This window comes from Hesperophylax consimilis, chromosome 20, assembly GCF_061612785.1.
Source record: "Hesperophylax consimilis isolate HC1 chromosome 20, BYU_Hcon_1.0, whole genome shotgun sequence".
In the NCBI taxonomy this organism is placed as follows: Eukaryota; Metazoa; Arthropoda; class Insecta; order Trichoptera; family Limnephilidae; genus Hesperophylax; species Hesperophylax consimilis.
In genome coordinates, this window is record NC_142855.1 from 12,272,493 (window position 1) to 12,399,093 (window position 126,601).

The 126,601-nt window shown below is 38.3% G+C and overlaps 3 protein-coding genes across 5 annotated transcripts; 1 reads left to right on the top strand and 2 right to left on the bottom strand.

The window, feature by feature from the left end:
• Positions 1-1,792: 1,792 nt before the first annotated feature.
• Positions 1,793-22,164, bottom strand: LOC149414099 (uncharacterized). The gene is made up of 6 exons (XM_089644024.1): positions 22,072-22,164; positions 8,139-8,324; positions 3,552-3,680; positions 3,356-3,446; positions 2,132-2,206; positions 1,793-2,050 (listed from the first exon to the last, which is right to left on the bottom strand). Exons 2-6 carry the CDS (start codon positions 8,242-8,244, stop codon positions 1,885-1,887), a joined length of 567 nt encoding a protein of 188 aa, XP_089500150.1. The 5' UTR covers positions 8,245-8,324; positions 22,072-22,164; the 3' UTR covers positions 1,793-1,884.
• A 14,133-nt stretch (positions 22,165-36,297) lies between these two features.
• LOC149414100 (uncharacterized) lies at positions 36,298-81,808 on the bottom strand. Of its 2 annotated transcripts, XM_089643692.1 has the most exons (16): positions 81,396-81,808; positions 74,017-74,331; positions 69,688-69,756; positions 68,907-69,187; positions 65,879-65,967; positions 64,783-64,899; positions 62,853-62,960; positions 60,542-60,654; positions 60,269-60,424; positions 56,897-56,977; positions 56,637-56,777; positions 54,889-55,004; positions 51,202-51,325; positions 43,250-43,355; positions 41,173-41,234; positions 36,298-38,531 (listed from the first exon to the last, which is right to left on the bottom strand). In XM_089643692.1, the coding sequence occupies exons 1-16, from the start codon at positions 81,510-81,512 to the stop codon at positions 38,454-38,456; spliced, it is 2,073 nt and encodes a 690-aa protein (XP_089499818.1). In that variant the 5' UTR covers positions 81,513-81,808; the 3' UTR covers positions 36,298-38,453. The 2 variants fall into 2 exon arrangements, with proteins under 2 accessions (XP_089499818.1, XP_089499819.1); XM_089643693.1 differs by lacking the exon at positions 69,688-69,756.
• A 1,730-nt stretch (positions 81,809-83,538) lies between these two features.
• Positions 83,539-110,762, top strand: CCT7 (chaperonin containing TCP1 subunit 7). Of its 2 annotated transcripts, none has more exons than XM_089644056.1 (11): positions 83,539-83,637; positions 87,142-87,240; positions 88,058-88,219; positions 90,329-90,504; positions 92,730-92,911; positions 101,444-101,723; positions 103,160-103,350; positions 104,947-105,081; positions 106,476-106,667; positions 106,758-106,882; positions 108,643-110,762. In XM_089644056.1, exons 1-11 carry the CDS (start codon positions 83,635-83,637, stop codon positions 108,748-108,750), a joined length of 1,653 nt encoding a protein of 550 aa, XP_089500182.1. In that variant the 5' UTR covers positions 83,539-83,634; the 3' UTR covers positions 108,751-110,762. The 2 variants fall into 2 exon arrangements, with proteins under 2 accessions (XP_089500182.1, XP_089500183.1); XM_089644057.1 differs by having other exon boundaries at positions 103,160-103,329.
• Positions 110,763-126,601: the final 15,839 nt, after the last annotated feature.

The following is a 126,601-nucleotide window of genomic DNA, read 5'->3' on the forward strand; positions in this document are numbered from 1 at the left end:
GTCTGTGTGTCAGTCAAGTCTTCCTGATCTGGATTTATCTCTGTCTGTTTAGCCTGATAGTTGGTCTTCCCAGTATAAATTTGGAATTTCCAAAGATAGCCAGACTTGGACTCACATAGCTCACACGACTTTATACCTGCGCCGGCTGCTTTGGTTTTGTTTCTGAGTAAGGACTCATCCAGAGAGATCTCTTGGTCGGGCAGGTATAAACTCTCAAACTTTTGCGAGAGGTGATCCAAGACGGGCTGAATTTTTTGTAACCTTCGCACAGGTAATGGTACATCGGAAGAAAGACTTTCATTGTCGGTGAAGTGGAGGAATTTCTTCAAGAGAAGAAAACGACTGTAGTCCATAAATCGACTGAAAAAAGGCATGGAGGAGATTTTATTGGAATAGAAGAAGTCTTTTTCAACAATTAGGGGACTGATACCTTGATGCATTAAAAGTGCCAAGAATACATAAAGTTCCTTTTTATTTGTGGGAGCCCATTTATTAATGCGCGTAAATTGCTTAAAGGTTTTTTTCGCAATGCATTGAGCGGCATACCTGTTTGTTTCTTTTGCGATCAGTTCAACGAAATCAGCGTCGAAGATTTTAAGGAAAGCGTCCACAGGTTTGTCCATTTCATCAATATTGAATGTTGGTCCTGGCGTACCTGTGAAGGTCTCCCTTATCCCATGAAAACGCGAGACGTCGCTGGACCAATCGAAAGAGTAACAATCAGGTGGCAGAATTGCACACATTGCCTCTATATCTTCCTGGTCTTGAAGTGTCTGTAAGTCTGTGCTCATTTCGGGTTCAAGGGTTTCAAGTGCGGATGATGTGACATCGAGACTACGAGAAGAAGGTGCTGGTGGCATGCATAAAATATGCTCCTCCAATTCCACGTCGCTCGCACCGTCGTCTACGTTGCTTGCTCCGCCATCCACGTCGCTCGCTCCGTCGTCCAAATCGCTTACTCCGTCACCAACGTTGTTTGCTCCGTCGTTTAAGCCGCTCGCTTCGTCAACTAGTTCTGAAACAATACAAAACACACATCAATTTACTATTATTTAATGAGCAGGCAACATTCTGCTGATGTGCTCGTATCTGATTTCACAATAAGTTTAAAATTAATCTCAAGTGGTTCGCTAGGTTTTGTGATTTAGCAGGGGTGTTCGGGTTTCCTGATTGGCATGTAAGATTGGAAGAGGCTAGTTTGGGGAGACCCTTGGACCTCTCCAAACTTCTTACACAGGACCTCCTGTGTAAGAATAATGACATGTTTTTAAAGTTTGTTCCATGCTTCCACTAATGTGTTTATATATTTCAATTACAGTCCGCCTCTGGTACAACTTTAAAAAAATAAACTAACGGCTCTCAATCGCCAACTCTTTCTTAAAGAGCGCTATATCTTCCCACAGCGCTCTATGATAGGGGGTCTCTGGCTCGGAGTGGTCATCACACATCCGTTCCACACCGCGCGATGTCCCGGGTAACGGCACCAATTCCACCGTTGGTTGGGTCGGTTCGGGAGTGGCCTGAATTCTGAAACATATACATCACATTATCTATCTATCTCTATTCTCGTACATACATTTCACAGATGATGACAATTTGTAACGGGATAAATCAAGTACCCCGTTATTTTTAATATTTGAAGAGGACGAGAGGCCTTATGACTGGCGAACAGCTGTTCTGAGGTTGACTGGAGAGAATGAGACGGGGGACGATCGAGCGCTAATCCAACTGGCGCTATTGTTTCTCTATCTGCACAAACATACTCAACCACAGCTGGTAAAGAAATAAACAACAGCACACGATTTTAGTGCACAATCCAACTGGCGCTGTTGCAGAAAACTCTCACTAAAAATAATATTGTTTCATGCATCGAAATACGTTGAATTACCTTGTTTTTGTCCTCCTCTCGGGTGCGGTTGGGATCGAGGAGCGCGCCACCTGCTTCATCCACTTCAGCTGGAGGAATTCCATCTGGTGGGAAGCAGACAGGCTCCTGACCGCCTTTTGGGCCCTGACGCGCTCCTCCTGCACCCTTTGTAAAGCAGGATCTCTGTGCAAATAAATTAATATGAGCACAAAAAGACACAGCCAACTAACTACATATTTTAAAAAAAAACTATAAAATACTAACACATCGGAGCGAGCTTCAGTCGCAGTACCTCGTCCTGCTGCTGGTGGTGCGGCTACAACCGCCGGCGCAGCACTTCTGTAATAATAAACACCTGGCTTACTATCCCTCTTCCTCTACAGCGTCCTCTGCAGTAAGTGGTACACTATAATATATAAAAAATACTTCATTTACTCTTAGATGAGGTAAAAAGTAAAGATATGTGACAAAGGAAACGCACGTGGTTTCACTGAACTGCGTAATTCACTGCGTTTAGTATCGTATTTAAGATCATTCGAGAGGTGTACAAATCATTCACAAGCAAAAAAACAAATTTCATTGAATTTCTTTCCATTCGTAAATACACACAAATAACTTATTATTTCAATATATATGTATAGGGTTTTCCAATAAGAGGTGTTATTTTGATATTCAATCGTAAAAGATCAATGGTTTCGTTGCTTGTGTGGCACGTAGCGCCGTCTTGTTGAAAGTAAACGTTGTCCAGATCAATACCATCCAATTCCGGCCATAAAAAATCATTAATCATCTCTCGATAGCGCAATCCATTCACCGTAACTGTTGCGTAACTTCAGTACCAACCAGGCAGCCAGCTGAGGACGACGTGACTAGAGGGGAGATACGAGCGAGCACTCCAGTCGACAGTCTTACGGGCAGCGATGACGCCATCAGCTTGTAGAATTATTACACTGGTCATCGGATTGCACCGCTTTCTAAATTTAACAACACTTTATGCGTAGTTTGGCGCCTTTCACTTGTTAAATCAGGTCAGATAATTTTATGTCTTCACACACAATGTCACACTTCAATGTAATTTAAATTCCGTCTGTGCGCTCAGTACTTCGTATTGACGCTCACCCCCAGAGATATAACTAATATTATTGTTAAATAGAGATCTCTTGCTCTTGCTCTTTAAGATGTTGGAATAAATGTAATATTGGATATCTTTCCTCTTTTATTCTTACAATCTTAGCAAATTCCCGATGTTGGTTCCTTTTAGCTTTACAAAACAAACACTGACGCCATTTTGAAGACAAAAAAAACTAGATCAAATCAAAAACAAGATCATTGGAATGAGATGAGTGCCATCTCTTCAATAACTATGAAAGCATTATGTCAGCTTGCAGCTGATCAAAGAAGTGGGCTGCGGGAAGGTGCCAGGTGACCACAAAATGGGCACCCGGCGTTCGAGTGTGAAAGTCATCTATCCACTCTATCGGAACTTACTGCACAGGGCGCGAAATATCCTGGAACCGGCCACGCTTACTCGAGTAGGTACGTTTTCCCCCAGGATGCGTCTTTAGGTTTATCAATAAGTCTGAAAAATTTTACCGATTAAATTTATAAGTTTAAGTTCGGTAAATTTATAAAAATTCAAAAGTGAGGAGAAACGTTAATTTTAACAGACAAAAGACCGTCTTACCTGCTGCCTCTAAACATTCTATTTTAATATCCGGGATGTCTACGTCAATTTCTGTATAAGGAACTCCTGCTTCATCTTCTCGGAATACTGGTTCTGTCTTGATGGGATCTATCTCCACATTAAGGCTACCTGGATAAACAAAACCACAATATGTACATTGACACGCTGAGAGAACAGCGTATTACATTAAACATTATACTAGTTGTCTCTCTCCTAGAGAGCGCAAAAGTGCAAAATATATTATTTTAATTTATAAAAAAAGGACTTATTTGGGATCGCTGGCGACGGCTACAAAATATTTTTAGATAAAACCTTTTGATTTACCTTAATTACTATAAAAGGAAAATGACTGCATTTGAGAAATTTGAAATTTTAGCATTTTTAATTACGTAAAATGAAAATTCGCTTTCGTTTTATGTGGTGACAATCATTTCAAATAATTTCTGTCAATTGGTATTACTGATTCTACATGAGTGGCTAGAAAACGAACAGATAGAGAAAATCGAATAGCGTAAATTTAAAAAAAAATAATAATGTAATTTAATATTCCGGCAAAATAGTGCCAACCTAAAAAGCAGTAAATTATTTATTTAGGTATTATTATTTTATTTAACCTGACCTAAGCTATAATAACCCAACCTAACATAACCTATCTCATCCTAACCTAACATAACTTATCTTATCCTAACATAACCTATCTCATCCTAACCTAACCAATCCTATCCTATCCTAACATAACCTAACCTATCTTACCCTAACCTATCCTATCCTAACATAACCTATCTCATCCTAACCTAACCAATCCTATCCTATCCTAACTTATCCTAACCTATCTTACCCTAACCTATCCTATCCTAACATAACCTATCTCATCCTAACCTAACCAATCCAATCCTATCCTATCCTAACCTAACCTAACTTATCCTAACATAACCTAACCTATCTTATCCTAAATTTTGTTTAAAATATTTATTTATTTATAAAACATGCCTAAATACCTTTAGTTTACTATTCGAGTTTGCCCAAAATAGGAACTATGTACCTAGTATTTGCATAGAGTAATGGTTAGTACACACGCAAAGCTCACATCAACAGATAATATAAAGCACAATAGCGCTCGCCATACAATCCCATACAGACCCGACACACGTAAAAAGATAACGCGCTATAAGTGTGGTTCTGAACTTCGCTAACCGAATTTATTTTACGTAACCGCTCCCGACGCGATATTTGAAAAGTTATGCGTCCCCCTCTCCGCCGCAAAAAGGAGAGGGGGTCATTTTAATTACGGAGCTACCAACTAAGTTCCGTGTTCCCTTAGTAAAGTTGTCACTTTGACAGATGAAATTATGTTCCTCGGCCGCTCTCGAATTCAACTGACCCCCTCTCCTACCATAGGTACAAATATTTGATAGCGTCGTGTGTCGGTAGAAAAGATGATGCGCTGTACATTAACTTTTGATGTGAGCTTTGCGTGTGTACTAACCATAAATGTTAAAAATTCTAGCCACTCATAACAGGAATATCATATTCTGGTTGTCATCCTATACAAAAAAGCGAATTTTAGTTGAACGTAATTTAAAATAAAAGGTTTTATTTAAAAAATATTTCGTAGTAGCCGTGGCCAGCGATCCCGAATATATATGTATATTTTTTTTTTAATTTTTCTTTATTCATTGACATGGTTATTACAATTATTAGGTATGTTTAGACCACCAAACTAGGCTAAAAAGTTTCTTTTTTCGTAGGAAGCAATCACTTTGTGGTTAGACATATTATATTAAATCAAATAAAACACTTTGTTTATTAACCACGACTTTATTATTATTACATCTACCGGTTTCGCTACGGTCGAGCTTCATCAGGATGTGAAATATAACTAAAAACTAAGACAGAGGTGATGCATATTTATAGGAAAACAGAGGGAGACAGAATATAATACATTATAAAAGTGGGAGGAGTCAAATATTACATAGGCATAGTGAATTGAAGATATATAATAACAATTAACATTTTTACATGAATTATACATATAATAATACATTTTAAAGACATAAGAAAAAGCATAAACTTATTATTTAAGAGTGGAAAGGATTCTGGGAAACAAGTTAAATATAGGACTATAGAATGTGTTTTTTTGATTAGATAAATTAACTTGTGTATTTAATAAATGGTCTGATAAGTTACTGTTTATAGATTTCCTGATTTCTAATGATTCTAAATTGTCTAATCTAATGCCTATACTATTTTTATGTAAGAGGCTAGTACCTGTTATTTTATCAAATCTATGGTCTGCTGATATTAAGTGGTTGGCGAGTTCCGAAAAACCTTTACCATTTAAACACCGTACATGTTCCTTCACTCTGGTGTTTACATTGCGCGATGTTTTACCTATATAAAAGGCGGGACAATCACTACAGTTGAGTTTATAAATACCCGAATGGCTTAGTATGTCATCCTTGTCTTTAGTATTAATCAAAAATTTTCCTAGGGTATTGTTTGTATAAAAGGCAGGTTTAATATCTAAAGGAAGGTTCCTAACGCTTTGATTTGAAAAATTATTTATAAATAAAATCCTACGCCAGTGGTGAATAGGGGTGTTGATATTAATTGGCGGAATACTGCTATATAGAAATTTGTTTGTGGAAATATGTTTTTGTTTTTTATTAAGAATTTTATCAATTAAGGCCGAATCATAGCCATTATTTGCTGCTATTTGTTTTATTATTGATAATTCATTTGAGAAATTATTGGTAGATAGAGGGACGGAAATTAACCTATGTATCATTGAATGGAACGCTGCATGTTTATGGGAGATGGGATGATTAGAAGTATTGTGGATGGTTATGTCTGTGTAGGTCGGTTTTCGGTATATGTTAAATTCAATTCTATTATTTATCAGGGTGAGCGTGAGGTCTAGAAAATTTAGAGAAGCATTGACACCTACTTCTAGGGTAAACTGAATTTGGGTATGGAAAGAATTTAAAAGCTGGAGGAAGATATTTAACTGTCGATCCGTACCTGACCAAATACAAAATATGTCGTCAACATATCTTTTCCATATTAGCACATTTTTTAGGAGCGGCGATTTACAAGTAAAAATTTTATTTTCTAAATTATCCATAAATAAATCCGCGATCAAGGGTGAAGTTGGAGAACCCATCGACAATCCGGTAGTCTGGTTATAGATGATGTTATTAAATTTAAAATAATTTTGATTTAAGCAGACATTAAACAAACGAGAGAGGTCATTACTAAAGTCACATGGTAATTTAGAGTTAGTCAGTAATTCACTAATTAAAGATTTACATTCTGTTGTTGGGATATTAGGGAACAAGTTCACTACATCAAAAGAAATGAGTTTACTGTTACTAGGAATAGTTAGGTCTTTTAAGTCGTTAATTAGTTCTAATGAATTTTTAATAGTATGTTTTGGGGAAAACACTTTAGAATTATTGAACACATTAGTAATAAATGATGCTAATTTAAAATTTGGTGACTCACAGGAAGAAACCACAGGTCTAATAGGGGTGTTAGCTTTATGGATTTTTAGAACTCCATATAACTTGGGGACTTTAGGGTTTTTTGTCAAAAATTTTACTTGGTTATGTACTTGTTATTTACTTGGTTATTACACATATTTCCACAAACAAATTTCTATATAGCAGTATTCCGCCAATTAATATCAACACCCCTATTCACCACTGGCGTAGGATTTTATTTATAAATAATTTTTCAAATCAAAGCGTTAGGAACCTTCCTTTAGATATTAAACCTGCCTTTTATACAAACAATACCCTAGGAAAATTTTTGATTAATACTAAAGACAAGGATGACATACTAAGCCATTCGGGTATTTATAAACTCAACTGTAGTGATTGTCCCGCCTTTTATATAGGTAAAACATCGCGCAATGTAAACACCAGAGTGAAGGAACATGTACGGTGTTTAAATGGTAAAGGTTTTTCGGAACTCGCCAACCACTTAATATCAGCAGACCATAGATTTGATAAAATAACAGGTACTAGCCTCTTACATAAAAATAGTATAGGCATTAGATTAGACAATTTAGAATCATTAGAAATCAGGAAATCTATAAACAGTAACTTATCAGACCATTTATTAAATACACAAGTTAATTTATCTAATCAAAAAAACACATTCTATAGTCCTATATTTAACTTGTTTCCCAGAATCCTTTCCACTCTTAAATAATAAGTTTATGCTTTTTCTTATGTCTTTAAAATGTATTATTATATGTATAATTCATGTAAAAATGTTAATTGTTATTATATATCTTCAATTCACTATGCCTATGTAATATTTGACTCCTCCCACTTTTATAATGTATTATATTCTGTCTCCCTCTGTTTTCCTATAAATATGCATCACCTCTGTCTTAGTTTTTAGTTATATTTCACATCCTGATGAAGCTCGACCGTAGCGAAACCGGTAGATGTAATAATAATAAAGTCGTGGTTAATAAACAAAGTGTTTTATTTGATTTAATACTAAAAAGTTTCTACCAAAGCATTAAATAACAAACTTTTGTTATCTTATGAATTATCTTGAATTTTCAAATCTTACTCTCCGCATACTGCAGACATTCCTTCTTCACATCGGGGAGGTAGAAACTTTCCATGTCCATACACGACATTTCACCTCCACTCACTTCCTGGGATCCTGGTTCCATCTCAATGTAAACACTGTCTGGATTTGATGGCACTGCTGTGTTAGGATTATTTTAATTGTTTCAAGCCCAAAACAATTTACCTGAATCAAAACATTGTTATTTATTTATTTATTTATATATATATATATATATATATATATATATATAAATATATATATATATATATATCCCGCTACATTTGTTGCGTCCGACCCCTAAAAACTCCATAGCATTGCAGCGTCCACCGACTTACAGCGTCCGATATACGGACGCTACAATGTTTTGACCTCAAAATTGGCCAGAACGATGCTTACCCCATGTAGAATCGTATGGCAAAAATTTTTGTGGAAGTAAAAAATGTCTCAGAATGTCTGGAAACGAATATTGAACGTTTGACATTTTGCCGACAGGTTCGCTACACGATGTATATATCGAGCAGTGTATGTTTTTATCCATTTCTACGATCTTGCCGCGTCCACGAAGTAATATAATTTTCGATACATAACGACGATCGTGCTGCGTCTACGCATTACGTCGATAATATTGCGTCCTCGAGACCGATTACGAGTAGATATTGTTTTATATACATAACGACGGTCGTTCTGCGTCCACGCATTACGTCGATAGTACTGCGTCCCCGTAGCCGCTCATGAAAATATACTATTTTTAACTCGTAATGACAATCATGGTGCTTCCATACATCATGTCGATAGTATTGCGTCCCAGTGAACGATCACGAGTAGATATTATTTTGAATATACAACGACGGTCATGCTGCATCTACGCATTACTTTGATAGTATCGCGTCCCCCTAGCCGATCACGCTGAAATTTTATTATGAATACATAACTACAGTCTTGCTGCGTCTACGCATTACGTCGATAGTACTGCGTCCCCGTGGCCATTCGGAGTACATTGTTATATATTATTTGAGCGTTTGGTTGAGTAAATCATCAGATTTGGCAATATTTGGTTAATTTACCACGATGCCGCTTGACACTCAGAACTAAAAAGCGTCCTGCATGGTTTTTAATGCATAACGACGATTTTGCTGCGTCCACGCATTACTTCAATAGTACTGCGTCCCCGTGGCCATTCACGAGTACATTTTTATAAATTATTTGAGCGTTTGGTTGAGTAAATCATCAGATTTGGCAACGTTGGGTTAATTTACAACGATGCCGCTTGACACTAAGAACTAAGAAGCATCCTGCGTGGTTTTTAATGCATAACGACGATCGTGATGCGTTTACGCATTACGTTGGTAGTATTGCGTCCGTTTTTGTTTTTTTTTTAAATGATTAAGCGTTTTTTTTGTATCGAAACCCGGTCGGCACAAAGTATAAAAAATAAAAGTGGTGTTTACAAAGTTATTGTTTTATTTTAAATTAAAAATTGTTGTCAATTAAACAAACAATTGATAAGTTCCTGAATATTATCTGAATATAAAATAAATCTTATAGAATAAAATAAAAACCTCTAGATATGAATTGAAGTCGAGCAAGAATATCGTAACACAAATTGTGAGGATTATTATTAATATATTTATAGAATTATAACTATGTATTTTATCACACCTTCATAAATGCAATGAAAACTTTAACTTAAATGAAATCAACACAAAATCTAAATATAGAAGAATACGTATGTGAAACATACAGCGAATGCACTAAAATCTAGAACAATATAATAAATCTACTAACAATCTTGCACTTAAACATAAGGAGTATAATTTGAAACATGGACGAACTTCTGGTATACCTATGTATTTAACATTATGTTCACAACCAGATTTTATAATACTATCCGAGGCACACTCACATGCAAAACATAAAAATATACCAAGTTTTCCAAACTACAAACAATATGTCACAAATTATCACAAAAATAAAAGTAGTGGAATTGTAGTCTATGCTAAAGAAAAATTTACTGATATCAATGTTAACGAAATACCAATATGTAACGCAAACTGTATGTCAATTAATGAATCTAAATAATAAGCCATTTAATATAATCGCATGTATCGAATACATAGCTCTATTATTCCCTTATAGTCCAGTCAAGGAAGGAGGTGTAGAGTGCGTGAGCAGGTACCTTAGCGATTCCTTCAGAAACTTGATCAGAATGCTTAGGGTGTGAACATCTTGGAATAATTATCGATAATAACATCAAATGGAAAAGTCAAATAAACTCCACAGTAGACAGAATGAGAAAACTCATCTTTATATTTTTAGACTTAGAAATACTGTATCATTAAAAATACTTAAAGGTATTTATTTTGCACTTGCACATTCTACACTACTACAATATGAAGTCTTGGCTTGCGCGGGGGGGGGGGGTGCGTATAAATCATACCTACGTCCACTTGTGACAATTCAAAAAATATTAATAAAAAGCCATATAACTATCCAACAATAAATGTTTTCCAAGGTTTCCCGGTTCCCCCTCTCACAAATATTTATGAAAAAAATACTCGTACATTAAGTACTTCAATTACATAAAGATTTCTTTGATAAAAATAATATTCCACAATTAATTTTAAGCCAAATAATTATTTATATTGGAGGACTAACCGTACCACTAGTTCGAACTACAACAGCAAAACATCATTATTTATTTAACGGTATAAAATTATTCAATAAATTACTCCTGGATATATCTGAGAAAAATTATGACAGTTACAAAAAAAACAATTTAAAATTCTCTAATACCACCTCATAAATTTTCTTATTATTTGAAATTATTTATTTATTTATTTTATTTCAGGGAAATCAACAGTTTACAATGTGGTTCATTTATACACGTGTAATTTACCTAACTGAGAAACCAATTACAGATTTCCGCAATATTCTATTCTATTATGTATGTAAAAATTTAAAAACTATACTTACAAGAACTAAAAAATATTAAATTTATCGAAGAAAGCAAACACTTAGTGGCTTGACATTATACAAAATGAAACAAATACTTTGTTTTAAACCACTTTATTTTCATTTATATTTCGTCGACCGGTTTGGATTGAACCCAAATATTGTATAAAATAAATATAAAGTGGTTTAAAACATAGTATTGTTTCATTTTGTAAAAATTATAACGTTATTCAAGAGGGAGATTATTATAACATGAGATTATTTTAACTGGAGATTATTATAACAGGAGATTATTAAAACAGAAGATTATTATAACGTAAAACTACATAATATTATGTCATTACATAATATAATTACATTTTATGCAGTTTGGAACACATTTAATACATTTTTAATAGTTTTAATAGTTTTTATATTTATTTTGAGTACATTGAAGATAGAATCAGAGAGAATGTTATTATACATATGTTGAACATATTCTTCTAAGACAAGCATTTTTATTTAACTAGATTACATGAGCGTGTGTACCGTGTAGGTACTTTCAAATCAATTCTGCAATAAACTCCACATATTATGTTTCTGCTTATCATTCCTTGATATTATTTATAACTAACCTGTTTTTATTACTTTTATTGTATTTTCTTGTAAGGTTATTAATAGTTTTTGTAATAATATTTGCAATATAAATATGTAAAAATATATTGTTGTCCTCTCCTAAGCACAAGCATCTTATTTATCAGAAAAGTGATTGAAATATTATTTAATCTCTCTCTCTGGTTTCAATCCTGGGATTGGTTTGCAGCAATTTTATCTAATCTCCTCTTCCATTCTTCCCTGTCTTGTGCGGCTCTTTTGACTTCTGCATATGATGAGCAGTGCACGTCCACCAGCAGGTCCTCCAGGTACTCTCGGCGTGGGCGTCCCATAGAGTTGGTCCCCTCGGTCATACCCTCTATTATGACATGCAAGAGGCCTTCTTGTCGTATAACATGGCCGATCCATCTTGCACGCCTTTCGGACAAGGTCCTGAGCAGGTGCCTTCCTCCTTCGATTCTTTGGAGAACCTCCTCATTTGTAACATGGTCTCTCCAGGAAGTTCCTAGCAGTCTTCTATAGGACCACATCTCAAAAGCCTCTAGTCTCCGTTTATCTCTTTCGGATAGGCACCATGTTTTGCAGCCGTACATCAAGTGGAAGATACTACCAGTATCGCCCTGGTGTAAGACCACCATTCAGAATTGAAACGTTGCTCCAAATGGCTTTAGCCGTGTTTAGTGACTAGATCTGAATAGCCAGGTACTTCCCCACCTTCCTTTTTCCCTTCCCCACTTACCTTCAGCCTCACAACATCCCCCAATTGGGAATGCCATAGTCTCACTGGCTCCAGACGGGAGCAGTTGGGACTCTTGTGAGGTATTCACTATAAAAATAAAAATAAATCAAGATACTCCATAGGTCTTGATGAGGAGTATTCTCAGTTTTAGGTCTATATTATTGGATTCTATTATTTTCGACCTTTTACTGAATGAAAGCCTAGCCTGATGTAAACGGCTGTCGACCTCGCTCTTAGACCGACCGTCCCATGTTATTTTGCTCCCGAGGTAGACAAACTCCTTGGTGTTCTTTAGTGGAACTCTTGCCATCTCTACTCTCATCTGATGTTGCGTTCGGCCTACAGTCAGCAGCTTTGTTTTGTCTTTATTTATCATCATTATTATCAATTATTTAATATTATGTTGTAAATATTGTAACACTAAAAATGTTAAGAAATAAAAATAAAAAATATTTTTATTTTTAACTTAATGGTATTAATAAGTTTAACTCATTAATTAAAATATTGCAATTTGAGGTTGAACTAATTAAGTTAAATATAAAAACAGATATTATTTTATTGAATACGTAACGACAGAAGTGCTGCGTCGATGGTATTGTATCCTCGTGACCAATCACGAGTAGATATTATTTTGTATACATAACGACGGCCGTGCTGCGTCCACGCATTTCGTCGATAGTATTGCGTCCCCATGGCCGTTGGCGAATTTGTACATTTTTATGTATTGTTTGAGTCCTTGGTGAAGCAAAACGCCAGATTTGGCAACATTCAGTTCATTTACAACGTTGCCACTTAGCACTCAGAATTAAAAAGCGCCTTGCGCGGGTAGACATTTTTGTAAGATGGTTTACAGTGGACGGTAAATTGATATCCCGACCTAAAAATGTCCAACCGCCCTCTGCAATGGAGCGAACTGGCGCGTTATAAAATGATACATTTTTACTAAGGATATCGTTGTAAAAAAAATTGTCGCACGCCTGCAGCCAGTAGGTAAGTTTGTATACAAGATGCAATAAGATATTCATTCAAACTTCTCACTATCAATAGACAGTTTGTTGTCAGGTCTGGTGTGTTTCTGAATGTCAAAAAAATAAAACATATATATATACATATATTTTTTATATACCGCACAAGAGTCTCAACCGCTCCCGTCTGGAACAGCGAGACTGTGGCATCCCCAATCTGAGTACAAGGGTGAAGGTATTGGGGAGGGGAAGAAGATGGGGAAGATAAATGTAGAAAAGTACCTGGCTATTTATATCTGATCACCAAACACGGCAAAAGTTTAGAAATAACGTTTCCATTCGGAATGGTGGTCTCACACCAGGGCGATACTGAGAGTATATTTCACTCTGGAACGTGATGCAAACACACTTTATATTATGTTTAATGTATTAATTGTGAAATAACACAAACAAATAAAAATTTATTTGCGCACGCCGGGTTTGACCGTTAGATTACGGGCTTCGGATTGCGAGTCGAGAGTCTTACCTCTCAACCACAGATGCTGTAATTAATTAATTAATTCACTGTGAACGTGAAAACTTCACTAGAAAAGTAAGAAATATTTTGTGTTGTTTATATATTTGTTAATTTACTTATTACACCTAATAAACGTTTACATTCTAGTTTAATAGTTGAGTATCGCAGTTATTATAAATTCTTCAAAATTAAAACAATAGAGAAAACAAAATACAATGAAAAAAAAATGTTACAACAAAAGCGTATAATAAAATAAGATACATTGGTAAAAATGATAAGAAGTCTCACATAAGTAGATATTCAAAATAAACAAAAGATTGCAAAAATTATAGATGTCTATTTGTCTCGATATATAAAAGAATTAAAATAAACAATATTTATATTGATTATTTTTAAGGTGAAATATATCCCCCATATCAGAATAAGTCATGTAATCCTAATTGGTTTTATAATATAAGGGGCATAACAACGGCCTAAATGTACCTTTTGAAACTCTCAAAACAAATCCAAGAGTCTTAAGGGCCTTATATACGGAAGACGCAAAAATTAAATCGACCTTCAAAACGCCATGTAACAAACAAATAATATACACTCGGACGCAAGAATAAATTATACAGTATGGACGTGAAACCTTTATTAGAATAGTCAGCAATATACGGAAGACGTAGCAATTAAATTAGAGTGAACGGACGTGAAACCTATATTAAAAGGAACCTTCAATATACAAAAAATATACACCCGGACGTGAGTATGTACGTGACGCTAGAAATGTATGAAAGTGTAATAAACATCAAAACCTGCATTATTATGAATATTAAAAAAATATGATACTAGCGATTATCGTGAGTAAAACATAGTGCAATATTCACAAAAACAATCTAAAAAAAAGAACTAGAAGTGCTGGACGCCCAAAGACGGATTTACGCACGGACGCAATAAATGTTGTGGGACCTATATATATATATATATATATATATATATATATATAGGTCCCACAACATTTATTGCGTCCGTGCGTAAATCCGTCTTCGGGCGTCCAGCACTTCTAGTTCTTTTTTTTAGATTGTTTTTGTGAATATTGCACTATGTTTTACTCACAGTAATCGCTAATATCATATTTTTTTAATATTCATAATAATGCAGGTTTTGATGTTTATTACACTTTCATACATTTCTAGCGTCACGTACATATTACCTATATATATATATATATATATATATATAGGTCCCACAACATTTATTGCGTCCGTGCGTAAATCCGTCTTCGGGCGTCCAGCACTTCTAGTTCTTTTTTTTAGATTGTTTTTGTGAATATTGCACTATGTTTTACTCACAGTAATCGCTAATATCATATTTTTTTAATATTCATAATAATGCAGGTTTTGATGTTTATTACACTTTCATACATTTCTAGCGTCACGTACATACTCACGTCCGTATGTATATTTTTTATATATTGAAGGTTCCTTTTAATATAGGTTTCACGTCCGTTCACTCCAATTCAATTGTTACGTCTTCCGTATATTGCTGACTATTCTAATAAAGGTTTCACGTCCATACTGAATAATTTATTCTGGCGTCCGAGTGTATATTATTTGTTTGTTACATGGCATTTTAAAGGTCGATTTCATTTTTACGTCTTCCGTATATAAGGCCCTTAAGACTCTTGAATTTGTTTTGAGAGTTTCAAAAGGCACATTTAGGCCGTTATTATGCCCCTTAAATTATAAAAATCCTTAGAATTGCATGACGTATTCTGATATGGGAGATATATTTCACCTTAAAAATAATCAATATAAATATTGTTTATTTTAATTCTTTTATAAATCGAGACAAATAGACATCTTTAATTTTTGCAATCTTTTGTTTATTTTGAATATCTACTTATGTGAGACTTCTTATCATTTTTACCAATGTATCTTATTTTATTATACGCTTTTGTTGTAACATTTTTTTTTTCATTGTACTTTGTTTTCTCTATTGTTTTAAGTTTGACGAATTTATAATAACTGCAATACTCAACTATTAAACTAGAATGTAAAAGTCTATTAGGTGTAATAAATAAATTAACAAATAAATAAACAACACAAAATATTTCTTACTCTTCTAGTGAAGTTTTCATGTTCATAGTGAATTAATTAATTAATTACAGTATCTGTGGTTGAGAGGTAAGACTCTCGACTCGCAATCCGAAACACGTAATCTGACAGGCAAACCCGACATGCGCAAATAAATTTTTATTTGTTTGTGTTATTTCACAATAAATACATTAAACAGAATATAAAGTGTGTTTGCAACACGTTCCAGAGTGAAATATACTCTCAGTATCGCCTGGGTGTGAGACCACCATTCCGAATGGAAACGTTATTTCTAAGCTTTTGCCGTGTTTGGTGACCAGGTACTTTTCTACATTTCTCCATTTTCTTCCCCTCCCCAATACCGTCACCCTAGTACTCAGATTGGGGATGCCACAGTCTCACTGTTCCAGATGGGAGCGGTTGAGACTCTTGTGCGGTATATAAAAAAATATATGTATATATATATGTTTTATTTTTTTGGCATCCAGAAACACACCAGAAATGACAACAAACTGTCTATTGGTAGTAAGAAGTTTGAATGAATAGCTTGTTGCATCTTGTATACTAAAGTACCTACTGGGCGCAGGCGTGCATCATTTTTGCAACGATATCCTTAGTAAAAATGTATCATTTCATAACGCCCCAGTTCGTTTCATTGCAGAGGGCGGTCGGACCTTTTTAGGTCGGGACATCAATTTACCGTCTACTGTAAACTATCTTACAAAAATGTCCACCCGCGCAGGGCGCTTTTTAGTTCTGAGTTCTACGTGGCATCGTTGTAAACGAGCTAAATGTTGCCAAATCTAGCGTTTTGCTTCACCAAGGGCTCAAACAATACATAAAAATGTACAAATTCGCAAACAGCCATGGGGACGCAATACTATCGACGTAATGCGTGGACGCAGCACGGCCGTCGTTATGTATACAAAATGATATCTACTCGTGATCGGTCACGAGGATACAATACATCGACGCAGCACTTCCGTCGTTACGTATTCAATATAATAATATCTGTTTTTATATTTAACTTAATTATTTCAACCTCAAATTGTAATATTTTAATTAATGAGTTAAACTTATTACTATCATCATGTTAAAAATAAAAATATTGTTATTTATATTTCTTTACATCTTTAGTGTTACAATATTTCAATCACTTTTCTGATAAATCAGATGCTTGTGCTTAGGAGAAGACAACTATATATTTTTACATATATTTATATTGCAAATATTATTACAAAAACTATTAATAACCTTACAAGAAAATACAATAAACGTAATAAAAACAGGTTATTTATAAATAATACCTAGGAATGATAAGCAAAAACATAATATGTGGAGTTTATTAAACAGATTTGAAAAGTACCTACACGGCACACACGCTCAAGTAATCTATTTAAAGAAAAACACTGTTAAACCATTTCAAATAAAAATTATTGTCTTAAAAGAATATGTTCAACATATGTATAATAACATTCTCTCTGATTCTATCTTCAATGTAACCAAAATAAATATAAAAACTCAATTAAAATGTATTAAACGTGTACCAAACTGCATAAAATGTAATGACATATATTATGTAGCATTATGTTATAATAATCTTTTGTTTTAATAATCTCCTGTTATAATAATCTCATGTTATAATAATCTCTGGGAAGAGAACTGGGAAACCTTGGAAAAGATGTATTGTTGGATAGTAATATGGCTTGTTTAAGATAAGTTTTATTAATATTTTTTGAATTGTCACGAATGGAAATAGGCATGATTTATATGCATCCCCCCCACAAGCCACGATTCCATATATTGTAGTAGTGTAGAATGTGCAAGTGCAAAATAAATATCTTTATGTATTTTTAATGATACAGTATTTCTAAGTCTAAAAAATATAAAGATGAGTTTTGTCATTCTGTCTACTGTGGAGTTTATTTGACTTTTCCATTTGATGTTATTATCGATAATTATTCCGATAATTGTTCACACCCTAAGCACCCTGATCAAGTTTCTGAAGGAATCGCTTAGGTACCTGCTCACGCATTTAGTTCGAGTTGAATCCTGCAATCATACATAAAGATAGCAGCCAATAAAAATATGCGTTAGGAAAATTAAGATTATGTTTTATTTTTATTTTTATAGTGAATTCCTCACAAGAGTCCCAACTCCTCCAGTCTGGAGGAGTTGGGACTCATCCCCAATTGGGGTGTATTGTGAGACTGTAGGTAAGTGGGGAAGGGGAAGCGATGGGGAAGAGAAAGGTGGTAAAGTACCTGACTATTCAGATATAGTCACTAAACACGGCTAAAGCCACTTGGAGCAAAGTTTCAATTCTGAATGGTGGTCTTACACCAGGGCGATACTGGGAGTAACTTCCTCTCTGTTGATAATTCTCAGTCGAAGTATATTACAGTAAATATGACCGAATCGGGTAGGGACACATTATCTCAGTTGGTAGAGTCACGGCCTGGAAAACCAAAGGTCCTGGGTTCGAGTCCCAAATGTGACAGTGCCTTTTTCAGATTTTTCCGTTTCAGATGTTCGATTGAGTATCGCTAGTATTGTTTTCACTAATTAAAAATAATACCTGATCTAGATCGGCCACGGGTACGAGATACTATCGATGTAATTATGTATATATATCGATGTAATGTCGATTTATTACGCCAATCTTTAAAACAACGCAAATGCAAAACCATTATATTTACCAAGCCATAAAAAACTACAATAATCTCCCTTCCGAATTGCGCTGTATTACGAACCAACAAGAACAAATAAATAAAATCAAACTTTTTTTCCAAAAAAACTTATATTAACAAAAAAAAATATATATATTATTATACATTTTACATAAAACATAATATTATAACATTGAATCTAAGTAAGAATCGTGGCTCCCTTATCAGGCACAAGAGCTCCTCTTTTCTGATAAGGTAAACATGACCAATTATGATCCTTAATATTATATTTTGCAAAATATGTATGTATTAATGTAACTCATATTATCTATATTAAAATAATAAAAATAATAAAAAAGTAATGCGTGGATACAGCACTACCATCGATATGTATCAAAAATAATATCTATTCGTTAACGGACGCAATACTACCAACGTAATGCGTAAACGCAGCACGATCGTCGTTATGCATTAAAAACCACGCAGGATGCTTCTTAGTTCTGAGTGTCAAGCGGCATCGTTGTAAATTAACCCAATGTTGCCAAATCTGATGATTTACTCAACCAAACGCTCAAATAATATACAACAATGTACTCGCGAATGGCCACGGGGACGCAGTACTATCGAAGTAATGCGTGGACGCAGCACGATCGTCGTTATGCATTAAAAACCACGCAGGACGCTTCTTAGTTCTGAGTATCAAGCGGCATCGTTGTAAATTAACACAATGTTGCCAAATCTGATGATTTACTCAACCAAACGCTCAAATAATACATAACAATGCACTCGCGAATGGCCACGGGGACGCAGTACTATCGAAGTAATGCGTGGACGCAGCAAAACCGTCGTTATGTATTCGTAATAATATTTCAGCGTGATCGGCTATGGGGACGCAATACTATCGACGTAATGCCTAGACGCAGTACGATCGTCGTTATGTATCGAAAATTATATCGACCGTCGTTGTATATTCAAAATAATATCTACTCGTGATCGTTCACTGGGACGCAATACTATCGACGTGATGCATGGAAGCAGTGATGAAATGTTAACAGACACTGGAGTAGCAACAGGGTCGATATCGGGACCTACGTGTTATTTAATGCAAGTAAACAGTTTACCTTACGTAATAAAACGTTGTAAATGTTACATGTTTGCAGATGATACTTGCATCATATGTGCTGACAGAAATCTACAGAAAATTGAGAAATTTTTACAAACAGACCTAAATAACATAATTAAATGGTCCCACGACAATGGAATTATTATTAACGCAAAAAAAACAAAATATATGCTTATACACTCTCCATATGCAAATTGTCAGGATAAAGAACTGCATATAAAAAGTCATTCATACGATTGTTTTCACACAAAAAACCAATCTCTGCCATGTAAATGCCCAAACATAGAAAAAGTTTACCAATATACATACCTTGGTCTTACAATAGATGTCAATTTTAACTGGTCAAATCACATTGAAAATGTATGTAATAGATTAAGATCCATATTAGGGAAATTTTATCACCTAAAAAACTTTGTCAATAAAAATATATAATATTCTGTATATATAATGCATTAGCGGAATCAATTATAGGATACGGAGTAAATAGTTACGGATTAACTTATAAAACGTACTTAAATAAAATAGAACAATTACAAATCCGTTTCCTAAAATTGATATCAGGCAAAAAAAAAATACAATTATGTGTAGGCGATTATAAAAAAATGTTTTCTTTGTGTAATGTGCTCTCTATACATAGTAGGATAGATTACCAACTAACGCTAGATGAATTCTGGAATACAGAATTCAAAAAACCTGTAAACCATAACTACCCTACTAGGCATAGAGAAGCACAAATGTTTATTATTAAAATATCGCAAAATGTATACGGAGATAGAACAAAAAGACATAAAATTCCGAAATTGTTTAACTCATTACCAGAAGATATTAAAAATGAGACATGTTATTCAAAAATAAAAACGAAAATTAGATCGTTCTACCTCCGTCAAACATAAAAACAATTAATATTGTGGTACCAAGATATCAAGTTGAAATTAAATATATTGTTATAAGCTAATAAATAGAAAAAGTGAGAGATTTCTTACAATTAAACTGATTGATCAGTTTTGTAAGATCTAAGTAAGAGAAAATAATGTACAAATAAAAAAAAACTGAATAAACACAAATAAAAAAAAAAAAAGCACGATTGTCATTTTGTGTTAAAAATAGTATATTCTCATGAGCTGCTACGGGGACGCAGTACTATCGACGTAATGCGTGGACGCAATACTATCGACGTAATGTGTGGATGCAGTACGACCGTCGATATGTATATAAAATAATATCTACTCGTAATCGGTCTCGAGGACGCAATACTATCGACGTAATGCGTAGACGCAGCATGATCGTCGTTATGTATCGAAAATTATATTACTTCGTGGACGCGGCAAGATCGTAGAAATGAATAAAAACATACACTGCTCAATATATACATCGTGTAGCGAACCTGTCGGCAAAATGTCAAACGTTCAATATTCGTTTTCAGACATTCTGCGAGATTTTTTGCTTCCACAAAAATTTTTGCCATACGATTCTACATGGGGTAAGCATCGTTCTGGCCAATTTTGACGTCAAAACATTGCAGCGTCCGTATATCGGACGCTGTAAGTCGGTGGACGCTACAATGCTATGGAGTTTTTAGGGGTCGGACGCAACAAATGTAGCGGGTGTAAATGTATATATATATATATATATATACGCCTAAAAGGCTTTTACATAGAAGTGATACATGATGCAGTACAATAAGAGAATATGTATTATACAGGAGAAAAGTTATAAAGCAACTCTAATGAGCTTTGAATATTTTCTTTCAGTTGTAATTCTGTCAAAACAATAAGTCACATGCATAGCAAATATTTTTAAATAAGGACATAAAGTGACTTTATCTTGAAGTTAAAACATTTGAAAACGGCTGAGAGAATCGTTGGATTGCAGTATTTTAACGGTCTATTTCTCTGTATAAACCAGTACACATATTACATTGAATCAATTTTTCACATCCAACAAAATATCTCTATCCCATATTTGTGATTATTATCAATGCCTTCGAAATGCAATTCCAAAATTAGGTACCTAGACGTCGAATTGACAGGCCGAATCTAAAAAATCTATATCTAATGATCTATAAAAAGGCCGTTTTTGTGAAATAATCACATATTTCAAATCACAAATTTTACTTAAAATGGTTTCACTAACTTAGGTGTACAGATTGCAGTGGAAGTTGTGCATTTGAGAGTGCCTTAGCCCAAATTAAAGAGCAACGGTCTCTCTTCGATTTGCAACAACGGCCGAAGACACAACAAAACGAACAGCGTGATTAGTGTATTTTTATAGAAAATATCAGCAATCGACTCACCAGTAACTACCACAAGCTAGTGTAAGGAATATTGTGTAGAATTTGTAAACTACAACAACGATAGTTAGGTTAGGTCATAAGTCATAAACGTCATAAATAAACCACTCGGTAAAGTCAGACCATAGATAAAGTATATATCAGACTAGAGGTGTATTTATCGTATCGTATTAGGCGTATTTATCGTGCCCAGTAAAAGTACTGGGTATTTCCATGCGATACTTGTGTCAATTCGACAATAAGGAAGTTGAGTGAAAAATACTTTGACTTATAAAAAATATGTTCATGTAGATCAAAAAATATCGATTCTAAATATATAAATATATTTCTATATTATTATTCTTAGAATTAGTTAAACGTTCTTGAAAAAGCATTCAATAGCAATAGACTGTATACGCTCCACGATTGGTCGAAAGAATTCTGACGTCACATGTGTCGTGACTTGTACGTACAACGGATCACCTATGGTGCATCTCTTTCTATTACATGAGAGATGGTCGGTTTAGATGAGAGAGGTGTATAGGCCAAACGTTTATTTGGGTATGTCAACTATATGTACGTATTTGTTGTTATTATTATATGAAATGGATTTCTAAAGATACATATTCGTATAGTGCTTTATAATAATATGTTGTTTATTGCATAACTTAGAAGTTTTTATTATTATACATGTCACATAACATGTGATACACTTCAGGCCGCCGCCCGCCCAGAAAAGTCTCACAGTGAACTGGGCTGTAAACCGTTATTTTACTTTTGGTCTTTACTTTTCTGCGCGGTGGTCCTGAATTCGCGCGGGGCACGTCAACAAATAGCGACGGGAATACAGTACAAGTACCGTACCGGGCGGGAAAAGCAAATATTCTAACTTAAAATACTAATTTTACTATGAAATCTTAATCAATTTTCTTTTTTTTTAATAACATCAATTCTAATAGACGGTTAACATTGGTAAAAAAATTACTGGAATTCCTTGTTGAAGAATTAAAATTTTTTCCATACAAAATGCTTAAGCGACGTGGTTTTCACAGTTCGAATGACGTCACACCACACCCCGCCTCTTACCGCTCGGATTCCGCTCGTTTTGGCGGGTTTAATAAAATTTAAACTTTGAGAATTAATTTAATTATGAAAACGAACTTTAAAAAAAAATAAAAAAATACCAGTATTTAAGTTTGAATGCGAACATTGATAAAAATAAAAAAATGGACTCAACTTCCTTATTGTACTTGTGACAGATCTCCAATAATTTTTATTAGGTATTTTTGATGGTTATTTTTAATAGGTATTTTTGACAGGTATTTTCGTATTCCCGTTGGGTATTTGTTAAGATGATATTTAAAATATATTAAATTATATGTGGGGAAATTTTCGATATGTAATTCCGTAGCTACCCCCCCCCCCCCCCCCCATGGATTTCGAATAATAAATGGGGGAATCAAGCACACATAGAAAATTTGTGGGGAATATGTGGGCAGAAGTTATGCGAGTGCATTAGAATTACGTATTCTGAATCAATCCTTAGGTCGGTATTAAATACTTTTGAGTATTTTGTCACCGATATTTTTACCAGGTATTTCTTTGTACCTGTACTCATTGTACCCAGTAACGAAAAGTACTCATAGGTCCCACCTCTATGTCAGACACATAGAAAAAATATATACCACTGACCGTAGAAGATAAAGAAGTCAAGTATGAACAAGTGATGCCATGTCCCAAAATTTTACAAAAACCTTATTTAAAGGGTAAAAAATAGATGTTTTTAAGGGAAAAAAAAACATATTTTTATTTTTTTTAAATTTAAGAAAAATACCATTCAAATAAAATTATAAAATTTAGATTGCGGTAAAACAACATACAAATGAGCAGCAAGAACGAGTATAAACAATCGCCGCCATTTGCCAACTATCGTTGCTCTATTAGGACACGTCACTGACGAATCGGGCGCTTAGGCTTGTAACTCTAGTCGGCCTTAAGGTGGCATTTGACGCAACTTTTAAATGGAAAACGCCGCCCGGTCTTATCGTTTATTTTGTTCATACACATATATTTTTTAAGTATCTATTTTGAACAATGTTTGAAATAATAATATACGGGAAACATATAGTGTTTCTTACTTGTCACATTTAATTCAAGTTCAAGTTCAGTTCCATCAAGTTTTGCCAAAACCTAAATTCGTATAAAATAAATGTCAAAAGCTGGGTAAAAAAGTATCTGGAAGTGAGAATACATACAATACATATTCACTAACATATCTAATCAGGAAAACCTTCCTTGATCTAACACCGGACATAATGTTAAAAATATATTTATTTTTTATTTTTATAGTGAATACCTCACAAGAGTCCCAACTGCTCCCGTCTGGAGCCAGTGAGACTATGGCATCCCCAATTGGGGGATGTTGTGAGGCTGAAGGTAAGTGGGGAAGGGAAAGAGGAAGGTGGGGAAGTACCTGGCTATTCAGATCTAGTCACTAAACACGGCTAAAGCCATTTGGAGCAACGTTTCAATTCTGAATGGTGGTCTTACACCAGGGCGATACTGGTAGTATCTTCCACTCTGGAACGTGCCGCAAATATACTATATATTATTTTAATCAATTAATTGTGAAATAACACAAATTAATCAAATAAAATTTATTTGCGCACGCCGGGTTCGAACCCGCGACCTTTGGAATGGCAGTCCAATGCGTTACCACTGGACTATGCCGGTTGTCAAAAAATATATAAAACATATGTGCGACCTCTCCAGGAATATGCTTTCCAAATATGGAGTCCTTACTTCGCAAAGGATATAAATCTGTTAGAGAGAGTACAGAGACAAAATACCAAGAGCTCTGAAAGATCTACGATACGAAGATAGACTCAAGGAACTAAGATTACCAACCTTACAAGAAAGAAGAGAAAGGGGTGACTTGATGGAGACTTTTATCTGGACATTACAGTTGCCCTAGCATCCAACAAATCTTCACTACTAATATAAATATAAATCTCCGTGGACACTATTACCAAAACGCCTTTTGTATCTAATCCTAGAAAACACTTCCTTGCAAATAGAGTAGTGGATGCTTGGAACAAACTCCCACAACATGTCATCGATGCAACAAATATAAATCAATTCAAAGCTCTATTGGATTCACATTTGGAGAGAAGAAAGGACTTAGTTCAAACTTAAAACAACTCAATTACTGGCAAACTTGTTGTCAAATCAGATATGAGCGCATCAGCAGAATGGTGCCTGCTCTGCACATCATAATAATAATAAACTAGGTTACATTTGTAACAATTTAACCTAGTTTTTGTTTCATCACTTTTAATGACTTTTTGGTGATCTGGTGAGGAGGCACGAAATGAAAGTTGATGTGTAGGTCACAGTGTTTTATTGAGTCAGGTTGCCGTATGTGAGATGTCTCGAGGACCGATGATGAAGACTCGGGATGCAGGCGGTGAAGTGCTGGTCAAGCGCGGGTCAGTGAGTCAACGCTGCTGCTGGTGATCGGACTCGTTGACCTATCAGGTACTGGTGTCTGGTACGTGTCTGGTACGTACGGTCAGGTACGTTTGCATACGCATAACTTGCAGAAAGTGTATTTTTATAGAATAATTAAATTAACTCTATACTTAACTATGAACACATAGATTAAAATGCACTTTACATTTCTTCTTAACCACTCGAGCGATTTTTGCATATTATGGCAAGTTAGCAAAAACATTACATTACATTACCTAAAAATAAGATTCATTAGCTTTAAGAGGAAGCTACAATATACCTTATATTGTAGGTAATAGGCATTAAAATCACTTGACAAACGGAGTCTAGAAACGTTCGATTTCAAGCACAAAACTGGTTTTTATTTAATTTGTAAATAATTTTATAAGAAAGCAAAAATGTTAATTAAGTGAAACTGTCACAGAAAATCTTATCTATAATACTGTATTTTTTAAAGTTGTTTCCTTTACGCGTTCATACATTTCTATTGAAAAATTGTATTTTTTTGTAGTTTACATTTATATTTTTTATTGAGTAATTTATTTTTTATTTGTATACTACTCAAGCGAAACGATAGGAAAATCTTCAATTTAGCTAAAGCATATTTTTTGGTATTCATAATAATAATAATAATAATAATATCTTAAAATTTTCAAACTATAACTATAGAAATACATGAAAGACTGTTATGTGTACATTGGTTTATAAATTAGATGAGTATATAATTTTATTAACGGAAAGTAATATATAAACAGTAGGTAAAATAAATGTAAATAATAGAAATGTTAATGTAGTTATATGTTAAGGTTTATCATAGCCCGCCTCACTAGGCTTAGCCTGTGTTGAGGCAGCTATCTACCAAGTTTATTTATAGTACTATAACGTACCTACAATTATATAACAATACGAACACTCAATAGTTAGGTAGCATCAATATCAATACATCATTTACCAAGTTCGTTTATAGTCCTAATAATATACCTACAATTATATGAAAATACATACAATAATTAGGTTGCATCAATGACTGCGAATTTGGATGAGTGCGCCGGTAAAGGCCCTATCATTACTTTTGATCCAAATTTTTACGCTATCTTTGAAATTTTTTTGTGAATGACATGTTTTTATTTTATCAGGAAGAATGTTGTAAAGTCTTGTCGCAAGATATCTAAAGTTTCGTTGACCAAAAGTAGTGTGCGTTACAGGAATTTGAAGTAAGTCTTTGTTATTGCTTCGAGTACAGCGAGTATAAGATCTTTTTTCGTAGTATGTATGTATATTTGTGTATAGGTGAGTGAGTATTGTTTTTGTGTATGTCTGCCGAACATCAAACACATTCATAATATTAAAGATTACGTTCGAGTCAGTAATTAGAGGAAGCCTAAGAATTATTTTTATAATACGTAATGTACACCAATTCGTTATAAAGATTAATCAAAATAGTGATTTAGCATTAAGCTTCGCCTTAAACCACAGTAAGCAGTTCATACGTTTCCATATTAATTCAATTAACTGTACATAATGGTGGCTAAAGTCTTAAATATCTTCAATTGGGGTCAAGGGTCGGGAGAAAATAAAACACAGGTTTCGATGTTGCCATCTGGCAAGTAAAATAATAATATGTACACATTATAATATATTATATTGACAGCTATAACATACACATTTTTATTTGCATTCAACACACACCATTACAGTTGCAACTCTCTACAATATGCTCCATTTGCTAAGACAACAAACTTGCTGATCTGCATGCTGGTTGGCACTTTTGCCACACGAAAAGTAGAACCAAATTCAATCGTTTGATCTCAAATTATCAACTTAACACCATAAAGCTATATAGATAGAGCCAACATTGGCGTTCAATATGGGCCATAAACATCGGTTAATCGTCCGCTGTGAGATACCGCAGGCTTTAGTCGGTCACAAGCCCTCGCCGGGACAGATCGCCGGCGATAACTTCAAAATGCCGACATGCACGCTGAGTTATTATACTAGTCGTACTAGAAAAGATAGAGAAAGCAATGGTATAACCTATCTTTCGGTAACCCAAATGCTCCGGGCCGTGGCGCGGCCGCCTAGTTCGCGGTCGGAAAGATCTGGACAACATTGACAGCCGCCACACCCCTCCTCCTGCTTTCCGCAAACGCTGAGTTCGCAAGTAATGTACGCTCTATTTATATAACTCAATGCTTAACACACCATCACACAATTTTCATTGGATAACCGATACCACTGTTATCTCAAGTTAACACACGTGGCAAGCTACGGTCGGTGACTTGGCAGGGGTGCTCCGGTTCACGAGGTGAGCATTGGCCAGGTGCATAGCGTGCCAGATCGGAAGAGTCCGTTTGCGGGAGACACTTTGACCTCTCCAACCAGACTCTCTCGATCTATCTCCTTGCACCGCAGTAAGAGGGATGGATTCATATCTCCATTACTCCTGGACGCACTGATCACCAGATTTCTACCAACCCTTCATACCTTGTCTTGAAGAGAACCATGTTGTAGGAGGGAGGAAACACATGGACCAGCAAATTATCCCACAGCCGAGCTGTCAAATTCAATAACGAGTCTTAGGGGGTATTTCACTATGTCGGGCTAAATATCTGACTAGCTATCCGTTGGCTGGCTTCAAAGATCAGAATAACTTCGTTATTCAACGGCGACCGTTTCACCATTGTTTCCGAGCTTCCGGATAGATAACACTCGAAATAGTCTGGCAACATCGCAAAATGTTAGCAGTTACCCCATCTACTGCCACGGCTGTCATGCGTCACAGTCCGCACACCGCAAAGTGTGCATTTTTTTGGTTATGTTATGTTGATTATCAGGTCATTTTAGATAGATTCGTGTCGAATTAATACATTGTTTCTTATTTTGAAAACAATCAAATAATTCAGGATGGATCATACAAGCATTCAAATTCATTCTACAAAATTCGACTCACTTCTCCGCTGTCAAACTCGGAATGTTTTGACGCCATCTTTGATTCGAGGAATAGCGCCTAACGTGAAGTTCGAGCACTGATTAGTCAAATCGAACTTTAACCCGAGCGTTAGCGTTATTCAGATATAGTGAAAACGAAAAAATGACTAATCCGCGGATTAGTGCTTAGTCAGAACATAATCAGAGATAGTGAAATACCCCCTTAAAGTTACCAGGGGTATCGCTTTTTCTTGACCTCGACGCTGAATCGAAAATATTAGTCTTATGAAGAACTAGCGACAACCGTTTCATTTCAAATTGGTACTTCTAGAGATTTTGCGCACATTGCTTTTCACCACACAAAAAAAAAGATAATTTAAAACCAAACTTGATACGGTATTACTTTTCATGTTAAAATGTAACTTCATTATATTAATATGTATTTTAATTTAATACAAAATTGGATAAATTTAATACAGGTTACGACAAAATTTCGAAACATTTATACAAAGACTCGAGTTTTTTTTTTGACACCCAATTTTTATTAGAAATTACATCAGTAATAATTTAGACTAATCCCCAATTATGAAAAGAGATCACCTCGACCGCCAAACTAAATCTATTTCTCGTTATCAAAAATTATTTATGAAACAAACATTGACCAAGCAATATTATGTTTTATAAATAAACTCGTGCGTCACAAAAATCGCACCCATTGCAAAACTTGAGACAATAGAGCGATTGTTTCTTTCGGATGTGCAGCGTCGTCAGATCCAACAGACTCTTGAAACCGTTGGAAAACTCGTCCAACTGCAAAACAGTTTAAGATTAGTTGCCGAGCAACATCACACTGTCGCATCCCTGATTGCAGTAGTGCCACCACTTGAGCGGCTTCGTCAGCAGTGGTGTCCGTTTTAGAGCTAATTATTCTCGCGTGTCCTCTTCAACTTTCGGGTAGTGAATACATTACCAAATTTGACTTAAGGCGATACACTACGTCGTGTAATATTTTAAATTGAGCCGCTATCAATAACAACCCTTACGTAGATGGCGATAAGGTTTAAATTCCCGCTCAACACCATCCGCCTGTTTTGATTTATGCAAGAAAAAAAAGGTGCAAAAAGTGCCTTTTATTTTATTTTGTGAATGTTCAGGCATAAATATTTAAAAAAATTTCGATCATTTTATAAACAACTTAATTTGCCACGTTATACAATAAAATCATAACCGAAAATGGGTTCGTAAGTAGGAGATTTTGAACTTTAAAGCAGTTTTCGTAGGCATATTCATTATTTTTTTCTGGGCTTATAAAAAGACTTATATAAAAAAATACTCGATTATTTCAAAGGTCATGTATTCTACTCGCAGTATTTAATTAAAGCATCTGAAACATTTCTAGGCGACCAAATTTTCAAACCAAAAACACATGATTTTGCATTACTACGTATGGCATCGCCTTAAACTGCTCATTTCATAGCTTAAGAAGGTGACACAAGTTGTGGCACTTGTAAAGAGTATATGCGCAACTTTTAAAGTCCCGTACTGTTACTGTTACTGAATGTAACTATTGTCTGATAAGAGGTGGTTAAATTTACATTCAATTGATATCAATATTGTTTAGGTTAGATGTATTGGCTCGGGACTCGTGCGATTTTTGTGACGCCGAAGGTATTACTCGTCAATAGAGAAATAAATTAATAGCATTGTTTATTAAAGATTATCCTTTTTAAAACTGGAGTTTATATTATAAGAGTTTATTTATATTTACTTAATAAATATGTATTAATTAAGAAAACAGCTCTATCCACTGTGGAATATATTTTTGTTACAATCGTCCTCAAGGCGATGACAGAAATTAACACAAAATGAGGCAATTAACAAAAGCACTTACGTTTCTAGTAAATTCTTATTTAAAACATTGGTATTGTGTGACAACGATAGTCAGGACAATAATATGCATGTAAGAATGAAATGGATATAGGACCGGGCAGCGTTTATGTGATTAAAAGTTGCGTCAAATGTACATGCTTATTCACTTACTAAGATGCGTATATGAGTGCTGATTTGATTGCCACCAAAAGTTGATAGAATGCATTGTCATCGACAGCGAGTCCATCTGCAGAGTTTCAGCTCGATCGGATGTCAAGAAGTGGGTTAATTTCCACTTTCGAGATTTGCATTCAAGTGTAAAATCTTAATTCTACTTACAAGTTGAAATTATCCGATCGAGCTGAAACTCGGCAGATAAGACTCGTTGTTGATGACGATGCATTCTATCAACTTTTGGAGAACTCACGCACACACACACGCATTTCTTTGACATTGGAAGACATTATAAAAATTTACAGCAATTAATATACTAAATAAATTTCGGTACATCAAATTTAGGATTTGGATTAAGTGGTAGCGCAGTTCACTCATATTAGTCAGTCCATGGGGAGGACGGTTAAATCCTCGGTGAAAACAAAAAAAAATAAAAATTAATAAATGCATCTATTAATAACGACAGATTTTAGTAAAATTGAATAAAACATGCTGTTTTGTGATTTTTGATGATTTTCTTTTTAAATAACCTTTATGAATTGCATTGCCTTAAATACAATATTAGAATAACCCAATTGTTCGTATCTATTCACCAAATTACAATGAAATTTCAAATGAACAGAGCTGTCACTACTTACAGGCTAGAGAAATACCGCTGCGAAATTTCAATCCAAGCGCTCCTTTCTTGATATTGTTAAAAGTTCTTGATTGGAAATTTCGCGCAGCATTTGGGTATATGTATAAGAACGGTGATCCGTTCCGTCACATGAATGATATTATTATTTACTCATTATTTTAGCTACAATTATGTTTAGAGTAAACTAATAGTATTATTATAATAGATTATTTACATTTTTTTTGTCATATTTTTTAATATAATGTGTATACGTAAAGAAAAACATCTGTGCACAACAAAAAATTATTTAAACCTTCAGGATGCTGTCAGAAAGTCGAAAATTTGTGTGTATTTTCGCTTTGCAATTAAATCCATATAAATGGAATATTACTGAATGTATCTGAAAACTAAAAACTGTTTTTAAAAGATGATTAACCTTTTGAACGCGTTAATTTGCTCCGTTTTATCTATACCCGTACGCGGTACATATTTTCAAATACCTATGCACGCAATTAAATGTCAAATTATAGCATTCTGGCATGATTTATTGGACTATATAGACAGAAAAGATTATTCTCCACAATATGAAAACAAATCTACGTGTGTCAACACTCTTAGATGTTTATAAAAACAAAAACATAAAATTTCACACAAAGACGTACCGTATCTTTTGAATGTGGTCACATGTGGCCATTCACTCGGCGTGTGTGTACTTAGGTGATAGACACAAGTGGGACACCATGATTAATTATCATTTTTAGTTATGAAAAGTTATGAATAATATACTAGTACTAACGCCATCCGTTGACAAAAATGTAAACTAAAGGACTAAAAGGCGCGAAGAGGCGCACTTGATTATCGATCTTTTTTTATGAAATGCAATTTTATTTTTGAGAAATTCTTGTAGATGTCAGCATCGAGATAGTTCTACGAATGTCCAAGTGAGCAAGAAATACATTTATGAGGAAAGAGCGCTGGAATATCGGCCGTCAAAGTTTCCGTATCAACTGTTGATACAGCCGCGTGTGAGTATAGACTTTTTGCCGTAACAACAGTTGATACGGCCGCGTGCAAAGAGTTAAATATACTTTAAAATTTTATTATCTATCTATATAAATAAAAATACAAATGTTCGTTTGTTCAAAATCTAAAATCGCCGAAAATTCTTCACCGATTGCTTTGAAATTTTGACACAACTTTGCATTCCAATACGCGTGTGTTTTTATATGCCTATATTATATAGATGTCGCATGTGACAGATAAAAACTTGCTTTTTTTTAAATCAGCCAAGCTGTTGGACAAACATGTTTTCTTAAAAAAAAACAGCAATATCTCTTTGTCATAAAATCAATTGATTCTCTATATGCACAGACATGTTGAGCCACAGCAACGCGTGGCGTAGTACAGCTAGTTATATAATAAACATCTAGTTTAAATAAGAAAATTTTGAAACCAAACATAAAAAGTTTTATAAATGGCTCAACAAAAATTACTGATAATGAAAATAATACACATTTTGTTAGAAAAATGTTGAATTAAACAATATTTTGCCACCTCACTTATTTTTCATATTTTTAACAAAAATTTCATAAATTTTTCTCAAATTGCCGTCGTAATCTTTGGTTTCATAGAGGTGTAAATTTTAATTCTTCTAGATTTGAATACAAAGCATAGAAATTAGTAAGAACATAATTAAATTATTATCCCTTCACCTCTCAGAAAAGGACTTTTATTTACTTTGTGTTCCTTTGCGAACTGTCAAAACGCGAAAATTTTTGTGTTATTCACGAGTTTTGTTAAAAGCTTCATAACTCACGTTTTGGGAAACGTAGCCTCATTCTAAAAAATGTTTTGGAAAGATTATGAAATTCACTATCGTATTGTTTTGTTATACGTAAATATTTGCGTTTCTAAATATACATTTTCTGAAAACGTCAAAAATATGTAAAAATCGCTGACCATTATTTCAAAGCTGTGAAAAATGTACTTTTTTCTGAGTATCATAAAGAAATAACACTTTATATATTGAAGAAATATAATTAAAAACTATTAGTCACCTCAAAATATTAACCGTCCAAACTAAAATATTTTTAATAAATTATTTAGAAATGCAATAAATTATGAACGAACAAGATGACAGATCAAATCGCCTTAGATAATGCACCTCTACTTTCCATAGATATTCTTGAATACAGACGCGTAGCGTTATTCATTATCGATACTCTGTTTTTTAAATCATGGCAATCCGTATACTAGTGATGGAAATAAATCGATTTTTGTAAAATCTCGCGCGTTTACGTGAAAAGACGTACTAATGTCTTGACCGCTATTATCATATTTACGTCTTTTGACGTTCTAATGTTCCGAGTGGTTAAGGCTAATTTGTTCTATTTTGGGAACAGCTCATGTCATGGTGAGAAATATGATCTAAACAGTGTGAGAAAGAGAAAACACCAAGCTTTATATTCAAATCTATCTACACAAAGATTCAAATCTATATGAAAACAAAGGTTCCGAACGCAACATGAAATATTTTTAGAAAACTTTGTGAACTATTTTTATACGAAATGACAAAAACATTTGTCCAGTAAAATGTGTGCGTGTGTTTTATATTTATTTATCAACAATTTTAGTTACGAAAAACGTAAGGTAATTTTAAAAACTTATGTTTGCGTTAAAAATTTTAATATTTAAAAAAATATGTTGATTTCTAATTTAACATTTCAAAAACAGTTTTTCGTTTGCAGATAAGTTTTGGATTTTATTGGAAAGCAGAAATATTCCGACCGTCCGTCAGAGGCCTGAGGGGTTAAGTAACTTATGAAATTGGTAAGAACATAATGAAATTATTAAGAAAATTGTTAAATTGGTAAGAAACTTGTGAAATTATTAAAAAAACTTGTGAAAACGGTAAGAACAAAATGAAATTGAAAGAAAATTGTGAAAACGGTAAGAACCAAGTGAAATTATTAAGAAACTTGTGAAATTGGTAAGAATAAAATGAAATTATTAAGAAACTTGTGAAATTGGTAAGAATAAAATGAAATTATTAAGAAACTTGTGAAATTGGTAAGAATCAAATGAAATTAAAAATAAATTTGTGAAATTGGTAAGAACAAAATGAAATTTTTAAGAAACTTGTTAAATTAGTAAGAACATAATGTAATCTTTAAAAATTGTAAACTTTATAAGAATCTAACGAAGTCATTAGGAATCATCAAGAATATAGTAGAATCGGTAAGAATCTCTTCAACTAGGACGGGTTGTTTCGGAGAATTTGAACAATTCATCAAATTACAACGTTCATTTTCAAGTTCTGTGAAAGATTTTTCAAGTTCTGTTGTTATTTCAGTTCTTTCAGGCAACTAGCCTATAATGATATAATAACAGAACTTGAATAGGACTTTCACAGAACCAGAAATTTGATGAATTGTTCAAATTCTCTGAAACAATCCGTCCTAACTCATTCCCGTTTGAATAACATTGTATATAAATGTGCACAGATAATTCTCGTTGACAAAAGCATCGCAATACGTCCTAGCCAATGAAAACAGAAGATGAAAAACTACTAGAGCTACGACAATAATACATTTGATGGAAATGACCTAACATTAGTGCGCCGGTTACCAGACGCAGTGTTTCGGCACTATATTTGTAATATTATGAATTATAAGACTAAACAAGAGTGTTTTTGTTTATTTCATGCCCTACCCAAACATCCCCTCGGATTATTATACTATACGTGGTAAGCCCTGCGTAATCTTCCACGTACATGGTGAACTCTGGCATTGTGAAATTTGTGCTGCTGTTTCTGTCCTGAATTTCAAGATCAATGCAATTATTTTCAGCTCGCAATGTGGTTTCCATCATGAGCTGTGGAGCTTTAAAGTTTCTTAAAAATTGAGTAAACAATTTTTGTACTCTTTTACGCGTTTTAAAATATTGTATTACCCAGTTTCGCTCGATATTTGAAAATGGTACAAATTTCATGACGCCAGAATTAACTACAAATTTTTGCTGAGAAAAATTTATTTGACTAGGTTATTTGTATTCACTATTACTAGTTTAATATATACTTATGTTTTTAAATACATCCTCTGAATTAAAATTTTGTTTTCACAAATGAAAGAATGAAAAGGAATCTTGGATGTGGAAATTAACCCACTTCCCGAAATCCGATCGTGCTGAAACTCAGCTGATAGACTCGTTGTCGATGAAAATGCATTCAATCAACTTTTGGTGACATTCACGCACACACACGCCCATACTTATGATTGAAATGACATTGCGAGCTGAAAATGATTGCATTAACTTTGAAATTCAAAACGGAAACAGAAGTGCAGAAACACAATGCAAGAGCTCGCTGTTTGAGAGCTTTTGCACAAAGAGAGACCATAATATATTATGCTTTACGATTAACACCCTTCAAGCCGACGAAAATACATCGAGATTTTGCTTTAGACAGATTTATCTTTGAAGATAACATTTATTTGAATGATTTATTGTTACATAGTTCTCACCGCACCCCAACTATAAAAATACTGTCTGAAATTAAAACCTACTTGTAATACAACTCCATTAACTGAAGTTAGACGTAGTTTTGGGCCATTTTCTGATGTTTAATGTATGTATTTTATTGCATAACAAAAAAATTGGATTTCACTTACGCATATTACAAAAAAAAATTGAATTTCGGCATCTCCAGCGCCAAGTGTGCAAGGATGTTATTCCTCATTCTACAGGTAAAGGTTTAGTATGGTTTCCTTTTGATTTCCGCATCTCCAGCGCCAAGTGCAAGGATGTTATTCCCCATTATACAGATAAAGGTTTAGTATGGTTTCCTTTTGATTTCCGCATCTCCAGTGCCAAGTGCAAGGATGTTATTCCCCATTATACAGATAAAGGTTTAGTATAGTTTCCTTTTGATTAAAATTTAGAATTCGGCATCTCCAGCGCCAAGTGCAAGGATGTTATTCCCCATTATACAGATAAAGGTTTAGTATGGTTTCCTTTTGATTTCCGCATCTCCAGTGCCAAGTGCAAGGATGTTATTCCCCATTATACAGATACAGGTTTAGTATGGTTCCTTTTGATTAAAATTTAGATTTCGGCATCTCCAGCGCCAAGTGCAAGGATGTTATTCCCCATTATACAGATAAAGGTTTAGTATGGTTCCTTTTGATTAAAATTTAGATTTCCGCATCTCCAGCGCCAAGTGCAAGGATGTTATTCTCCATTCTACAGATAAAGGTTTAGTATAGTTTCCTTTTGATTAAAATTTGGATTTCGGCATCTCCAGCGCCAAGTGCAAGGATGTTATTTCCCATTCTACAGGTAAAGGTTTAGTATATTTTCCTTTTGATTAAAATTTGGATTTCCGCATCTCGCCAGCGCCAAGTGCAAGGATGTTATTCCCCATTATACAGATAAAGGTTTAGTATAGTTTCCTTTTGATTAAAATTTGGATTTTCGCATCTCGCCAGCGCCAAGTGCAAGGATGTTATTCCCCATTCTACAGGTAAAGGTTTAGTATGGTTTCCTTTTGATTTCGCATCTCCAGCACCTAGTGCAAGGATGTTATTCCCCATTCTACAGGTAAAGGTTTAGTATGGTTTCCTTTTGATTTCCGCATCTCCAGCACCAAGTGCAAGAATGTTATTCCCCATTCTACAGGTAAAGGTTTAGTATGGTTTCCTTTTGATTTCCGCATCTCCAGCGCCAAGTGCAAGGATATTATTCCCCATTCTACAGATAAAGGTTTAGTATAGTTTCCTTTTGATTAAATATTCTTCCACACAAGACACAAGAAGATAAGAGATACTATTATACATAGATATATTTGTAGGTGGGACCCGCACAAAAGATTGGTGTACAATTTTCACACAGAATTATCGGACAGCAATGCCTTTACAGCCATTCAAGAAGGACCGGCGTAAAAGGTACAACCGCCCTTCCCATGGGAAGTGTGAAGGTGTAAATAAAATATATTAAAATGAAGTACGTAAAAGATTTCTTTTTTTCACAAGAAAAAAGAATGGTGAAAAGTTTAGTACATAAATTAAGAGCATTTCATAAATGAAAAAAAAAATATATATTGTGAAATCTTGTATCCATTCTTGTCATTCACAAGAGGCTGCGTGCGTACAACGTGTTTGAAGATACAGCGAAACTCTCTTCAGAAGTTTTCCAAGGAACCGGAAAAAAAAAACTTCTTATTTTGTTTTCGTAAATGAATCATTTGTCATTTTTAATAATAGTTTCTTTGACCTCTCCAGCAGACTCGAACCGTCGCCTTGCGGAGTAGTGGGGGATGGTTTCATACGTCTGTCAATCCTGGACACACTGACCTACAGATTCCTGATTAATAATTTCTTTCCCACAACCAATAAAATGATAAGCCTATCCGGGGCGGAGAAGTTGAAAGTACTCAATTATTTCAAATGGGTATAGATCACACTTAGATTTAGGGGGTATTTCACTATGTCGGGCTAAATATCTGACTAGCTAGCCGTTGGCTGGCTTTAAAGATCAGAATAACTTCGTTATTCAACGGCGACCGTTTCACCATTGTTGCCGAGCTTCCGGATAGATAACACTCGAAATAGTCTGGCAACATCGCTAAATGTTTGCAGTTACTCCATCTACTGCCACGGCTGTCTGTTGATCTGTGGTCAACGCCGTCATTCCGCACACCGCAAAGTGTGCATTTTTTTGGTTATGTTATGTTGATTATCAGGTCATTTTAGATGTCGAATTAATACATTGTTTCTTATTTTGAACACAATCAAATAATTCAGGATGGATCATACAAGCATTCAAATTCATTCGAGCTCTTAAAACTCGCGGCCTTCGCATCGCCGCCCTTTCACCTGCTTCTGTAAATCAAAAACCTCGGTATCCACAATAATTCGCAACAAAATTCGACTCACTTCTCCGCTGTCAAACTCGGAATGTTTTGACGCCATCTTTGATTCGAGGAATAGCGCCTAACGTGAGGTTCGAGCACTGATTAGTCAAATTGAACTTTAACCCGAGCGTTAGCGTTATTCAGATATAGTGAAAACGAAAAAATGACTAATCCGCGGATTAGTGCTTAGTCAGAACATAATCAGAGATAGTGAAATACCCCCCTAGTTATTAGTTTAGTGAGCAGATCTCGATGCTATAATCCCTTGTGACACTCGGGGAGTAAGGAGATTGTGTGGAGGATTGAAGCAGGCGATGTATTGGATCAGTATTCCGGATGTACTGGTCCCGTCGAGGATACGGATCCTCAGCCGTCAGTGTTGATGAGGCAGGCCAGTATGGGCTACGCGGGAAGTCCGTTTGGCTCCACAGGAATGTACTGGTGCTGCTCCGTCGATCCCCCGGAAGTGCAGTAAACCACCTGTCAAATAGCATCTTATTAACAAACTGCTAAATTTACTTAGACCATAGACAATAAAATTGGCAGACCAGCCGATCAGGGAAAAAGGAATAAAATTAAGTTGTGCGGAGCGGGGAGGTGGCGTGATAGCAACTCGCATTATAATATAATTGAAGATTGCTTAAATGATAGCAATTTTCCCAACATGCCTTCCATTGATATGCTTGGTCCCTGTACAAATCTTAAGTGCGCCGCACTGTTGGCAGCCACTTTTGGTTTGGAGCCCCAAAATAACTGGAAAAAAAACCCATGACTGTGCAGAAACAGGTGGTCCGTTTGATAGATTCCCCTATTTTTATGAAAAAAGGATGGCAACTTGAGAGCACAGGAGTCAGGTAGATATGCTGTGCATGTTCTACTGGTATTACACTGGAAGATGCTCCTAGGAACTAGCATCATTGATCCCTTTGCCACCGGTTTGACATTTGTCAGAATGCGACGTTTCTACCACTCGTTCTCGAGTTCAACAGCTCGGCTGTGAAACGATTTGCCGGCATCTGTGTTTCCTACCTCCTACAACATTGGTCTCTTCAAGACCCGTGTTCACTCCTTACTCTCCTCAAAAAGACCCTCCACAAAGCATCACCAAAGATGACAGGCCCCGAGGGAAATTATTTTCCTCAGAGCCTCTTGTGTGGAGTTTTTTGTAAAAAAATGCGCAAATTGCTGGCTGCGTTAAAAACTTAACTACAAATCAGGCCAACAAAAGTTCAAAAATCAAATATTTTGTTAAACTATTTATAATTTACCCACCTCACTCATATTTAGCAGTTGCTTTGCCAGGCGGTTCGGTTAAAAATGAACATTCAGATCTTTACATTTCTGCGCCGGGTCAATGTACGGCTGATGTCATGGTTTATTCAAAGCATTCCCGAAACTGTAACGAATGTGATTCGTCTCCAACTCGTCGAGGTACAAAATATTCAATTTTGGAAACCAGGCCGAATTTTTTTAACCCATTTGGGATTTGTAGTTTTTAAGCAGCCAGCAATTTAACAACTGTAAAAATGACTGCTGTAGAAATGAGATGCCTGAGGCGTATGTGTGGTAAAACCATGTATGATTAAAATCTACTCCTCTCCCTTGGCTCCCCGTACTTGCAAACATAACACCGCCAAACATCAGGCGAGAAATTGCAACATTGATGGAATACAAGAAGGCGCTGCAAAAAGCGCAATACCTTTGCACGAAGATGTCGTCTCCCACCCGGCATGCCGCTTGAAGTTCCGAAAGACCTTCTGGGCGGAAGGAGAGAGGCTCCTCCGATTACCTCTCACCCCAGAAGATAGGTGGAAACTTAATGGCAAACGGCCAACGTGGGAAATGCCCACCTTATACAGGACCCCACCGAGAGACAGCCTGGGTTCACAGCCTGGAAGTCCCGAAAGCCCTTCTGGGCGGAAAGAGAGAGAGTCTCTGATTACCTCTCACCCCAGAAGATAGGTGGAAACTTGAGTGGCAAACGGCCAACGTGGGAAATGCCCACCTCATACAGGACCCCACCGAGAGACAGCCTGGGATCTCAACCTGGTCCGCCATCAATAGGTTAAGGTGCTCCTCCCATAGCCGCTGTGCCCACATGATGCACAGATGGGGCCTTAAAGAGTCGGCGATGTGTGAATGTGGTGCAGCTCAGACCACCGAACATGTGGTCAACGAATCTCCGCTCCATTCATTCCCCGGCGGGATTGATGAGGTCCACATGGCGACACCTGAGGCCCTAGAATGGCTCGCAGACCTAGATGTCCCCCTCTGACCCCCCCACCATACGAAAGAAGACGACCAAGTATGATCGTGTGAGAAATGTGGAGATCCACAAAGAGTGCAAGGCTGATGTAAGTTTAATGAGTAAGATCAAGAAAGGGACGCTTAGATGGTTTGGGCATGTTGAGCGAATGAGCGAAGAAAGGAGTACAGGGAGGATATATGATGCGAATGGTAGCAGAAGTCGGGGACGCCCGAGAAAGACATGGCACGACCAAATAAATCAGATACTCGAGTCGGGTTATGTCAAGAGTCAGAGTAATAGAAGAGTATGTATGAATGTGAATGAGGCAAGGTGTGTGTGAAACGGCATGATGGTTAGTTAGTTAGTTAACTCTAAAGTGTCAGCTACACTACTCGCTTCGACGCTTCGACGAAGTCCTCGACGAAGTCCTCGACGAAGTTAGCCGAAGTTCGAAGTGCGTGCCCACACACTCGTGCAACTTCGCGAGTAACTCAGTCCAACCAGTCAGTGATTGGTTTATTTATGCCGTGACGCTTCGAGTCCTTTGACTCGGGCGCATTTACCGACAACAATCGGAAGTCGGGCGAAGCGAAGCGAAGTTGCCCGAAGCGAAGCAAAGTTCGTGCCCACACTATCGTATTCGGTCAACTTCGATCAACTTCGCGAGTAGTGTAGCTGGGCTATAAGATTTTATTTTCAAGGAGTAAATAGTGATATGTATTACACGCCACCTCCCCGCTCCGTGAAACTTGGTTTGTTTCAAGATCCCTGTTGTGCTGGTCTATCAATTTCGATGTCTACGAACAAACTCAAATTTGCTGATTTGCGTCTGCGCCAATAGTGATATATTTGTAGTGGGTGAAATAGACTTACCGTGTTCTGCCCTCCGTTGGAGCCCACCACGTATTGTTGCTTCATACCCTCCTGACCTCCATCTACAAACACAAAAGATTACATATTTGATGCAATAACAACTTAACCCTTCGAAACTCGGAAGGACATTATTAGCCACAAACGTCACAGATGTCTTTACATTATAAAAAGATTTTTTAATTAAAAAAAATAAACAAAATATAAACGCTATATACAGGGTGTATCGGCACGTACCCGACAAACTTTAACCAGCTATTCCTTAGCACATTTGGAGTAAAAAATGTTATGGGCACTTTGCTGTCCGGTAGCATTTTTTTTTCAATTAAAAACAAAAAAAATTAAAATTTCCACACTACATCACTGTCATTGGCATTGCGTTTCGTGTTCAACAGCTGTTATAAGCAAGTATGTCAAAAAGCGTCTTCGCTCTTTCGCACACACTAAATAATAATAGTTAAAAATGAGACGAATGGTGCCGTGCCATTTCGTTGTGATTGTAAGTGTGCGCCAATATAGGTACACACGTGCATTATTCAACGGAATTCGAATAAAATATTTGCCAGATGGGTTATCAAACTTTGACAAAGGATAAAACAGTGGTGACATGTGGTGAAAATATGAATAGTAAATTTTTTATTAAAATAAACGTTACCGGACAGCAAAGTGCACATAAGATTTTTTACTCCAAATATGCTAAGGAATAGCTGGTTAAAGTTTGTCGGGTACGTGCCGATACACCCTGTATATATATTTTTTTACATATCCTCTAAAGTTATTTTATGAGCTTCTAAATATGCATTTATAGTTGATGCATTTTATTAAGTACCCATTTCATACAATATTGCCAGCTCATTCTTTTAACAATTTACAACCAGTTCTGTACCTACCTTCTATAATTTCTTACCAAATAAGTACTTTTTTATTTTTGTATCTTATACAGGTTTTCCAATAAGAGGTGTTATTTTGAATAGCCCGCTATTTCGGTAGATGTTACTTTTGAAGCTGTCATTTTTTGACATTTGACAAGTAGAAACTACGCCATTAATAAAAATGGAACGATACACGCTTCAACAACGCATTGAGATTATTAAAATTCACTATTATTAATTAATGCAAATCATCTTGTGTGGTGAGGCCCATTTCCACCTCGGTGGCTTCGTCGACAAGCAAAATTGTCACATCTGGGGCTCGGAAAACCCAAGAGTTATTGTTGAAAAGCCTCTCAAAACCCTTACTTTCATCGCATTTGTTCAGTTTGCAATGTTTTCTGTGTTTTTCAAATGCGCCATATACATCTTATTTATTGATTTTCCGTAAAAACAAATACTGTTTTAGAAACTAGATAAAATTATCTTCATTGTGTATGCATTTAAAATAAACATTACTATTTAATAAAAAAATTATATCAAATATGCAAAATGTTGTCAAAAACGCTAACCACATTTTTACTTAATTTTTTACTCCAATCGTAGAAAAATTGAGAGAACTCGATATTTCGAAAACACATTCGATTTGTTTGGGGATTTATAAGAAAACTGTAACTTCACTTTTATCTCGTTCATACAATAAAAAATAATATTTGAAGTTAAACCAATTGTTACGATAGAAGCACGAAATGTGAATTATTTATTTTTACTATTTTTATGATTTTATAAATGGATTCCAGTATAAATATTTGAGGCTTATTAACTTGAAAGAGTAATTATTTAACTTAAAAAAAAATGAATTATTTCCGCATTATTACTTTTATAAAATTTAGACACCCGGTCATAAATGACACTAAAAGGCTGGAGGTGTTAAAAAGAAAAATAATTACTGTTCTCAATTTATCTCAAACATGTATACTTGATTCCACGGATAAAATCCTAAAATGCATGACTACAATTTGGCAGGATTTTTATACTGACTCACGAATATATAATTTATACCTCCTCACGAACCCGAGCACCCTTACTAACTCACCGGCCGATACTTACCACTTGGGGTGACCTATCCTATGGCAGAGGTTTTGGTTATCCAATAAAGTAAACATACCCGCCTCCCAAATTGGAAGTTGTAATTTGTAAGATTGACTCACCGCTGCTTGCCTGGTTTCCCGGAGACGAGGATCTGTTCTCCAGCTCGCAGCCAAAGAGGCAGTGGTGCACGGTCCAGCGAGGCTCAAACGGGATATGCGTCTTCACCTGCAAACAATCAAACAAATAATCCATCAATACACAGTGACATGAGAATGGATCGCTTGCATATTCAACAGCTCGGCTGTGAAATTATTTGCCAGCCTCTATGTTTCCTCCCTCCATTCATCTGCGGTCTCTCCTTCCTGTCCTCAAAAAGACCCTCCACACAGCAACCCAAAGACGACATAAGCCACAGTGGAAATTATTGCAGTTTGTTGGTGCGACAATCGGAAATCAAACATGCCATAAAACCTTTTTTAATTGTAAGCGGGGACTTTGGACGGGAAGTGGTTTGGGTAATGTTTTGAAATAACTGATGTGTACCCGGTGTTGCTCGGGGACTTTGGACGGGGAAGTGGTTCTCCCCACACCCCAACTATAAAACATGGAACTTGCATAGTTCTCACCACACCCCAACTAGAAAACAAGGGTCTTGCATAGTTCTCACCACACCCCAACTAGAAAACAAGGGTCTTGCATAGTTCTCACCACACCCCAACTATAAAACAAGGATCTTGCATAGTTCTCACCACACCCCAACTATAAAACAAGGATCTTGCATAGTTCTCACCACACCCCAACTATAAAACAAGGGTCTTGCATAGTTCTCACCACACCCCAACTATAAAACAAGGGTCTTGCATAGTTCTCACCACACCCCAACTATAAAACAAGGGTCTTGCATAGTTCTCACCACACCCCAACTATAAAACAAGGGTCTTGCATAGTTCTCACCACACCCCAACTAGAAAACAAGGGTCTTGCATAGTTCTCACCACACCCCAACTATAAAACAAGGGTCTTGCATAGTTCTCACCACACCCCAACTAGAAAACAAGGGTCTTGCATAGTTCTCACCACACCCCAACTATAAAACAAGGGTCTTGCATAGTTCTCACCACACCCCAACTATAAAACAAGGGTCTTGCATAGTTCTCACCACACCCCAACTAGAAAACAAGGGTCTTGCATAGTTCTCACCACACCCCAACTAGAAAACAAGGGTCTTGCATAGTTCTCACCACACCCCAACTATAAAACAAGGATCTTGCATAGTTCTCACCACACCCCAACTATAAAACAAGGATCTTGCATAGTTCTCACCACACCCCAACTATAAAACAAGGGTCTTGCATAGTTCTCACCACACCCCAACTATAAAACAAGGGTCTTGCATAGTTCTCACCACACCCCAACTATAAAACAAGGGTCTTGCATAGTTCTCACCACACCCCAACTATAAAACAAGGGTCTTGCATAGTTCTCACCACACCCCAACTATAAAACAAGGGTCTTGCATAGTTATCACCACACCCCAACTATAAAACAAGGGTCTTGCATAGTTCTCACCACACCCCAACTAGAAAACAAGGGTCTTGCATAGTTCTCACCACACCCCAACTAGAAAACAAGGGTCTTGCATAGTTCTCACCACACCCCAACTATAAAACAAGGATCTTGCATAGTTCTCACCACACCCCAACTATAAAACAAGGATCTTGCATAGTTCTCACCACACCCCAACTATAAAACAAGGGTCTTGCATAGTTCTCACCACACCCCAACTATAAAACAAGGGTCTTGCATAGTTCTCACCACACCCCAACTATAAAACAAGGGTCTTGCATAGTTCTCACCACACCCCAACTAGAAAACAAGGGTCTTGCATAGTTCTCACCACACCCCAACTATAAAACAAGGGTCTTGCATAGTTCTCACCACACCCCAACTATAAAACAAGGGTCTTGCATAGTTCTCACCACACCCCAACTAGAAAACAAGGGTCTTGCATAGTTCTCACCACACCCCAACTATAAAACAAGGGTCTTGCATAGTTCTCACCACACCCCAACTAGAAAACAAGGGTCTTGCATAGTTCTCACCACACCCCAACTATAAAACAAGGGTCTTGCATAGTTCTCACCACACCCCAACTATAAAACAAGGGTCTTGCATAGTTCTCACCACACCCCAACTAGAAAACAAGGGTCTTGCATAGTTCTCACCACACCCCAACTATAAAACAAGGGTCTTGCATAGTTCTCACCACACCCCAACTATAAAACAAGGGTCTTGCATAGTTCTCACCACACCCCAACTATAAAACAAGGGTCTTGCATAGTTCTCACCACACCCCAACTAGAAAACAAGGGTCTTGCATAGTTCTCACCACACCCCAACTAGAAAACAAGGGTCTTGCATAGTTCTCACCACACCCCAACTAGAAAACAAGGGTCTTGCATAGTTCTCACCACACCCCAACTATAAAACAAGGGTCTTGCATAGTTCTCACCACACCCCAACTAGAAAACAAGGGTCTTGCATAGTTCTCACCACACCCCAACTATAAAACAAGGGTCTTGCATAGTTCTCACCACACCCCAACTAGAAAACAAGGGTCTTGCATAGTTCTCACCACACCCCAACTATAAAACAAGGGTCTTGCATAGTTCTCACCACACCCCAACTAGAAAACAAGGGTCTTGCATAGTTCTCACCACACCCCAACTATAAAACAAGGGTCTTGCATAGTTCTCACCACACCCCAACTATAAAACAAGGGTCTTGCATAGTTCTCACCACACCCCAACTATAAAACAAGGGTCTTGCATAGTTCTCACCACACCCCAACTAGAAAACAAGGGTCTTGCATAGTTCTCACCACACCCCAACTAGAAAACAAGGGTCTTGCATAGTTCTCACCACACCCCAACTATAAAACAAGGGTCTTGCATAGTTCTCACCACACCCCAACTAGAAAACAAGGGTCTTGCATAGTTCTCACCACACCCCAACTATAAAACAAGGGTCTTGCATAGTTCTCACCACACCCCAACTAGAAAACAAGGGTCTTGCATAGTTCTCACCACACCCCAACTATAAAACAAGGGTCTTGCATAGTTCTCACCACACCCCAACTAGAAAACAAGGGTCTTGCATAGTTCTCACCACACCCCAACTATAAAACAAGGGTCTTGCATAGTTCTCACCACACCCCAACTAGAAAACAAGGGTCTTGCATAGTTCTCACCACACCCCAACTATAAAACAAGGGTCTTGCATAGTTCTCACCACACCCCAACTATAAAACAAGGGTCTTGCATAGTTCTCACCACACCCCAACTATAAAACAAGGGTCTTGCATAGTTCTCACCACACCCCAACTAGAAAACAAGGGTCTTGCATAGTTCTCACCACACCCCAACTATAAAACAAGGGTCTTGCATAGTTCTCACCACACCCCAACTAGAAAACAAGGGTCTTGCATAGTTCTCACCACACCCCAACTAGAAAACAAGGGTCTTGCATAGTTCTCACCACACCCCAACTATAAAACAAGGGTCTTGCATAGTTCTCACCACACCCCAACTAGAAAACAAGGATCTTGCATAGTTCTCACCACACCCCAACTAGAAAACAAGGGTCTTGCATAGTTCTCACCACACCCCAACTAGAAAACAAGGGTCTTGCATAGTTCTCACCACACCCCAACTAGAAAACAAGGGTCTTGCATAGTTCTCACCACACCCCAACTATAAAACAAGGGTCTTGCATAGTTCTCACCACACCCCAACTATAAAACAAGGGTCTTGCATAGTTCTCACCACACCCCAACTATAAAACAAGGGTCTTGCATAGTTCTCACCACACCCCAACTATAAAACAAGGGTCTTGCATAGTTCTCACCACACCCCAACTATAAAACAAGGGTCTTGCATAGTTCTCACCACACCCCAACTATAAAACAAGGGTCTTGCATAGTTCTCACCACACCCCAACTATAAAACAAGGGTCTTGCATAGTTCTCACCACACCCCAACTATAAAACAAGGGTCTTGCATAGTTCTCACCACACCCCAACTAGAAAACAAGGGTCTTGCATAGTTCTCACCACACCCCAACTAGAAAACAAGGGTCCTGCATAGTTCTCACCACACTACAACAAGAAAACAAGGGTCTTGCATAGTTCTCACCACACCCCAACTATAAAACAAGGGTCTTGCATAGTTCTCACCACACCCCAACTAGAAAACAAGGGTCTTGCATAGTTCTCACCACACCCCAACTAGAAAACAAGGGTCTTGCATAGTTCTCACCACACCCCAACTATAAAACAAGGGTCTTGCATAGTTCTCACCACACCCCAACTAGAAAACAAGGGTCTTGCATAGTTCTCACCACACCCCAACTATAAAACAAGGGTCTTGCATAGTTCTCACCACACCCCAACTAGAAAACAAGGGTCTTGCATAGTTCTCACCACACCCCAACTATAAAACAAGGGTCTTGCATAGTTCTCACCACACCCCAACTAGAAAACAAGGGTCTTGCATAGTTCTCACCACACCCCAACTATAAAACAAGGGTCTTGCATAGTTCTCACCACACCCCAACTAGAAAACAAGGGTCTTGCATAGTTCTCACCACACCCCAACTATAAAACAAGGGTCTTGCATAGTTCTCACCACACCCCAACTATAAAACAAGGGTCTTGCATAGTTCTCACCACACCCCAACTATAAAACAAGGGTCTTGCATAGTTCTCACCACACCCCAACTAGAAAACAAGGGTCTTGCATAGTTCTCACCACACCCCAACTATAAAACAAGGGTCTTGCATAGTTCTCACCACACCCCAACTAGAAAACAAGGGTCTTGCATAGTTCTCACCACACCCCAACTAGAAAACAAGGGTCTTGCATAGTTCTCACCACACCCCAACTATAAAACAAGGGTCTTGCATAGTTCTCACCACACCCCAACTAGAAAACAAGGATCTTGCATAGTTCTCACCACACCCCAACTAGAAAACAAGGGTCTTGCATAGTTCTCACCACACCCCAACTAGAAAACAAGGGTCTTGCATAGTTCTCACCACACCCCAACTAGAAAACAAGGGTCTTGCATAGTTCTCACCACACCCCAACTATAAAACAAGGGTCTTGCATAGTTCTCACCACACCCCAACTATAAAACAAGGGTCTTGCATAGTTCTCACCACACCCCAACTATAAAACAAGGGTCTTGCATAGTTCTCACCACACCCCAACTATAAAACAAGGGTCTTGCATAGTTCTCACCACACCCCAACTATAAAACAAGGGTCTTGCATAGTTCTCACCACACCCCAACTATAAAACAAGGGTCTTGCATAGTTCTCACCACACCCCAACTATAAAACAAGGGTCTTGCATAGTTCTCACCACACCCCAACTATAAAACAAGGGTCTTGCATAGTTCTCACCACACCCCAACTAGAAAACAAGGGTCTTGCATAGTTCTCACCACACCCCAACTAGAAAACAAGGGTCCTGCATAGTTCTCACCACACTACAACAAGAAAACAAGGGTCTTGCATAGTTCTCACCACACCCCAACTAGAAAACAAGGGTCTTGCATAGTTCTCACCACACCCCAACTATAAAACAAGGGTCTTGCATAGTTCTCACCACACCCCAACTAGAAAACAAGGGTCTTGCATAGTTCTCACCACACCCCAACTATAAAACAAGGGTCTTGCATAGTTCTCACCACACCCCAACTAGAAAACAAGGGTCCTGCATAGTTCTCACCACACCCCAACTATAAAACAAGGGTCTTGCATAGTTCTCACCACACCCCAACTAGAAAACAAGGGTCCTGCATAGTTCTCACCACACCCCAACTATAAAACAAGGGTCTTGCATAGTTCTCACCACACCCCAACTAGAAAACAAGGGTCCTGCATAGTTCTCACCACACCCCAACTATAAAACAAGGGTCTTGCATAGTTCTCACCACACCCCAACTAGAAAACAAGGGTCCTGCATAGTTCTCACCACACCCCAACTATAAAACAAGGGTCTTGCATAGTTCTCACCACACCCCAACTAGAAAACAAGGGTCCTGCATAGTTCTCACCACACCCCAACTATAAAACAAGGGTCTTGCATAGTTCTCACCACACCCCAACTAGAAAACAAGGGTCCTGCATAGTTCTCACCACACCCCAACTATAAAACAAGGGTCTTGCATAGTTCTCACCACACCCCAACTAGAAAACAAGGGTCCTGCATAGTTCTCACCACACCCCAACTATAAAACAAGGGTCTTGCATAGTTCTCACCACACCCCAACTAGAAAACAAGGGTCCTGCATAGTTCTCACCACACCCCAACTATAAAACAAGGGTCTTGCATAGTTCTCACCACACCCCAACTAGAAAACAAGGGTCCTGCATAGTTCTCACCACACCCCAACTATAAAACAAGGGTCTTGCATAGTTCTCACCACACCCCAACTAGAAAACAAGGGTCCTGCATAGTTCTCACCACACCCCAACTATAAAACAAGGGTCTTGCATAGTTCTCACCACACCCCAACTAGAAAACAAGGGTCCTGCATAGTTCTCACCACACCCCAACTATAAAACAAGGGTCTTGCATAGTTCTCACCACACCCCAACTAGAAAACAAGGGTCCTGCATAGTTCTCACCACACCCCAACTATAAAACAAGGGTCTTGCATAGTTCTCACCACACCCCAACTAGAAAACAAGGGTCCTGCATAGTTCTCACCACACCCCAACTATAAAACAAGGGTCTTGCATAGTTCTCACCACACCCCAACTAGAAAACAAGGGTCCTGCATAGTTCTCACCACACCCCAACTATAAAACAAGGGTCTTGCATAGTTCTCACCACACCCCAACTAGAAAACAAGGGTCCTGCATAGTTCTCACCACACCCCAACTATAAAACAAGGGTCTTGCATAGTTCTCACCACACCCCAACTAGAAAACAAGGGTCCTGCATAGTTCTCACCACACTACAACAAGAAAACAAGGGTCTTGCATAGTTCTCACCACACCCCAACTAGAAAACAAGGGTCCTGCATAGTTCTCACCACACCCCAACTATAAAACAAGGGTCTTGCATAGTTCTCACCACACCCCAACTAGAAAACAAGGGTCCTGCATAGTTCTCACCACACCCCAACTATAAAACAAGGGTCTTGCATAGTTCTCACCACACCCCAACTAGAAAACAAGGGTCCTGCATAGTTCTCACCACACCCCAACTATAAAACAAGGGTCTTGCATAGTTCTCACCACACCCCAACTAGAAAACAAGGGTCCTGCATAGTTCTCACCACACCCCAACTAGAAAACAAGGGTCCTGCATAGTTCTCACCACACCCCAACTAGAAAACAAGGGTCCTGCATAGTTCTCACCACACCCCAACTATAAAACAAGGGTCTTGCATAGTTCTCACCACACCCCAACTAGAAAACAAGGGTCCTGCATAGTTCTCACCACACCCCAACTATAAAACAAGGGTCTTGCATAGTTCTCACCACCCCCCAACTAGAAAACAAGGATCTTTTTTTTTTTTATGTGACACCTCACAAGAGTGTCCCTGCCTGTGCAGTGTACAGACAGGGGAACTATGTTACCACCCGGTTGGGCACATATTCAAAAATAAGTTTCAAACATAAGTTTTCCCGAACCCCGAGCCAGTAATCAAGCCCAAACAATATTGATATCGGGAAATTAAAAAAAATGTTGCACACATACTCTTTACATCTTCCTGGGCTATAAAAGGAGCAGTTTAAGACAATTGTAGGTTATTCACAATCCGAAGGTTGAAGAGGACACGTGAATAAATAGCAAAAAAAGACAACCCCTTAAAATGGACACCACTGCTGACGAAGCCGCTCAAGTGGTGGCACTACTGCAATCAGGGATGCGGCACTGTGATGTTGCTCAGAAACTAAACTTAAGCCGTTTTGTCGTTCAACGGGTTTTCCCGACGATTTGATTTGTCAATGATGTTTGTGACGCCACATATAGAAGGTATCTGTGGAACTGACCTTGAGTTCGGTGGTCAGCATGAGTATGTGCCGGCAGGGGAGGCGGAACACTCGGCTGAAGAGGCAAGAGCACTCCTGTGTGGAGGTGCCGTACTTGCTGATGGAGTTGGCTCCCTCCTTGTCACTGGAAACAAGAACACTGGTTGACATCTCATTCTTAAAACTGGCCAAAAACACCCAACAACTTACTGGCACCACTAGCGGGAAACCATCTCGGAAGCATCTATCAAAAACAAAGGCATTAGCAACTCTCCACTTGGCCAGAACACTTCCCTTCACCTTCTTACGTGGGTTAGTTTAGGAGGCGGTGAGAACCCAGGCTGTCTCTCAGTGGAGTATAATACAAGATGGGCATTTCTCACGTCTGACGATTGCCACTCGAGAGTCCACCTATCTTCTGGAATGGGAGATGGCCGGAGGAGCATCTCTCCTTTTATCCAGAAGGGATTTTGGGACTCCAGGGTATCTATTCCCCAGTCTCGATCGCTCGCAATTTCCGCCGAAAGTACATACACTGGTAGAGTTTGTTATTCTTGAGTCTCACCGAAAGTACATACTACACGCCATACGTCAAAATTCATTCGACTTAAACAACGAGTGGGTCGAAGCAGTAGAGATCGGCAAAACTGTCAAAATCTCATTGCATCCTGGTGAATTGCCTTATACAAAAAAAAAAAAGATCGTTTCCCGCGCGCTTTTCGTAGTTGGTATCGGATTCGTTTAGTTTTGCAAAGTTGTTTTAACCATTTTTCTGGCATTTCGATATGTATCCACCACCGCCATTCATTTCAGAAAAAGTGCGATAGCAAATAAAAACGTTGACAGAACGACGCGGCAACGGTTTGTTTTTGACATTTCAAATTAACTCCATAGAAACCTCAAACACATCAGAAACATAGACAATATTCACAGGGTTGCCAACACAGTCATCTCTTCAACCGTGTGACACTCAAGAATGTATAAATATAGAAGTTATGACAAAAGTCGTAGAGATTTCCGTTCGTAGATGGCGCATAGCGAGTAATTCGTGGTAGAGACTCTGGAATAGATACCCAGGCGGCATGCAGGGTGAGAGAGAGAGATGCAGTGTTGCAATCTCTAGCCTGATATTAAACTGTTATATTTTGTCTTTGTTGGAAGTCGGCTTCAGTACTATGTATATCCCGTCTGGAAGCCACATTACAATATTCGTTTACAAGCCATTGAAAGAATATAATAAGTGTCGCATATAAATAAGAATTGGATATGTTTATCCGAGACACTATCTAGGTTACAAACTAATTGTTTAGAACACTACATATGCAGTAACACAAGGCTGCCCAACCCCAGGCCCGCGGGCCACAATGTGGCCCGCGAACGACTTATAAGTGGCCCGCGTGAAACATTTTCAAAAAACCCGCCAATCCGCCAATTTGAAAAAGTGTCGCGGGCCCGCGGTAAAACAGACAATGCAGCTTGCGCGCGGTCACCAGTGTTGCCAACGACGGCGATTTATCGCTATTTAGGCTACTCAGAACGAGAATCAGTGACGAAAAAATCTAACCTGTTGAACTTACTTTTGAAACAAAAATACACCGGTCTTGGACCGGTTAATATTTTTTGCGTCTAAATGGAATCCTGTAGCCACCCCCCCCCCCATGGAATTCGAAAAATTGCTGTGGGGAATCACATATGATGTTCGGGTGTGAGGAATTCTTTCTCAGCGAAGTTCCGTAACAACCCCCCCCCCCCCCCCCCCCCCCATGGATTTCAAATATTTTGTGGGGAGCACTCATTTAGATTTTTTTTGTGGGGAATTATGTTTTATAGAAATTCTCTAACAACCCCCCCCCCCCCCCCCCCCCATGGAAATAGGAACCGTCAGGTATTCAGTGGCCCGCCAGTGATTCAAAATCGTCAATTTCGCCCAACTGCTAAAAAGGTTGGGCAGCCTTGCAGTAACAGTACATATACATTACAGTACATGTACAGTAACAGTTACATATGCAGTGTATATAAAATATTGTAAACTAGACAAAGCCTACTCATATCTAAAGCATTTAAGCATTAAAATGAACCATCAACATAAAAAAGTGTTTTTTTCAACTTTGAGGATTTAAAAAAAAAAAATCGCAAGTTGCGCCACAATACAAAGTATGTCAAAAAAATACAAATAAATAGTAGTATATCTGTGTGTAAGGATAGAATGGCCAACCTTATGATTCCAGAGATAGCCTCATTTTTAATGTCAGTGCCATACAATTTTTTCTTAAAAAGATGATAACTCCTTCATTTGTACACGCAATTGCTTCGTACGAAATTTTATAGCATAGTAATGATCAGCAGAATCCATTTCTAGTCAAAAAAAATACCCTTGAAAATTCAAGTCTCTATGTCTATGAAAGGCGATTTTCAGCCAACTGTGCAGCGTCATCGCCGCTTACACCTAGTATCATCCTCATCGGTCGGAAGTCATCTCACAACTGCGCTACTGACTCACCCAAAATAAACGCTGTAACATCACAACCGCCATCTTTCATTGTCTCACTACCAAATCCCCAAAGGTTTGTTAGTGTTAAGAAGCTTTGTAGATGCACGCACAGATGGCAGTGCATAGAGCTTGCGGGGAAATCCGCAAGATGGAGCCAGTGGCCAGTTGTCGCCATGGACAGTGCGAAGGCTCTCCGACAATCGCACTGGCCCAGATTCCATTTAGCTAGCTTCTAGTTAGGTCGACTAACGAGTCACCAATATAATACGCATAGTATTAAATAAATCCCTGATTAATATAAAAGAACCTCTTATTTATAAAACTCCTTCCAAGACGAGTTGGAGACTGTTTGTGCGAACACAACAGTTAGTATTATTTTCTTCTTTAACCACTCAGAACATTAGAACGTCAAAAGACGTAAATATGATAATAGCGGTCAAGACATTAGAACGTCTTTTCACGTAAACGCGCGAGATTTTACAAAAATCGATTTATTTCCATCACTAGTATACGGATTGCCATGATTTAAAAAACAGAGTATCGATAATGAATAACGCTACGCGTCTGTATTCAAGAATATCTATGGAAAGTAGAGGTGCATTATCTAAGGCGATTGGATCTGTCATCTTGTTCGTTCATAATTTATTGCGTTTCTAAATAATTTATTAAAAATATTTTAGTTTGGACGGTTAATATTTTGAGGTGACTAATAGTTTTTAATTATATTTCTTCAATATATAAAGTGTTATTTCTTTATGATACTCAGAAAAAAGTACATTTTTCACGGCTGTGAAATAATGGTTATCGATTCTTACATATTTTTGACGTTTTCAAAAAATATATATTTAGAAACGCAAATATTTACTTATAACAACACAATGCGATAGTGAATTTCATAATCTTTCCAAAACATTTTTTAGAATGAGGCTACGTTTCCCAAGACGTGAGTTATGATGCTTTTAGCAAAACTCGTAAATAACACAAATTATCACGTTTTGACTGTTCTCAAAGGAACACATAGTATATAAATGTCTTTGTCTGAGAGGTTAATGATATATTCAAAAGAAATAGATATTTGGCGGGGTTATATTTACAAATACTGGTTCCAGTTCGGCTGATGGTTCGCATTGTGACATTAAGGTTTATTGAAGTGGCCAGTGAAGTTATTAGTACTGATGTGAATTAACAGCAACAAAGGGAATGTGGAGGGTACGCACCCAGACTGGTTCTGCTGGTTAAGGGCCCTCTGCGCTAGCACCGTCTGCTGGTGGATGAGGAAGTAGGCGTACTGGGTGATGGTGTCTGTCGGAGACTGCTTTGAGTTTATTGTATCCTGGAACACAAACACACCAACTATTGTTATTGCAGTTCATTTACACATTCATATATATACAAGAAACTGTGAAAACCATTAATGAAGACATGATTTAACCTTTGGAATGTCAGATTCCCTTTTGTTGTGTGCCGGTAATCTGTTTGCCCTCGCAAAACTCTTAATAAGAAGGAATACTTTTTTTTATTTTTTTTTTATTGAATAAATATCAACAAACAAGTCCTGCTAAGCCAATTGAATTGGCTTGTCAACAGGTGCTTAAAGTTTAGTTACATATACATTTTTATAAGTTATTTTTTTATTTATTATTCTTTATTTTGGCTTTCACCCATTAGGGGTTATATCGGACGTGCAGAGCCAAAGTCATTATGAGATAACAAGATCTCAAGTTTTTACGATGTCCTTAATATTTTTGATAAAACCATTTAGATATCTGCTTCAAAATAAATATGATACTATAATATTATCCCACATCCTTAATGTGCGACTGCTATAGTTAATATTAATGGATTTTCGGCGCCACCATACATTTAAAAACTAATGTTTTTGTTTTGTTCAACACATTGAAGAGATAAGGGTGATCGCTAATTACTCTCATTGAACATGTGTGAAATTTAATGTATAATTTTGTCCAATAAATAGAGAAGTAACTGGTACAAACAGTCACTTCTCATCCGAGAGTACTCGGGAAAGTAATACTTGTTTAATTTAATGTTTTCCTATACTGCCCCTGCAAAAACTCTCAGATCAAGGTGTCAATGTGTGCCGGTGCCCTATTGAATTTGCAGTATTTGTGCGGGCTTCACTAACTTGGTCCCGTACAGGGGTGATCTTGGCCATATACAATTAACATTTGTCTTATTAACAATATCATCATAAACATAACATAAATAAACCAAACATAACATAAACATAACATAACATACTTAACAAAAACGGTACAGAGCTGGTAACAGTAGGATATCACAAAATTATAAAAATAGGAACCTGTGTACAATATAAGTGGGCGCTTTTTATAAGCTATAATTTACATCTTATATCTACAGAATCAACAATTTTCTCATACAATTTTTCATACATATTAAAGTAAATATTTTTTTTCCGATAGCCAATTTTCCACCATATATTTAACCTTATTCATAGATTTACATTGCTTTATAGTGTCAGGTAATAAATTAAATATCTTCGTTATGTTGTATTCAAACGTTCTCTGTCCATATTTATTATTAAATTTCGGAACTATTAACCTGTCATTGCGCGTGAATCTAGTACTGTATTTATGTTCTAATTTTTCTTTATGCTGCGAAGTAAATATATATTGAATTATGATTTTTTGCCATAGAATAGCCTTAACAGGTAAAAGTTTGGCACTCTGAAACAGCAACGGTGTAATATGTCTCAGTTTAAAAATATTAGGTTTAAAAATAATTGTATACTTAACGCAATATCTCTACATCGGAACGAGATACGCAGTCAAATTAAGGTCGATGTAATGTAGTTTTTTAACAGTAACGTTGTGGTATACAGTTGTGAATGGCAGTAGAAGTCGGAGACGCCCGAGAAAGACATTAGCAATAGCGTAGCATTACGGGGTTCACTAGATATAAGATAATGACGTATGTTGCGCATTACCTGCAGCCGTGAGAGCGCGTACAGTCGCCGGCTATCTTCGACGGTGCGCACCACCTGGAAGAAGAAGGCCACAAAGTCCTCGGGCTGCAGACCGGTGGAGGCGGACAGCGGCTCAAAGTGCTCCACCACCTTCTCCACACCCTGGAGACGAGGAAACATGAACACACATTAATAACGTTCTGTGCAAATCCCCGGCATGGTAGAGGACTTGAGCTAATGTCCAAATGAATCTTAATTTCAGGGAAATAAAGGATAAATACCTTGTGCAGCACGTTGGTGAAGTTGTCTCCTTCCAGGAGTCGAGGGAGTCGGTTGGCCACGCTGCCCAGCATTCTGCGGAGCTGAAATCAACCAAACATCATCATTTATTCAGTATTGGGAACAAACAGCTATTACCTGCAATTTACAATACTGTCTTGTTAGGACACTAGGGTGTAAACAATAATTTGGAGGACAGCTCAATGAACCAAGACATTGTCCTATCTGCGCAGGTCGCGTTGTCCGCGTGTAACGCATTTCGACAAGACAATAGGACAAAAAGCCAGTAGTTCCGCACGCACGTATCTCGACTATCGGCGCTTGAATCTCCTATTTACAACTTAGTATAAAAGACCTAATATTTTTCACGAACTTGTTTGTAACGCGCATTCGTATTAGAACTACGGTAGGTTTATTATATTGTACCGTTATCCTGCCCTGCACGGTCGAAGCTGTTCACGGAACATGCACAGGACAATATTTATTTATTTATACGCCCATTGGGCTTTTACATACATAGTTCATAAAAAAATAATATTCTGAAGATTGTAAGTTCACAATAGTAACAGTAAAAATACGTATAATCGTATCCATTTGACATATTATAACAGCAAGTAAATAGTAAATGCATACAATAATTATTTGTAGGTACCTGTTGTACAAAAATAAGAATATGTCTACTCCTAAGGTATACAAACGTAAATTATTTAAAAAGAAATGTAAAGTTTATATGTACATACTAGGTAGTGGCAGCAGTAACATGATATCATACGACACATAGTGTATGAGGCCTTTGAATTAGAAAGTTAACGAAATAATTATTGGCAGTATTGTTAACAAATATAGAGCATTTGACAGATTGACGTGGCTTGTTAAATCGAGGGTGTTCTGTCTGCCATTTTACATACATATTTTACGTAGTTTATATAAAAAATATTTTGAAGATTATAAATATAGAATAGTAAAAGCAATAATATAACCTTCACCATTTGACATATAAAAGCAAGCAAAAAGCAAATCTAAACATGATAGTTTGTAGGTATAAGCCTGTTGTAAGAAAATAAGAATTTGCCTACTTCTAAGGTATAAAGACGAAAATTGTTTGTAAAAATGTTAAGTTTATATGTACATACTAGGTAGTAGTTGTATTAACATAATATTTATGCGACACATAAAAGCTAGTGTATATATTTATTCATTCATTCAATTATCTATTCTAGCGGGCTCCATAAGCCAGCCAGTTCGTAAATTGATAAATAAATAAAAATAAAGTAACATTTTTGCTAAATGATTATTGTACTGTTCTGTCTTCTGTATTGTCTTTGTGTGATCATATTTTGAAGTATAAACTAAATGGTGTTAGAAACCAAAACACAAAGCTTTATATTCAAATATAGGAGTTAATACACCTCTAACTATATGAAACCAAAAGTGACGACCGCAATTAGAGAAAAATTTATGAAACCTTGTGAATTTTTTATGAATTATTTTTACATGAAACGACTAAAAACTGAGGTTGCAGTAATGTTTACAATAAATTTTTCCAATAAAATAAGTGTTATTTTTTAGTTATCAGTAATTTTAGGTCAGTGTTTGGACGAAAAATGTAAGATGCGCCATTTTTAAAACATTTTTATGTGTTTCATAATTTTGTATGTTTATTTCTAACTATCTGTACCCGCCACGCGTTGCTGTGGCTCGGTCTGTATGTGCAAATAGAGAAACAATAGCGCGTACTGCTTTTACATCCAACAGATAGCACTGTTTTTAAAAAAAATGCCTGTTTTTACCTGTCACAGGTGATATCTATAAAATATAGATACATAAAAGCACACACATATTCGAATACAACATTGTGTAAAAATTTCATCTGTGAAGAACTGGCGGAAATTTAGTTTATTTAGAATTTACTGCACAAGTGCCATTTACATACAAAGTTTTTATTTTATTTTTTTACATATACATAGAGATGGCAAAATTTAGCATTAATTTTCAGATTTTTTAGCATTAACAATTGGAAATTTAGCGTTTTATAGCATTTTGAGGCATAATTTAGCGTTTTGTAGCAAAATAGAACAAAATGTATTTCCTGAATGTTTTTAGCGCATATTTTAAGTATTTTTGGTAAAATATATGTTTAACCTTCATTTGCAAGTATTTCCATGTGAAAGATTATAAATAATTAATTTTAATATTAAATTAATAAGGAAGAAAACTCTAAGTACGGGTCGAACAAAAACCCAACAAATGCAGATTAACATCAATAGGCGTAATTTATTTCGCACAATTTGTGTAATGTCAAAAAGCAATTTTAGCCTACAGTACAAAAATATTAAATATATACACATAAAATGGTAACAAAATTATAAAAAATCGTAATGTAAATATCGATTTTTTGAAATTCTCACATATTATTTTAATACCCGGTATTTTCGGGAAATTCGCGCCTATTTCGCTAAATAGAATAATTTAGCTGAAATACGGCCAAAATCGCGTTTTTCGCGTTAATTCGCGAAATAGAAATCACTGGAAACCCTTTCAAATGCCTTGAAACGCAAAGAAAACATATAAATGCCCTATTTTCGAAACATAAATATTTTTTTGCGTTTTTAGTTAAAACGAAATTTTGCCATCTCTACTTATACATAGTGCAGTATTAAATTTTGATGAGAAAAATTAAAGAATTAAATTTAGTTAAAATATAACAAATAAAATAACAGTAAAGAAAGAAGCAATGACAATAGCCTGTTATGTAGTGACCTCATTAAAATAAGTGGCGTTAAAATGTGTTATTAGTGCAGCTTTATACTTCACAAGGCGAATATTAAAAGTATCTGCGATTTTAGCATAAAAGTTCCCAAGTGTGTCCAATCTATTTATAACTGAGTTATATCCTGAGACTGTGGTATAATTGTCACAATAATACATACTATCACTTTAGAGAAGTGTTTAGTTTTCGGATACATTCATTTATTTGGATTTTATTGAGAAGCTTACGTATGTACAATTTTTCAGACTCTCTGATAGCATCTTTAAAAAATATAATGGTTAAGATGCCAGAGGCCTGAAGGGTTGACGCAAGGGTTAACCAAAGAGACGAGAGCTTTGCAAACTACATCAAAAGATACAGTCCAAATCATTACAGACAAAACAACGAGGACAGAAATTGTCTTATAAACTGAATTATGGAATCAAATGTGAATAAAGGTGAAGTGTAGTAGTTGTTTTCTCTGATTCTTCAAATCAAATCAGAGTTACAGACAAGACACACAATCAAAATCGATTTCCCATGCATTTAGAATTAACGAGGTTCTACGGTAATAACTTAGAGACGGCTCCACAGTAGAGACGTGTTTAATTAATCAGAAGCTCACCCTGCCAATCTCCTGGTCCTGCCCCTTGAGCATGGCCTCCACGTGCACCTTGAGCGAGGGGATGGTGGGAGTGGGGGACACGAGGCGTGCAGCCCAGCGCGATACCTGGAACACGTTGCTGCACATGTGCGCCGCCGGGAAGCACCACTTGATGGCCTACAACCACAAACACAGCATCAACAGTTAATAATTTATCTAATCATGTAAAGACATGATTGGGTCTTTGAAGCAACTCTCTCAAGGGGCGCGTCAGATGGTTGAGGTATATCTCACCTCAATATGCTGCTCAGGGTCAGCCACGACACAGCGGATCTGTCTCCAGGCCGGGTTGCAGGACTTGAAGGTCTCCAGGAGCCATCGCACATTGTCTCCCAGGGTGGAGATCCCTGCAACAAACAACAACACAATACGTCATGTTTGTTGCAAAAAGTGGCTGAAAGGGGGGGAAATGGGATGTAACTGAACAAACTAAGTGGCTGAAAGGGGGGGAAATGGAATGTGACTGACAAAATAGGTGGATGAAAGGGGGGGAAATGGGATGTGACTGAACAAACTAAGTGACTGAAAGGGGGGGAAATGGAATGTGACTGACAAAATAAGTGGCTGAAAGGAGGGGAAATGGGATGTGACTGTAACAAAATAAGTGGCTAAAAGGGGGGGAAATGGGATGTGACTGTAACAAAATAAGTGCCTGAAAGGGGGGAAATGGGAAGTGACTGACAAAATAAGTGGCTGAAAGGAGGGGAAATGGGATGTGACTGTAACAAAATAAGTGGCTAAAAGGGGGGGAAATGGAATGTGACTGACAAAATAAGTGGATGAAAGGGGGGGAAATGGAATGTGACTGACAAAATAAGTGGATGAAAGGGGGGGAAATGGATGTGACTGAACAAACTAAGTAGCTAAAAGGGGGGAAATGGGATGTGACTGACAAAATAAGTGGCTGAAAGGAGGGGAAATGGGATGTGACTGTAACAAAATAAGTGGCTAAAAGGAGGGGAAATGGGATGTGACTGTAACAAAATAAGTGGCTAAAAGGGGGGGAAATGGAATGTGACTGACAAAATAAGTGGATGAAAGGGGGAGAAATGGAATGTGACTGACAAAATAAGTGGATGAAAGGGGGGGAAATGGATGTGACTGAACAAACTAAGTAGCTAAAAGGGGGGAAATGGGATATGACTGACAAAATAAGTGGCTGAAAGGAGGGGAAATGGGATGACTGTAACAAAATAAGTGGCTAAAAGGGGGGGAAATGGGATGTGACTGTAACAAAATAAGTGGCTAAAAGGGGGGGAAATGGGATGTGACTGTAACAAAATAAGTGGCTAAAAGGGGGGGAAATGGAATGTGACTGACAAAATAAGTGGATGAAAGGGGGGGGAAATGGATGTGACTGAACAAACTAAGTAGCTAAAAGGGGGGGAAATGGAATGTGACGAACAAACTAAGTGGCTGAAAGGGGGGAAATGGGATGTGACTGACAAAATAAGTGGCTGAAAGGAGGGGAAATGGGATGTGACTGTAACAAAATAAGTGGCTAAGAGGGGAGAAATGGAATGTGACTGACAAAATAAGTGGATGAAAGGGGGGGAAATGGAATGTGACTGACAAAATAAGTGGCTGAAAGGGGGGGAAATGGGATGTGACAGTAACAAAATAAGTGGCTGAAAGGAGGGGAAATGGGATGTGACTGTAACAAAATAAGTGGCTGAAAGGAGGGGAAATGGGATGTGACTGTAACAAAATAAGTGGCTAAAAGGGGGGGAAATGGAATGTGACTGACAAAATAAGTGGATGAAAGGGGGGGGAAATGGATGTGACTGAACAAACTAAGTAGCTAAAAGGGGGGGAAATGGAATGTGACTGAACAAACTAAGTGGCTGAAAGGGGGGAAATGGGATGTGACTGACAAAATAAGTGGCTGAAAGGAGGGGAAATGGGATGTGACTGTAACAAAATAAGTGGCTAAGAGGGGGGAAATGGAATGTGACTGAACAAACTAAGTGGCTGAAAGGGGGGAAATGGGATGTGACTGACAAAATAAGTAGATGAAAGGGGGGGAAATGGATGTGACTGAACAAACTAAGTGGCTGAAAGGGGGGAAATGGGATGTGACTGACAAAATAAGTGGCTGAAAGGAGGGGAAATGGGATGTGACTGTAACAAAATAAGTGGCTAAAAGGGGGGGAAATGGGATGTGACTGTAACAAAATAAGTGGCTAAAAGGGGGGGAAATGGGATGTGACTGTAACAAAAGTGGCAAACAGGGACACAGCTGCACAAAAAAGGTAAAAAGCAGTATGGAAATTTGCAAAAAGGGAAATTAATGACCAAAAGTGGCAAAAAAGGAGATGATTGCACAAAAGTGGCAAAATAGGGCATGACTGAACAAAGTGGCAAAAGGACTATTAATGCAAAGAAGTGGCATTAATGCATAAAAGTGACACTAACTAAAAATTATCAATACAAAAAAGAGTTTTAATGCTAATAAAGACAAGAATGCACATAAGTAAATGAAATTGAAAAAGTCGCAGGCTGATAGGTAAGGAAAATGGCCAATAGAGTTAATGAAATAGCTTACCCGCGCTGACGAGGACCGACCTGCCGTTGCCATCTTCCGTCAGCAGCAGCGTCAGTACCTGCCTCACCGAGTCGGAGCTGCCCGACACGGCGCTGCGGAACTCAATACCTGGAATATACAATTATAATAAATACACAAGTCCATTTCCACTTGCGACGCGATCTTGGGGAATGCCGTGTGGAGGGTCTCATGTCAACTGTGTACAAACATTGGACGCGCATTTTACACGTTTCCCGACTATGCACCATTGCCGAAGGTATCAATGACGCTAGTTCTTGGGAGCATCTTCTATTGAAATACCAGTGGAACGAGGACAGCATTCCACCTGTGCTCCAAAGACTGCAATCTGTTTGTGAAGACGGGGTAATCTATCAAAAGGACTCCCGTTTCTGCACAGAGTCAAGGGTTAAGAACCTCCTGGTCCCAAAAATACGTTCACGTGGTTTGCCTACAACTCGTGGAAATGATACCCGGATTCCAAAATCAATTTGGATGTCTAATGGCCGTTGTTCCCAACTTTTAGATCGATCAATCTGAGGCTACCATCAGCCAAGCCATTTATTCAGTAACGCTCGATTCGCCTGTTTCCAAACACCTTAATCGTTGATAATCTTAAGTGGCCCCGCCCACTTTCATAGACAATAAAATGACATAAAAGTAAAAATTTTCAATGTGAAATGAATTTTGATTTGACTTATTATTAATACAGATAATTTGTTTTAAGTACCGTAATACATAAACCGACATTTTATATTTTTTAACAAACGCATGTAAATACATTCAAAATAAAGCTTTAGCTTGACTTGACATGCTGCGAAAGCGCAAAAATACACTATAACAAATTTTACGATTGATGTTTCTCTTCCGTGTGTTAACATGAAACTAAGCAACTTGGATAAAGTAAAAATCAAAAAGTAGCAAGAACTTTACGAAGAATGGGAAAATTAATATTATAGAGTTTACAACATCATCCGGCATTCGAAACGGAATTTTTGACAATCGAAAACGGTAAAAAAATTCGTTGTCATTCAATGTTTGGCTGTCGCCGCCAGTGTAACTCGATATTATCGTACATTACGTATTCCCCATTCCGCAATATCATATTTTCCGACTCTATGTCCGGGTTAAATCTTCCCCACAGGAAAAACTAAACCCTTCCACACACTTTTCCACAAATGATCATCTAGTCAATCCACATTATACAAGTGCATTTTATAAGCATAATAAATACAACATAATTCAAGAACAACACGTCAAATCACCAGAGATCAAATGGGAAAATTTTATATCAGAGGGTTCGGCTCGGTAGAACTTCTAATTGGACCTATAAATCCTACTGATCCCTCAATATAAATATTTAAAAAATCTTTCGTTATCCTACATGTATTTGAAATGACTGATTTTTGCATTTTTATATATAAATTCTTTGTCAGATCTAATACGCCTAAGTTTTGAATGAGAGAGCTAGGTATAATGCCAGTAGCCGAAATAATGAATGGTAATATTTTTATCGTCTGAGAATGTCAAATTCTTTTAATCTCATTTCCTAAATCTGTGTATTTTCATATTTTTTCAGAATGAGAAAATAAAAATTATAAAAATTATAAAAAATATAAACATTATCATTAATATCTTCATTTTCACTGTCCATATTAATTAGATAAAATTGGCAATACGCAATACGAAAAAGAATTGCGTGAATCAAATGAAATTTGATTTTGCTGTTTGGTTCCTCTAGCCTGATAGGAGAGTTGCATTGGGAAGAGCGTAATTGTGCATTTGAGGAATGTTGAGCCAAAATTTCGGCTCAACAGTTGATCAGTAGGATTGGGAACAGCGGCCGTTAGTTAGATAAATAGTTCTATGACGTGGGAAGAGTTTAGCCGAAGCAGACGTAATGGACGAGGGGCTTAAGGTTTCAAGTACTCACCGCTCTCTATGCAGAGGAACTGCGGCACCGAGTTGAAGGCCTGCTGCATACTGGGCGTGGTCAGGTACACGCACTTCAGCACTCCGCTGGTAGAGTGGAGTAACTTCACACCCGCATCTGTGAACCACAATCGTTACATTTATATTTTATTGAAGAATAAGGCAATACATACTAATAAATCTAAACATGAAACAGAACAAGACACAGAAAAATAAAAAGATAACGGTCGCAACTTTAATAGTACACAACTGCTGACCCTGTACAAATCGCAAGTGCGCCCTACTGTCGAATTTGGCAGCCATCTCTGGTCCGGAGCCCCTAAATATCTGATAAAAACCCTTGACTCTGTGCAAAAACGGGCGGTCCGTTTGATAGATTCCCCAATCTTAACAAACGGACTGCAATCTTTAGAGCACAGGCGTCAGGTAGGTATGCTGTCTTTGTTCTATCGGTATTACAATGGAAGATGCTCTGAGGAACTAGCGTCATTGATCCCTTCGGCACCGGTGCGTAGTCGGGATACACGCCAAACGCGCGCCCAACATTTGTCACATGAGAACGGGTCGCTTCTACGATTCGTTCTTGAGTTCAACAGTTCGGCTGTGGAACGAACTGCCGGCCTCTGTGTTTCCTCCCTCCTATAACATGGGACTCTTCAAGACCCATGTTCACTCCTTCCTCTCCACAAAAAGACCCTCCACACAGCATCCCCAAAGATGACATAGGCCCTGAGGGAAATTATTTTCTTCAGGGCCTCCTGTGTGGAGTTAATATAAAAAAAAAAACTAGGAATCAAACCCAGGATCTCACTCTTACTGAGACAGCATCTTAACCACTAGACCATTATTAAATGTCATATTTGACAATCTCATATTTCAAAAAATCAATGGGAAAAATTAGTTGCAAGAAAATATTGTTAATTCTGAATTTGAAATATGAGATTGACAAATACAATTTTTTTTTTCTTTTACCTTTTGTATTTTTATATTTTCTTACACTTTATACTTTGTACTTGTAACTTTATACCTATGTTAATCGCATGTGTTGTGTCGTATGTTTTTTAAATAAATAATAGAAAAACAACAATTTAACGTACCATGGTCCAATTGCAGTTTTCTGACGACAAAGTCGTATTTGCTGTTCAGCCAACGGGCCGTAGCATCACTGAGAACATCCTCTCCAGATCTGTAATAAATAGTCACAATTCCAACATGAAAATCTATGGAAATAGTACCACAAAGGTGTAATTTAACAATGAAATTAAAAAGTGGCATCAACTCCTCAAGCCAATCTGTTCACATTATTAACTAGTTGTACCCCGCCACTCGTTGCTGTGGCTCAGTCTTTCAGTGCAGACAAACAATTGCGATTTCAATTTCGATATGGGCTTGGTATAAAGGAGTCCAGATCGGTGTACAGTGTTCCAGGTGCGGACGAATATATGAGGTGTAAAGGGAATATAGAGTGTTTATGTTGTGGAAGGGTTTTGCTATGTGAATTATAAATCCCAGCATTTTATTGGCTTTGTTAATGATGTCACCAGTGTGTTGGATAAAGTTTAATTTAACATCCAGTGTTATCCCAAGGTCCCTGATATATTTTACTTCATTGATGTGTGTGCCGTTTAGTGTGTATACAAAGGATATTTTATTTTTATTACGTGTAAATGTTAATTTATTGCATTTTGCGATGTTAATAACAAGTTTTAATGTAGTTTAACCACTCAGAACATTAGAACGTCAAAAGACGTAAATATGATAATAGCGGTCAAGACATTAGAACGTCTTTCAACGTAAACGTGCGAGATTTTACAAAAAATCGATTTATTTCCATCACTAGTATACAGATTGCCATGATTTAAAAAACAGAGTATCGATAATGAATAACGCTACGCGTCTGTATTCAAGAATATCTATGGAACGTAGAGTTGCATTATCTAAGCCGATTGAATCTGTCATCTTGTTCGTTCATAATTTATTGCGTTTCTAAATAATTTATTAAAAATATTTTAGTTTGGACGGTTAATATTTTGAGGTGACTAATAGTTTTTAATTATATTTCTTCAATATATAAAGTGTTATTTCTTTTGATACTCAGAAAAAAGTACATTTTTCACGGCTTTGAAATAATGGTGAGCGATTCTTACATATTTTTGACGTTTTCATAAAATATATATTTAGAAACGCAAATATTTACTTATAACAACACAATGCGATAGTGGATTTCATAATCTTTCCAAAACATTTTTTAGAATGAGGCTACGTTTCCCAAGACGTGAGTTATGATGCTTTTAGCAAAACTCGTAAATAACACAAAAATTATCACATTTCGACAGTTCTCAAAGGAACACATAGTATATAAATGTCTTTGTCTGAGAGGTTAATGGGAGGTTGCTTGTTATTAGTGACAGTAAAGATAGTGAGGATGGACTTGAAAATGTGACACAATCAAATCCGCAATTCTTGGAACTACCGACCAATGCTACGTTTGCAAAACAGAGTCAGTATGCGTTTTTCGAAGTATGACCAAAGCATGTTCCTCGGGGTGACACGGCCCCCCTGGAGTATTTCAATTTATTTTTTACAGAGTCTTTGTATACCAAAATGGTTATCGAAACTAATCGGTAAGCTTCGCAATTTTTTGAATCGCATCCAAATTTGAAACCTCAATAATTGCGCGCTAAATTTTGGAACAATCTTGCACAATCCCATGGACGGATTTGTGGCAGTAATCCTAAAAAAGGGTATCACAAGAAGGCCTACTATTTGTTCTTACTGGAATAAAAACCTGGAAATTATGAGACAGAGAAAATCAAGCCAGTGATGAAGGACTACACGGTGTTTGTGTAGGAAAACACTCTTGTACCATTTTCCATATATGTTCTGTATTTCCTTGTCAATAAATATGTAGTATTCAATATCTATGCTTTTTCAATGCTCTTGCCCTATTATAACAAAAGGCAAAAAGTATTAAGTATCTAGGAGTGGAAATAGACGAAAACCTTAATTGAGACATACACATAAATGGAATCACTAAAAAGCTTACGAGACTTGTATATTTCTTCAAAAACCTAAGAAACATACTATGTACCTAGGAAAGACATCAGAAAAGTATTTTATGCTTTATGTCATTCCCGTCTTGAGTACGGAATTCTAGTATGGGGATCTGCTACAGCAAATAATATTAACCACTTAGATATTGCTCAGAAGAGCATTATAAAAACCATACTAAAATTACCCATCAGAACCCCCTCAAAAGATATTTTTAAGTGTTTTGACATTCTAAATTTAAAACAAATATATGCCAAGAATATTTTGATACATCATTATAAAAATAGAAAATCTCCTAATGAAACTCGGATACATGACACAAGAGCCTCAAAAAGGGATATACGAGATGTTCCAAAATTAAAGACAAGTTTTGGCCAAAGAAACCACATATATCTGGCAACCAAACTTTACAACATCCTTCCTCCAAGTTTGAAAAAGATAAATAAGCTTAAGGAAAAAATCAAAACATGGGTGAAAGAAATTAATGCAGACATACTAGAAAATGTATTAAAAACATCATAGAAACTAAATAACAGAAAATCAAAGAAATCTACCAGTCCGCCTCAGCACAGGACTACCTAGTGAGGAGGACTAAGAGGAAACTATATGAATGAAATATTATAGATTTTTATATAATGTATCTCTCATCAAACCTTATTAAATAGACACCAATAAAAAATAAAAAATAAATTATCATAGTTTGAAACCTTCTGAAGAGAATGTTGAAAAAATTATGAAAATTAGTGTATCGTAACAGAAATGGCAAGTGTTTTTCTTTTTTACTGGCATTTTCAGCACATTTTTAGAAAATATTTGTGGCACTAAAAGGGTTATGGTGGCTAAATTATAGCACATTTGGAAAAGCGTCTAACTAAATAGTGAAACAAAATATTAAATCTTGGAAACAAACCTGAACTTTTGTTCACCTGATATGTAGTTTTTTACTTGGCTAATAATTTACATCCCATTGTCAAAAGAACTAGTAATTCGTGAGCAGATATTACAAAAATTACAAAGCTGCATAATTCGTATGCAGTTTCAAATATAGCAATACTCATAAAATATTATACTTACTCTTGCTCGTCTACGATATGCACAATCTCGTACTCCTGCCTCTGCTGCTGGTGTGCGTGCAGCTGCTGCTGTTGCACTACGGTGTGTTGTTGTTGCTGCTGTTGCACCACAGTATGCTGTTGTTGCTGCTGCTGCTGCTGTTGCACAACGGTGTGTTGCTGTTGCTGGTGTTGTTGCACCACCGTATGTTGCTGCTGCTGCTGCTGCTGTTGTTGTTGTTGGTTGTCGTTGCGCTGGCTGCGGGACACTTCGTAGCAGTCTCCATCCGTGTTGTCGTCCACCTACAAACGTTATTTATATTGAATCTACATCACATTTGGAAGCTTTCATTTTGGAGTAAATGTAGTACGAAGATGCAATATTTAAAAGAATTAATAAAGTGGCGATGTTTACGGATAGTTCAGCTCAGACCATGGGCCCATGGTGCTGTCTCCCATTTCACCCGGTCACTTTGATAAAGTTCAACACGGTTGTCGTTGGATATTTGGCTATATCTCCTGGTTCCACAACGTGTCTTCCCAAGTAGCTGAGCCTTGTTCCCATCAGGCGAGACATTGGCACCATAGGTGATTCGGAATCTCTTCATCCTCTTCACATTTCCTGCAGCTATTGGTGTTTTCCCACAAGTTCCCTCAGTGAGCGCATCAGCTTTGCATTATTTTTTTAAATACGTCGAAGCGTAGACAAAGGTTAAAAATCAAATGCTCAGATCAAATCAGATCTCTTATGTGATGAAGATTCACCAGGTTACCGTCACATGCAGAAGAAAATACTAATATACCTTAATGGCATACTGCATGAGTTCCCCTTCAATGTCGCCTTCGGGCTTCTCTGTGATGACACTTCCCCCCTGAAACAAATACATTAGGTAACCCTTTAGGTGCGTTCATCATTTGATAAAAACGTGTCAATAATCCATGCAAATATATACAGTATTCTCTTAGTAATCCGCCACTCGATTATCTGACAGCTACTTTATATATATCCACCGTTGTTTTACCTAGTAGAAAGCACAATGAGTATATAATTCACCGGTGTTCTGTAGTGTGCCTAGACTGGAGTGCCAAGCCAAGTACATGGCATTCAGTTACCGTAGCACCGTCTAGAGTTCTTGCTAGAGCTATTCCAGTCTCCAGCGTTCATTATTGTGGTTTCAGGACATTTGCTTTGTGTATTCTATTAACCGCCGCATGTGATTCTGTTTGTTGTAAAGATCGGTACTGATTAGTTGCGCTTGTTCAGTACTTTCGTTCATTTGCGGGTGCGATGAAAACAATACCATTGAGTTGCCTAATGATGCAGAGATCAGCAAGAAAGGGGGTGGGAAATTTCAAAGACTTACCTTGATCTGCTGCTTGCTTCTCAATGGCTCTGCTCATCTGCTGGTTACAGAATGCACATAAATATAATTGTCTTGAAAACAGATTGACTGCGGCGGATTTGATGATATCGTCATTTTGCAGTTCCTAGAGCGACATTCAACGGCGGTACTTTCGAAATATTTTGCGTTGCCTTCAACAACAAGAACACGCACTTATAATACAGATGTGCGTACCAAACCGGCGCAACCATCGGTGTTTGTTTTTACATATGTATGCACTATAATTTGCCACTTTCAGTAATTGGACACTTGTCCAGTTTTTGGGGTGGCGGATTAGTGGGAGAGAACTGTAATAATATTTTATTTTTATGACATTTCATTTTTAATACCTTTTAATTTGATTAAAAAAATTGCCAATATATCCAATGTGAAATGAGCAGGTTATTTAATTCCTCAGTAAGAAGTAGATTTGAAAGTGGGTCGGTGATTTGGAGTCCACACCAGGTAAAGTATTCTCTCGTGTTGGAGAGAGTTCAGAAGAAATTCTTGAGATTTCTCTACATGAGGGAGTATGGCTACTACCCGTGGCTCTGGGTATGCTCGGAATGAACTATCTACTGGTCAGGAGAGATGTGCGCATTGCTACACATTTCTTTAGACTGATCCGTGGATGGTTTGAAAACTCGCTCATCATGGAGAGCATTCATTTCTATGTTCCCGATGGTTATCTCCGTCACCGACAACATAGACTATTTTATCTCCCGGCCTGCAGAACTAACTTGCCAATGGTCATGCCTGTGGGAAGAGCAATCTTGCTGTTGAACAAAATCAATCCGGATATCGACATGTTTTGCATCAATGAAGCTTCCTTTAACCTCTCGGACAAAGACTATTATTTAATTTGTGTTCCTTTGCGAACTGTCAAAACGTAAAAATTTTTGTGATATTTACGAGTTTTGTTAAAAGCTTCATAACTCACGTTTTGGGAAACGTAGCCTCATTCTAAAAAATGTTTTGGAAAGATTATGAAATTCACTATCGTATTGTATTGTTATACGTAAATATTTGCGTTTCTAAATATACATTTTCTGAAAACGTCAAAAATATGTAAAAATCGCTGACCATTATTTCAAAGCTGTGAAAAATGTACTTTTTTCTGAGTATCATAAAGAAATAACACTTTATATATTGAAGAAATATAATTAAAAACTATTAGTCACCTCAAAATATTAACCGTCCAAACTTAAATATTTTTAATAAATTATTTAGAAACGCAATAAATTATGAACGAACAAGATGACAGATTCAATCGGCTTAGATAATGCAGTTCTACATTCCATAGATATTCTTGAATACAGACGCATAGCGTTATTCATTATCGATACTCTGTTTTTTAAATCATGGCAATCCGTATACTAGTGATGGAAATAAATCGATTTTTGTAAAATCTCGCGCGTTTACGTGAAAAGACGTTCTAATGTCTTGACCGCTATTATCATATTTACGTCTTTTGACGTTCTAATGTTCTGAGTGGTTAAAAGGCAAGCTCTATTATCACTGGTATAGTTGATATACACACTGTTAATATTAATCTAAGAATTCTTATTATAAAAATGTTTTAAAAACGCATTGAAATTAACAATTTTGTAATGTTTTTGAAATTAATAAACAAATTGAATTCTGTGACCATGTATGCGAGACATCTTCTCTGGCACAGCCTGTATATCGACAAGCTACGCGGCACTCAAGAAGTATCTATATCGGCAAACTGCACCTAAAGGGTTAATATAGAACTACCTTTGATAATTTTTAAATAATTTAAAAATCACAATTCATTTTGTCTAATTTTTTTCCTTCACATTCGTCATTTCCTGGTAACTCAGTTGAGTAACCGTCCGCCCCCCGCCCTGATCCTAACATTCCAATAACTACTGATTCTTTTTGTTTTTTAATATATATGACTGTTAAATAAAAAGTCTCACCGCATTATTATTCCTCCTGCCCGTCTTTCTTGACATTGTAGATTGTCTCAAGCATGACGATGCGTCTGTGACCAAGTTAGGTGGATAGATAGAGAAACCCTTAATTATCTCACCTCTCCCGCATTAACATACTCCTCCTGCCCGTCTTCCTTGACACCGTAGATTGTCTCGGCCATGACGATGCGTCCATGACCAAGTTAGGTGGATAGATAGAGTAACCCTTAATTATCTCACCTCTCCCGCATTAACATACTCCTCCTGCCCATCTTCCTTGACATCGTAGATTGTCTCAGCCATGACGATGCGTCCATGACCAAGTTAGGTGGATAGATAGAGAAACCCTTAATTATCTCACCTCTCCCGCATTAACATACTCCTCCTGCCCGTCTTTCTTGACATTGTAGATTGTCTCAACCATGATGATGAGTCCGTGACCAAGTTAGGTGGATAGATAGAGAAACCATTAATTATCTCACCTCTCCCGCAATAACATACTCCTCCTGCCCATCTTCCTTGACATCGTAGATTGTCTCGGCCATGACGATGCGTCCATGACCAAGTTAGGTGGATAGATAGAGTAACCCTTAATTATCTCACCTCTCCCGCATTAACATACTCCTCCTGCCCATCTTCCTTGACATCGTAGATTGTCTCAGCCATGACGATGCGTCCATGACTAAGTTAGGTGGATAGATAGAGAAACCCTTAATTATCTCACCTCTCCCGCATTAACATACTCCTCCTGCCCATCTTCCTTGACATCGTAGATTGTCTCAGCCATGACGATGCGTCCATGACCAAGTTAGGTGGATAGATAGAGAAACCCTTAATTATCTCACCTCTCCCGCATTAACATACTCCTCCTGCCCATCTTCCTTGACATCGTAGATTGTCTCAACCATGACGATGCGTCCGTGACCAAGTTAGGTGGATAGATAGAGAAACCCTTAATTATCTCACCTCTCCCGCATTAACATACTCCTCCTGCCCATCTTCCTTGACATCGTAGATTGTCTCGGCCATAACGATGTGTCCATGACCAAGTTAGGTGGATAGATAGAGAAACCCTTAATTATCTCACCTCTCCCGCATTAACATACTCCTCCTGTCCGTCTTCATTGACACCGTAGATTGTCTCAACCATGACGATGTGTCCGTGACCAAGTTAGGTGGATAGATAGAGAAACCCTTAATTATCTCACCTCTCCCGCATTAACATACTCCTCCTGCCCATCTTCCTTGACATCGTAGATTGTCTCAACCATGACGATGCGTCCGTGACCAAGTTAGGTGGATAGATAGAGAAACCCTTAATTATCTCACCTCTCCCGCATTAACATACTCCTCCTGCCCATCTTCCTTGACATCGTAGATTGTCTCGGCCATAACGATGTGTCCATGACCAAGTTAGGTGGATAGATAGAGAAACCCTTAATTATCTCACCTCTCCCGCATTAACATACTCCTCCTGCCCATCTTCCTTGACATCGTAGATTGTCTCGGCCATGACGATGCGTCCATGACCAAGTTAGGTGGATAGATAGAGTAACCCTTAATTATCTCACCTCTCCCGCATTAACATACTCCTCCTGCCCATCTTCCTTGACATCGTAGATTGTCTCAACCATGACGATGCGTCCGTGACCAAGTTAGGTGGATAGATAGAGAAACCCTTAATTATCTCACCTCTCCCGCATTAACATACTCCTCCTGCCCATCTTCCTTGACATCGTAGATTGTCTCGGCCATGACGACGCGTCCATGACCAAGTTAGGTGGATAGATAGAGTAACCCTTAATTATCTCACCTCTCCCGCATTAACATACTCCTCCTGCCCATCTTCCTTGACATCGTAGATTGTCTCGGCCATGACGATGCGTCCGGCCGAGTCCATGACCAGATTGCCACCGAACGCAAAGTTCCCCGAGTGGCCGCCCTGCTCGTACACGATGACCGTGTTGGGCCCGAGGTGCACGGGCTCGCCCTTCATGTTCAGGAAGACGGGCTGCTCGAAGGTCTCCAGACCGCCGCCGGGCTGGTGCAGTATCTGCTGACCGCCGCCACCCTGGTTTACAGTGAATTCCACATGCGGCGGCATTGCATCAACCTTCTGCTGAATCACCTGGAAATCAAATTTGTCAATTATATAATGAATTAAAGCTTTAGTGAACAAAAACATGTTGGAAAAGGGATTCTTTGTTTACAGCTTTTAGGCAGGAGCCGTATCGGGCAAGCACAGTATTCTCATTACTAGTACGCTGTGATTACGCGATTCCCGTTCAATTGAGCCGTACGAAAATATTAAGCTGGTACCGTGACTCCGGCTCTTAATAAAGTGAATCATGACCGATCACTATATTCAAGCTAAACTGTCAGCAGGTATGATATTCTTTGCATTGTACCCATTTTTGGAAATTAGATGCTATTGTCAGACGCATATTTTACTTTCAAAGACGAGGCAGACGAGACTGAATTTAAGGGTCAAAAATAATAAACATGGAATCCACTCCGCACTGTTGCTGGCATCGGAGTATTCTAGTTTGTCATTCGTCGGTTAACATTAACCACTCGGAACATTAGAACGTCAAAAGACGTAAATATGATAATAGCGGTCAAGACATTAGTACGTCTTTTCACGTAAGCGCGCGAGATTTTACAAAAATCGATTTATTTCCATCACTAGTATACGGATTGCCATGATTTAAAAAACAGAGTATCGATAATGAATAACGCTACGCGTCTGCATTCAAAAATATCTATGGAATCTAAAGGTGCATTATCTGAGTCGATTGAATCTGTCAGCTTGTTCGTTCGTAATTTATTGCGTTTTTAAATAATTTATTAAAAATATTTTAGTTTGGACGGTTAATATTTTGAGGTGACCAATAGTTTTTAATTATATTTCTTCAATATATAAAGTGTTATTTCTTTATGATACTCAGAAAAAAGTACATTTTTCACAGCTTTGAAATAATGGTCAGCGATTTTTACATATTTTTGACGTTTTCAGAAAATGTATATTTAGAAACGCAAATATTTACGTATAACAAAACAATACGATAGTGAATTTCATAATCTTTCCAAAACATTTTTTAGAATGAGGCTACGTTTCCCAAAACGTGAGTTATGGAGCTTTTAACAAAACTCGTGAATAACACAAAAATTTCCGCGTTTTGACAGTTCGCAAAGGAACACAAAGTAAATAAAAGTCCTTTTCTGAGAGGTTAAGATCAATACCACTCGGGTCGGTATAAAATCAACAAACCATAATTTAAATATTTTAAAAGAATTAAAAAATTCAAAAGAAATAATTTGTGTACAATTACTGAACTATTAACCACTTAACTAACGTCATTGCTTTTGACTAATTTAACCCTAGATAACTAATCGCTCGTAGAGGCGACGACGCGCTACTCGGCGAAATTCGAAATCACCTACTTCCCCCCGCTCCCTGACCTTGACTCTTTCATTACCTTCCTAATTTGAGTAAACAGTGCAGCACGTGACGCGATTGCGGCCACACGCATAATAGGACCTGCCCTATGACCATCTCGTCGTCCGCTGGACGAAACTTTAATTATAACAACAATTTATATTTTTAAGGTACGTACATTCATTATATTCTTATATTTATTGTTAATGTTGGCGAATCTTCTACAATAGAAACTCCGATTCCATCTACGTCAAACGTGCCTAAAATTAGCTACCTGTGTCCATCCAAGGCCCAGAGGATGACCAAACACCGTTGCACCAGATGTAGAAAGGCTATTTGTGGTCCACATAATGTTGACATGTGCGGTCACTGTGTAGACTGATATTTTGATTTTTGTTGTTTGTTTTTGGGGTGTTATGCCGTGTTGCGCTAACTCCTTCTTTAGCCGACGTTTCGGACAGCGTTGCAGTGTCCATCATCAGGGCAGATCCGGTACATCCAGGGCACATCTTCGGATCTACCGGATCTGCCCTGATGATGGACACTGCAACGCTGTCCGAAACGTCGGCTAAAGAAGGAGTTAGCGCAACACGGCATAACACCCCAAAAACAAACAACAAAAATGCTTTTGGCCGTGAGAATCTAAAAACTTACCTGATATTTTGATATTAATTTGTTCATTAACCTTACTTTTGTGCCATGTAACAAGTTCCTATCTAAATTTCTAGTCTTTTATTGCGTAGTCCACTCGACGAAAGTGTAGTTACAATGAAACAATGAAAACAGTTTAGTTATCTAGACAACAAGTTACCAAAATATCCTATTTCCATGTGTATTTACATTGTGTAGCCTGTAAACCTAATGAATGTCTGCATTATCACATATCAACTCGCTCTAAAACCCTCTTTAATTGTAACAATTCTAAGACTGAACATTTCAAACACTCGCTTGTACCTAGATTACATGAAATTAGTAATAGGTACGCAGATGTAGCGGATCTGTTTAACTGCACAGAAGCTAGGTACAAAAAGACTATAATATCATATCATTTAAATCATGACCAATAAATATGTATATAAAATGAACTGCCTGTGGCAACTGAGGAAACTTGGGTCAATAATAATAGTCAATACGGTGAACCAACAGCTTGATTGGCACTTACCTACTTTCAACCAAAACCTGAATATAAATGCATACATTTTAGCCATTGTAATATATTATATCATGTATCTATACTATCATATATTACAATCAATACTAATCTAACCAAGTCTACCTATAAGTTTTGCGTGTACTTGCATCTCTAACTTTTAATATCCATCTAGAGTTTCTGTATTGTATATTTTCTGATGTCACTGTTTATAATTTACTGTATATGGTATATTTTATACCGTTGATATTAAAATAAATAAATAATTAAAATTACGCACAAATAACTGCAATGTTAAAAGTAAGTCTTTGCAGAAAACACGCACAGAATAAAGAAGAAAGTCTCAATAAACGCATACTGAATAAAGAAGTAAACACGCACTGAATAAAGAAGTAAGTCTCAATCATAGACATATGAATATTAGTAGACCTGCCCTAAGTGATTAAAAGCGTATTATCCCCACTCCCCATACCGGTTCCATTGGAGCCGGCTGGGCTCGCGTATGGCCTCAAGTGAATTTCGAAAATGTGACGTCATCATTCTTGTGCGAACTATGGTCGAGGCATCATCGGTTCATTTTACGAAATAACACGGCAAAATGTTGACTTGTACTATGAAAACTTGTAAAAATAGATGTGAAAAAGAGAATAAATCCAATTGTCGTATTACATTCCATATATAAGCATTATTTTACTTTATTTTAAGCATATTCACATTGTATAATATGAATCAGTTGTTACTATCACATCGAGAAACGTCTGGACGCGAAACACAAAGCTGGTTGGTTGCTGGGAAGTAAATTATGAACATTTATAAAAGTGTGTTAACTAAATACTTAAACGAAATATTCGACTCTGAAAATAGAACCGAATTTTTTTGCCAAATTTGGACTTCGCAAATTAGTTCATAACGTGGCGAGTAATTTGCGCTCCCATGTAAAAATGTCTATTCATTCAATAGCAGATTTTACTTTTAAGAACTAAATGGTGATATTATAATGCGAGATGCCTATTTACTGTCAGATTGATTTATTGACGAATCACAGTCAGCTTTCCTCTCTGCGTCCCGCAACTCTTGTTTTAACCCCTCGTCCTTAACTTCTCGTCTATTAATATTCATATGTCTGTGGTCTCAATAAACGCATAATAGAGTTTCAATCAAGTGTTTAAAGTTGAACACCACTTGATGCATTAAATTATCAGATCTTTTGCGAATAAAATGAAAGTAATTGTCAAGTAACACGGCAAATAAACACTGACAGAACGGCAACCAGTGGCGCGGGACGATAGATTTAGCAACAGCGCAAAATAATAATGCCAGCCCCACACTGCGGACCAATTTTACGTTTTTACCTGAAAAGTAACCCTAAAAGTTTCTAAAAAAAGTCATTAATCTTTTTTACATCTACGATCATGTAGAATCACCCCCCGAAGTTAGCGCACTTTACCCCCGGGCAACCTGTTTATATACATTTACCGTATCATTTAATTAGTACCATTCTTCAAAATATTAATTATTAGACTATTTAAACATTGTACATGCAAAATATGATGTGAATATATGTATAGGGTTTTCCAATAAGAGGTGTTATTTTGATATTCAATCGTAAAAGATCAATGGTTTCGTTGCTTGTGTGGCACGTAGCGACGTCTTGTTGAAAGTAAACGTTGTCCAGATCAATCCCATCCAATTCCGGCCATAAAAAATCATTAATCAGCTCTCGATAGCGCAATCCATTCACCGTAACTGTTGCTCCAGCCTCATTTTCGAAAAAGTAAGGTCCAATGACTCCACCGGACCATAAACCGCACCAAACAGTCACACGTTGAGGATAGAGAGGCTTTTCAACAATAACTCTTGGATTTTCCGAGCCCCAGATGCGACAATTTTGCTTGTTGACGAAGCCACCGAGGTGGAAATGGGCCTCATCATTCAAGATGATTTGCATTTGATTGTGAATTGAATGTGAAGTGAATTTTAATAATTTCGATGTGTTGAAGCGTGTATCCTTCCATTTTTATTAATGGCGTTGTTTCTACTTGTCAAATGTCAAAAAATGACAGCTTCAAAAGTAACATCTACCGAAATAGTGGGCTATTCAAAATAACACCTCTTATTGAAAAAACCTATACATTAAATTGTATTTCTTAGGACGGTTTGTTTTAGAGAATTTGAACAATTCTTCCAATTTCAATGTTGATTTGCGAGTTCTGTGAATGTCCTATTCAAGTTCTGTTATTATTTCAATTCTGTCAAGCAACTAGCCTATAATGATATAATAACAGAACTTGAATGGAACTTTCACAGAAATGATTTATAAAATGGTTTACTGGTTTTGAATGTACACCAAAATGAATGGTTTTGGAAGCAGATGAAAGAATCTCTCAGATTTTAATATTACAAATGGACAAATGCAATTAAAAATAAATAAAAACCACTTTATGTGAAATAAAAAAAAACGTATTTGATGTAACTTCACTTTTTTTCGTTTCATATAAAAATAAATTGCAAACTTTGACAAATCAAAACTCTAAAATTTTACGGTCAATGACTTTTGGAATATTACAATTATTTTGAAGTGCAATGTAAACTTTTAGATGAAAATACAAAATCGTGCTGTTATCTCTTTCTAACACTGCTTCAATCATACTTCTTGTAACATAGTTATTTTAATTTTTCCGACTTTATGTCTGGGTAAAATCTTCCCAACAGGAAAAACTAAACCCTTCCACAAATGATCATCTAGTCAATCCACATTGTGCAAGTGCATTATATAAGCATAATAAATACAAACAATACAAGAACAACACGTCAACTCACCAGAGATCAAATGGGAAAATAATTCACCGTCTCCAGATATTTTCATATCAGAGGGTTCGGCTCGGTAGAACTCCTAACAGGGCATATAAATCCTACTGATTATGCCTCAATATGAATATTTTAAAAAATCTTTCGTTATCCTACATGTATTCAAAATGACCGACTTTTGCATCTTTAAATATAAATTTTTTGATAGATCTAATAAGCCTAAATTTTTAATAAGAGAGCTAGGTATAATGCCAGTAGCCGAAATAACGAATGGTAATATTTTTATAATCTGAGAATGCCAAATTCTTTTTATCTCATTTGTTAAATCTGTGTATTTTCTTATTTTTCATTAACAGATTTTTTAATATTACAAGAATTTGGAATAGCGACATCAATGATATAAGTTATTTTTTTAATTTTGTTATGTAAAACTATATCGGGTCTATTATGACTAATCGTTCAGTCTGTTAGTATAGTTTTATCATAATATATTTTATAAAATTAATTTTCTAAAAATATATCTGATAGTATTCTTATAATTGACCCTTGACTCTGTGCAGAAACGGGCGGTCCGTTTGATAGATTCCCCAATCTTAACAAACGGACTGCAATCTTTAGAGCACAGGCGTCAGGTAGGTATGCTGTCCTTGTTCTATCGGTATTACAATGGAAGATGCTCTGAGGAACTAGCGTCATTGATCCCTTCGGCACCGGTGCGTAGTCGGGATACACGCCAAACGCGCGCCCAACATTTGTACACAGTTGACACTTGTCACATGAGAACGGGTCGCTTCTACGATTCGTTCTTAAGTTCAACAGCTCGGCTGTGGAACGAACTGCCGGCCTCTGTGTTTCCTCCCTCCTACAACATGGGACTCTTCAAGACCCGTGTTCACTCCTTCCTCTCCAAAAAAAGACCCTCCACACAGCATCCCCAAAGATGACATAGGCCCTGAGGGAAATTATTTTCTTCAGGGCCTCCTGTGTGGAGTTAATATAAAAAAAAAAAAAAAAAAAAAAAATTATATTATAATGCTTGCGAGTAAAGAGCGGTATCTGTAATCTATGGAAAGAAGGAAACGAATTCAGTTCATTCGCTCTACATGCGCTATCCACCTAAGCGTCCCTTTCTTAATCTTACTCATTACGCTTACATCAGCCTCGCAGTCTTTGCGGATCTCCACGTATAATTGTATTGTTTCATTTCTCACACGATCATACTGTGAGTTACGTCCACTATAAGTTTATACATTTATGCATATTACGTTTACATTATACATTTACGTACATACATTATGTGTAATTGTATTTTTTCATTTCTCACACGATCATACATGGTTTTACCACACATACGTCTTAGGGATCTCATTTCTATAGCATTCAGTCTACTTTCATTCTTCCTCTGCCAGTTCCATGCCTCACTTCCATACATCAGGATCGGTACCAGCACTCCATTGCTGACTGCTGCATGTTATGGTGACACTCCATGAATGGAGTTACCTGCATTTCCCCTTCTTTCAATATCTCTGTCAGCCTTCCCATCTCTCTAGAACATACTTCCTAAATACACAAACTCCTCCACCTGCTCCAAGTATTCCTCAGCAACAACTATATTGCACACTGCTTTCGTACTCTCTCTTTCAAGCACCATGACTTTAGACAACTAAGAGTATTTAGGTATATATCGCTTTGATTTCTTACTGAATTAATGAAAAGCAAAGACTCAATAATCCAAACACAGTACAATATTATAAAACAACGAGTAATAAGAGATACTTCGTTTTATTTCACAAACCTTTGATTCGTCGACTTTCTTCACAGATTTTTGTTTCTTGACTTCCGCGTCGTTTCCGACATTTTCATCTCCAGTCTTTCGCTTAATCACAGTTTTCTTCTGCTTCTTTTTATCCATGGCGATGGATTGATCCTTCCGCAACACTTTCACCTCAAAATCGCCGACATTACGTGGCCAGAAGCACAAATACGACGAAAGTTTATACGGGCCGTCAACGTAAACAAACACAACATATTATTTGGCGAAGTTGTTTCTCACTGTATTAAAGGCATAGTCCTCATTTTGAATTGAGATTGATATTATTATTGGCGTCTTAATTCATAAACAAAACTCACTTGGATTTAAAACAGAATAAAGCTGTCAAAAATCAAAATACCTATTAGATTATGTGAACTCGATGCAGTTCAGAAGCAGCGGCCATATTTGTGTTGTGTCTCTTTTCTTCAATGATGCCCAAAAAATCTTTTTCCCTAGAATTGGATTCAAAATTTCCCCATAATTTTGAGTACATAATATAATTTACATTGCATTTTGTGAAAATCTTACATACAAATATCGTTAAAATGCTTAACAAACGCTCTACGTAGATATGAATGCAAATAGGATTGAGATTATCTAAACCTCTTCCTGTATTATTATTATTATAATCCTATACAGTGTAAACGTAGACAGGGGAATAAATTATTTTAATTCGGTTGGGTAGCGATGTGAGGCGGCTTAAGGTGGGGGTGCTATGAAGCGATTAAATAATGCAGGTCTTGAAAAGATCCGGATTATGAAGGAAGAAAAACAGATGCTTCACGTGCGAGTCGACACAGAAATGAGTATGAAAAAGAACCCGTTCTCATGAAGCCGAAATCAACTGTAAATCCGTTTTCTTAATTATTCAATCACCAGCAGTTCCCCGCTACGCATTGCTGTGGCTCATTCTGTCTGTGCAGATAGAGAAATAATAGTGGGTGTTACTTTTACGTCCAACAGAATTAAAATAAATGTTTTTGCCTGTCACAGGTGATATCTATATAATATAGGTACATAAAAACACACGCGTATTCGAATGCAACGTTATGTCACAATTTAAAAGCTATCATTGAAGAACTTTTGGAGGCTTAAGATTTTGAACAAACGAACATTTTTATTTAAATAGATTTATAATTTTTGGCAAAAATTTTCACATTGCGCATAATATTTTTGAAGTTTTATCTCACTAACAATCAAGCCGTGTCGGGGTAAACAATGAACCAATACAACTCATGTCTTTCCTTCTCCTTGCTTCATTCAAATTAGTTTTTGAACGAAATCATGTTGTTTTCAACACTCCAAAATTTCCCGAGATTAATTAATTATATTTCGAATTTATGTAATTATTTTTTTCCCCAGTTATATGGAAATTATACCCAGCATATATCATTCATTGCGCAGTTTCCACAAAATATTATCAAAAAAAACTAATTGTGTGGGAAGCCTTTTTCCGAAGTGTGCGACAAAAAGTTTTATATTTTTAGCACTACAAGAGCGTGTACCATACTAAGAAATTTACATGCTACAATAATTTGCTCTTTTAGTAGTAACTATTATTGCAGTTCTCATTCCTGCCGCTAAAAACGCACAAAAATATTTTTAACTTTATTGTCGAGCGTTTTGTGTCGTCTTCTTTTAATAATTGACTAATAAATTCTTATTATTATTCCAGTCTATGTTTTCGTGTTTTTTCATCTATATTTAATATCCAACTTGTATTATTTCCGAATAATATTCAACCCATCACAGGTCCATTATTTCTATGCACAGCTTTTGCAGCCATTTCCTCAGAGGCGACTATCTCAACTTTTCCCCTCTGATTAAAATAATGTTATCATCAATTTAGCAACAGCCAAAATAACAGTATTTAAGTAATTCTCGGATCGTTGAGCTATTCTCAATTCCATTTCATGACTTCAATCACGAGAAAAAGCCAAAATTCACTCGTTCTCCGGATTTGATGGACAATATAATTACCGGTGTATTCGGATCATTTAACGAAAATACTGTTAAACGTTATCGGAATAATTTCAAATAAAAACACAATTTTTTCTGTAAAGAAATAATCATACGTACCTACCCGGGATTTATTTATTGTTGCTAGCTGCTGGCGGTGGCACCAATGGCCAATGGCAGCTTTGCGAGTTTTTTGCAACCAACTTCAGTTCACTGAGTTTTTATTTTCCCGTGAGACTTGTGTTTAAATTTTTAAATAAAAATGGTAAGTAATCGATGAAATTTTACTTAATCCGACACATATATGACATTTTCATGTATTCCTAAGCATTTTAATATTATTTGCTCTCGAATCATGCCGGTATTTTTCCCGATAAACATTTTTCATTTTCTTCTACAAGCCGCAAACTTTTGTTTTTTTCAAATTTTTAACAAAGTATCGCGAGAATTTGATTGAAACGCGTAGAATTGAATTATTTCAACATTGAAAATTATCGTAATGGCGGAAATAGTCCATGTTTACTCAGTTTTAATTGTAAATTCGTCAATTCTAGAACCTTCTGTCACCTGACTATTGCACCTAACCTCATTCAATGTTTATGTAGGCGTGATTCCTTCCAAATGATTCCATTACCTTCTACATTATTATATTTTTTCCATTCCTACTTGAAAAGCGACAAGAAAAATTAATAAAAACATCACTCAGAAATAAACATGTTTACATTTCATTATTATCTGTTAAATTTTAACACAATGTTATAATATCGGGCTATTTTTCCAAAACAATCAAATTGTTTCGTTTAGTTTTACCATCAAATATTTTTATGGATGTTGCATTAATTCTACTTGATTCGTTCTTTTAATTCTTCAAAAGATTGTGTTAATTGAACCCTTTTTTTAACAAATTTTGTAACCTTTTCTCATTCTTTTAACATAGCCTTTTTTTTATCACTAACATAATTTATTTTTACAAAAATAAAACAATATTGTTTCAATATTGATAACACGGTCCAGAAACTTTTCCCGTAAAAGATCAATGGTTTCATTGCTTGTGTGGCACGTAGCGCCGTCTTGTTGAAAGTAAACGTTGTCCAGATCAATACCATCCAATTCCGGCCATAAAAAATCATTAATCATCTCTCGATATTGCAATCCATTCATCGTAACTGTTGCTCCAGCCTCATTTTCGAAAAAGTAAGGTCCAATGACTCCGCCGGACCATAAACCGCACCAAACAGTCACACGTTGAGGATAGAGAGGCTTTTCAACAATAACTCTTGGGTTTTCCGAGCCCCAGATGCTACAATTTTGCTTGTTGACGAAGCCACTGAGGTGGAAATGGGCCTCATCACTCAAGATGATTTTTCGATGGAATTTTAATAATTAATAATAGTGAATTTTAATAATTTCAATGCGTTGTTGAAGCGTGTATCGTTCCATTTTTATTAATGGCATAGTTTCTACTTGTCAAATGTTAAAAAATGACAGCTTCATCAAGTAACATCTACCGAAATAGCGGGCTATTCAAAATAACACCTCTTATTGGAAAACCCTTTATATGCCAAATATCAATTTTTTATGGAGCGCTTATAAACGATGTTCTTGTTTTAAACTTGTTGTTAAATTTAAATTACTCATTTTGGGTAAATATTTACCTAACCGCCCCGTGTAGGAACATATTACTGAAATTGCACTAATTTCTACAAGAAACAACGATTTACTTTGGAAAATATGTAAAAATATCCATTATAATTTCATTTTTATTCAATCGAATTCCACAAATTAACTTATAAAACTTTTTTGAGTGGCACTTGCGAAAGTTTCGTTTCAATCTAAACACGCGTATATTACTTAAGGCGATGCACTACGTCTTGTAATATTTTGAATCGAGCCGTTATCAATAACACTCCTGATTCCTGCTTAACACCATCCAGCTGTTTTGATTTATGCAAGAAAAAAACATTGCCAAAAAGTGCCTTTTATTTTACTTGGTGGATGTTCAGGCACAAATATTTAAATTTTTTCCAATCATTTTATAAATAACTTAATTTGCCACATTATACAATAAAACTATAACCAAAAATGGGTTCGTAAGTAGGAGATTTTGAACTTTAAAGCAGTTTTCATAGACCTTGTAAATTATTTTTTTCTGGGCTTATAAAAAGACTTATGTAAAAAATACTTGATTATTTCAAAGGCCAAGATGTATTCTACTCGCAGTATTTAATTAAAGCATCTGAAACATTTCTAGGCGACCAAATTTTCAAACCAAAAACACATGATTTTGCATTACTACGTAGTGCATTTAACTAAGAAGATAATAATAACCTATTTTGTGCATTTTAATAGTTAATAACGCAAAGAGTGCAAGGCTGATGTAAGCATAATGAGTAAGATTAAGAAATGGAGGCTCAGATGGTTTGGGCATGTAGAGCAAATGAATGAAGAAAGAAGTTTAAGGAGAATATATGATGCGAATGGTATCAGAAGTCGGGGACGCCCGAGGAAGACATGGCGTGACCAAGTGAATCAGATACTCGAGTCGGGCCATGTCAAGAGTCAGAATAATAGAAGAGTATGTATGAATTTGAATGAGGCAAGAAGTGTGTGGTGTGACCGAGTTGTTTGGCGGTCCGTCCTCTCTGCCTACCCCTGCGGGGAAACGGTGTGATAGTTAATTACTAGTTGCGTGAATGATAGCTGCGAATTTATACATTTTAATAATATAAAAAACACATTTTTTTTAATACACATGATAATTTTGCAATTGAAACAATAAACATCCATAATAACACCTGTCTATCATTTGCGTAGTTTTATTTTTACTTATCAAATTTAATTAATGGCAACACCGATCGGCTCCTTAGCCCCATGCTACTGCGCCTTTGCAGTGTTGCCAGAATAAACAATGCCGGGCCAGCGAGTTTTTGCTTAAACATGGCAAACACTTTTATGAACTTGGCAAACATTTCAACTAACCTTTTCCATGCGCTAGCAGCGTCGTATTGTACCAACCACCGAATATATGATATCCTAGAATTGTGTCGTGAACGGTACGGCTGAAGTAAGGTCGGATTCCTAGGACTCGACTGATCATATGTAAACAATAGTTTTATTATTATTATGATGTGCAGAGCAGGCAGCATTCTGCTGATGCGCTCATATCTGATTTGACAACAAGTTTGCCAGTAATTGAGTTGTTTTAAGTTTGAACTAAGTCCTTTCTTCTCTCCAAATGTGAATCCAATAGAGCTTTGAATTGATTTATATTTGTTGCATGGATGACATGTTGTGGGAGTTTGTTCCAAGCATCCACTACTCTATTTGCAAGGAAGTGTTTTCTAGGATTAGATGCAAAAGGCGTTTTGGTAATTTGAAGATTTGTTGGATGCTAGGGCAACTGTAATGTCCAGATAAAAGTCTCCATCAAGTCACCCCTTTCTCTTCTTTCTTGTAAGGTTGGTAATCTTAGTTCCTTGAGTCTATCTTCGTATCGTAGATCTTTCAGAGCTCTTGGTATTTTGTCTCTGTACTCTCTCTAACAGATTTATATCCTTTGCGAAGTAAGGACTCCATATTTGGAAAGCATATTCCAGGAGAGGTCGCACATATGTTTTATATGGATATTTTTAACATCATGTCCGGTGTTAGGTCAAGTTTTCTGATCAGTATAGAGTTCCGCTTGTATCGGTTTTCTCTCAGTTATATTGTACCAACAATGGTGTTGTCTTTTTGCTTACCTTTATGTGTTTCTGTTTTGCTTTTACAGCAGCCCCAAATCGTAGTGCTCCGTGAGGGAACTGACACGTCCCAGGGAAAGCCGCAGTTGCTGTCCAACATCAACGCCTGCCAGCTGGTCGTGGACTCAGTAAGTTCAACTTCATTCTTTTCAAGGGTTCCTTGACAAAACAACACTATTGAAAAGTGGTATTATAATACTTTTAGATGTGATATATTTACATAATTATAACTAGAATAAAATAACTTCCTCGGGTTTTGTTTAACCACTCAGAACATTAGAACGTCAAAAGACGTAAATATGATAATAGCGGTCAAGACATTAGAACGTCTTTTCACGTAAACGCGCGAGATTTTACAAAAATCGATTTATTTCCATCACTAGTATACGGATTGCCATGATTTAAAAAACAGAGTATCGATAATGAATAAAGCTACGCGTCTGTATCCAAGAATATCTATGGAACGTAGAGTTGCATTATCTAAGCCGATTGAATCTGTCATCTTGTTCGTTCATAATTTATTGCGTTTCTAAATAATTTATAAAAAATATTTTAGTTTGGACGGTTAATATTTTGAGGTGATTAATAGTTTTTAATTATATTTCTTCAATATATAAAGTGTTATTTCTTTATGATACTCAGAAAAAAGTACATTTTTCAAGGCTTTGAAATAATTGGAAGTGATATTTACATATTTTTGACGTTTTCATAAAATGTATATTTAGAAACGCAAATATTTACGTATAACAACACAATACGATAGTGGATTTCATAATCTTTCCAAAACATTTTTTAGAATGAGGCTACGTTTCCCAAAACGTGAGTTATGAAGCTTTTAACAAAACTCGTAAATAACACAAAAATTATCACGTTTTGACAGTTTTCAAAGGAACACATAGTAGATAAAAGTCTTTGTCTGAGAGGTTAATTGTAATCCCTGTTTAGGTCCGCACAACTCTCGGCCCCCGCGGCATGGACAAGCTGATTGTGGACAACAACGGCAAGGCTACCATCTCCAACGATGGCGCCACCATCCTCAAGATGCTGGACATCGTGCACCCGGCCGCCAAGACTCTGGTGGACATCGCCAAGTCACAGGACGCAGAGGTAACCAACTTGCCCTTTCTCCTCTCGCCTCACTCTGTCCAACCAACATTAATCCTAACAATTAACCAACCCTGATAAGAATGGCATAATTTTTTAAGACAGATTATAAACTTTACACTTATCAATTTAGTTATTTCATCTAGGTTCCAATTGTGTGACACTTATTGTCCTATTGGAGCGAGCGACTGGCTATTGTCCTGTCGTCGCGTCCACATGCGAACAATGCTACCAGTCGTGGTGGTGGGGGCAAAACACTGTCCTGCGGAGTGTAGCTTACAAATGTGATACATGTAACGTATAAAGGTGTTTCATACTACGTTGTGCGCTAAAATGTCACCTGTTATAGTGCAGTATATGTAGAGCATGAGATCTCTTTCAAAGGATTGTGGGACAATGGATTCAGTAATAAGAAAAAATGATATGCTTGTTCTCAAACAGTAACACTTGTGAATTTAATCAACTTAAAATACATTATTATTGCTGATAAAACTTCAAACTACGTCAAGTAAGAGAGAGAGAGTGCAAATCATTTCGAGAGAATTTCTTGTCAATATTTTATTTTTATTTTTTTTTACAAATATAACATATTAAAGCATATTTTATACACTCTCCTACAAAAGCTGACGCTTGTGGTTAGGAGAGGAAAATTTATTAATAACTTAAGAATTTAACATAATTAGAGATTTAGACATAATATTTTTTAAGATTATAAAGGTACTCATAATTAAAACAAGAAATGTACCTATATAGGATGTACATAAAACATTAGGAATAACAAAACAGTCAAGAATATATCGTAATAGGAAGTTAAAATTATATATTGTTGTTTGTCGTATTTTTTTTCTGTTCGCATATCAGCGGGTATATATGCAAATTATGACGGGAGTGTAGCGATTGAAGCTCGATGTCCTAATCCTCGGCTTGTTTGTGTGTCAAATGTTCATTCCAAAATCATCCATAACTGGCTGAATCATTTGCGAAAAGTTGCTTCGTAATTAGCGATAAACTTACTGCGTCATCCCAATGACGGTAGTGCTGTACAGCGAAGTCCTCGTTCACAAAAAATGATAAGTGTTATAGTTTTTTTACGACTTGATTACAAAACATGGACTTTTCTATACTTTTTATAGCTGTAAGATGCATACATTATATGTAAACCTCCCGGAAGAAATTCTCCAAATGATAGTAAAAACCCTATCAAAATCTGTTGAGTAGTTTAGAAGAATTAAGTGCACAAACAGACACAGACAATGACTATCTATCTATATATACAGGGTGTATCGGCACGTACCCGACAAATTTTAACCAGCTTTTCCTTAGCACATTTGGAGTAAAAAATGTTATGGGCACTTTGCTGTCCGGTAAAATATTTTTTCAATTAAAAACAAAAAATGATTAAAAAATCCACACTCCGTCACTGTCATAGGCATTGTTTCTCGTGTTCAACAGCTGTTATTAGTAAGTGTGTCAAAAAGCGTGTTCGCTTTTTCATAAACACTAAATAATAATAGCTAAAAATGAGACGAATGGTGCCATGCCATTTCGTTGTGATCGTAAAACGCGCTAATGTAGTTACGAACGTATATTATTCAACAAAACTCGAATAAAATATTGCCAGATGGGTTTTCAAACTTTGACAAAGGATAAAACAGTGGTGACATGTGGTGAAAATATGAATAGTAAATTTTTTATTAAAAAAAATGTTACCGGACAGCAAAGTGCCCATAACATTTTTTACTCCAAATATGCTAAGGAATAGCTGGTTAAAGTTTGTTCAAAATCTTAATCTCCGAAAGTTCTTCACAGATTGCTTTGAAATGTTGACACAACGTTGCATTCGAATACGCGTGTGTTTTTATATACCTATATTATATAGAGAAAACCTATGACAGTGCCATCTGTCGGAGGTAAATGTTTCTTTGTCTGTACAGATAGGCTAAGCCGCAGCAATGCGTGGCGGGGTACAGCTAGTATTTCAGTATAATAAAGATTTGGTATACATTTTGATTGAGTTTTAAAGTTTTTGACCTCATACTGCATGGCAAGTACATTTGAAGAAGACCAGCTAAGTTTGCATCGATTTGGAGTGAATGCGTGTACCCGTTGCAGGTGGGAGATGGCACGACCACAGTGGTGGTGCTGGCCGGCGAGCTGCTGCGCTGCCTGCGTCCCTTTGTAGAGGACGGAGTGCACCCTCGCATCATCATCCGCGCCGTGCAGCTGTCCGGACTCCTCGCCACCAAGAGGCTCAAGGAGCTTGCCGTCAAGGTGGACTGTACAGACAGGTAATCTCCCCTATCCTTCCTATCCTGTCTTATATCTGATGTAGGTATATATTCATCGAGACCAGCCAATCTGGAAAAGTAACGTATGTTTGACGCAAGTCTTGCTTTAATCAAGTAAATAAATGAGTTTTTGCCAGATTCAGTCATCTGTGATTATGATATTTTTTTACCTACATTATTTGAGAATACATGAAAATAAAAATATATGAGATGACTAGACATCGGATTATATGCATTTGCATATGCAAATGCATATAACTCTCTAATTACGACGTTAATGCATATTTCAGCCTTTTTTCCCAAATCGTGCATATTTCGTTTAATAGCGGGAGGTATCATCTACGTATCTAGCTAGGTGACTCGGACGCTAGGGGCACGAGCGCGGTGGCTGACTGACTGAAACGCGGTAGGGATTGTTATGCATAAATCACCTTACAAAAGCTATACCGATTGACAGTTCTGAGGCCATTGCAATTCATTCAAGCAAGCTAGCATTTGAAGACGCATCCATTAAACAGAATATCGCCCTCATCTCAACACATTTCCACAAATTACCAGATACCATAAAAAAATTGGAAACAATAAACCTTCCTCTAATTAAAGCAATAGGGAAACAATGATCGAACTCGCCAACGCCCTTCCTAATTCAATATTAGAAAAGATTCGTAAAAAGTTAGACTCTATTTTGCTTAAAAACCCGAGTCTTGAAGATATGAAGAACATTAATGCCTACATCAACGGCACAGGTGTGAACCCTGCCTAAACAGATATCTCCAGAAATGGCGCAAATTTTAAATTTTGTCCAATGACGTCAGTTGACGTAGAGAGGTCGTTTTCGGCGTACAAATTAATACTGGGTGACAAACGTCACAAATTTGAGCTCGAAATTTTGGAAAAATACTTAGTTGTATATTGTCACAAAAAATATGCATAATTTTAAGAATATTTCGCTGTTTTTGTACGGTCTTTCATTAAAATATATAAAAATATAAATGGTTTTTGATTTTGATTGTGCATATTTTGGGCAAATCAAGAGTTTTTAGTGCATATTTCGGCCTTTTTTAGTGCATATTTGCATGCATATTTTGGCACTTTGTTAGTGCATATAATCCGATGTCTAGAGATGACGAAGAAAATCACTAAAAAAATTGATATAAATTTTGCGGTTCCATGAAAATTCATCGAAATGAAAATTCAACACACCTTTAAAAAGTGATATAGAGTCATTAAGAGTGATGAAACAAAAACTAGGCTAAATAGTTACCTATGTAAACTATTTAACTTAGTTTTTGTTTCATCACTTTTCATGACTTTATATCACTTTTTGTAGGTGTGTTGAATTGTCATTTTGATGAGATACCCGGTCACCAAATTTTGCAATAGGGAATTCCAGTCAATTTGAAAAAATATATATGTACAGTAGAACCTCGTTAATTCGAAATCCAGCGGACATCAAATTTCGAATTAATGAATTCCCACATAATTCGAAATTTTATGAACAAAAAAAAAAAAAAACGGCGAAAATCGAGTTCCTCGGCCGCCCCTTCAAATTTGGGTGGTATCTTTAGAGTAAACTCGTATTAATACCAATTATTCCCGTTTAAATCGAACTTTGCAGCCGATTTCCGTCGCAATCGAACCTTCAAGTTCAGTTATTCTAAGCAAATTCATTAAAATAGCACACATTTCCTCGTAAACCGAAATTTCGCAGCCGATCCTTTAAATTCAGATATTTGAAGTAAATTTCGTAAAAAATACGTCAAATTTCCGCGTGAATAGAAATTTTGCGGCCGATTTCCGTAGCGCCGGATCTAGTAGCGGAGATTTACGAAATTTTATGATTTATTTTCGCAATTCCACAAACAAATTTTCGTGTGCGGACAAAAATAAATGTCGAATTACGAATTTCAAAAAAAACCTTTTTGCATGAAAAAAAATTTCTGTGGATATTTTTTTGGCGAAAATTTCGAATTACGCGTTATCGGGGCAGAGATATTGCGTTAAGTATTCCTCGGGCGTCCCTGACTTGTTGTACCATTCTCTAAACATATCAGTCGACTACTTTTGGAGTTTGCGAGCACAAACATACTCAGGCTGAATTTTGATTTTTCACTCAAGTTCCTTATTAACTAGTTCTGTAACAAAATATAAAGTATCTGGTGGAAATGATTGTCAATGGCCGTATTAGTAGTAATAACACTGTTGTTTGTATCGGTCGGTTGCAGGAGTGTACTGGAGAAGTGCGCCAACACGGCGCTCAGCAGCAAGCTGGTGAACCAACAGAAGACCTTCTTCTCCAAGATGGCCGTGGAGGCGGTGCTGTCCCTGGACGGTCTGCTGCCCCTCGACATGATCGGGGTCAAGAAGGTGCCGGGCGGATCCCTCGAGGAGTCCTTCCTCGTGCACGGTGAGCAACCCTTTTACCTACAATTCCATTTTGTGCTATGCATTTCTTATTTTTGACGTTGTCGTAAAAGAAATACCATTTTAGAAAGTAGATAAATTTATCTTTGAGATGTTTGTATTTGAAACAAACACTGATATTTCTAAATAATTTATTTTTAATATCAAACACGTCAACAAAAAGATTTACCAAAACATGACTCGAAATGTCCATTATTTTTAAAGGATTTTATATTTAAAAAACCCTTTTCTTTTGTGTAGGGAATTAGTAAGAAAACTGTCACTCCACTTTTTATGCCAAATAAAAACGGCATAATGAAAAAATCCTGTCAAATTTTTATCCATACACATTTTTTGGATTTTATCCATGTAATCTTGTATAGTATGGACACCCGGTCAGATCTGTCCTTCAGGGACTTTAATAGAATATGATGTTTGTGGCTAGTTTTGTCCTTCCGAGGCTTGAAGGGTTAAAGATTACAATCCTTATCTAACCACCTTACCTAACCTAACCTAACATAGCATAGCATTGCAATGCATTGCCTAATCTATGTTGATTGTTTTTAATTAAAAAAATATATCGTCTACATTTTTTAAGCCAAATTTGCTCTGGAATTAAAATCTTACATGCTGTTTACCCGATATTTTTTGACTCCCCTTGGCCGGGAAACCTATCGGTCTTCGGCCCCTTAAATAGCGGCATAGTTTGTAGTTGGAGGCCCACTTAATTTGGTATCCGCTTCACTCACTGCACTACCTGCACGCGCGGTAACAATAACGAGCCGGTGGCATCGCGAACATCGCGGCGGACACAACCGTTGCGTGCGGTAGTTGACACACTACTGATGCGACGCCAACACGCTCAGAACAGCATCCATTGCCCTGGTTTTCTCAACGGCTGAATACTGTGCTCCAGTATGGGCTAGAAGCGCCCACACTTCCATGGTAGACGTTCAGCTTAATGCCACAATGCGAACCATCAGCGGGACTTTAAAATCTACTCCTCTCCCTTGGCTCCCCGTACTTGCAAACATAACCCCGCCAAACATCAGGCGAGAAATTGCAACACTGAGGGAATACAAGAAGGCGCTGCAAAAAAGCGCAATACCTCTACACGAAGATGTCGTCTCCCACCCGGCATGCCGCTTGAAGTCCCGAAAGCCCTTCTGGGCGGAAGGAGAGAGGCTCCTCCGACTACCTCTCACCCCAGAAGATAGGTGGAAAGTTGAGTGGCAAACGGCCAACGTGGGAAATGCCCATCTCATACAGGACCCCACCGAGAGACAGCCTGGGTTCTCACTGCCTCGCAAAACCTGGTCCGCCATCAATAGGTTAAGGTGCTCCCATAGCCGCTGTGCCCACATGATGCACAGATGGGGCCTTAAAGAGTCGGCGATGTGTGAATGTGGTGCGGTGCAGACTACGGAACATGTGGTCAACGAATGCCCGCTCCATTCATTCCCCGGCGGGATTGATGAGGTTCACATGGCGACGCCTGAGGCCCTAAAATGGCTCGCAGATCTAGATGTCCCCCTCTGACCCCCCACCATACGAAAGAAGAAGAACATGCTGTTTACAACATGTATAAATTTAAAAATGTATAATTGTACTAGCTGTACCCCGCCATGCGTTGCTATGTCTCAGTCTATCTGTGCAGATAGAGAAACAATAGGGCGTATTGCTTTTGAGTCCTACAGATGGCACTGTTTGAAAAAAAAACCATGTTTTTACCTGTCACATGTGACCATCTATATAATAAAGGTATATAAAAACACATGCGTATTCGAATGTAACGTTGTGTCAAAATTTGAAAGCAATCAGTAAAGAACTTTGAGACATTTAAGATTTTGAACAAATGAACATTTACATTTGTATTTATATTGATAGATAGTTGAAAATTGAAAAATTTCACACATGTTACAACACATTTCAAATTAAACTTTATTATTATAATAATGACAAATATACCATGCACCGATTGCACAAACCAACCGACTTGTACTGGGAGCGTGCTACCAGCTGTCATCATAAACCTGGTACAGGGTGGCCACAGACCTGGAAAACCGGGAAAACCGGGAATTATCAGGGAATTTTACCGAACCGGGAATTATCAGGGAAATGTCAGGGAATTTTGAAATATTCTTAAAATATCAGGGAATTCCAAAAATAAAACGAAATTCGTTATTTACGATTTGTGAAGTCCCAAAGTTGTGTTTTATTACTTTTACTTGCGGCGTGTGTAACAAAAGATATGCTGACAAAGACAAACTAGATAAGTAGGTATTTTTTTATTATTATTTTCGTAAATAGCCCTTGCAACACAATGATGTCGTAAACCACCCGCCTAGGTTTTTCCCCTATACTATGTAGGTGCGAAATCTGTAAAGAAAAAGCTAGCAAAGTTACAACAAAGTGTCAAAAGGGTCGGACACCCAGTACGGTCGTAATAAAATTTAAAGATCATCATTATTAAATTCGTAAAAATACGATATATTTCCGCGTTAAACGAGAATTCGCGGCCGTATTCCGTCGCGGCCGGCTCTTAAAATTCAGATTCGAAAAAAATTCGCAAAAATACGTGTAACGGACGTACTGCTCCAATATCAGCCGACGTCGCCCCATATTATTAATTTGCTATTTGCCCTGTTATTAAAGTAAAATATACTGCCAAAAAATGTAAAATGTAGAAATTTGTAAAATTGCTATGTAAAATTGTTATGTAAAATGCAAAATTGTTACAATAAATGAAACGTTGGAGCTTGGCTAGAGGTATACGGGCAGAGAAGTATTGTGAGAGCTGGTAAAATCATATTCATATTTTAATTCGGGCACGATTGTTAGAACCGTGCCAAAACGTAGTGGGAAGCCGTGCCGTGCGCCATGCGCCGTCATAGCGTCACAAATGACCGGTGGTACGCCGTCATTACGTCCCACGGGCACGGTTCTGAGGATCGTGCGAAACTACCGGCCGACGTCCCGGCGGGGCGCTGCGATAGCGTCGCAAATACGGCTCACGGATTCCAGGAATCAAAGAGAAAGTGGGCCCGTGTGCGCGTCGCGCGCCCGCTGGCGGCTATATAACGGGCAACAGGCCCTCAAAACGGGAGATCTCCAGAAACCACCACCAGCTCTACACCTCTCTCTCTGCTCTGCCCTCTACCTCGCTCCGACTTCTGCTTCTACTCGCCTTCTTTCACTCTGACCCCCGCCTCACCCTGGACCACGGACTTGCCTACCCCTTTGGACCAGACTCGGAATCAGCTCAAGAACAAGCGACAAGCAATCGGACCAGCTCTACAGCGGCTTCAGAGACGGCCCCGTTCTACCCCTCCACGCCACTGAAGGACGACATCTCACGCCTCCACAGATTGGGATCACCGGCCCCTTACAGTCTTGTGTGTCACACGATTACGTCTGATACATAAGTGGTCCTTCGACGCCGGATCTTTCTGTGGATAAGATGTCACCTTCACTGCGCTCTGGGAAGAACAGCGCTGACGGGGATTCATCGCAGGGAAGCGATGATCCCACACCAACCGGGGCGGCCACAGCCGCGCCCCCCGGACTCCGGCCATCCGCCCCCCTGGCCCCCTCTGATCCCCGAGCGGACCTACTGCCTGGTCCCTCCGGCGCATCACCACCACAGACGCCCCCTGCCGCGGCCGACGTCTCGTCAAGAAGCGAGGCTTCCAGCGAGGACACGCTCCGGCAGGCGCAGCTCGAGCTGAGAGCTGAGAGGCGGCGCACCCAGAAGCTGCAGGACGACCACGCCCGACAGATGGCAGAACTTGTCGCCATGCTGAAGGGCCTCACGCGGACCGCTTCACCTGCAGCCTGGCAACCCGACGGAGCCTATCCCGGAAGCCAGCCATCTAGCGGCCCCGGGCAAAGCTGGGGCTACGCACCCGAGGCGCACACCACTGGCCCACGGGTGGGCCTGCCACAGACTGCGGCGCCCTCTAGCGGCCCCAGTCACAGCCTTGCCTACACAGTGGGGGGAGAGCCCACTGTTTCGCAAGCTACAGCACCACGGGTGGGTCTTCCACAGACTGCGGCGCCCCCGAGCGGCCCCAGTCACAGCCTTGCCTACACAGTGGGGGGAGAGCCCACTGTTTTGCAAGCTACAGAACCACGGGTGGAATACCTACCGACGCCGACGCCGGCACCTCCGGGCGTACCTAGTCAGGGGTACGCAGCGGAGGCGCAAACCACTGGCCCATGGGTGGGCCTTCCACAGACTGCGGCGCCCCCGAGCGGCCCTAGTCACAGCCTTGCCTACACAGTGGGGGGAGAGCCCACTGTTCCGCAAGCTACAGCTCCACGGGTGGAATACCAGCCAAAGCCGGCGCCCCCGGGCGTACCTAGTCAGGGGTACGCAGCGGAGGCGCAAACCACTGGCCCACGGGTGGGCCTGCTACAGACTGCAGCGCCCTCTAGCGGCCCCAGTCACAGCCTTGCCTACACAGTGGGGGGAGAGACCACTGTTCCGCAAGCTACAGAACCACGAGCGGACTACCAACTGACGGCGGCGCCATCTAGCGGCTTCACCCACGGCTTCGGGTATGCAGCGGAGGCGCGAACCACTGCGCCGCGGCTGGATTACAGACCGACGCCGGTGCCCCCGGGCGTACCTACTCAGAGCTACGCAGCGGAGGCGCAAACCACTGGCCTGCCACAGACTGCGGCGCCCTCTAGCGGCCCCAGTCACAGCCTTGCCTACACAGTGGGGGGAGAGCCCACTGTTCCGCAAGCTACAGAACCACGAGCGGACTACCAACTGACGGCGGCGCCATCTAGCGGCTTCACCCACGGCTTCGCGTATGCAGCGGAGGCGCGAACCACTGCGCCGCGGCTGGATTACAGACCGACGCCGGTGCCCCCGGGCGTACCTACTCAGAGCTACGCAGCGGAGGCGCAAACCACTGGCCTGCCACAGACTGCGGCGCCCTCTAGCGGCCCCAGTCACAGCCTTGCCTACACAGTGGGGGGAGAGCCCACTGTTCCGCAAGCCACTACACAGTTTCCAGCATTTGCCCCGAGCGGAAACTCGCAGTCCCCCGCTGACGGATACGGGGCCTGCAACCGAACGGATGAGGCAGCGAGGCAGACACGAGACTGGGTGCATCAAGGGAGTGTCCCTCTCGCCCAGGTGACGACCATGTTCGCCGACGCCCTCCGGCAATCCCAGGCCGGTGGCACACCTCGCTACCATCCCGAAGATGAGCGGATGGCATCCCTCATCGCCCGGCAGTCCAGCGCAAAGGACTTGCCGCCCTACGCTGGTGACGCAATAGAGTGGCAAGCCTGGAAGGCGCAATTCCTCCAGTCGACGGCCACCTGCGGGATGACGGCGGCCGAGAACCTGATGCGGCTGCAGCGTGCCCTGAAGGGAAAGGCACGAGAAGCCGTCAGCCCTCTCCTCCTGGACCCGGCGCAGGTGCCGGAAATCATGGACGTACTGGAGCATCGCTTTGGGGGCGCGCACTCGGTCGCGGCGGTCATGTTCGACCGGATAAAGCGGCTAACCCGACTACAAGAGGACGCATCGACCGAGGTTCTGGTGGAGTTCTCGGTCACGGTGCAGAACATCGTGGCTTCGCTGGGGAACCTGCGGGGTGATTGCCTCTCCAACCCGGCCCTCCTCAGCGAGATCGCCTCGAAGATGCCGTTAGCCCTACGCCTCTTGTGGTTGGGTAAGGTACCAGACGCCCAAGGCCCAGTCTGTAGCAGACCAGACGCACGCGGCCACCGTGGTGCAGCCTGCCGCGTTCCTGAAGCGGCTGACCAACGCGGTGCCGCGGTCGGGCCTCACCGACAATAGCCGAGCAGCGCGGCCGAAAAGCTCGGTCGAACAACAGCGGGCCTCCCGCCAGCCCACAGCCTTCGGCTGGATCACGCATGGGGGCACCACCCGGCGCGACGCCGACGCCGGGACAACACTGAGGATGGCTTGTCCGGACGCCGCCCAGTCCTCGCTGCCGACGCCCTGGACCATGCCGTCGGGGACCATGCCGCCGGGGACCATACCGCCGGGGACCATACCGCCGGGGACCATTCCACCGGGGACCATGCCACCGGCAACAATGCCACCGGCAACAATGCCGCCGGGGACCATGTCGCAGCACGCCGCTGGCAAAGAGTGTAGCCGAGCTCCACGGGGGGAGTGTAACGGACGTACTGCTCCAATATCAGCCGACGTCGCCCCATATTATTAATTTGCTATTTGCCCTGTTATTAAAGTAAAATATACTGCCAAAAAATGTAAAATGTAGAAATTTGTAAAATTGCTATGTAAAATTGTTATGTAAAATGCAAAATTGTTACAATAAATGAAACGTTGGAGCTTGGCTAGAGGTATACGGGCAGAGAAGTATTGTGAGAGCTGGTAAAATCATATTCATATTTTAATTCGGGCACGATTGTTAGAACCGTGCCAAAACGTAGTGGGAAGCCGTGCCGTGCGCCATGCGCCGTCATAGCGTCACAAATGACCGGTGGTACGCCGTCATTACGTCCCACGGGCACGGTTCTGAGGATCGTGCGAAACTACCGGCCGACGTCCCGGCGGGGCGCCGCGATAGCGTCGCAAATACGGCTCACGGATTCCAGGAATCAAAGAGAAAGTGGGCCCGTGTGCGCGTCGCGCGCCCGCTGGCGGCTATATAACGGGCAACAGGCCCTCAAAACGGGAGATCTCCAGAAACCACCACCAGCTCTACACCTCTCTCTCTGCTCTGCCCTCTACCTCGCTCCGACTTCTGCTTCTACTCGCCTTCTTTCACTCTGACCCCCGCCTCACCCTGGACCACGGACTTGCCTACCCCTTTGGACCAGACTCGGAATCAGCTCAAGAACAAGCGACAAGCAATCGGACCAGCTCTACAGCGGCTTCAGAGACGGCCCCGTTCTACCCCTCCACGCCACTGAAGGACGACATCTCACGCCTCCACAGATTGGGATCACCGGCCCCTTACAGTCTTGTGTGTCACACGATTACGTCTGATACAATACGATATATTTCCGTGTAAATCGAGAATGCGCGGCCGATTTCCGTCGAATACGATATATTTCCGTGTAAATCGAGAATGCGCGGCCGATTTCCGTCGAATACGATATATTTCCGTGTAAATCGAGAATGCGCGGCCGATTTCCCTCGCGGCCGACCCTTTAAATTAAGATATTTGATGTAAATTCGTAAAAATATGAAATATTTCCGCGTAAATCGAATTTTATCGGCAGTTTTTCGTCGCGGCTGGCCTTTTAAGTTCAGATATTTGAAGTAAATTCGTAAAAATATGTCATATTTCGGCGTGAATCGAAATTTTTCGGCCGATTTCCGTCGCGCCGTATTTTTTAACTCGGATATTCGAAGTAAAGTTAGTAAAAATACGATATATTTCCGCGTAAATTGAAAATTCGCGTCCGATTTCCGTCGCGGCGGGCCCTTTAAAATTCAGATATTCGAAATAAATTGGTAAAAATACGATATATTTACGCGTAAATCGAGATTTCGCGCCGATTTCCGTAGCAGCGGGCCATTTAAATTCAAATATTCGAAATAAATTCGTAAATATACGATACATTTACGCGTAAATCGAAATTTCGCAGCCGAGTTTCGTCGCGGCCGACCCTTTAAATACAGATATTTGGTGTAAACTCGTAAAAATACGACATATATCCGCGTAATACGTATTTTCTCGGCCCTTCAAACTCGGATATTCGAAATAAATTTGAAAAAATACAACATTCCAGTGTAAATCGATTCAGATTTACAAAATAATAATACTAATTAGGACGATGTATAACCACGTAAAAATACATTTTTCGGCGTTTTACCGCCACGGCTGACTTTTAGATTCAGATTTACGAAATATTATGATTTATTTTCGCAAAAATCAATTTTTTTCGAATTTCACGAACAAATTTTCGTGCGCGGACAAAAATAAATTTCGAATTACGAATTAACGAATTTCGAATTAAAAAAAATTTTGTATGAAAAAATTTTTCTGCGGAAATTTTTTTGGCGAAAATTTCGAATCACGCGTTTTTTCGAATTATCGGGGTTCTACTGTACTTACTTTTGTTCATTTGTCTGGTCTTTTCATTTGTACACAAATTGTCTTCAGGCGAAATATCATAAATTCGTAATAAGTGTATTTTGTTTTGAATAGATTATTGTGGTGCAAGGAAATAATAAATGCTTTAGATGACGGAATTCCCTTTATTTATGTATCTGTTCTAATTTTCTGGCGTAGATGAAAATCGTGTTTCAAAAATAAAATTTTGAACGATATGTCCTTATACCAAATAAAACATATCAGGGAAAAATATAGAAACTGCCCTGGAAAACCTGGAATTATCAGGGAATTTTGAAATCCGTTTTTTGTGGCCACCCTGTGGTACTGTCAACTGTGGTTGAGTTTTTAAAATGAATTTTGCTATGAACCTTTGAATATCTGTTTCGGTGTTTAATTGTTAATATTTTTCTAAATCCTACACTCTAAATAAATATGTATTAATGTTGTATTGTTTGTAGGTGTGGCCTTCAAGAAGACATTCTCATACGCCGGCTTTGAGATGCAGCCCAAGAACTACAAGAACTGCAAGATCGCGTTGTTAAACATCGAGCTGGAGCTGAAGGCCGAGCGCGACAACGCCGAGGTGCGCGTGGAGAACGTGGCCGAGTACCAGAAGGTGGTGGACGCCGAGTGGGCCATCCTGTACGAGAAGCTGCGCCAGATACACGAGTCGGGCGCCAGCGTGGTGCTGAGCAAGCTGCCCATCGGCGACGTGGCCACCCAGTACTTTGCCGACAGGTAACTAACACACTTACAATACTCAACGCAGAGTGGCGAACCAAGGTGGGAGCTATTGTGCTCAGAAATAACGTCACCAACTGTGCATCCCGCAGTATTAAGGTCTTCCCCCAGCACTGGAACATTCATTGGCCTTTGCGGAACCAAGGGGAGTGGAGAGACTCTTTCCTAGAGGAGCCTTCAGGAAACCCAAACAAAAGGGGGATTACTGACGGGAAAATCCTTTCCACGGCGGTGGGTAAGTTTGTGGGAAATCAAGGACCTTCACCCGGGACCTAAAAACTAACTCAAAGGATTGAGAGATAGCATAATTATTTATTATTATTATTACACGCCCTAGTGGGCTTTTCTTTAAAAAAAAATACAAGCATTTTGTATCAGAGTAAACACTTAAAAATTAATACAATAAAGAAGAATGTAAACATAATGGCAAAAATGAATCCTCACGCATATAATTGAATTTAAAAGATTCAACAAAACAAAATAGTAGAAGCGTAGAAGTTATATGGGTACATAGGTCTATTTGTGTCTAGAAGAATAAAGGTGATAGAATATACAACATTTATACTGATTAGTTTTCAAATGAAATATATCACCCAGATCAGAAAGACTGTGAAGTCTCGGAATCGGAGAATTTTGCTAAGCTAGTGTCCTGGTGTTATTGAAGTAAAAAGGTAAGAAATGTCTGCATGATTTTTTGGGGACATGGATATTGATAAATTGAAGTAATTCGGGACAGTCAATTTTAAAATGTAGTATTCTTTGTAACAGTATTAAATCTGTGCTTATTCTTCTTTCTGAAAGTTTCCATAGAGACATTTTATCCAAGAGGTAATTGTAATTTATGTTTTGTATAGGAATATTCAATTTATAATTTATAAACCTTAGAAACTTCCATTGAATCTTTTCAATGTTATCTGAATGAATATTGAAAAATGGAGACCATAACGTAGAGTTATACTCAAGTTGGCATCTGACAAGGGTTTTATATAACATAATAAATGTTCCTAAATTATTGAAATCTTTTGCAGCTCTCAAAACAAAGCCAAGAGTCTTTAGGGCCTTGTTGATAATATTATTAATATGACATACAAAGGTGAGTTAATTAATAATGGTCCCATGGACTGACTGCTCACGGGAAATATCTTTAATTATTATGCACTTTGGGGTCAGCATCAACACCATAGAAGTCTTTAACTTCCCCTTACGATGCAAAGAAATAGCTTTATGTTGCCTTCGTGTAACACGTGCACGTTTCTATAGAGAAATATTGTAACTTTATCCTATTGATGGAGACATCAGCCGATTGCCACTCAAGTTTCCATCTATCTTCTGGAGCCAGACGTAATCGGAGGAGTCTCTGGTTATTATCGATATGGTGATTCCGGAAGCGCTCTTGCCTTCTTCTGTCTGACTGTACGGTCATGTGTTTGCAGGGACATGTTCTGCGCGGGCCGCGTGGCGGAGGAAGACTTGAAGCGCACGCAGCGCGCTTGCGGCGGCGCCGTGGCGGCGAGCGCGCGCGACCTAGGACCCGAGGTCCTCGGCTCGGCCGCCAGCTTCGAGGAGCGACAGGTCGGAGCCGAACGATTCAACATTTTCACAGGTGACCGCACCAACTCACTGGGTATGAAACGAAACAAAAAAGAGCATTTTAACATTATTAGTTGATTTTTAAATATTATTTTATTATGCTCTGCGACATCGGTTCGATTCCTGTCGAAATGACTTATAATTTAGCTCGGCGATATTACAATGAGGTTCCTAAATGGAGATACCGCACAAGAGTCTCGACTGCTCGCCACTGTTGAGAGTTAAGTTGCTCTGTGGCATCCCAGATTAAAATTAAATAATTATGTGACACTTCACAAGAGCGCCCCTGTCTGTACAGGGTAAAGGCAGGGGAGCTATTTCATTAAAATACCTGTAGAACAGACTCATGTGCATTAGAGATGGCAATCGGTCTGTTAACAATGGTTTGTCAATCAGACAGACCGCCTTCCTTTGCACAGAATCAAGTAGGTTTATCAAGTATTGTGGGGCTCCAGAACAGAGGTGGCTCCCAAATTCAATTGTTGGGCGTACTATACGTAGATGCTTGAGCCGGTCTGATATACTGACTTGTGCGCCAGATTAACTTGAGAGGCTTGTGGCTTCTATAGAGCCCGATGCTTTGCAGGTCTGATACATTGACTTCTGCGCCAGATTGACTAAGGTTCTGACTACTATTTCAACGGACTCTTTACTGGGCGGTGTGCTTCCATCAAATTGCACCAGACAGTCATTCATCTCCCTCTTTTCAGTTTCAGTTTGAACATAATGCGGTAATTGTCCATTTGAACTAGTAAATCTAGTTAGAACCTCATTGTAGTAACGCCACGTTACATTAACAACGAATCTGCCATTCTTTGTAAATATATCAAATCCTTATTGTGTTAATACACTTATTGATTCACAGCAATTTTATGAACAAGAAAACATTTTCGGTAAGTTTTTAATAATTCCTTGAGTCGCCGTATTTGGCTGCATAATAAAACTTCCTTCAAATCATTTTATTTATAACTAGTGGAATTATGTCTTTTTCGGGCGTCTCTCACTTCTTTCACCATGGACTTTAAGGACGGGTTGTTTCGGAGAATTTGAACAATTCTTCAAATTTCAAAGTCAATTTTCAGGTTCTGTGAAAGATTTTTTCAAGTTCTGTTTTTATTTCAGTTCTGTCAAGCAACTACTCTATGCTGATATAATAACAGAACTTGAATAGGACTTTCACAGAACCCGGAAATCAACGTTGAAATTTGATGAATTGTTCAAATTCTCCGAAACAACCTGTCCTAAATGTCCCCAACTTCTTGTACCGTTAAAACCATTCTCTAAACACTTGTGGCATTAATAAGAACAAACTTCGGTGGACTACTTTTGGAGTTTTGCAAACACAAAGCCGGTAATTATAATATGGATTCTTTCTTAGTAATCAATGACTGTCTAAATATTTACTGTTTTTGTGTTGGGAATAAGGATTGCAACCGAGCGGAAAAAAATAGACCCCACAGAGAAGATTGCCAGCTTTAAGAAAACAAAAACCAGAATTTTCTAAATCGCTACTGTTATGGTAAAAAAAAATCACACAGTTTGTGTTAATTTGAATTAATCCGTGATGTTCCACCGTTGATAAGTTCAGTGTCCTAATATGGTTGTGTTTGTTTGACTGTTCTCCCCGCAGGCTGCCCCAACGCGCGCACGTGCACCATCATCCTGCGCGGCGGAGCGGACCAGTTCTTGGAGGAGACTGAGCGCTCGCTGCACGACGCCATCATGATTGTGCGACGCGCCATACAGAATGACTCCGTCGTCGCCGGTGAGTTTCAGCCTTAACCGATATCCAACAATATCCCGCCACATACTCCATGCTTCATTCAAGTTCGTACGCACTCTTTATGTGCCTACAGTTGTCTCGCTTTCATGACATCTGTCTCATACAGGACTTCAGCTGCAATTAAAATTACAGTAGAACCCCGATAATTTGAAAACCGCGTAATTTAAAATTTTCGCCAAAAAATATAAACAGAAATTTTTTTTCATACAAAATGGTTTTTAATTCGAAATTTATTTTTGTCCGCGCACGAAAATTTGTTCATGTAATTCGAAAAAATTCGATTATTGCGAAAATAAATCATAAAATTTCGTAAATCTGAATCTAAAAGAGAGCCGTGGCGGTAAAATGCCGACAAATGTATTTTTACGTGGTTATACATCGTCTTAATGGGGATTATTATTTTGTAAATCTAAATCGATTTACACTGGAATGTCGAATTTTTTCCAATTTATTTCAAATATCCGTGTTTGAAGGGCCGAGAAAATACGTTTTACCCAGAAATATGTCGTAGTTTTACGAATTTACACTAAATATTTGAATTTAAAAGGTCTGCTGTGATGAAACTCGGCCGTGAAATTTCAATTGACGAGTAAATATATCGCATTTTTACGAATTTATTTCAAATATTTGAATCTCGATTTATGAGGAAATATATCATATTTTTACGAATTTACATTCAGATATTCGAAATAAAGGGCCTGCCGCGACGGAAATCGGCTGCGAATTCTCGATATACGCGGATATATATATCGTATTTTTATTAATATCTTAATTTAAAGGGTAGGCCGCGACCAAAACCGGCCGCGAAATCCTAATTTACGCATAGATATATCACATTTTTACGAATTTATTTCAAATATCTGAATTTAAAGAGCCGGCCGCAACGGTAATCGGCTGTGAAAATAAAGGATTAATTGGTATTAATACGAATTTAGTCCTTAGATACTACCCGGATTTGAAGGGGCGACCGAGAAACTCGATTTTCGGCTTCTTTTTTAATATTTTATTCTTAAAATTTCGAATTACGTGGGAATTCGTTAATTCGAGATTTGATTTTTGATGTCCCGTGGATTTCGAATTAACGAGGTTATATTGCACATACGAGGAGAGAATCAAGAAATAAATCAATGATTGTTACAGTCTCCTGTCTCCAATCTCCTTACATAGTTCACAAAGCTTTCCCAAAGATGACATAGGCCCTCATGAGTGCAGTTCACAGTTTTACAGTCTCCAGTTCTATAATATTGGCTAATCAGTTTGCTTTTGGGAACAACTCATATGATTACCAAGGTTCTTGTTGACCTAACGACGCAACAGCCTCTGGTTATGAGTTATCTGGTGCTTTGTAATGAGTTGCATTGTGGAATGTGTTGCAGGTGGCGGTGCCATAGAGATGGAGCTGTCAAAGTGCCTGCGCGACTTCTCCCGCTCCGTGGCGGGCAAGCAGCAGCTGGTGATTGCTGCCGTGGCGCGCGCCCTGGAGGCGGTCCCTCGTCAGCTGTGCGACAACGCTGGCCTGGATGCCACCAACACACTCAACAAGCTGCGTCAGAGGCACCACCAGCCCGGTGAGTTGCGTTAACGCCGGAACATCTCTCTCAGTTTCCCCAACATGCATGCAGCTCTATAACCCTCGTGTTTGTCTGTCTGTCTGTCAGGTGGCGAATGGTTCGGTGTGGATATAGAGCGTGAAGACATCGCAGACAACATGAAGGAGTGCGTGTGGGAACCTGTCGCCATCAAGCTCAACGTCATCACCTCCGCTTGCGAAGCCGCCTGCCTGGTAAGTCCAACCTTAACTCACTCATCATCCGACGCAAGACGCATTTCATGTGATCGTGGAGCATCTTCCACTCAAATAACAGTAGAACAAGGACGGCATTGCAAACCTATCAAACAGACTGCCCGCACAGAGTTAGAGAGAGGGCTAGACCAGACCAGAGGTGGCTGCTAAATTCTACAGTGGGGCGCACTTTCGATTTGTGAACGCTATAGATAACCGACTAGTCTTTTGACTAAACAAACAATCCATTTTAAAGTACAGAAATAAACATCTTTGAATCAGTCGTCAATGATTATGATATTTTTTTACCTACATTATTTGAGAATACATGAAAACAAAATTATATGAGATGACTGACTGAAGTATTTCCTTTTAGGTTTTTTAATGTAATTTTTCAATCTTATTTCTCTAGCCCATGAAAAGTCTAGAACTGGCCACGGCAGACAAGGCTAAAGCCATTTAAAGCGATGTTTCAATTCTTAATTGGTGTCGATATATTTGAGAAGCACCCCAATGGGAAGTCTCACTGGCTCCAGACGGTTGGGACCAGTTGGGATGGGAAGGAGACGGAGAAGAGGAAGGCGCCTGGCTATTCAGATTTAGGGGGTATTTCACTATCTCTGATTATGTTCTGACCAAGCACTAATCCGCGGATTAGTCATTTTTTCGTTTTCACTATATCTGAATAACGCTAACGCTCGGGTTAAAGTTCGATTTGACTAATCAGTGCTCGAACTTCACGTTAGGCGCTATTCCTCGAATCAAAGATGGCGTCAAAACATTCCGAGTTTGACAGCTGAGAAGTGAGTCGAATTTTGTTGAATGAATTTGAATGCTTGTATGATCCATCCTGAATTATTTGATTGTGTTCAAAATAAGAAACAATGTATTAATTCGACACGAATCTATCTAAAATGACCTGATAATCAACATAACATAACCAAAAAAATGCACACTTCGCGGTGTGCGGACTGTGACGCATGACAGCCGTGGCAGTAGATGGAGTAACTGCAAACATTTTGCGATGTTGCCAGACTATTTCGAGTGTTATCTATCCGGAAGCTCGAAACAATGGTGAAACGGTCGCCGTTGAATAACCAAGTTATTCTGATCTTTAAAGCCAGCCAACGGATAGCTAGTCAGATATTTAGCCCGACATAGTGAAATACCCCCTTAATCACCAAATTCGAATAATATTTACATATTATAATTGACATATATTATTATAATAATTTTATAAACAATATAGATGGTGATTTGGCACAAAAACAGCGCTATACAAATCATCCAAATATTGTTATTTTTATTCCACTCTGAAACATGCCGCAAATATATTATTAACCGGTTGTGTGCCTTAAGCGCGTTTACGCACTCTAGGTAGCCGTGCTCACAAGGCCTAAAATCTCAAATCAAATCTAAAATATTGAACCCACGGTGACATCTATTGGGATGATTAAGAAATAATTATAATATAACATATTATATCGACTTTAGAGTCATCTAAATGAAGCTTCAAGGTATCGGTGTAAAAAATTTGCGGCCTGTCGGTACATCCATGCAAAATACCTTCCGGCATTTAAAGGGTTCAACGAGTAAATTGTAAAATAACACTAATTAATCAAATAAAATTTACTTGCGCATGTCTGGATTTGAACTGGGTACCTCCAGATTGTTAGTCGCAAGCCTTACCCCTTTTTTTATTGATTATAAAGATCTGCCGTTTATGTAAGCTTATTAAATGTGCATTTTCGTCTTTCTAGATCCTGTCGGTGGATGAGACCGTAAAGAACGTAAAGGCGGAGGCTGCCCCGCAGATGGGAGGCATGCCGGGGGGAGGGCGCGGCATGGGCCGGCCCATGATGGGCTAGTCCTCCACCACCCCGCCCCGCACCGCACCATCTCATCTCATCTCGTCGCTTTAGTATTAATCAACGCTTCACCCTCACAAACTGTTTCATCTTAGTCTGTTCTCTTGTGGAACTTGTATCACGTTTGATGGGTTCATAAGTTTGCAGATATTGTATGTACAGTTGACCCAAAGAGGTCCGGGTTTACTTGTCGGCTTAATGTGCAGATAAACCATTCTCGTGTTCCGAATGCAGTTATTCAAGCTATCTGGAGAAAAAACATATAGAGTCACGCTACAGGGCTCTGGAGAAGAACCATTTTCATGTTCCGACTGTAACTATTCATTTTATCGAAAGAGAAATTTGACTAGACACATGCTGGCTGACTCACGGCGGAATATGAAAACCGTTTTCATATTCCAACTGCAAATATTCGTGTTTTGTAGAGAAATATCTAAAAGTACACTTTTCTCGTGCTGACTCACAGTGGAGGAAAACCTTTTTCTTGTTCTGACTGCAACTATTCGTGTTTTGTAGAGAAATATCGAAAAAGTACACTTTTCTCGTGCTGACTCACAGTGGAGGAAAACCTTTTTCTTGTTCTGACTGCAATTATTCGTGTTTTGTAGAGAAATACGGAAAAAGTACACTTTTCTCGTGCTGACTCACAGTGGAGGAAAACCTTTTTCTTGTTCTGACTGCAACTATTCATGTTTTGCGAAGGGATTTATTAAGGTCACTTGCTGACTCACAGTGGAGTTGACTCATTCCCTTTCTTGTTCCGACTGCAATTATCCATGTTATCGAAAGGGATATTTGACGAGACACATGTTCTAAATATTCTCCTGAGAAATCTCATTTTTGAACTTGAAAACATTAAAAGGTCGATCATACAATGTCTGTGAACCAACCTATTGAAATATTTGTATTTTGGCCAAGTATTTGCAGCGTTTTAAGCAATTTTGGCCAAGTGTGAATGTTTAGACAGAATGGTTTTATTAAATTCATTAATTAACCAATATTGAGAGTGTATTAGACCCCGCGAGAGAATGGAACGAGACATATAATATTTTGCATCGCTTCAAAATAACACATTTTTTTGATTAATAGCGATAAATCGGGAAAAATACCCAAATTTCAATGGCTTTTTTCCATCGAGACAAAAACATTTTTAATTATGACGAATAATTATTATCACGAAATGTCTTTTGTGATAGAAAGAGGGAATGATCGCTCGGAAGGTGCAAATCTATTGTGCAGAGTCATTGCGTAGCTTCCCAGCAGCGGGTAGTTTCACATTTCATGTCACGTCATTTGAAGATTGACACGGATAAATTTGCAGTGGCGACATCTCCACAGATGTTAGTTAACCAACGCAATCTATCCTGCGACACTTTTGATGTATGTGTTTTAAGTGAAACTTCATAAGGTACAAGGTTAGTTATTATGCGAATATTATATCTGGGTCATTAGTTCTTTTCTGGCCACCTGCAAAGTTATCCGTGTCATTATGTTTTGCCTGCAGTGGGTGGATTATATTCCTATCGTGAAATATACATCCTATTCTATATATCGCTCACGGCAAAAAAACTATCTTGTATCCCACGTCATTCCAAGATAATATCTGACAGATTCTAGAAGTGTCTTCACTATCTTATTAGCTATTATTTAACCCCTAGAATCTGGACCCCTGCATCTGCAGTGTTAAAGAATCGTGTACAAAACTGCAATTGCAGTATCGACTTTATACAGTAATTTTACCTTTGGAAATTAATTACCACTGCTAGGTTAGTTCAGTTTTATTGAAATTTCTTGTCAGCCTTTGTTGAGCGATATTTAACCTATGTTAGGTTATTGTGAAATATATGATGTAACTTGTGTTACATTACATATGTGAAATGTGTCACATACGCTAGGTTATGCGACATGAAACGTGCGACCCGCGCCGCCGGGAAGCGAATGCCTTTGTCACAATTATTATTATTTGTGTTTGTCACCGCACGTTATATTATTAATAAATTTATATTTAACTATCTTTTGTTTCATTCTATCTGTCAGAATTAATAAAGTGAAGATGAGGTAAGAAAAAAGAGGAAAAGGTAATACAGGGTTTTCCAATAAGAGGTGTTATTTTGATATTCAATCGTAAAAGATCAATGGTTTCGTTGCTTGTGTGGCACGTAGCGCCGTCTTGTTGAAAGTAAACGTTGTCCAGATCAATACCATCCAATTCCGGCCATAAAAAATCATTAATCATCTCTCGATAGCGCAATCCATTCACCGTAACTGTTGCTCCAGCCTCATTTTCGAAAAAGTAAGGTCCAATGACTCCGCCGGACCATAAACCGTACCAAACAGTCACACGTTGAGGATAGAGATACTTTTCAACAATATCTTTTGGGTTTCCGAGCCCCAGATGCGACAATTTTGCTTGTTGACGAAGCCACCGAGGTGGAAATGGGCCTCATCACTCAAGATGATTTGCATTTGATTCACTCAAGTGAATTTTAATAATTTCAATGCGTTGTTGAAGCGTGTATCGTTCCATTTTTATTAATGGCGTAGTTTCTACTTGTCAAATGTCAAAAAATGACATCTTCAAAAGTAACATCTACCGAAATAGCGGTCTATTCAAAATAACACCTCTTAATGGAAAACCCTGTTTAAATGAAATCATATCTTGGAGAAGTTCTCCGGTGTGTTCCTATTTAAAATGAGCTTGTCTGGTCCCAGCAATGCATCTGTATTTAACGCCCTTTCGGGCTTTTACAGAGGAAATTGACAATTTATGTATGTAAGTGTAACATAATACATGGATAATAGCATAACTATTTATAAAAAAAAATAAAATCAAATGCTAATACTAAGGACTGGTTGTTTCGGAGAATTTGAACAATTCTTAAGTTAATTGTGAAGTTCTGTGATAGATTTTTTCAAGTTCAGTTATTGTTTCAGTTCTGTCGAGCAACTAGCCTATAATGATATAATGGCAGAACTTGAAGAGGAGTTTCACAGAACCCAAAAATGAGCGTTGAAATTTGATGAATAGTTCAAACAACCGAAACAACCCGTCCTTAGATTACATCAAATCCAAATAATAACACGTGATTTTGTAAATAAAGCAAAGTATCAAATATAAAGTAAGTATGTACATTGTACATTCAAATATGCATACAATTATTCATGTTTGTTGCAAACCAGTAAGACTAAAAACAGGAAAATAATTTACTCTTAAGGTATATAAAAAAATAAATGAAGTTTAAAAAAAAGATAAAATAATGTCTGTTGTATCTATAGAAAAAAAAATTTAATAAGTCATGGCAAAATACCAACGCGGTAATTAATATCGAATTTAAATAATAGGACTTGAAATGGTAAATAAATCAAAGTATAATATACATATCAAGTATGACTGTACATGGAGTCATGCGTGTAAAAAAAAACAATAAACTAAGAAGTGTGTGATTCACGGACGTATATAAGGGGGGGGTCTTGGGGGTCCGGACCCCCCCCATTGCACCGCGCCGATTGTAGAATACGATAGTTTCTTAAGTCCGCCACAGTGCGGGGAGCGGGGGAATGGGCAGTGCCCCCGCCGCGGCGCGCCGCCGCCGCCCGCGTTTCGGCCGCGCGCACCATACCAAGCTAGAATCTAGTTTAGTCTATTTTGTCTCTTCGCGTTGCGCAGTTGTCAGTTGTTTTAATACAGAAAGAAGTGTCGCATTTAAAAAGTATGAAACGATCAAATCAGGTATCTCTTTTGAGTTTTTTTTCTAAGAAAGAGAGACCAAATCCCAATGAACTTTTATCAAAAGACAATGTGGAATCCTGTCATATTGAAGAAGTAGGAATAAATAGAGCGGGGCCATCCACAGATACTGATGACGATGAAGTGAAGAAAGGTAAGTCTCTTGTTTATTTTATTAGGAAGGAACCCAGTTACTAGAATTTTAAAAACTTTTATCCTGCTCTTATTTTTATTCCCAGAGAATTTCTGTAAACAAATGTTTTGCCGTGAGCATAAAATATTTGACAAATGGTAATTTCAGTGTATATGCGACGTGTACCTAAGTGTTATAAAATCATTTCGCCTTTTAACAGAAAGAAATACAATTATATTTAACTAACAACTAACTGGTGCCCGCGACATTGTTCGCGTAGACTTAATTTTTAGTTGAAAATTCTTATTCTTAACATAACTTTTTAGTTTATGAACCGATTGGAATGAAACATAGACTAAAATGTTAAACAAAACCGCATACAAATCGATTAAGCCGTTTCTGAGATTAGCGTGGTCAAACGCACAGACAAACAGACAAAATTTTTAATAACTATTTTATTGACCTCAGTAACATAATTATAGTGCGTATGAATTGTTTTTTTTTTGTAAATATTTATGTACTTACAGAAACGGAACGCTTACGATTTAATTATAGTATGGATTAGAGTATTAGAGTCACAAATTATTATTATTATTCTTACAATTAAATATGACCAAAAAGCTGTTTGAAGATGGGTATGTGCTGTTGTTTTGTTTTAGTCAAATATGTCTTTGTTACAGCCAGGATGGATTTGTGTTCGGCTACGTCCGCAGCCGCAGCCAGGACGGGTTATGATATTGCGCTCTACGTATGTCATCCTCCAAGCAATGACGAGGAAAAGCTGAGAGCATTAAAAGAGCTTTGGACCCCTCCGGATACATTTAAATTTCCAGTCACTATCACTGGTAAAAAGAAACTTTCTTTTCAACGCCATTGGACTACCAGGTACTCATGGCTTGTATATTCAAACGTCATGCAGGGAGCACTTTGCAAAGTATGTGTTTTATTTGGAAAAAAGCATGGCGGTCGTGGTCAGCAAGAACTTGGAGCCTTGGTTAGTAAGCCATTTACTTACTGGAAGAAAGCTTTAGAGAGCTTTGATCACCATGCAGATACTAAGTATCATAAATTTGCTGTTGAGCAGGCAGCAAATTTTGCAAGGATCATGGAAGGAAAAACGTTTGATGTTATAGAGTGCATGAATGCAGAAAACAGTAAAATTGCCGGAGAGAACAGAAAAAGATTGAAAGCCATTGTTGAAACAATTATTCTTTGTGGAAGGCAAGAAATAGCACTAAGAGGAAGTCGTGATTTTGGAGAAATTGGGATAAATGAACCCGAACATAATGATGGTAGTTTTAGAGCACTTCTTCGTTTTCGTGCGCGATCTGGCGATGAAGCACTTAAAAATCATTTACTAACACAAAACATTCACAGTAGAGCCATGTATACGTCACCAGGAATTCAAAATCAAGTGATTGAACTATGTGGTAGTGCTATTCAAGCGCAAGTACTTAATAGGGTCAAAGAGGCTGGTTTTTTTACTGTACTTGCTGATGAAACACAAGACATATCACGGCGAGAACAATTAGCGTTATGTTTACGATACGTACACTGCTCATCTGGGAAATCGGTTATACGGGAAGATTTTTTAGAATTCATCCACGTAGAAGATGTTTCAGCTCAAGCTTTGGCAACGACTATTATATCACATCTCTTATCATATAATTTGGATATGGATAAATGGATTGGTCAAGGCTATGATGGCGCTGCAGTGATGAGCGGCCGGTTACGGGGCGTAAGAACAATAATCGCAGAGCAATACCCGAGAGCGCAATTCGTACACTGTGTTGCTCATGTTCTCAACTTAGTTTTAGCGCATTCATGTGAGATACCAATAATACGTAACTGTATCGGAACCATTAAGAGCGTAATAAACTTTTTTCGCCTATCACCGCTTCGCGACGGACTTTTGAAGAAAATTGCGGATCAAATTAATTCATCTCATTCAACGCTTATCTCTCTTTGTGAGACACGATGGACCGAGAAACACGTGGCTGTCGAAAGATTTGCAGAAATGGTTCCCGTTATATGCGAAACACTTGGGGCACTTCAAGATGCTGCTAGTAGCGACGTCGCTACTCAAGCATACCATCTTCAAATCGCTATGGATAACAGCCAGTTTATTGTTTCTTTAGTTATACTGAGAAAAGTTTTTTCATATACAGCAAACCTTAACAAAGCAATGCAGAAAGTCAATGTCGATTTGACCAACATTTGCGAATATACAAAAAATGTAAAAACGACTTTACTAAATGTTCGGAACGAAAGTCAGTTCGCAATTCTTTTTGAGCAAGCACAGCAGATGAGTTCAAGCGATATAGTAATGCCAAGAATAACTGGAAGGCAAACCCTGCGCAATAATATTGCAGCAGAAACTGCCGAAATATACTACCGACGAATTGTGTTTTACCCTTTCATTGATCATGTTATTACAGAACTCGACGCTCGTTTTAAACCACATGAATCGACGATCGAAGGAATTCAAATGCTGCTACCTGAAAAAACCAGTAATGACTCCAGGATAAAAGAAAATCTTAACAAGATTACACAAACATTTCTGGGTGGGGAGTGAATATGAGATATGGCACAATCACTGGAAATCTGTAGCACAAAAACCTGCAACTGTGATCGACACCATCGATAACTGCGATGATCAGTTTTTCCCTTTAATAAAAAAGCTTCTAATTATTTTAGCCACACTCCCAGTGTCCACTGCAACCCCTGAAAGATCTTTCTCTACATTAAAGAGGTTAAAAACTTACCTAAGAAATAAAATGGGCGACGAAAGACTTACTGGTCTGGCTTTAATGAGCGTACACCGAGATCTGGCGGTGCAACTTGATTCCGAAGAAATTATTAATCAGTTAGCAATTAAACGTAAAAGACTAAATGTATTACTTTAAAGTAGTGTCCGACCGAACTTTCGGTTTCGGTTTCGGCCTAGTTTCGGCCAAAAAACGAGTTTCGGCTTAGTTTCGGTTTCGGCCGCCATCCAGCCGAAACTACGGCCGAAACCGAAACTGAATTCGGGAGATTTCGTCCTGCGGTCGGACATGTTCGGTGCACTGAACTGCGAGCCACGAAAACACTTTTTATTTTCATTATATTCAAATAAGTATTATTGCATTAAAAATATTTTGTCATTGTAGGTAGGATGGTACTTTTTAATTTTAATTATATTGTAGTTCATTAAAAAGAGTGCCATACAAAATGACCAGAGTTTAGAGGAAATTATTTTGTTCTTAAAATGAAAGAGTATTTTTTGTTTAGTGTAGGTAGGTACCTAAAGAAATTAGTGCACCTAAAAAAGTAATTTTGTTTTCTACCTTTTATTTTATGTTATTCGTTAATAATGTTCACACAGGTAATACCTAGATACTGTTTATTTTTTTATATTATTTACAAAGAAGTTATAACTTATTTAAAAAAGCACAACCATTTATTTGAAATAAGGAATGATAATTTTTAATTAATAGTAGTTGTAAAACAATGAATCTCGTGTCAGTTTTTTTTTGTTTGAGAGAAAACTACATTTATTTTCATGTATAACTTGAATTTACAATATTTTGTTAGTGTTACTGTAGGTAGGTAGGTAATTTTTAATTTTAATTATTTTGTAGTTCATTAAAAAGAGTGTCATAATAATACGACCAAAGTTTAAAAGAAATTATTTTGTTCTTAAGATGAAAGCCCTTCATTTAGCTTGAGAGAAAACGCTTATTTTTTTCATACATTAAGTATTATTTGCATTAAAAATATTTTGTTATTGTAGGTAGGATGATACTTTTTGATTTTAATTTTATAATTGCAGTTCATTAAAAAGAGTGCCTTACAATATGACCAAAGTTTAGAATAAATTATTTGGTTATGTGATTAAATAAAAGGTGTTTCAATTTTAAAACAAATTATTTGTTCTTAAGATGAAAGAGTATTTTTGTTTAGTGTACCTTAACAAATTAGGTATAAAAAAAAGTTGTTTTGTTTTCCACCTTTTATTTTATGTTATTTCTTTTTTTATGTTATAAACGAAGCGATTTTATTTAAATAAGGAGCGATAATTATGTTATGTTTATTTTTAGTTCAAATATCAGAGACTGAATGATTTATATATATAATATTTAAAAATAAAGGCTGATTGATTAAGACTGACTATTTTTTTCACGAAAACATGACCTTATATATTTTTTTTTAATTTGCGGACCCCCCCCTTATCAAAGCTATATATACGTCCGTGGTGTGATTTAAACGTTGGAAGATATACACAGAAGACTTTTTAAAGCTAATAAATAACACAAGTTAATAACTAGCAAATAGTACTTGAAATGGTAAAATAAATCAAAGTATAATATACATAATATGAATCCTATAATTTCTATACCCGCTATATCCGATTTTTTGACAAAATGATCTGAGTTTGACATCTTGTTCACATTTTTGCGAGCAACAAGAGGAGCCTAAAATTGAGTTTCAAAACTCTCCTTATCACAACCAAAAACCATGTTAAAACTGCGAGTGAGAAACCAAATCCGCTATATCATACAGAAAGTTACTATCAAAACACGCTATATCGGATTCAACCAATCACAAGCAGTCATTTTGCCAAAATACAATATGGCCGCCGCTCTGACGCCACGCTCGTGTGTCAAAATGATCTACGCGTGTGTTTCTAAACCCGCCATGTCGGCTCAGTTGACTTTCAAAATCACAAAGTGAGTATCAAAATCCGCTTTATCCATTTTATTTATCGAAATTACTTAATTATTGCTAGACATATATAGAAAAATAAATGCTTTTCGAAATTTTATTACTCCAATTCATTATATAAAAAATTTTAATGCAATTACTTATGTACGCTAGAGATGTGACAGTTTTTTGCGGTTTTCTCCAAATCATTGAAAGTTGATATAGCGGGTATAGAAATTACACAACTCATATCAAGTAAGTCCGTAGGCGCTCGCAGGGGGAGGGCACTTGCCCCCCCCGGGATTGGTTGAAAATAGTCAAATAATGTTACTTTTTTTAAAATCACTTTGTATTAGCATAAGGAAAGTGTGGAGAGACAGAACGTTGGCCACCCTGGAGCAACATCATCTGCAGGTGATTGGACTGATTATCCCAAGACAGTGTGGAAGACAAAAGCATCGAAGTAATCCGGGAACCGTAAGTGTTGAAGAGTACTTCAGACAAACAGTGTACATTCCATACTTAGATTCTCTAATTAACTCAATGGAGAGTCGATTTTGTGAAGACAACAAGCAAAATTTAACTTAGCGTTGCTACATCCTTCGAAATTGTGAAAACTGAATTGTCAACAGTTTAAGGATATAATGTCTACTTTGAAGGTTACACCCGCCCTGTCCCACCCCGGTATAGGTGACTTATGGTCACCCCTTCGGAGTTCTCGCATGAATCTAATTTTTGAATAAACGGCTCTACAAAGTATATAAATGAAGCTAGACCTTCAATGTCCCCGCATACGGTGTTAGGAAGCGGTATGCGAGCGCTTACAGGTATTTATCCAAGGACAACACAGAACAATGAGCATCAAACAATCAAGTAACAAGTGTCAGGCAAATAGTTGGTGGAGGGAACCCACACTCCAGTACCTGTAAGCACAAAAAAGAACAAAGTGAAATAATAGAGTGACGGGGGAGTTTCGCCGAGCCACGTCTGGCAGTCCTGTTGAAAGATTGGTGGTGGTTGGGGTGACTGGTGCAGGTCAGGACTTCCACACCCCTTAGCCGACCACCCGGTGGTGCCCTGAAGATAAGTATGGGAAAAAGAGGGATAAACCCTAAAGAACCTAGGGGAAAGAAGCGTCAGGAGGTCGGAGGCAGGGTGGAGGTTACCCCAATCCGCACAGTCACCCCTCTGACCACCAACGCTCCTCAGGGGTGGCGCAGGTGATTGGCGGAGTCCCCTGGTAAAAAAAAAGGAAATAAAAGAAGCTCCAGCAAGGTATGCGGGGACGAGGCCCGTTGTCCAACCCCTATTGGGGAGAAGTAAACAATACAAGACAAACAACGGAGTTCAGTTCTAGCCTGTAAACTCGTTGCCGTTACTGAAAAAAGAAAAAAAAAATACATATAAAAGAAGAGAAAAGAAAAGAGAAAAAGAAAACAATAAACAATCCAAAAGTGCCAAAAAAAACAAAGTTGAAAGTGTAAAAATAAAATCTGCATAGTCTGTAAAGAGGACAGCATGTGAAGTATAAGATAACAAAAAAGTAAAACATAAGAAAAGAAAACTGAAAATAAGAAGAAAAATAAGAGACAAGTTATTTAAAAGAAATGTAAGCGAAAGAAAAATCATCTGCAGCAGCTGGTACAGTAAGGAAAGAAAAATAATAAAAATAAGAAGAACAGAATAGCATAAACAATAATCGGAGATTTGTAAAAGAATTAGTCATGGAGCAGGAACAATACACCAGGGGTTCTCAGTTATCACGCTAGTCAGCGACTCTAAGCTCAGACCATCTCTCAACCCAGATCCTAGTAAACTTCCTCAGACATTCGAAATTAACTCTGTTAGAAACAAGATCGGTGTTCCACACCGGTCTAATGGGGACATTCAGACCGTCTATCATTTCGTCTCTGGCATCCTTCAAGATCTCACAGTGCCACAGAATGTGCTCGGCCGACTGGTAAGTATTGCCACAAGCGCAATTGGGATGGGTAGACAGGGCAAGGCTGTGAAGCCTCCCCCTGAATTCCCCATGTCCTGAGAGGAGCTGCGTCATGTGATGGTCCAGTTTGAGGAAGGCCCCTTCCATTCTGAGTTTAACTGATGGGAAGAAGGAAAAGGTCCATCTTCCCATGCTCGACCTATCCCAACGGACCTGCCACTCTTTAAGCGAAAGGTCCCTCATCGTCCGAAGCAGTCCAGGGAGAGTTCCCGGTCCACCTGGTGTCAGAACGACACCAAGATGGGTTGCCGGGGATCCTCTGGAAAGTCTCTGCTTGGTTAAGACTTCCCTAATCTCCAGATCGATTGGCAAAATGCCGGCCAAAACTGGCAAAGCGTCCGAAGCAACAGTACGGTATGCGCCAGATAGTGCCAGCAAAGAAGTTCGCTGGCCCCTAGTAAGAGCGAGGAGTATAAGGCAGTTATCCAGGCGGTGCTCCCAAACAGAGGCAGCATACGAAACTTGCGCAACGTATACGCCCCTGTACAGAGCACGTAGTGCCGGACTGCGTAGTCCCCATTCAGCGGTGGAGAGTCTCCTCAGCTTTAGGAACAGCGCCTGAGCCTTGCTTGAAACATCTTTAACATGAGCCAGAAATGAGGACGATCGATCGAGTGTTACACCTAGGTACTTGACCGTGTCTGCAAATTTGATGTTGGTGTCTCCCATCCGGATGGTAGGGTTTCTTGTTCTACTGAGAGAGCCCTTCATCAGGAGACCTTTTGTCTTGTGGGGAGCGAAGGTCATCTTATTCCTCTCCCCCCATTTAAGGAGGGTGTTCAAACCATCACCAGCCTTTTCTTCAATTTCCTTTCTGCTGTTCCCCGAGACAAGATACATTTTATCATCCGCGTAGTCGATCATGATACATCCTTCAGGCAAGGGTAACCTAGAGGAGTCGTCAAAGTCAATATTCCAAAATTCAGGTCCCAGAACGGAGCCCTGGGGACAGCCCATATTTACTTCGCGTTCTATAGTAAAATCACCATGGGATATCGAGACAGTTCGTCCCGATAGGTAGTTGTCAACCGATTTAAACAGGCGTTTTGGACAATTCCTACTTTTAACCTTTGTGCGTATCATGTCCCACCACGCGAAGTCGAAGGCACCAGTTATATCTAAGAAGATTGCTACAACATACCTCTTTGTGCAGACCTTCACCCAGTTAAGCGCAAACGAAATGGCGTGCACAGTGGATTTACCCGGGACGAAACCAAATTGAAGTTCACTGGGCGGTGATAGTGTACTGCGAAGACGCTGCCGAATAAGTAATTCCAGGATCTTACCGAGGACTGGGAGCAAGGTTATCGGGCGATAAGCCTTTACATCGGTGAGTGGTTTGCCGTTCCCTTTAGGTATAATCCTGAGCACGCCCCTCTTCCATTCAGAAGGGAAAATTCCTCTTCTCAGGCACGATTCCATCACTTGAAAGAGCTCCTCTTTAGCGTGGACCCAGACATGCTTCACTATTTCGCCGTTGAGTCTGTCATGCCCTGGTGCCTTCTTTGGACCCAAACCCTTAATTATAGCACCTATTTCAGCTCTAGTGACGGGAGTGATTCTATCCTCTTGGGCGAGGTCTCTAGGTGGAAGCCGTGCTAGATTTCTAATCTGTTTTTGGTGGTCACTTTCCCCAATTACTGACTCTACAGGGACTAACTTGCCCAAAAGTGTGTTGAGAGTAGAGGCCACGTCCACAGTCTCAGCGTCCCTCCCATCAATATTCCCAATTAAACTTGACAAAAACCGATCCGATCCCTTGCCGGATTTTTCAATTGCGCTGTGGATTTCCCACGGGTTGGCGTTGCCCACATCTTTAACCCAATTATGCCAGGCAGCTCGTTTCGCAAGGAGAACCGCATGTTTGAAAGTTGCCCTGGATCTCCTGAGAGCGGCCTGAAGGGCAGCTGTCTCCTCCTCCGTACAGTTTCCCCTCCTGGACAGTCCCAAGGCCCTATAGGCTCCTTTGTAGGCCCCCTTTAGCGAAGTCAGCTCAGGTGACCACCACGGCGTTCTAATTTTCGTCTTTGGGTTTGATCTGCCCAGAGAGGAATCAGCCGCAGATACAACGGCAGAATTGAAAAAGTTCCCCAAATTGTCCGGATCATTAGCTGCTACGTGATGAAAATCCCTTAATGTATCTCGTAGCGCCTCCCCAAAGTTATCCCAATTCGCCCTGGAGGTGTTGAAATTCCAGGAGGATCTCGGAGTTTCAGTTTTCTTAACACCTATTGTGAATGTGATTAATCTATGATCCGAAACTATTGCGCATTCATGGACTCTCCATTTAGATATCCTGGCCGCAACTGATCCAGAGCAAAGAGTTAGATCAATGTTGCTCTCTCCTAGTGTGTTTGAAAAGGTAAAGAACGAACTCTGTTCGTTAACGATACAAAGGCCTTGCGCAGCAATCAGGTCTTCGACGGCGTCAGTCCGTGATTGTACTGAATGGGTTTTATTATTGTCAAACCAAAGAGGAGAGCGAGCGTTAAAGTCCCCTCCGATAACTACGTTACGACCTTTAAGCGCGTTTAGGGCGCGCGTCAGACTCAGGATATGTGGTCCTACCGGGTTCCCCCATTTAAAATAGACTGAGATCAGATAGATCTCAGTATCAGCAAACTTAATACATACACAGGTTTGGTACTCATTAGACAGCCCAGCCAGAAGGAGGGGGCTGATCAATGATGTATTGACCAGAACACCCGCCCCTGGGGATGAGCCGACTTCGAGTACCGCTCCCGGAAATTCAATTGGTGTCTTACCTTCCCGGGTGTACTGCTCCTGAATAAGCAAAATGTCAATGTTGAGGTCAGACATGACCCGCTGAGCGTCCAGGGTGGCCAATCGGGATCGCTGTAAGTTAATCTGACCTAGGGAGAGTAAATTATGCGGAGCCATAATCGGTCATACGGACTTGGGCGTTTATGGCGGCCAGGTGGGCAGGACAGTCCCTGTCTCCCGTTGGATGGTCGGCAGTCTTCTTAAATCGGGTGCAGGTAGCGCAGACAGCGGGGAGTGCCTTCCTGGGGCAATCCTCATGATTGTGTCCCACAGCGGCGCAGTGGCGACAGGTTTCTTTCTCCTGGGAGCAGGACTTACTAATATGACCATACTGTTGACACTTGAAGCATCTGGTCGCACCTGTATAATCGCGAGTGCGGCAGGCGTTCCACCCAAGGAAGCACATTCCGCTGTCTAGTAACACCTTACGGGCAGCTGGATGACATGTCACCACCATGTTCATGGTAGGAGTGTCGCGCTTGCCAAACAGCGAGACTCGCCGCATAGTCCGAAGGTGATCTTCCAAAGACAATGTGGTCTGGCCAGATAAATTATTGGAGAAAATCTCAGTGAATAATTCCTGATCTGCGGATTGATCGCCCTTTGGCACGTTGTAAATCACTATTTTTGGAAGACGGCCCAAGGGATTGATCATCTTCAGGCCATTTGCAGTAAGTCTCGCTTCGGCTTTCTTTATATTCTCCAGATCCTTGGAGTCCTTGGCTTGAAAGGCCATTCCCGCTCCTTTGATTTTCCTAGATCGGACTATTTGGAAATCATCCTTCTTGGGGTTAAGGATTTTCTCCAACGCTTTCTGAGTTTGCTCCGAGGTTTTTCCCTCAGGAGCCTCAGGGTAAACCAAAATTGTAAGTGGCTTTTTAGGAATCGGACGCTCGAACCCATTAATAACTATTTTTTTAGATGCAGGCAGGGACGAAGCAGCCCTGGCGTAGGATAAGGTTTCCTTCGGAAAGGGAGCAGTGGTTGTCGACGGGCGAGTCAGGAGTGCTTGATCCAGTTTTGATGCCATAGCAGATTGGGCACTAAGCATCTCATCTATGGTGGAGCTTCGCGTAGTAAGAGTGTTTAACTCAAGCATTAGTCGGGTGATATCCGACATGAGGTCATCGAGAGTTGTGTTCAGGATACTTTTGTCGGCCTTGTTGAGTTTATTTGTTCCGTCCATCAGGATGCAGCGAATTTTTTGGCATTTAGCCAGAGCAGGGATGGCTTTGTGCTCCTGGTTGTCGGGAGAGTCACTATATCTAACCCTTTTTTTGTTTTCAGCGTTGGGTGACGCGGCAACGGTGATGGAGACCATTTCGTGTGATTCTGGTATAGGTGCAGAACGGTTAGTATCTTCATGGTCTGAAGAGTCAGCAAAATCCGACTCACCAGGCGTGGAGGCATCTTGGTCTTTGGACGTTGTTTTCCTTTTTGGTCTCCTTTTGCCTTTGGAGGGACCTGCAGGAGCTCTGGCGCCCAAAATATCCGCCTGAAGGCTAATCATACGGGCTAAAAGAGCACTTTCCCGCGTACTGGATGGTCCGGCACGTCTGCCAGTGGCACCACCGGTTTCGCCAGGCGAAACTACGTCGGAATCCATTTTTCCCAAAAAAATGGGGAAAATGCAAAATTTACCCCACTTTTTGAAATTTTCCCCAAAAATGGGGAAAAAAAATGCGGAAAATTTTTAACCTAAACTGTTGTCAAATTTCAAAAAAAGTTGAAATTGACAAAGTTACGCGTTTACCCAATGAATTTTAACAATTACCCAATTTTTAGTAAATTAATTTTATATCTTTTCAGTAGCCCTCCCCAATGTATTTAATAAAACTGCAAAAATTTAATGTTTTCAAAATCCACTTATTAGTCCTCCACTGTGAATGGATTATCTAAAAAAAATAAAATGTTCAAACGGATATGGCACTTCCCTGAGATTTAAAAATTTTGGACTTAACCATATTAATTTTCAAAAAAAGTTGCAAAATTAACCGTTGTTGCCAAATGAAGGGTCAGTCCTCCAAGCAGTTCGCACAAGTTCTTTCGTCACTTCACAGAAATTATCGTAGAATATTCTAGAGAATTGACCACGTGTTGGACTTTAAAACGGTTATAAAACCAAAAGTATGGCACTTACAAAAAAACCGCGACGATCACTCGACGCAGAAAGAAATTCTGCGTCTGATACAGTATGTGTCGTCGAGATTCACTGCGAAATACGGCCGTAAGTAGTATTTCAATGAGGAACACCGCGGTATAAATTTGAAATCACTATAAAAAACTCAAAGTAGTGTCAATTTCACCTAGGGTTGCCATCTCTAAAATTTGGCAACCAGGACAAGAGGCGTGAAAACCCCGGATTTTAGAACCCATAACCCGGACATGTCAACAGGTTTTTTCAACACAGTCAGTCTAATAAAAACAGTTTAAAATGTCATAAATCACCTTTTGATTTATTTTCAGACCTTAAAATTGAATTTTACATCTTTTATCATCATTTTAAATGTACCTAACAAAACAGAATCTTATTACAGTTTGTTACACATTGTTTTCATAATCAGTTAGAATTTTTTCATTCTTAAAATAAAACAAAAATTATTAATTTACTCTGTTATGAAAACTAAACCGTATTAAAATATTAAACTTAACAAAATTCAATTAAATTTTTAAAAATCTTAAAAATACTGAGACCATTTTAATATTCAGTCTTACAATTTTTGAGGTAACTCTTAACTGAATAATAATTATCTTCTTTAAATTTCTATCAGCAGCCATTTACACAACAGAATACCTCTTAACATCATATAAACGAAATTTAGTCTTCTTAAATCTTAAGCAACAAAACTGACCCCTTTTAAAGTTTAGACTTACTGGAATGTAAGTTACATTATTATTTTTTTTAAACATAAAATATCCAAAACTATTCTCATTTATATCACCTTAAATTTTAATCAACAGCCATATTACCTTAATACAGGCATTAGCCTGGTATGGTTGTAAAAAAAACATAACAATTGTAATTTCAAGAAATCTATGAAATAATAAAAAAAATAAAAATTCTACGTTTCTTTTACGTAATAAAAACAATCATAACTTTAACTACAAAAATGAATAGAAATTCTAGCACTTGTAAGTACATTATTTGATTATCTAGCTATTAAAGATTTTTCCTCAGCCACTTGCCTTTTTACTTTTTTTTGTATTTATCACTCTTTCCGATAGCTTTTAGAATATCTTCCCTTTTTATAAGGAATTTGTAAAAATCAATGCAGCTGTATTCTTTGAAATTGAATTTATTTTTAATTACTGACGAGATTGTTTCTACGTTTAGTAAATGTCTTTCTTTTGTCCATTGTTGTGAAATTAATGAAAATATTCTCTCCACGTTGGCATTATGAGCGAATATAAATTCGCATTCGGTGTTTTAAAAAATTGTACCCAAAGTTGATTTGAATTTAAAAGCTTATCTTGTTCAGTTAGGTTTTGACTAAAATCCTTTAAATTCACCCACTCGTCCAATAATTTTGCGTCGTATCTATTTATCGTCATCTATGTTTTTGTCTTTTAAATAAAGAACGCTGTCTTCAATAAGAGTCCATTCTGTGTTGTTATTAATTTTTGGGCAAAACATCCAGTCAAATTTCTCAAATTGTTTTAACGGTTGCATCCATTCTTCAATGTACGTTTTGATTTCCTTGTAGAAGTCATGCGAGCATTTTATAAACTCTTGTTTCGTGTTTTCATCTTTAGTTATAATACTCTGAACTTTCAACGGCACGCAACTTTCCTTAATTCGGTCATCTAAGCTTTTTGGATGAAAGTATGCTTCTGGATTCAAGGATTGAATTATCACTTTTCTCTAATTTCTGTATTTTTGAGTGAACGGTGTGCATAATTGAGTGTATGAGAAATAAGTATGCCTCCGAGAGAGGATTTTCAAAAAACTGTTTAATTAAAACAGGTGGCCTTTCTATGCTTTCAAAATAATCTTTTAATGGACGGTAGAGCTTCAGGAGTCGCTCGACAGTTGGAAACAGGCTTAGCCAACGCGTCTTGGAATGATACAAAAGCTGTTTATATTCGACCTCAGCTGTTTCACAGAATTCTTTAAGAGCTTCGGTTCGTACTGTATAAGTGGCAAAAAATTATAAATTTTTAAGATGATGGGATTCCACGTCTACTGGCAGTAAATCACATCCGTGGTGCACTGCGTTGTTAATGACATGGGCAGAGCATCCCGCACCAACCATGTTTGGGTTTAGATTTTCTTTCAGCTTGTGGAAAAAATTGTTGGTTCCATTTCGTTCTATTCCACCGAAGTTTGTATAGCAATTATCTCCAGCAAAAGCAATACATTTAGTCAAGAGATCATGCTGGCCGGCCCAAGACTTTAAATTTTTAAACCCGGACTACAAATGAAACCCCGCCCGGACGCTCCCCGGACGCCTTCTAAACTAGGACAAATCCGGGGAAACCCGGACGGATGGCAACCCTAATTTCACCGGAACTTTTTGTT

Bases quoted from the DNA above. Each gene is read 5' to 3' on its own strand.
- CCT7 (XM_089644056.1), top strand. The intron at 87,241-88,057 runs GTAAGTTCAACT...ATCCCTGTTTAG, and splicing joins GCCAGCTGGTCGTGGACTCA to GTCCGCACAACTCTCGGCCC. The intron at 92,912-101,443 runs GTGAGCAACCCT...TATTGTTTGTAG, and splicing joins GGAGTCCTTCCTCGTGCACG to GTGTGGCCTTCAAGAAGACA.
- LOC149414100 (XM_089643692.1), bottom strand. From the start codon at position 81,512: ATGGATAAAAAGAAGCAGAAGAAAACTGTGATTAAGCGAAAGACTGGA. The intron at 55,005-56,636 runs GTAATGCGCAAC...TTTGTGTTCCAG, and splicing joins ACGCGCTCTCACGGCTGCAG to GATACAATAAACTCAAAGCA. The intron at 38,532-41,172 runs GTAAGTCTATTT...GCTATTTGACAG, and splicing joins CCAACGGAGGGCAGAACACG to GTGGTTTACTGCACTTCCGG.
- LOC149414099 (XM_089644024.1), bottom strand. From the start codon at position 8,244: ATGGAACCAGGATCCCAGGAAGTGAGTGGAGGTGAAATGTCGTGTATG. The intron at 2,207-3,355 runs GTAAGTTCCGAT...TTATTATTACAG, and splicing joins GATATTTCGCGCCCTGTGCA to AAGTGCTGCGCCGGCGGTTG. The intron at 2,051-2,131 runs GTTAGTATTTTA...TTATTTGCACAG, and splicing joins ACTGAAGCTCGCTCCGATGT to AGATCCTGCTTTACAAAGGG.